At 43.1% G+C, this 118,136-nt stretch overlaps 3 protein-coding genes and 1 long non-coding RNA gene across 12 annotated transcripts; 1 reads left to right on the top strand and 3 right to left on the bottom strand.

Annotated features, from left to right (window-relative positions):
* Positions 1-1,766: 1,766 nt before the first annotated feature.
* On the top strand, positions 1,767-9,096 carry LOC118237466. Of its 2 annotated transcripts, XR_004767180.1 has the most exons (7): positions 1,767-1,870; positions 1,954-2,036; positions 4,336-4,427; positions 5,114-5,118; positions 7,048-7,105; positions 8,148-8,204; positions 8,321-9,096. It is a non-coding gene; the product is annotated as an uncharacterized LOC118237466 (long non-coding RNA). The 2 variants fall into 2 exon arrangements; XR_004767179.1 differs by lacking the exons at positions 1,767-1,870; positions 1,954-2,036 and adding an exon at positions 2,699-2,978.
* A 6,795-nt stretch (positions 9,097-15,891) lies between these two features.
* Positions 15,892-49,499, bottom strand: LOC118206977 (dual specificity testis-specific protein kinase 2-like). 5 transcript variants are annotated; one of them, XM_035380195.1, is made up of 10 exons: positions 49,212-49,499; positions 47,847-47,955; positions 33,835-34,028; positions 30,390-30,511; positions 28,877-28,925; positions 28,229-28,378; positions 23,947-24,120; positions 23,121-23,204; positions 20,543-20,629; positions 15,892-19,820 (listed from the first exon to the last, which is right to left on the bottom strand). In XM_035380195.1, the coding sequence occupies exons 2-10, from the start codon at positions 47,875-47,877 to the stop codon at positions 19,719-19,721; spliced, it is 993 nt and encodes a 330-aa protein (XP_035236086.1). In that variant the 5' UTR covers positions 47,878-47,955; positions 49,212-49,499; the 3' UTR covers positions 15,892-19,718. The 5 variants fall into 5 exon arrangements, with proteins under 5 accessions (XP_035236086.1, XP_035236087.1, XP_035236088.1 ...); XM_035380196.1 differs by having other exon boundaries at positions 47,847-47,914; XM_035380197.1 differs by lacking the exon at positions 47,847-47,955 and having other exon boundaries at positions 49,212-49,498.
* A 6,795-nt stretch (positions 49,500-56,294) lies between these two features.
* On the bottom strand, positions 56,295-60,172 carry LOC118237101 (beta-1,3-galactosyltransferase 2-like). The gene has a single exon (XM_035435539.1). The coding sequence runs from the start codon at positions 60,040-60,042 to the stop codon at positions 59,038-59,040; it is 1,005 nt and encodes a 334-aa protein (XP_035291430.1). The 5' UTR covers positions 60,043-60,172; the 3' UTR covers positions 56,295-59,037.
* A 1,592-nt stretch (positions 60,173-61,764) lies between these two features.
* Positions 61,765-112,681, bottom strand: tnc (tenascin C). 4 transcript variants are annotated; one of them, XM_035379930.1, is made up of 23 exons: positions 112,261-112,681; positions 95,858-96,451; positions 94,291-95,604; positions 93,222-93,485; positions 92,097-92,212; positions 90,005-90,158; positions 87,765-88,031; positions 86,985-87,170; positions 85,206-85,295; positions 84,388-84,651; positions 78,991-79,266; positions 71,274-71,549; positions 70,025-70,147; positions 69,008-69,160; positions 67,786-67,905; positions 67,138-67,281; positions 66,831-66,961; positions 66,490-66,622; positions 65,934-66,085; positions 65,551-65,647; positions 64,744-64,905; positions 64,147-64,310; positions 61,765-63,522 (listed from the first exon to the last, which is right to left on the bottom strand). In XM_035379930.1, exons 2-23 carry the CDS (start codon positions 96,348-96,350, stop codon positions 63,412-63,414), a joined length of 5,190 nt encoding a protein of 1,729 aa, XP_035235821.1. In that variant the 5' UTR covers positions 96,351-96,451; positions 112,261-112,681; the 3' UTR covers positions 61,765-63,411. The 4 variants fall into 4 exon arrangements, with proteins under 4 accessions (XP_035235821.1, XP_035235822.1, XP_035235823.1 ...); XM_035379931.1 differs by having other exon boundaries at positions 69,008-69,151; XM_035379932.1 differs by lacking the exons at positions 71,274-71,549; positions 78,991-79,266.
* Between the last annotated feature and the right edge of the window lie 5,455 nt (positions 112,682-118,136).

The raw sequence follows: 118,136 nt of genomic DNA, 5'->3' as shown, positions 1-118,136 counted from the left end.
AATGTTGATAAAAAGTGCAATGCAAATAAAAAGATTTTATGACTTGCTAAATGGCCCAACTGAGGACAGCTGGCTATATCTGATGGAATTGAACATTTCTGGAATTAATCGCTGTATTGTTAATCAAGGAAAATGACTGAAGGGTGAGACCAGTAATCAGTTTACATTACAAGTTCCCGGCCCCACCAATTTTCAGCTCACCAACCGCTGCTGTACATATATGTGTGCAGCATCTTGTTTTAAATATATAAAGGAGTGCATCATGTCCATAATTAAGACACACATGTCCAACCAATCAATCTCTCTGAGAGCTAAAAAATTCACCATATGTCCATTTCTGGCAATGCTGCTTGACCTGAAGTGTCCCAGAAAAAAAAGCCCAGCTATATGAAACGGTCTCAGACTGTACTCTGCCTCGGGCAGTGTGCCCGGCAAATGAGGGCAGGGCTGCGGTGGCCCTGCCAGCCTGTCAGAATGCCAAGCCTACGCTCCTCTGTGCTGGCCATCAGTCTGTCAGTCTGTGCGTCTGATTCCTCCTGACAGTCGTCATCCAGCTGTCGGTCCTGTCATTGCCGTAGCGACATCCCATGCAAAATTGCAGACTGAGCTGGAGAAGCCGCGGGGCGACGTCCCTGTCAGCATCAGTCATCCTTCTCTCACCGGCGCATCAGAATCTCCAACGCAGCTCTGGTTCAAAGTTTATTCTAAACACTTCTTCGAGAAAACACGTAGTCATGCATTATTCATAACACTGTTGATGATACTATTGATATGATTCATATACCGTACTACAATAACATTTATCTTGTTTCAAATATTTGTGTGAATTAAAACAGTTGTTCTTAACTTTGCTTTATAAACAACTGCGATTTCTCTTCACAAGCAATTTTGTGATTTGATCTTTTCATTGACTGCTGAACCTGCCATGCCATGTTTGTAATGGAAAAAAAACCAGACACTTGCTTTTCATCGTGAGTCAACTGTTGACTGAATCCAGGCTCTTTGACTCTTTGTGCATTCCGCCTACGTACAGAATCTTTTTGTGCTTGTCCACATGAAAAAGAATATTGATTTCTCTGCCTTCATACATATTTGTAATCACGGTGCAGTGATATTGGGGAGTCATTTTGTGGTCCAGAGGCAGAGTCGTGCACTTCTGTATGAGAGGGCTAGATTTAGCTGCTAATGATCTCAACTGCACATTAGTGCAAACGTGTGTGATTGCGACAGTCTGCTCAGCACATTGATACCCAGCGTGTCTTCCCACTCCTTGATTACGTGCGATTTTGAGGGCAAATGACTCCTTGTTTGCGGTTTGCAGGTGGTTACTTCACTTTGTTTGTGACTGATTACTTAATTAGCATCCAATCTTCAAAGGGAAGGTGCAAAAGCCTCAAGGGAAGATTAGTCTCAGTGAGGATCTGGGTCCAAATCAAGACTGCGATGAGTGTCATAAAAACCCTGCAATTCAAATGATGAAAGCCACAATTTAATGCAAGCAGCAACAGCAACAAAAAATACTTCAGTTGAAAGCCGTGTTGTTTCAATGGCAGAAAGTTGTTCATTTCAATATCATTTTAAAGTTTAGTAACCTTATGGCAACATGGCGATCTAAAGTTCTTTTAGATTAAACCTGACACACTTAGGCTGTTAAAAGTTCTGTAGCACTTATTGCAAAGAGACTATTAACCATGGACCCAAACTGCCTCCCTTGTTTTCAGCAATGCAACAGTTGATTGGCTACACAATCTTGTGCGTTCCCCGCACATTTTGATTACCCAGTTTTACCACTGAAAAAGAGAATTCCTACTGGGTTAAAAAAAAAATTGCTCAGCAGAAACAACACAGAAATCATTCCTGAAGATATAAGGTATCTCTATTATAGTTCCTGAAAGAACTTGCTGCTCTCTTCTGTCTCGATATCTATTTTCTAAGACTATTTTTTGCTGGCAGATTTGTAAAGCTAAAAAATCCTCTGAACTCATCCTTATCTTGGTCATCATTCTCAGAGATAACTGGAAGTCAAAACCTTGAAGGTCAGTATGTGGTGTCACAAGGACTAACTTGGGCCTTGACTGCTTTTTCAGTCTTCCTTGGAAGGGAACAAGTTAGCATTATTCTTAATTACACATCTGATTATTTTAAAATATTGTGTTCATTTTTATACAGTCTATAGTTCACACTCATAGGCCATATATTCATGATAGCCAACAAATAAACCTTGCCTGTTAATTTCACAGTGTGTCTTTATGAAAGGGAATGATTTCATATTGGCAGAAGAGATGTAACAGGGCTTAACTGTGAGAATACTGCTAGCTTGTGTTCCTTGTTACCTATGTTGGAGTTACTCAGTGATAATCTCTTGTTACCAAATTAGTTATAATGAAACTGCACAGGTATAGCTGCAACTTAATTTAGTGTTACTCATTTTTACACTCTGAAACTTTAAGAAGTGACTTGATAGTTTAAACCAGCCCACAGAAATTTGGTTACTTCACTTCCTCCTTGCTTTTAGGACAGGGCTGCCCAACTATATTTTTGGAGATCTGTAGGTTTCCACTCCAACCCTAACAAAGCACACTTCATTCAACAGCCAGCTAGAGATCTGTTTGAGGTGCTAATTAGTAGAATCAGGTGTGCTAAATTAGGGTTGAAATTAAAACCTACTGTCCAGGATCAGAGCTTGGCAGCCCTGCTGTAGGAGCTATCATGCCAGGATCGACAGGCCGCTTGCCTTGTAACTGCATAAGGGAAGGCAGACCTCAGCTCCACCAGTTCTTTCCTGTTTGCATACTGTGAATCTGATGAGTCCACCAACTGCTGGTTCTCCACCATTCTGGTTCTAAGAAAGACCTTGAAATGGCAAGAGTGACTGGATCCGGCCAGTTGTGCTCCTGTGAGGTTAGCATACAGCTCTTATGTAGCTAATGATTGCTGGCACTTGGTTTTGAGGATGAAATGAGCAAATGGCTAAAAAGGTGAATTTTATTATGTTGTTGAATGTTAATATGTTGAATGAGGTCTTACAGAGAGACATCCATCCTATTTCAGATTGCTTTAACTAGCAATTAAACCTTGTAGAAGACTTGTATCACATCAGAAAAACTAACATGGTTAATGCAACTCGGCTCCTTGCTAAGAAGTTGAGGCTGCTTGCAGGCTCATTAGATATTAATATAACAACAGATCTTTGCTAATCTGGTTAACACAAAGAGACATAGCTATTGACAATTTTGAGTGATAACCCTTTTATACTTGTTATACCTACTTTTACAGTCATTTACTTTTTTTTTTTTTACTTAGTCCATATGAGTGGTGGATCTATAAGGTTTGTCTTCCCTTGTTTTTTCACATGGTACTTTAGTCCAGCTAGAGGTCACAATAGTCTCTTTGTCTAGTTGCATAGACAAAGACTATTGTGGCAATTATTTTACCAACTTAAATTATTGGTGAAGTAATTGCCACTAATTAAGCACAGACAATGATTGACAGCAATGTTTACAAGCGACACAAGTGTTAAATTCAGTTGGATTACTTACTACCATGCTGCTGTATTTTAAAATGTTGTACAGGGGCATGATAGGGTTTGGTAGAAGCAGTGTGAAATACCCACATTAAAAATGAGAGCAGTTGTATAACATTTAATTTGCACATTTATATATATATATATATATATATATATATATATATATATATATATATATAAATAAAGAAGTTGTATAAAGATAATTTGATTCAACTAATTAACTAATCATGATCTTCAATCACAAAGACCTTAAGTAGAATCAGGTGTCTTAGTGTGGGGCTAAATCAAAGTCCTGCAATCATGCTGATCCTTTTCAGATGAGATTAGACACCCCTGCTTTACATGGATGGGTCCTGGAGAGCAGCAGAGTCTGCTGATTTTAGTTTTTTCTTCAAGATCAGTGACTAATTCAGACCCAAGCAACCAGATGACCTAAGTTCACTGTGTAATCAACTGCTTCAATTGATCAATTGCTGTGCTACTCAAGTTCCAAGTAACAACGCAAACCAGCAGACTCTCTCTCTCCAGGACCAGGAGTGAAGCCCACTGACTCAATGATATGCTTTACATAGCATTTAAACTTCCATGTTCACTTTCCTTCCTGACTCTCCCCATAGTAGGTCAACTAATTGTTTATGAATGTCTCAATTATAAAAACTTTGGAAAACCATTGAAATTCAAGTTTAAATCCCTATAGGAGGAGACGCACTGGTGACCCTAGCTATAAGACTCCAAAAGCCCTTAAAATGTTACAGGAAATCAAAAATCCCCTGATCGGCTTTTTCACAACTTTTTTTTTTCTTTTACAGTGAAAAGAACAGATGGGGAGCCTGATGCAACTTATAACTTGCATCGCAAGCACCTTTTGAACAGAGAATCAGCAGCCTTGTTTCTCAAAATAGTTTAAGTCCACATGTTTCCTTGCCTGGTTTTCATACTGTAGTCGCATTTGTATTACATTGCATTATTATTTTGCTTTGCAGACAGTCTTGTTGAGGGTGACGCCCTCCACATTTTATAATCCAATTAGACAGGCTTGATTTTAATTGGTGCAATTGAGCTTAAGAGCTTTTTCTAACGGCACAATCGCAGCCCTCTCCAAACAGCTGTCCAATCAGTTTCTGACTGTCTCTTCATTTAAAGTGTCTGTCTCTACTTGCACAACTACAAGAGTGATACTTGCATCTACCTATTTTTAAAGAACCCTTCAAGTTATGACTAATTCAGAAAAACCTCTTAAAATATGATTATCATCCCTCTCCCCTCTCTTGCTTTTTCTTTCTCTCTGTACATATGTATCATTCTATAGTCTTTATCTTTGAAGTGACAAAATGGGGGTTCTTGTTTTATACATTGTTCAATTGCTTTTTTCTTAATCTGTCTGTACCCTGAACATGTGTGACCCTCACTTTCTCACTGCAGCTGCACACACATTTCTCTCATTCAGCATCATTCAGTATTTTTTTTTTCTCTTCCTCTTGGCATTTGCCTATTTACCTTTTTACAGTTACTAATCTAGTTGAGTTCAAAGCATGTGTGTGTTTTGCATTCATTTACTTCCGTTCTAGGTTTTTTGTTTTTTCTCAGGTTTTGTCTTGTGTGTCCCCTGCATGGATCAGACTCATTGCCCTAGGAATGGGTATTGATATTAGATGGAGAATGATTGTCTTTTATTGTTAAAGCTCATCACTCACACAGCTCTCTGGAACTGCATTCACTGATTACTCTCTCTCTCTTGCATACACACACTCTCAATCTCTCTTTCTCTTACACATACATATGCACACACACCCATAACACAACAACATATATGCACACATTCAGTTATTGCACACCAGCACACACACTCAAAAAGGCAGATACACACCAGGAACTCATGCAGGCACATGGCAGACTATTTTACATACACGCACACACACACACTCTGGTGACCCATTTTCTGGCTCCCTGCTTCATCGCATCCAACCCCAACACACACACTTTCACTTTTTCTTTCTGTCTTCTACTCTCCATCCATCCATTCTACCCAGCCCATCCTATGCACCTCTCCCCTTCCCCCCCAAACTCCCCTGTCTCCCCCAACTCCACCTGCCCCCCAGCATGTTGAGGTGAAACGTATGGCCCATTTCTCTCCCTTCTGGCCTGTTCCTGTCTTACATTTATCATCACTATTTCATTCTCCTTCTTTCATTACCTGCATCCCTATCCTCCTCTCTTCAGTTTTATTGTTTTTCTGTTCCATCTCACAAGCAGCCTCTTCCTCCTGTCTGTTTTTACCCCATCCTTACCTCAATAGGCTTTAAAGTTTGCATAATTCAATTAATGATGTCATAATTTAAAGGACAGCAAGCCTTCAACTGAATTGCCAAATTAGAATTTTATAAGCCTATGTATTTAATTAATGATATGGTCTTGATAACAACATTGGAGAAAGTTGACCCTCTAGTTTTTCCCTATAATTATTATTTAAAAAAAATATTTATGAATGTTTATTTTGATCCATTTTTCTTACACTTAAAAAAAAAAAAAAAAATTAGCTAAATTTTTAATGCAGAATCTCTCATTGACCCAGCCTCATCAGTGCAATGTCCTCTGCCAATTAGACTGTATAGGAGCACATGTCCTCCTTTGATAGCTGCCAACCTCTGGTTCTGTAATCCACCAGCTGAACTCTGTAATGTGAAAATTATGAAAAAGGGGTAAATTGATAATATAAGCGTCAAAGTGACCCCAGGCATTTGCACAAATCTGATAGGGCTAGAGTAAGCTGGTCCAGAGTGCAACTGCGGTGGTGCCATAGTAACCAAGACATTTATGAGATTAGAGCTCATGGTACTTTGAACGTTAAGTGCATTCGGTTGATATATAGCCCTTCAGTGTGGGCAATAAGAGCTGGATGAAGAATTCCCCATTTGCAGTTCTCTCATGTAACCACTGTGTTGCAGTGTTTCACAGAGAACTACATATTTGTCTGCCGAATCTTCTCTTTGTCTACACTTGGTCTTTTCTCTGTGCGTCCATTTCCAGTTCCACTCATTCCTAAGCTCTCTCTGTCCCTGGTCACATTCTGTAAACTTTTCTCTAAACAGAAATTGATACTCTTATACTTATTATGGTCGTTTCTGTCAAACATCAAGCCTCTCCTTTTGTCCTTCAACTGCAATTTTCAGTTTTTTAAAAAGGCTTAATTTTCTTAACTTTTCTCCCCCTCATTGTCCCTCTCCTTGACCCTGAGAATGACTTTTTGCCCCGCACACTTATCTTCCATGTGCTTTTCTCAGTCTGTGAATTGATATTGATTTGAAGACATGTTGTTGTCAGAGACTGACTGACCTTGGTCTTCTTACCCTTCCCGGTCTCAATAACCTGGATTGAATATGAAGTGACAAAGGGGTGTATGAGTGAGGGATTTGACGGGGGGCGATTTCCTTCCATGGGCTGTTTTCATTGCTATTTATCCATGATATATAGTAATGAAAACAATTTATCCTTGTTGCTGCCACATTCTATTTGTTATGTAGACAGAGGGGAAGCAGAGAGAGTAGCAGACGGAGACGGGATCATGAGGGGATTTGTGTGGTGAGTCGGCCACTCCCGAGACTGCACGACACATCTTCCCAGCCAAAACTTTTCTGAATCCGTCCCAATTAGTTTTCAAGAGCCTCTTACCCTTTTCTCTACTCGCCCTGTTCTCCCTCACCATCTCTCTGTCCCTCTCATTATCGGCGCCCTTCTCCCAAACGGTAAAAACTCAAATTGAAAAGGACACATTCAAACTTAAAGACAGTATAAGGTTGCATAAAAACAACAGCAAGAAAACACAACATGATTTAATGTGATGTACAATGATCGTTTTTCTCTGCTACCAACATACAGCAGCTCCAGTTCTCCGGAAGGAATAAAAAAACGGTTTCTCCATATTTGTCAAAATTGAGAAAATAGAGGAAGCATTTAGGGAAGAGGGGGTAGGTGTTAGGGACAAGGGGGGTAGGTGTGATTTGGCTGCGTGTTTCACATTCAGATACGGTGCAGTTATTTTTCAGTCTCTTGAAGCTGGTGGTGTGAGCACAGATTCTTCTTCCAGGAAAGTCAGACCTGGCTGCGTCCATATGGCCAGGCCGTGCTCACTGAGCCTTTATTTTGCCTGAGTCCTTTACAGTTTTTCATCGGTTTCCACGGTCTGATAATCTCCCTGATCTTTTATGGGCATTTTTACGACCTTGTTACTGTGCTGTAATTTAGCTTATTCCAATGGACGGTGGCTGAACAGAGCAGCTCTTACTTTGCATGGTGAGTATCGGGACCAGCTGATGGAAGCCATTATTTCCTGGTCTCTGTTTTTGCCATTTTCAGGGCCTTGTGATATATGAGTGGGGATAATTGTCTTTTTAGACGTCTTCATGCTGTTATTACCTTTTTAATGATTTTGTATAAATCAACTCCTGATATTGACTAAATTCTGCCGTGTGTGCATTTTTTGGAGCGTTCCATTGCATTCTTATGCGATTTGAATGTTTTGCAATACGTTTTAATAAAATGTTCAGTATCTATTCATGTCCCTTGAGATTTGGATCTTTTCTGAACACCATTTCATTATTTATTTTTTTGGAACAACCACCAGCACTCAGATCTGGCAATACTAATCCAGTCAAGTAGAGCCCGAAACCTGAGTTTGAAGGTAATTATAACAGTGTGATCAATTTCTTGAGATCGATGCTATAGGACACAATGCAGGAATTGAGCGTACGCTCTCTCCTCTCTCTCTCTTCCTCTCTTTCTCTCGCTTTCCTTTAGTTTAACAAACTGTCCTGTCACTCAGGCCATTGCAATCGGCAGGGGTCCCAGCAGGATGGATCCATCTTCAAACGGTGTAACAGTAAATCCCCTGTCAGCTCAGCACTTCAATTACAGAAAACAACAGTAATATACTGTTCCCTTCACACCTACAGTACATAAAGTACTGAGGAATATACGTGACAGATGACCCAGCCCAAGTGTGGCTATTGACCCTCACCCCAAGTCCAGCTATACACCAGGAAGCACTCATTGATCTCTTCAAAAGACATCCATCTACACACTTTTGGAACATATTGAATCCTGATATGTTCATTCACTGTGTTTTGTTTACTTCAGCTCTGTAAAAGGGACATTTTTGATTTTGTGGGCTTCAGTGCACCTAATTAAATTGCATGTTCTGGCTCACTGGAAAAATGCTGATTTGGAGAGTTGCAAATAAGAGACTGACACGCACTTTTTTCTAGCTGCACGCCATGCTCAATCCTGTGAAATAAAAATGTTTAGGCACTTAATTTCATCAGTTAAAATAACAAATTAAATTCAATTTGCTCTCTTTACCCCATTAAGTAATTAAGTGAATACCATATTCTGATGAATGATTACATCTTTTATAAGCCTTTGGAATAATTGATGGTAGAGAACACTGACATCTGTCACCTTAAACCCCTCCCACAAAAAATAACAAGAAAACAAAAGCCTGTATACAATGTGCACATGACAGATGATAGACTGACATTTTGACAACAGGAGAAGCATGCTATAAGATCATAGATTCCATGACCTGACTGACAGTGATGCATCGTGCCACATTTTAAAACAACGTGCACTTAAAGACAAATGCTCACAGTCCAGCAGACTTCCACTTTCTTTGTTTTGCTGTTGCATTTAAGCAGGTTTGAAAACCTAGGTAATCCAGTGTAATCCTGTTTTTGTTGCTGCTATCCTTTTGATTAACTATTAATAATTGTTTCCTCAAACGTATTTGGACACAATTCAATTTTGCCTTGTTGGAATTTATGTCTTTTTCCCTCAAACGGTTTAGTTTCAATAACCAAATGTTCAGTTTTTCAGGAGTTTTCACCTGTCAGTCTTATTATAATTTAACCAATTACAAATTGTTGCCACTTCCTAAAGGAAACATTCGTTAAATAACGCATTGCAGAAAATAAAAGCAGTTGATAAGAATAATGAAAAGATGTGTGATCTGAATATTAGACATTTACTCTTCCTGGCATGCATAACCGTTTTATGATTCTGGCCTTAGGAAGGTAAATGAGATTTATTTCATAAATCAGGGGATATGAAAAAGTGTATTATTAATTTTCAGCTTGTTAAAATTTTAAAATTTATAATGACATTCAATTTTTTAAAACCCCTATATCAAAGGCCCCATCAATCTGTTTGTGTGGTAACTGTTCTATGTATTTTGCAACTTAATTGTTGCACATAAATAATTTTGCCTTAATGCATCGCCAGGTGGCCTGTTCAACTTGAGAACTCCAATTTAACCCGTCTCCCTGCGATGTCAGAGTATAGGGAGAGAGTGCTGTTACAGGTTCTGCACACCCACTTGGTTTTGACATTTTACGGGGAGAGGCTTTGATCTACGACCGGTTTTAAAGCCCCCGCAATGCTTCAGTCTGTGTCCTCTACCTGCTCCGAGAGTGAGGGAGTGAGGGGTTTTGGGTAGGGGCGGCAGTGGCCACAGCAGGATGGGGGGGGGGGGGGGGGGGGAGGGACAGCTGATTGAAGTTGAAATGGAGGCACTTCTATTCGGCACACAACATTAGACGTGTGGGCACTGGCAGTGTGCCTGAGTGGTCATTAGCGGCGGTCAGTGATGTGGAAAGAAAAGAAGGCTCATAAAAATCAGGGCTGCCAGATCTTTTATTCCCCCCCCCCCCCCCCCCCCCCCCCGCCCCCAACACATACGCACCCCTCCCCCAACGACCTGCTTTTTACATCCTCGTTAAATCACCTTCATTAAATCACACCATGGCGAGGAAACTAGCTCAGGGTCATTCTCATGAACATTACCTTATATGATACCTGAAGGTCTAGTAGAGCATAACGTCAAGGTTAATTGTTTTTTATTTTTCTTTTTCTTATTTTTACCCCATATCAACATGCACATCTGCACATTTTTCACACATCAATACTGTTTAGGTACACCATTATTATTTTTCAATTATGTTTGATTAACCTTTTTGAGTATTCCATGATATTTGCTTCTTGTTATATTCTGTAATGTCTGCCTGTGATTTGTGAGAGAGCAAGAATATGAAATAATATGAAAAAAGAGATCCCTCCAAAATACCCAGTTTCTGTATATTTGTTTCTACTGGTAGCTAATGCATGTTCTTTTAAATCTAGAGTTAAATGAAACATTATTGGGCCAGTGAAACATTTTCTTGTTGTTTTGGCTCTGTACTCTGTGTGAATAAGAGGTTAACGTGCACTGTTGGCTTTATTTGAGGGTATATGTATCCGTATTGGGTGATACTTATAGGAATTTCAGCCCTTTTTATATATAGCCCCCCATTTCAGGTGAACGAAGCAATTTCTTTGCCTGGGGTGCGTCTTTGCATCATTACTTTAGAACTTTTGTTAGCTTTCTTGTGCATAGAGTTGATTCTTGGTGTGAAATTTACATTTGCATTTGTGAATAAGTATTAATGCCAGTAAAGCAGGCTATCATGAGGCTGAACAATCAGAATAAATTTGAGACACTGGGTCTGTCAAAATCAACTGTTTGATACATTGTTAGGAAGCAATGATGCACGTGTGAGCAATAGCAAAAAACCTGGTAGACTACAGAATACCACTGTAGTGGATGACCAAAGAATACCTTTGTGAAGAAGAACCCCCTTTCAACTGTCAAGCAGATCAAGAATGCTCTCCAGAATGTAGCCATAAACGTGTCAAAGACTATCATAAAGAGAAGACTACACCAGCATAACTTCAGAGGGTTCATGGAAACATGCTAACCACATCTGCAGAACAGCCAGGTTCGAGTTTGCTAAAAAAATACATTAAAAAAACAGTACAGTTCTGGAACAATGGACAAATGACATGAGTTAATCTGTACCAAAGTGATTAAAAGAGAAAAGAAGAGAACTCAATGTGATCCAAAGCACACCCATCTGTGAAACATGGTGTAGATAGTGTTATGGCTTGGGCATGCATGGCTGCAACTGGAACTGGCTCACTTGTCTTTACTGATGATGTGACTGCTGCACAGGAACATCTAATCTGCTCAGATCCAGCCCAATGCTTGAAATCTCTGTGGAGATTACTGCTAAAGCTGCTAAAGCAACCAAGCAGTTTTTCAGCGCCAAAAAGTGGAATGTTTTTCACCGACCAAGTCAATCACTCGTCCTGAATCTAACTGAACACACAATTCACTTGCTGACGACAAGGCTGAAGGAAAAATGCCTCGGCAACAAACAACAACTGAAGATAGCTGCAGTACACACCTGGCAGAGCATCACCAGGGAAGATGCCCAGAGTCTAGAGATGTCTATGGTTTGCAGACTTCAGGCAGTCATCAAATGCAGAGTATTTGCAACCGAGTACTTAATTTGATTATATAATTTTAAGTCACAACTATACAAATTGTGGCATTCTACCCTCATTTAGTCTGTAATCATTATTATCTGGAATGAGGATGTCATTAAGGCTAAAGAGCTTAAATGATCAGTTTACATACTTGGCCACTAAAGTCAAGACTGAGACATGGCAGCTGGCATTCTGGTAGGTTTAGCCCACAACCTTTAGCACCGAATGGCTCATGCACATCGAGTTCTCAATATTCTGTGATGGATGTACAGTATAATAATGCATTGCAGAACACCGCCATCTAGTGGGAAAATTGCATTAGTGATATTTGCGCAATTCAATTATTCCATTGATTTATTTGTCTTCAGTCAACCAAGCCAAATCTTTGTTTTATTGTGCTCTCAGCTAATCACATACTATGCTACTGTGGCTGCTTTATTTAGGGAAATAAAATTCAATGGAAAGAAAAGAATTTTAACTGGAAAAAAGGAAAATTATCAGCTGATCCTTTTCTTAGGTCACTGACGTGACTCCTGGGGGAAAGTGGAATATTTCAAGCTAAGTAGGATGATGATACTTTAAACATATACAGAGGAAATAAAATAAAGCCAGCACTTTTTAAGGTAGAAAAATAATTAAGGGGATGTACAATGTTATATTCAGGTCAGAAGGCGTGATGTCTCTAACATAATATAGTTGAGGCCAAAAGTTTACATAGCCCTAGGCTAAAGATATTCAAACTCAATTTTTCACAACTCTGCACATTTCATGTTACCATACATTTATTTTGTCAAATCAATTAGGGCATCTACTTTGTTCACATCAGAGGTCATTTTAAAACAATCGATTAGAGGCAGATTTATTTCAGCTTTAATTCACTATATGAGAATTCCAGTGGGTCAAAAGTTTACATGAACTTTTTTAGTATTTGGTGGCATTGCCTTTTAATTGCTTAACTTGAATCAAACCATTGGGGAGTCTTCCACAAGCTTCTCACAATACTTTGACAAATGTTGCCCATTCCTCCTGACAGAACTCGTGTAACTCAGTCAGGGCCTCCTTGTTCAGACACGCTTTTTCAGTTCAGTCCACATTCTCTATGAGATCCAGGTGAGGGCTTTGTGATGGCCACTCCAAGACTTTCACTTTGTTGTCTTTAAGCCATTTTGTTACAACTTTGGAGGTATGCTTAGGATCATTGTCCTGCTGGAATACCCAGTTGCGACCAAGTTTTAATTTTCTAACTGATCTCTTGGGGTGTTGCTTCAGTATTTGTAGATAATCCCCCTTCCTCATGATGCCATCTATTTTCTGAAGTGCACCAGTCCCTTTTCCATCAAAACACCCCCACAACATGATGCTGCCACCCCCATGCTTCACCGTTGGGGTGGTGTTCTTTGGATTAAAAGCCTCACCCTTTTTCCTCCATACATAGCACTGATAATTATGGCCAATGATGTATGTAAACATTTGACCCACTGGAAATCTGATGTAGTACATAAAAGCTGAAATAAATCTGTCTCTTCGCTATTATTTTGAAATGACCTCTTATGGAAATAAAGTAGATATTAACTTAACCCTAATTAACTTAACACGGGACATGTATGGTAACATGAAATGTGTAGAGTTGTGAAAAATTGAGTTTTAATGTCTTTAGCCTAGGTGTATGTAAACTTTTGGCCTCAACTGTATATACAACACATTTATGATTATGTTTTACTTAACTTTTTTTTTTTTTCAAAATGGAATTACGTTTATATTAACAAGTGTATTCACTCTCTAGTCGATACTTAGGTCTTTGGCAGCAATTACAGCTCTGAGTCTTATTGCATATGCCTGCATGAGCTTAGCAAATTTAGATTTAGGAATTGTTGCCCATTCCTCTGTGTAGGAGGATTTGGTCTAGCTCTGCCTAGTTAGATGGAGTGCATTAATGGACAGCGATTGGATTTTAGTCTGGGCTTTGCCTGGGTCATTTGAGATTACTGAACTTTTTGTTGTTAAGCACGTTTTTAAGAAAGTGCTGTTTCATTTCCCATTGATTATCATGTTCCAACAGGACAATCAATGGTAGGTAGGCACTTTCTGAATGCACTGTAAAAAGTCATAATGTAGAACTTCTCCCGACCTTCATTTTTAATATTAGAAGTTCTTATATTTATGTATGTTTGGTGTAATTTTGCTAATGCTGCAGTAACTCTATGAATCTTGGCCAATTTAAATCCACCATACTCCTAGTGGGACAAAACCAATGCAAACTCCCATTATTTTCTTACATCAGGCCAATCAAAGCTGTAAGGGAATGCAAGATACTGAGTAGCTAATTACATATATGCGAATAGTATACATGAGAACATGACACAGGTATCTTATACATGAATAGGACCATGCTGAAGGAAATATGTATGAAATTCAAGAGATGCCATTTTTATCTTGGGATATTTTAAAAATTTCAGGCTCGGTGAGAAGTACCTCAGCTAACTAAACAGCATGAACTGATTACCTGTTGTAAAAAAACAAGAACACACAGTGCCATTTGTGCAAAGGACCACTCTTACGTACAGTAACATCCCCCAAATTTTAGCTACTTCAGTTCTAATAGCTCCCCCTTGTGGAGTATCTTCAGCCCACTAAACTTGAGCAAGTGAATGAATGAGTGAATGAGTCCATAAGGTGTTTTGCATGTAAAAATACTAACTGTCTTAATGTGGCTTCAGAACATGTAGGCCATTACTCATCAGTCAAACAAAACAGAGCCCTTGTATATCCCAGCAATGTTTTTTTTTCCTGCACCACCGTGTCTAAGATGGGAACATGTGAATTAATGTTGCACTGTTCTCCCTTTGAGACATTGTGAGACGATAGATTTTACAGTCCCATGGGTTGTGTTCTTCATTGCGGTTTCCTCAGGTTGTCATGTATACTCAGCAGTTAATTAATAGTGTAAAGTGGGTTTGCTAGCTGATAATCGCTTTTGATGTCGACAGCCAGATCTGGCGCCAGAGAGAGGACAAAGCACGCCAGACAAATTGTGTGCAAGATTTAGAACCGCATGTGCATTATTTATAATAATCAATGAATTGCTTCATTAACTAGCAATGGGGGGGGGGGGGGGGGGCATTCAGTTTGAGAACTAATGGATGCTAAGGGGCTATGGCCATAACCATCTTTAAGACAGTCAGATAATTTTCTCAGTATTTTAAAAAGATTTTCAGGACACAGCAAGTTCATTCACTGTGTGATAATGACTTTTTTGACCTATAGAGGGAAGCAAAATTGGACTGTTGTGTCAAGTCTCCCCTCGTATCTAGCTGCTACTATATGAAGAAAAAAGGGAAAGTGAAGTGAAAGTGAAGTGAAGCAGGCATAGGGGGATTTAGCAGCAATGTCAATCTGTGTTCATTTTGAGGACAGCATCCTTGTTTCTAAACAGAAATGATTATTTTAAAAGAAAATATTTATTTTACCCTTTCTATATACTGACTTTATTTATATAAAATTTTATATGAATATTGACTTGGTCCATATGGCTTATGCAGGGGGATCTATTCAAAATGAGTTATGATAAAGACCATTAAATATAAAACATTGTATGTAAATATTAAGTGCCGTAACTTGAGTCTTTAATCTGTCATGTGGGTGTGATGCAATTGAAAATAAGTTGTTATATTTAAAAAAAAAAAAACATTTTCTGAAAAAACGAATTATGATGGAGCAAGATCTCGGAGGCACATATTTCATAGTGTTTTTGGTTTTAATAACATGGATGGGAGGACACTGAAAATATTTTGACATAAAATTAATCAAACTTTAAAAAAGAAAAAATGCTGCAGCACAACTTAGGAGAATGTCCTTTCGGGTCTGCCAGTCATATGGATGTGAAGCTTCTCAGAAATATTTGGCATAAACAAATCAGAAAAAAACATCTAGCAAAGCATTTTGATTTCCACATTAGTTTCAAATACCAATAGCCATAGTATGACCTAGGAAGTTTGTTCTTTACAGTACTCTTGGGTTTTAATCTGCCTAACGAATGGATGGGATGTTGTTGACAAGTATTTATAGAGATATTAATGATAAATTATTTCTCTGTGCACTTTAGAAATGGTCCCTTAGCACAGCCCCCATCACACTGTTTTGAATAATTGTCAACTATCCAATATCCAAAATGAAAATAACTCTACAGAAAAAGATTCTCAAAAAGGAAAAGAAACCCACTCCTTAGATGGAGAAACATGACATTGAGTTCGCAATGAGTGTTTTTAGAGAAATAAACTGATTATGTGTGTTACAGTTACACATAGAACGTCTTGCTTAGCTTTTCTTACTTAGCTTAAGCTACTTCATATGCATGTGTCAACCACCTGGTTAACAGACATCTTAGCTGTTAAGGGTTCACATTTTTGCCCACATGAGAATTTATGTTCTTCATTGCATTTCCTATGTAACATAATTTAAAAAGTTTGTTATTGCTTATTTAGGCTGATGAAAGCGTATAATGTTCATAAATGTATTAGCCCAAGGCTAACAGTTGACACAAAGGTTTGGTTGAACATCAAGCCCCTCAGCAATGAGCACATAGTGAACTGCATTCTCTGAAGTGTATTTCCACATAAATGTAGCAAATATGAATTTCAATTAGCAGGATCAAGCAGTAACAGTGACACTCAAAGTTGCCAGGTAACAACATGAAAGCAAACCGCTCTCAATGCTGCTGGTAGTATCAGAGGCATTTACATTACCAGTACACAAAACCATATGAAAATGTTCATCGGGTGATGCGAAACATGCGTTGGTGAATTGAAAATAACTATTTGGCAGCATTGTAGTTTCACGGTCATGTCTGTGTAAAAATAAACTTAGAATTTTAAATAAAAATAGACTTTCAGGTGGTAAAACAAATAATATTAATATTTTGCAACACTAATTGTGAATCTGTTTACTCTGCCTGCCACAACCCCCTTCTCCCACTCGGACACACACACATTTTATATTGGAAATGTATCTAGAACACATTCCCAAATCTGTTTGTGGGCATCTAATCATTCAGTTATGGGCCATCTATATAGTTTTGTTTTGTTAGCGAAAAGTACAAATTGGTCTTGTGACTACTTGAGAACTACAACTCAGCATGAACCTTGACAAAATGCATAACTGTCTCCATTGAGAGGAGACTGTTTTCATAACAAGAAGCACACAGAAATACAGACAATTAGCCCATATAGAGAACACATGTTGAGTTTATACAATTCACAAACATTTGCCTCCAGGAAATTGAATAAAGGTCACTACTTGTAAAGACATGACCTTTATGGATGGACAACATCTTTCAAAGTTGTCCCACAGGATGAATCATTGCAGTTTATACATCTATAGCATTTCTTAATGGTTGCAGTGTGCTAGCATATACATTACTGCCTGTAGTCTGACCCATTCCAGGCCTGCTTACAGACGGTGGTGTGTATGCTTGTTACACACATTACCCTCAACGTGGAATGTGGTCTTCCAACTGTGTGATTAAATTAAGTTACAAGAAGTGTCACACTACTGAAGAACTTTAGAAATGTATCTAAAATAACAGCGTTTCCATACCAATGTGATTTTCACCTGAGTGACAACCCCATATCATCGCCCAAACTCTGCCACTATAAATGCTACATGTCAAGATATTTGAGGGACCTTCTTACCTCCATTTCACAGAGAACCAAGTGCTGTTTTTCTGTCAGCATTTTCCCTTAAGCCATTTATTGGAGAAATGCCTTTCTTTTCACATCATAAGACCATGTTTGCAACTTTGAAATGATGTGAAAAGACAGGTTTTAGTAAAAAGGTGATAAATTTTTTTTTTTTTTTTTTTCATTGTCTTGGTATGCATAAGCATTAGTCACATAAATCAACAAGCCAAGAAACAAACAGTGACTCCCCAGAACTTGTGCTGAACTCGGCTTCCATTAAAGGTTTTAAATTTTTTTTTAAGATCCTGAGAAAGAACATTGATTCCTCTGTGATCAGCAACATCTGACCGACCGGTCTGCGTGGCCCACACTGGAACATGTCAGAGTACAAAAAAGCAAAATAAAATTATTTTTAAGATTTAAAAAAAAAAGACACAAGGTTGTCAGAGCTCCTTGGACCACCACAGTTTGGCTGTGCAGTTATGCAATGCAGTGGGTGCAGAAATACGTACTCACAATTCCAACTCTGAAAATACATATCTCAGTTGAATAAATGACACATTATGTGCTATGCCTTGGTCAGGCACTTGTCTTGTTTTTTATGTTTCTCTTTCCCAACCTCTCTATCCTGCATCTACCTCAGGTCTCACTCCATTGGTTCCAGTGCTGTCCAATCCCTGTTTCCACAACCCATCTGTGCTTCTCCAAGTGGTCCACACAACTGAACGCCCACAGATGCTTTTTATGCCACTGTTGAGAACCAACCTCTCACCAGAAGAGGACCCCATAAAGTCAATATACAGTGAAAATCTTTTAAAATAAAATCCCCATCAACTCAGGAAAAAGCGTGAAACTTCTCAGAAAGCTCACTGGCTCTTAAAATGTGAGGAATAGGCGTGGCACCAGTGATCAACAATAGCCAAATTGTTTACGTTATGAGACAACCACTCTGCACAACCAAACTATTTACACACACACACACACACACGCACACAGGCAGACACACACACACAGACAGACACACACACACACATATATATATATATATATCTATGACTATGGAGCAAGAAGTAGTGACCGAGAACACAAAGGACTGAAATGAAGCCAATGTTCATACTAAATCTGGATTACTGAGTTGCTGCAGCATTTAAGATGGTTGCTGCCACATTTGACCTGGTTAAAGGAAAATTTCAGGCAATATCAAATCTGAATCTATTCTACAAACACACACGATCGATGGGGAATTAAAATGGCTGATATGAAAAAACCTATTGAGGAAAAACTAAATAAATGAATGAACCATTCAAGGTGTGCTTACTCCAGGCGCCATGACAGCCGTTGTCTTTTCTCATATAGGGAAATCAAAGAACACAGTGTCCGTACAGTTGAGCTTAGTGGCCAACTCATTCAGTAATCACCAGTGAGATAGCAGCACGTTTTAAAAACCCACTGCATTTAAAAATCCCCATTGGCTAATATAACATGTCCCTATTCTGCCAATGAAAGGCAATCATGAAAAACAATATCAACAACAATTACAAAAACACACAATGGAAAAAGGAATGAAAAAAATACATACATATCAACAGAAAAGTGCCTGTATCATCAGTTGCTAAATAAACACACAGTTCAATATAATATTTAACAGGATAATAATAATACAATTAAACAAAGAAACAAAGAATAATTAAAAAGCCATTCTTAAACATTCTTCAAAAACAGTGTGTCCTTCGTCATCAGCCACTACCGATGATCATAAACCTGGTGCCAAAACATAAATTTCACTCAAGATTTGTGTTAATTTGGTCATTCTTTTTAGATGGCAAAAATATGTTTCAGATGTTGGGGCATGGGAGGCAAAAGAAAAAAAAGAAGTCCACCACTTCTGTGACTGTAGATTGAACCTTGTGATTCCCAGGAGCATAGTCTAGCATGCATACATGGTTGAACCCATGCATGTGTGCATGTGCGCGCACGCACGCATGCACATACTGTGGTGGTCCAGAATTTTGGTTCCACATCTACTACAGGACATCTATGTCCTGCCAATGAAAGACCTTCCCCATCTCTGATCTGCTGATGTAGAGATCTTTTCAGCGGTCCAAATCAAGGGGTCCCTGGTTTTGGGAGGGGTGTGGGGAGAATGGCATGTGGAGAGCCCCTCAGCCAGTGGTCAGCTCTGCATTTGGGGGTTCCAGAGTCTCTGAGATCTCCTCCAGCTCATCCAGAAGCTCCGTGAAGGAAGGCCGTCGAAAAGCATCCATCTGGGATTGAGAAAACGATCTAAGATGGAACGCCATGGCACAGTGCTCACAGAATGATTGGTCACATTGATCTCTTAAATAAAACAATTGTAGAAATTTTTATTTAAATCACTCACTCTTCATCAATTAAACCAATTTCTGGTGGTTAATTTTCAGGTTTGAAAACAATGTCATGGTTCCATTACTGTGGATTTATGCAACTCTATAGAGCTAGGCCTTAGCACTTTAACAATTTGTACATAAAAACTGTATAATCTAATTTACCCTACACCTTGGCTGCATAAAATAATCATCCCACCCAGGTAGTGCATCGTTAAGCCATGAAATTCTGAAATGATGTAATAGCACTTTGAGGGCATTTAGAATTTTGAAATGCCTGTCTTGAGTGTCTTTTGTACAAGTATGCACGATTGTTTTTAGATGAACCAACCTAAATAGGCTGTAAAATGCAGGGTATTCATCACTTTTGGGCTAAGGAATACTAATTGCTAGCATTATAATGGTTCTTATTGCAAAGCAAATTCCCTTTTAAGATTAAGGCATTAAACGTGATTTTTCCTGAATAACAGCTTGGGTACAGTCGGGTATTTGCAATGTGGGTTGGGAGCTGTCCTAAAGGATACAAGATCAGTATCCATTTGGGGAACTGAACCTGCAATCTTCTGGTTCCCAACCAACTGTGTCACGTCATGCACGGCAGGGGTATTGATGATGTCACTCACCAGGCAACAGCTGGCGGCCAGCTCCAGCACGCGAGGCGGGCACCCAGTCACCATTTCCCGAAACGCCGTCACGTCCAGACCATAGTCCTGACAGGCACACCAACCAGCTTTTTAAAACATATCTTCAGTGTATCTTTAAAAAATATTTTATTTATTGCAAATGAAGGTAACACTTTATTTCAAGGACCTATTTGCACTGTTCAATGACAGTCCATAAATATAATAATAGCAATTATCATCATCATAATGGATTGCATTTATGCAGCACTTTTCATTAGCAGAGGGAGAACTCACCTCAACTGCTACCAGTGAGTACCACCCACCAGGCAGTTGTTTTGTGCCAGAATGCACTCAATAGTTTGGTGGACAGGGAGGGAATTACTAAATTCAACTGGGGGAAGGTTTGATAGCAGGTTGAAAGAACCAAGTTGGCAATTTATGGAAAGCCACCGGTAAAGCTCCTACTGCAATAACTTCCATGGGAAAGTTAATCACCACAGGTAGCCAGGATATTGGTTTAACATCTCATATGAAAAAATGACATCTTATACAGCACAGTGTCCCCAAGCCTCTCATCCTAGTACTGCCATTGTACATGCAAGCCCTAACCTGCTCAGCAGGGTATACAGTGGTATGGCAGCTAGTGAAACACGGTAACAGATAGGAAGCAACTGTGATGCTAAATAGGTGATGTGATGACTGAAAGAGCCATATACAGACAAATATGTGCTGGCAGTTCATTCTGCACTGTCCTTTATGTGTGTGACACAAAAGAGTTGCTGCATAAGCAAACATTAACCACCGCCACCCAACTACCCAATCCAATGGCATCACACAGGGCTGGGTCAAAGGTCATCACAAGAATGAATGTCATCCTCTTCTTGGCTATATGGTGAATAGTGGACTGTAATCATTTGATTCAGTTCACTGTAAAGATATGTTCACTGATTTGTTCAGCCATACTTCTGGCTACGTATGTGAATGACTCAAAGGATGTTAAATTGTTAAACTGTTTCACAAACTTTTTGATGAAACTTTGATGCCAGGAGGACTCACTGAAAGAATATGCGCCTGCATTCATTCAGTAGAGATTTGTTCAGTGATTCCTGCAGGCATCAAAGTCGGTGCAGCAATTTAACTACTCTGTGTTCAAAACAAATTTTGAACACGTGCCTAATAGTAGTAGCTAGTTTACTTGGCTAGATAGCCGACTGTAACCAGGTAGTTAGCTAGCAACAGCTCAATAATTTATTTTCTTACTATTACCAATGATCTGAAATAGTTGGTAGAGATCTGCTAGAACTGCCTGCTCCTACAGCACCTTCAATGTCTGGTCCAGTTTTAGCTAGCACTAGTGTTGCTCAGACACAGAGACTCAGAGATGTGTAGTTGTATGTTATGCCTAGAAAACTGGTATTCTCTCATGTTCACATAATTTCCAGGATAAGTTATGCCCAATCACAATCTTCTATCCAAATACACACTGCACACCCCTAGTGAGGAGTAATGTCAAATAGTCTTACAGACAATTTTAGTAAGTATGAACTAGTGGATTTTATGAGGATGAATTCCTCAATAATTTAAGCACAAACCTGAAATAATGGTCTAAAGACCAATTTGTATTAATGTGAAGAGTATCGCACTAATATCTTTGCCAGCTTTTAACTGATTAAAATTGACATGAAAGATCACCACCAAAAAGCAATGGTCATTGTTATATCAGAGACCAAAAAGCCTTTGACTTCAGAAAAAATAAGTAGCTAGATTTTATCTTTAATCAGTATAATTGCTGAACAAATCCTGAATTAAGCCTCAGTTATCTTCCCTAAGGAGAGTGACTGAGGTCAGCTTTTGTTCAATGCTGATGCACCCAGCTCCATTAGAAACAACCATATAATAAGATCTATTCAGGAGTAAGAGGGCTGGAATCAATAAGCTCTTAAGCACTTGTCACACGCAGAACTTGAACTATAAAGCATTAGCTGCCATAGTGATGCTAGCAGTCACGCCAGACAAGCTTTTCTCGTTTTTGAACTCTTAAGCTCTGACCACACGGACAACAACTTAATTATAACCCTTATCCACAGTGATCCATGGTTTGCTGGCTATTACCCTACCCCAATTACATGCAATTCTCAGTGAAGTACGCTACATTAGTCACAAGACGCATCATCATTTTTTTAAGCATAGCACCGATGTTCGGTATTTATACCTTATCATTGTGATGCTAAGCATAGCAGCACTCTCAAAGTCGCTCAGGTAACAGCTATCTTTATGGTCTGCATTTTTATAGTTATTGCTGTTGTGTGACCAGCTCCTTTCATCTTAATTTGAGCAACGTTTCTAATAAAATTTTTATATTGTTTTGCTTATTATGAACATAATTCCTAGTAGGATTGAAGTTTGAGGTCATTACTGAGAGAAATGTGCTATCATGTATATAAAACAGAACAATTTAACTCCATATAATTTCTAAAGCTGCATGCTGCAAATGTATTGTGCAAATTTAGAGACTTGCAGCAGGACCCCCCTGTTACATTCTGGGCACTAGTGTGTCTACAGTCACAAAAAGACTCACCTGGGTCCTCGGGAGGATTTCGGGGTCGGCTGGAATCCGGGCCAGTATCTCACAGAGCACGATCCCGAAGGAGAAGACGTCCACCTGGAGACAAGGCACAGAGCAACGCTTACCTGATGCTTCTGTCAGTAAATAAATAAATAAATAAATAAAACTCAGGAGAGTGCTTGGTTGGACAAACCACTGTATTCAAGATTTTCTAGCGCTTTCCCTCATTCGTATCCCTTACTCTCAATATGAGGCGGTGTATAACCTCTCTCAGTGGTTCATACTGTATCTGTAGCACTCGGTCCACTGGAGAAGTGGATTTGTCTCAACCACGCACCTAAGTTGAGCTAACCAATCAGCTCAGGTGCTTAAAGGTGTGTTCCTCTCCACAGTTCGGGGCCGAGACCGGGAGCACACGCCGAGAGAGTAAGCCTAGTTCTGAGTTTGTTCCAGCACAGTAAACAAAGAAAGAAACGCTGCCAACTGAATAGTTAACCAGCTGAGACTAGCTGTGAGCTGAAAAGCTGTCACTGGATTCAATTTCTTTTTTGCTTTAGTTATTTCAGTTTGTTGTTTTAGTTTATTGTTTTTGCCTGGAACCTGTGAGGGGAAAGGGTGAAGGTGCCTTTTCATTTGATTTTGTGTTGGTGTGGGTGTGCGCTCTCTCTGCATTTCGTAAACGATGGTGCACACAAGAAACTGCCTCCCAGGGGCGTCAGACCGGCGTGGCACAATATCTTAATGTCTTCAGTTAAATCAGTAATGTCTTTAGCTTCAGAGTACAGAGCTGTTGTTGCAGTGTCGGCTAGTCTGTGGCAGTTACTTGGCGGTTAACTACCTTGCGGTCGTAGGGTTCCCCTCTCAGCATCTCTGGGGCCATCCAGAAGGCAGAGCCCACCAGGGACAGCTTCCTGTCGGGGTCCTTAGCGGGGAGCTCCACCACCTCCCGGGCCAGCCCGAAATCCGTCACCAGGGCCTCCCTCCCCCGCGGTGTTACCCTGATCAGGCAGTTCTGCAGGAACGGAGACAATCAACCAGGTCAGGGCACAGTTTCTCCCCTTTCTCTCTTTTCCTTCCTCCACATACAGATTTCTCAGTCACAATTATGGCCCTAAACTCTCTTCATTGCAAGCTGGCACTTCCACTCAAAGGGTCATCACCACTCATTTGAGTAATAAACCTTATGTGCAATTGGTGTAACAGACAGCTGTGGGCATAGGTGATGAACCTGGGAAAATCCTGCTGATTGAAATCCTTCCTATGATTGGTGATGCAACAGCCAATAATACAACACCCAGCAAGATTCAATACTAGACTGTGGAGTGCAATGAGAAGCAGTGCTTTTACAGGATGAGCCACCTGGCAGCCCCTTGCTTGTTTCGGCAAACTTCAATGCTCTAAATAGCCTACACTTTAAACGCACACCTCTCAATTCAGATTAACCTACCAGATTATCTAATACCTGTCCTAGCATGTCAAAGACAAAAAACAGAAAACAAAGGCATGTTTGCAGTATTCATCCAATCCAGGGATCAGGACAGATCCCTGTCACATTATATCATTTTTGGGTATTAAAAAGAAAGCTATAAATTACAATGATTATGTCAAGTAAATTCACAGCTTTGGTGCTTCGTACAAATATATCAGTTTGTTCCACAAACACCTTGAAGATTAGACTCAAAGCCCCGTCTGTCCTTATACCCTAGTTCCACTTCACCAGAAATCATGCGTCCCTGTTTTCATTAAACTGATCTGCCGGAAGAGGGCAGTATTTCTCAACCTTAATCTGCACTCCCAGCAGAACACTGCCTCTGCCCCTTGCCTCCCACCTCTCTCCCCACTCCTCCCTGTCTCCCCCTCCCTCTCTGATACAAGTTACAGACACGGGTTATGGAGCATTGAGCCACAGTAGCTTAAATGGTAAAGACTCTCTGACTCATCCCTCACGTACGATTACCAAATTGCCTTCCTCTCTGTTCGGTGCTTCTTGCAGGCTGTGATTACATAAGGACTCGCTGGAGGGTGTGATGGGGGATGGAAGGAAGGGAGAGGAGAGAAGCGATGTACTTCCATTGGCACGGCTGAGCCCAACACAGCTACCTTCAGCATTCGCTCTGCTGAGCAGGCTGGTGGAACGATGGGGATTATTCAAGATTTTTTAGAGACCCTTGAATACAGCAGTACAGTAATTGACCCAGGAGAGTGAGATCTCCGGTCATCACCCCCCCGGTCCTGCTGATTTATTCATGGCGGGCCTGGGCCTCCGTAATGAGGCCACCGCTCAGGTAATCCACCCGCCACTCTGCCATCTCCACACGCGCGCAGCTGCAGCACCCCCTCCATCCCCGCCCCGCTGCCGGGGGCGACAGGCGAGAGGGGGCGACCGTCGCCATGGGAACCGTCGCGCAGGCGAGCGAAGCCTTCCTCCCGCACAGGGATAAAAAGAAATGCAAGGAAAAGGGAAGGGAAAAAACTTCTGGGCAAAGCGGTGTACGGTTTCTGTGTTTATTTCCCATTAAACTGGGGAGCCATCTCTCCAATTTCTATTCGGTAGCCTGTGATTACAGAGCTGTCTGGGGATCGCTCCAAACCCCGCCTCCCAAACTCACCCAAACCCCCCCCCCCCCCCCCCCCCCCCAAGCTAAATTTAGCGATTTCCTGCCAAGTCCTCAATGGGCTTGGAGCACAGAACCGGGTTAGGGTTCACTTCAGGTCACAGAAAGGCGGTTGTGGGTGTGGACTGAAGGGGGGGGTTAATTTTTTTAGGAAATGCATTAATCATTACTCCCACAGAAAACAATTGTGAGAACATATCTGTGTGATTTTAAAATACAAAACCAATCAAAACAAAACTGAAGTGATATTATTTTGTCATGGCACTATCTTCCCACCTCAGTCCTGGTTTGTTATTACATTATTATTACAGAGGCGGTGCAATTGTGTTATAACTAGAGGGCTGCAAGTTCAAATCCTCAGTACAGCACTGCCTTTGCATATCAGTACTTATTAAGTTACTTATACTGAAATATTTCAGAAAATATCCAGCCAAATAAAATTGTACATGTACATGTAGAGGGAATAAAATGGACCATAAACTGACCTAGATAAGGCATTTTCTGAGCCAATTAATTATAAACAATATTTTGAATACAGTGAGAGTGCTTGGGTGGCAAGAGCTGATTCACAGCACATGCAAGAGGAATATTTCAGGCCTGCGTAGTTGATGAGAAACAGTCATCTTCACCCTCCCCTCCCTTTACAACTGGAGCATCTCAACATGTACATGAGTTTGGGTTTAACTGCCACAAATCTTTACGCAGCTCTGGTCAGCCTTTTCCGTTTGAACTGAACACACAATGATACTCTCTGTATTTTTTCTGTGCCAGCGGGCTCTTGCAACATCCAGGGCAGAAGAACAGACCGGCTCCACGTGAGCACGCCCATGCTGTCCATAAGGACATCATCGTCCCTGGTGACTGCTGCCTCTTCTCTCTGAGGCGACGAACCATCGGGCCCAGCAGACGAAACCTTCCTCCCTCAGAAGGCATGTTTCTTGCCCCGCGCGTCAGCGTGCAGTCATTAGCATTCACACTTCTGCTCACGGCATTCGCCTTCAAACAGGCGGTGAGTAGGAAGATCTTCAGCTCTTGCTTTTTTCATGTGTGTGTGTGTGTGCGTGTGCGTGCATGTGTGTGTGTGTGTGTCTGTGTGTGTGTGTGTGTGTGTGCGTGTGTGTGTGCGCTCGCATGTGTGTGTGTGCGCTTGCGTGAGTGTGCGCGCGTGTGTGTGTGCGTGTGTGTGTATGCGTGTGTGTGTGTGTGTGTGTGTGTGTCTGGATTATTTCACATTGACCCTGCAGTTCCCAGCTGAACTGGAGTGCCTGTTTGTATCTACGTGAATGACACCCTTTAGATGAGGAGTGAATTAGCATGAGAATAAGGCTGACCTTCCAGCCTGGTCCTCCTTACATTTACACAGTCGGCTCTGCCTACATCTCCCTACATCCTGACAATCAGGAGAGCTCTCGCAGATGAGCTCATCTAGTGATTTTCATTATTTGAGAGAGAACAAGAGAGACAGAGAGAGGAGGACACAAAGAGGGAGGGACAGAGGGAGATAGCACACAATGCACACAATGAGTGAAATGCAACAGACTCTTTTTGGTCATTTAAATACAACAATTTCATTAAAAGAAAGAACTTGCTATGCATTTTAAACCAGAACATAACAGCCTCTGAACAGGCCATTCATCTAATTTTGGCATGCTATTTTTCCTAAGCTCCGGAATATCCAGCATTGTGTGAAGTCTGGTCTAGAACATCAGTATAGCCTTGGCCACATGCCCTGGTAAGCTATTCTATGAATGACCAACTTATTAAGGCAATGTGCATTAAAACTCTAGCATGTGCAGTACCACACAATGTAGTATTACTTTACTGTATTACAGTGCAGCAGTGAAGTATTGCAATAGCACAGTAAGTGTTGCTCAGTAGTGCAATACCAGAACAGTGCTAGAGCTAGCCCAGTAGCACATTACTGCAGTAGCTGCAGTCACAGTATTGCAGCAGCACTGTAAAGCAGTTATGATGCACTGCAATAAACGCAGACCAACAGCAGCTGAGGTCCTTAATGCAACGGAGCGAACACATCATGCGAGATTATTCGCGGTGCAGGCTGTTCCGTCGGAGCGTAAGAGACGGAGAGGGGAACCGATCAGAAATCAGAAGAATGTTCCTGCTGTCTGACAGGACCCCGCACAATGGCCGCACTCATCCTCGGCCGGGCGCGGTATGCGCGGCACGCCGGCGGCCGCCCGCATTCCTCCCCGTCCTCTTCAAAAGGGTGGGGGGGGGGGTCAAAGAGCAGAGACACCAGCCACCACTTCTTTATATTCACAAGTGTGTGTGCACCATCCGCTTCTTACCGTAAGCTTCCACCTGCACCTTCCACACCCAGCCGACCAGGCAAAACTCTTGCGATGCTAGGAATGATGACTGAGCGGCGATCTTTTTTTTTTGCATGAAAGTGCTATTCTGCAAGGGGGAGTTGCTTTCTCTGACGAGAATGGGAGTCTCTCTCCCTCCCAGTGTCTCTCTTCCAGTGAAACCGAAGGGGCCTACCTTGGAGTTGAGGTCCCTGTGGTAGATGTTTTTGTAGTGCAGGTAGATCATCCCCCGCGTGATGTCAGACGCCAGGTCCACCTTCTCGCGCCAGCTGAGCGGCACGTCCTTCCTGGCCAGGAGCTCCTCCAGACAGCCCCCGCTTACGTACTGGAGGAGACACACCTTGAGAAACCCCTTTTCCAGCATAGCCATGGCACCCCCCCAGTCTCCTATAGCCCCTCTCTCCTTCACTGAGCCTGATTCCCATGAATCTCCAATTCCTGTGCTCCACAAAGTGTTTCCCAGATTTTTAATGCACTTCAGTAAGTGAGGTTCTGTCTTTTCTCCCATTCAAATTTTCTATTTCAGGAAGTGAGGGGACCTTTTTCAAATTACCAGCAAAAAACTTTTTAACCACCTGTATCTCACCACGTGTTCGACAGATATCTCCCTGGGTTTCCCACGGCTTTTTTCAGCCAGAAGTGATCTGCGAAGGCAGGGGTTGCAGCAAGAAATAACCCTCCCCCTCCAGGTACATCAGGAAAACCAGTGCTGTTCCAACAGTGCTGCAGCTCAGACATGTTCTCTCTTATACTGCCCCCCATATCTTATGCCTTGTATGTGTCTCATCTAATCAGGCAAGATGCCCCGGAACAGGAAACATACCTCTAGTATTGGATAGAGCTTATCTTCCTTCACACAGATGCCCAGGTACCTAAAAGTAAAGTGCATGGGGAGTCATTTCAGGAGTGATCTTTACCTCCACTGTCCCCCTTCCACAGATTTCACAGGAAAGCACAACCAATGAGGACTCTAGAATTGCCATCAATCCCTCGCTGACACACTGATTAATTATCACTCTTCATATGCAGAAGGATTCTAATTGTAGAAGCCTGACTGATACAAGATACAAGAGTTAATGGGGCCAGCTATCCAGACAGAAGCTAAGGCAAGGGTGGGGAGGGTGGGAGACGTTCCTCAAGTGGTCATGAGAGACGTTCAGGCATTTCATCTATTTGTGTTTCTCTGCATATGACAAACTCATATCTAAATGGGACTCTGTAAAGATCATATTCCAGACCAGAAAATAACAGCCCAATAGAGTGAGAGTTACTAATCTTGTGGTCGATTACAATTTTATTCTGTTATAAATAAACATAGTATGACTGCTGGCATGATTGGGAGCCCCCTAGTGCTTTGGCCATTCACCGCAGCCCAAACCCAGCATACACACATGCATACAAGGACCTGTGCATATTCTATTGCACCTCCTGTTGCTTAAGAGCAGCGCTGTGCCAGGTGCCTATTACAGTTGCCAAATATCCAATAGCTGCTCTCTGCGTAAAACTCATATCGCACACGTATTGTACGAAGATTGATAAGGGTTTTCCCTTTCCCTTGCGTAAGCTGAAGTCATTAGCCTGGACAAACAGTGTTGTCCTTAGCCATTAAACAATCACCAACACAGGGGTGACTCATGACTAAGCATTGTCTTATTATCTTATTCACATATTAGTTGTACACTCCACAATCTTAGTGTGCCCTTCACTCCGCAAGAAATTACAAGGCTTTTTCTTTCTTTGTTTTTTACCAACAAGTGTTTCTGGCTTTAGTTGGATATGACTACAAAACTGGACAGGTGGGGTCATAAAAGAATTACTTTTACATATTATTTGCACTAAAAATCAATTACATTATTAGTAGTCTGTTCCAGTGTTTGTAGTTGACCTTCTAATTTGCATTTTGGTTTGTTTGGTATAATAATAGCTATTGGGAAGTGGTTTAGGAAAAATTTTTATCAGCCACATAAATAAATGAAAATGTAAAGGTGCTTAAAAAGGTAGTATTTCTCACTCTCTACTTCGGTTGACGGTTTAACAGCAAAAACAAACTACTGGGATTCAAACCCCTTTGTTACGTGTCAAGCGTTCCACGTCTGTCAGGGAACCAGTGGCGCTGCATGAATATTTGAACAGCCTTGAAATGGTTATCCAAGTGGGGTCAAAGGTTCAGCCCTGTCCCAGTCTGCTTGACGGCAGACATAGCACAAAAACGGGGAGGATAAATTGCAGCGATAAACTCGGTCCAAACACCTTTGTTCGTGTGAGAGACGATTTTGAGGACAGACGGGGGGATGGGGGGGGAATGAATAATTGACGGGTGGTGAAAGGGGACTCACCGGACAATGTTGGGGTGCGAGAGTTTCTGCAGGAGGCTGATCTCTCTCACGATGCTGTCCTGGTCCACGTCATTTTTATAGATCTTCACCACCATCACCTTCCTCGTCGTGCTATGCATGACCTGAACAATGGGAAGGCGTTGGGACAGTGTTTATGCTTCATGTCAATTCTGAAGCCTGTAAAGGGTGGAGTCATCACATGCTGTAAGCCACCGACTTGTATCAAGCAATTAAAAGAGCCTTGCTCTCGATACAAACATAATACGTCTAGATTAACCCGGGAATATGACTGGCTAAGGGGCTGTACCTCTGAATATTTTCCTAACAGCCAGAATACCTTTTTGACTTTTTTTGATTTTGCCTTAATTGAATGTGTGTGATTTATGTGAGAGCATTACTCCCTGAAAAGTTGGTTAATAAACTACTACAGAACTTATACAGTACAGTATGTAAAAGGGGCAGGTAAAACTTCCACGTGATGTTGCCCAAAGTGTAAATCTAGCACATCACCAACCACAAAAAATGAAAAGCGCAAAGTGAAACTTATCCTAAACTGCAGGAAATCTATTTTGTGGTGCACTGTTATGCAGAAAAGCATTCTCAAGTCCACGTGTAAAAGCTATATAAATAACAGAGCCTTTATGAAAAAAAAAGAATTATTTTATCCCACTATTTGTGGGATTGTTTTGAAATTAAGATCATTTTGAGAAAAAATAGTTCAGAACAAAACCTTGCATGACAAAATTAGGCAAAAACATATCTGTGTCTCAAATTAGTAGCTCTTACTGCACTTTCTAACGTTTATGTGGCAGCATCCAACTATGGCATACGCTAGCGATAGCCAAACATAGGCTAATACATTACTCATCTGGGTTTGTCCATATAATTGTTTCAGCCAGATAATTGTATAAAATTAGCTGCCAAGTGGGTTATGCAACTGAGCAGATTCTATTATTTTCAGTTTGCAGAGAGAATGTGAATTTGAGTTGGGAAGTCTGCCCTTAAAAATATTACACACATCAATAGATTTGATAACATCCTGTTATTCGCAGTGATACAACTGTTAAGCAATATTACCCTGCTAGCTAGTTAGCTGTAGACTAAATGTACTATATGCTAGCTAAAGGTATACCATTACCAAAACATGTATCTTACTAGCCTGAGCAGACCATAATAAAGATCTAACAAGATGAAAATGCATAGTTTTTAAGGAGTCACTTTTTAAGGTTACATCTCAGTAATGTTAGTTTTGAGACAAAGCTGTGAAGTTGCATCCAATTAAAAGCAATCACTCTGCATGACAAGGTGCATTAGCTGATTAATAGTCCAACAAGCTAAATTTAGTCACTCTTTCTAACTTCTCTCACTCCTTCTGCTACAGGAGTCTGTTCAGTAGTGAACTAAAGCAACAAAGAACTCAGAACAGCAGTGGTTGATTAAATCCATTTTAATCATAGAAGAACAATCAATTAATCACTCAGATATCATTAGCTATACCATGACACTTTCTCAACAGGGTGTTCCCAGAGCATTTGAAAAGAATAATGCAGCAACAGCAAGAAACCCAGAGAAAGGATAATTACGGGATGCCATGCAGGCATTCCACAGCCTTGATTGTGCGTGCCACAGCCTTGCGTGCGTTTGACCAATCTGAATTTTGGATAGGTTTCATGCAGGGATGTCTCAGTCAGGGCCTGCAAAATGTAATTATTCTTTTAAAGTAACACAACCCCCTCCTGTTCCAAAAAACCCCCTGCAATAACAGCAACAACAAACAAACCCATACAAACACGAGAGCTGTTTGTTCGAGAATAATAAAAAAACTTAGGCACACCTTCTCTCAAACATCGGCCTGGATTTTTTTCATAACTTTGATTTTCAATTATTTCAAATTATTCTTCAGTTTGGCATTTTCAGCAATACAAAAAACGATCATTTGCATTTTTTTTTTCAATATCCAGAGTAAGCATAAATGGTAATCAAATCAAGGCCAGCGTCTGTCATGGGAAGTCACTGCGATTGTCATTTCGCTCTCGCACGGCTTAAGTGTCATTCGTCTGAGAAGAACGCGAGCCTTTTGTGTCACGCAGAGAGCCGAGTGATTAACGTGCACCTCGGCTGAGACTGCGAGAAGTGAAACCATGGTGCAGAGCCAACGTTCGCGGTAAGCCATTTTTCAACACCAGAGAGCTCATGGCTACGTAAGATTCTTATCTGGCCTGATGCAAAAAATGCCAAAAGGATGGTAAAAATGACTGCTTGGCCTGTCTGGGCGATACGTCATGCCAGAGCGAGCGTTTCTCTCAAGCAAGTGTGGCATGCATTTCTGTGACTGCCACCTCCTCAAACAAGGTATTCTCACCAAGCACGCACCATCTACCTTCAGAGTCATGCCCTTCGCATGATGCACTTCGTCTGAAACCGTGAGAGATTATCCTTTTCTCCAAATAAAGCGACGATAATGTACGTAACTGTGCAGGTGCAATTTGTGGGGTCGAAACAGCCTTGGGGTGAAATGCAGTGCGAGTGTCTTTTAAGGGGAACAAACAGAACGTTCACAGCCTTCACTGCATGACTGTCACAACTCATGCCGAACATTTCCCATTTCTCAGCATTCCTCACAAAGTTGACATATTTTTAATAACCTCCTCCTTTCCTCCATCTGCACTGAAAGAGCAATGGTGTTGATAGGGGGTGGACGGGAGAAAGGGAAAGTGGGTAGAGAATGCACAGTAAAGTATGTAGAGAAGGGGGTGAAGTACTCTTAGGCAGTCCATGCTTCACGGGACATGGAAAAGGTCACATTTTTTCTTTTGATACAATCCACTCTAATTATATTTCAAATACGGTTTTTGTGGCAAGTCTCTTTCATAAGTGAAACACCAGAGTTCCCTAAATCTCTGCCACAGACACAAACCCAAGAGGCCCCAAATACAGAAGGACTTTCTTTTCTTTTCACATGATATTTTCTGGTTATCATTTTAACAAAGAAAGAAAATCATGTATTTTGCACGTTACACAGGAGTCCATACTACTGTAAACAGTTTGGAGTGTGCTCAGCTTTCACTCTGTGTGTGAAGCACATTTTACTGTAATAGTATAAAGAAATGTATGCAAATAACTCAGACATGAAGGTGAGTTTCACAACTACGTAGTACCCTGTGTTTCTTTTTCTTTCTTTCCATCTATATTTCTTTCCTGCCTATCTATTCTGTGGTCTGCAGTATGATATCTGACATAACAAACAACCAGTAATAACACAGTAGCATATGTCACTGTGAAAAGACCAGGCAGCCTGTCACAATGAAAAGACCAGGTAGCATCTGTCACTGTCAAAAGACTAGGAAGCGTGTCACTGTCAAAAAACCACGTAGCGCCTGTCACTGTCAAAAGACTAGGCTGAATCTGTCCCCGTCAGGAGTTTTCACGTGGAGAGGCCCTGTACCTTGTAGACTTTGGAGAAGAAGCCGCTCCCGATGAGCTCGGAAGTGAAGTTTTCCCAGAATTCCAGCTTGCGGACGGCGGTGCGCAGCTTCTGCCAGCGGTCCACGTGGTAGTAGGTGTCGGAGGATTCGCCGTACAGCGTGGGGCTGCTGGGCTCCGAGGACACGTCCACCTCGCACATCGTCGGGATGTCGGCTGCGGGACACAAACGGCAGTGGAGTCAGCCTCCTGTTCCTGTGTCGCCTTTCCACCAATCACGGCCCCGATCCACATCCACCCTGCTGCTGCCCATTACCCACCCAAATAAGCTGTTTACCTGAAGCAGAATCATTACAAATCTCAGGAGTAAGAGGTCAGTGCTTTCCCAGGCTCTACACTCAGCGGAAATATATAAATATTCTGTAATTAGCTGAACAACCTCCCCGGCAATAGCAGCGTATCATGGCTAAGAAGACACGTAGGTGTATTACTGCAGACTGGAGCACGCACTAAACCGTGATTTCCCTCTGACTGGCTCTCCATTTGCAACAAAATGAAAAAGGCAAAAAAGGCCCCTGAATAAATGAGCCAAAGGGATGGAGAATGAAGAGGACTGAAAATAGAAGCACGGAGGAATTAAAAAGAAAGTGTAGGTCGCGGAGAGCGGGAGGGAGAGGGGAGGCTGCGGTGTTCTTCACCTGCGAAAACCGAGAGGAGTCGAGCGGACAAAAAGGAGCTGCTCTTCAGATGAACAACAAAAGCGGGCTATTAACAGGTCTCCTTCGCAACACGCTCTCCATAAAAAACCCCTTTGAAATGAAAGTATCCCGATTCTGAGCGACAAGGGAAGAAACCCATTTGAAAGTTAAATGTCTTCTTTTGCAAATACAGGCAGGAAGGACACACTCTCCATCTGCTCATGAAAATGCAAATAAGAAAGATATATACATTTTCAATGAAAGCAGCGACTTTGATAGAAAATCTATGTTTTCTTTTTTTAGTTTGTAATTTGCTTAATGTATCTATATTTGGACTCACAAGTGTACTTATTACCAACAGGTAAAAAGGAAAAAAAGCTAAAGTGTATACAGACTGCAAATCAAATGCAAAAGATCAAGAACAGCAGAACCTTGAAGAACTCTGGCAGGAAGTAACAGCTCAGCAGAAAAACCCCAACAGGAAGCGAGTTGCCAATGGCTCAAACCTTGCAACTGCTGTGTGCAGCGTGACAGCTAAACTTTCAGCCACACATACACCTGTGGATGGGACATCCTCATCCCTGAAACTCTCCATCCCTGGGTCACACTGGCACAAATCCCGTTATGGAGATTTTCCTTTCAAGTTCAACTTTTTAAATTGCATGTTACAATTTTATCCTTTTCTGAAAACAGGAAATGCACTTGTAATATAAAGCCCAAAATATCTGTGCTTTTTAAATTACAAGAGACCACTGATGATTGTTTTTGTTGTATTTTCTATGGCTCAGAGAAGACTCAGTTTAACAACCTCTCTTTTGTCTGAGGTTATTGTGCGCGATTGAGTCACTGGGTTTGTTTGTGTTTTCTTCCACTGTACGCTGCACGCGGAATCATGAATGTACCACGTTCTTCATGGCCCAGCAGCCCCTGAGGCTCAGAGCCTTTCTGTTTCCGCTTCTACGCCCCACATCGGAAAAGACCGACCGCTTTGTGTCCCGGTGGGCAGTGGCAGTGCCTTGGCCCTGGGGGTGGGGCAGGGAGGAGGGTGTGCGGTGGGGTGGGTGGTGTTAACCACTGACCGGCACGCTGACACAATTGGCAGGACCCTGTCAACCGAGGGGAGGGGGGGGGGGTGGGGAATGGGGACAGAGGTCTCAACCACATTATTCTTCCCAACATAAACACAGGACCAATACTGATACATGCAGGCTTTGTTTTTTTTCACACTGTGGCGAACAAACAGCCACAGTGATTCCAGCTCTGGGATTCTGTGACATTACAGTATATATCAAAAGAGTGTAGCAGAGTTGAGTTTCCCCCTCCATCCGGCCTCCAAACCCCCCCCCACCCCTGACAGCCTGCCATAGAAACACTCTCTTCCCCAAACCCTCAGTAAACAAGCCACCGCAACTCCCTTGAATGCTTCCCTCAAACAGTCCTTTTTTTTTCCGGGGGGTTTTACGTCATAGTCCATTAACTGAGGGGAGCAGGACTGATGAAATGCATTTGTCTCACGTCCTTCCCCTGCATTCCTCCCCTGGTGTGCGTGCCTGAATATGTCTACTTATATGTCCTGTACGTTTGCATGTATAGACTTTCATTCAATGAGTTTGCCCATGGTTTTCTGTGATGCGCCGTGCAGCCATTAAATGAACCGTTTTATATGCAGAAGTACAAAGCAAAAACAACACCCTATGGAAGGAGGTGCTTTCTGTTGAAAATACAAGTCAGACAGTGGCTGAAGGGGTTTTTAAGGATGCGTTTGCATGCATGTCTGTGGATGCTAAGGTAACGGCTACGCAGGAAGTTTGCACCTTTTACGGATATTGAGTATGCAGATAGCTTAGATGTCTTCATGTTAGAATGTGGTGGTGTGATGTGGGATGCACAATGCAGTGTCCTTGGGTGTCACTGGAGTAAGAGTACCTCCACACTTTAAATTGATTGTGTATAAAGAGGGTTTCTTTTAGTTCTAAGTCTCAGCTGAGAATAATTACAGCTAGCATTGTCTACTTTTTGTTGTCTGCTCCAATGTCTCATTTATGAATCATCCTGTTTGTCTGTCATGGCTGTATTGTTGTTGTTATTTTTGGTATCTTTTCTCCACACATCACTATTATCCTCACTGATTATAGTAGTCTATCTGTTCCTGTCAATCCATTTGTTTATATACTGACCCATCAATCTATCTGTCTACCTACTAATCTGTTTATCTATCTGTCTGTCTCGGTATATCTACCTGTACCTACAAACTCTATTTATCTGCCTACCTACCTGGTGCACTTAGCCAATCACACATACAGGAATAGTACTGCCAGTCTCTTGCTTTGCACTCAGCGTACATAAGTGTGTGCATCCTACGCGCCAGATGTTCTCACCTCATCCCTCAGGGCCCTTAACTGGAAATCCCACAAAGTCCCTCTGACGTACTTCCCCCGAATGGAGGCTGCCCAATCTGGAAACTCTACGGCAGCAGCAGTGCGAGTTCACACAAGCGCGCGGCTATTTCCATACGCCAGAACTCGGAGGTGCAAACAAGGCTACGAACGTGATCTGCATGTTTTGCTTCGGCGGAGCGCGGATGTGGGGTGTGCGTGTGACAGATGTGGGCCAAGTGCCAGCGCGGTGTTCGCAGCCTATAGGTTTCTCGCAGTTGACTCAGAAACGCAACCGCGTCGAAAGGCGTCGTCGCCAGCACGACCTACGGACTTCGCGCCCGCGCGCGAACAGGCACGGGGTCTTACGGGAAAGGCTGCTCTTCGGCGATGCACGATGCTTACTCACAAAGACGCGCCTGGAAAGAAAATGTGGACGTTTGCAGACCAAATCCGCCTCCGCCCTTTTTCCAGCATTCAGTAGCTGCCCATAGTTTTCCACCCTGGACTGTAATCTGTGGCTAGCAGACTACTAAAACCATTAAAACCATACGGCTTTCTCAGGCTGGGTTACATAAGAGAAATCGTTGACGGGTTTGAACAGCTATAAAAAGACAGTGCGGGCTGCTACCCACACAAACGGGCCGTGTTATTCCTTCGCTGAAAGTGAAAGGGTTCTGTCGACTTTTTTTGATCCATCTGGCTGGTAATCCATAATATGCAATGGGCAATCTGTAAAAGGCATCAGAACTGCCACATCAATGGATTTTTCTTTTTTTTTTTTGAGTGCCTGTTCTATTCTGGTCGCCGATCTATCAGGTTTCTGCTTCAGCCAGCATTTAGCTCAGGGAAAATAATGTAAAACACTTCCGCTTCTGAAGATCAGATTCCCCCCACCTCAGTCCTCATCCTGGGACAGACAGCAGAGACGCTGGCCACGTCTGCACAGACAGTATCCATACTTGACACAGAAGGCCTTGCAATTTCAGGCCACGATATTAACACAAATACAGCATGGTATCTACATAGCGCAGCCCTACTTTTGTAAGAATTAATGACTGCAATGACAAAAAGAGAGGCCAAACAAAGAACATAACATCAGTCTAGCGCCACCCAGAAAAAGAAGCTGCAACTACAATTCAAATAGGAGTGATAAACACTGGAAGGTTCTGACATCAGGCTCTTAAATGTAATATTAAAATGGCAGTAGTAAAAATGCACACGCTGCTGAGAAAGATTACTGAAACACTCAAAAGTAACAAGATCACAGCTGGTTCCCACACCTAATTCAGTACAGTGTCTATGTTTAGAAAGAAATGGGGGGGGGGGGGGGGTAATATTCTTTGAAATCGTATAACAAAAATAATGCAACTTAAGAACATGCAAGGGGCTGAGAGAGAGTGCTGTACAGCAAGCACACATATTTGTTTTCATCTGCCAGTATGGAGAACATGTGCGTTTGCGTGCGTATTTGTGTGTTTGTGCACATAAGCTGCAACATTTCACAGTACTCTGTAACCTAAGACCATTAGAATTAATAAGTGCCGCTGAGAGAAAGAGGAACTGTCAGTGAAGTGAGGATTAATAATTCTGTGGAGAACAGCATGTTCCGTCATCACAGTACTCAAGCGTATGGGAGACAGGATGGACTGGTGGATTAGTTCCCTTCCCCACGAGCTGCAACGTAAGTAAATGTTTGGCTCTTCAGCCTGATGTGCTGAAGAGCTGATTTATGTTTCAGTCGAATGGGAGGGCCTTGACATTGCAGGGATTATGGCTGATAAAAATCCAGAAGGCTTGGAGACTCCTGCAGACCCAGAACCATAAAAAAAAGCTCTGAGGAGGAATGCCTGGTGCGGTGGGTGTGATCTCAAATGACAACCTGGCTTTCAAAAATAGCATCCCTCAGACTCGGATCCCCAGGCCTCTGGGGCTCTGGGAGGATCGGTTTGATGGGAGGGGCTCAGTGAGCCTTGTGGTTTACACTGGTAGTAGTTTGGAGGCAGCAGCTCAGTCACAATCGACGGGACCCTGCAGCTCACGGAGCTGTGGCCTCAACTCCTGATCCACCCTCTCACTGTAATCCCATTATAATGTACGCCCACCCACATCTACACTGCCGGTGACATAACACTCTCATGGACAGGCAGAGAGGAATGTGTGTGAGTGTGTGTGTGTGTGTGTGTGTGCGTGTGTATGTATGTGTATGTGTGCCTGTGTGTGTGTGTGTGTGTGTGTGTGCATGTCTGTGTTTGTTTGTGTGTATGTGTGCATGTGTGTGTTTGTGTGCCTGTGTGTGTGTGCACGTGTGTGTTTGTGTGTGTGTGTTTGTGTATGTGTGTGTGTGCATGTGCGTGTGTGTTTGTTTGTTTGTATGTGTATGCATGTGTGTTTGTGTGTGTTTGTGCATGTGTGTGTTTGTGTGTGTTTGTGTGTGTGTGTGTGTGTTTGTGTGTATGTGTGTGCGTTTGTGCTTGTGTATGTGTGTTTGTGTGTTTGGGTGTGTGTGTGTGTGTGTGTGTGTATATGTGTGTTTGTGTGTAGGGGGGATCCCACACAGATGTGAATCACTTATGTTCTTCTTCACTCTGTGGACTGCCTCCACCTTCAGTGGTGCTCCATTTAATTTGGGAGCACTTCGTATCGGTTATTACAGCAAACTAACCTCCTGAACTTCCAGACTCCTGGAATCAACTAAAAACCAGTTCATTTCAAAAGTCATGTTGTAGCGGATATTTATCTGGGATGGCTGCTTAGGTGCTTCTGATTGAATACCAATCCCTAAACATTACTTGTATACTTGATTGAATCCAGGGTATACATTAATGCTCAGACACCATACTTTGACAGACACGGAGACAGAGAGAGGGAGAGTCAAGGTTTCAGATAAATGAATGACGCACAACCAGCGCAAATGGAATCAAGGCACATGAACCCCACACAGACCTGTGTTTCCAACAGCATATTAGATAAGCAGCTCAAATGTTGTCCTTCATGCATATGTAAAAAAATTTAGAGGCCATTATGGCTCAGGCCAGCCAAAGAGAGTATCTCCTGCATTGAGCCAAGGCTCAAATCCCTATTTTCACACAAAATCCACCCACACGCAGGACTGTTAAGAGTATATGCTCAAAGTTTAACCATCCCACTGCTTCTTCCATATCCATTTGGTTTAACAAGATTGATTTTTATCGTCTTTCATTTGACTCATTTGAAACATGTTCTGGCCAAGGATCCAGTGAACCTGAAAGGACTCTTTGGAATGCATGTGTGTGCATTTCAGAAAACAAAAAAAAAGGACTGACGTTTTTTTTGTTGTTTTTTTTAGTCAGGGTTAAAATACAGCTTTAATTAGTAGTGAATTTCACTTCTATTTCTGACCTTGAAGTAGATACACTAAAAGAACTAATGAGTACTGTTTGTGAAAGACCCATAATCAGTGGCAATCTCTCTTGAAATAATTTGGTTGCGCAACTCTTTATACGAAACATTTTTAGATATTAAAATGCTATTACTAGGTATACAGTATACAAGGTTATCACTCAAAGAACTTCTGAGCTTCTCATTTTTTAATATAAAGGAGAAAAGGAGGACAGATTCTAGCCTGACAATGGATTAAGCCCAGAGGATGATGGTTAATCCAAATAAATGGATTTGGACCAGAAGTAAGACGGTTAATCTTTATAGATGGATGAATTTCATTGGTTGGATTGCTGAGGCCAGGGGTTTGTGTGAAATGAAGGATGCTGACGGAGCTCGTAAGCCGGATCGCTGTTATTCGTCCGCCTGCGGAAACACACTCCAGATTGAACCAGAACAGAATGTAACCCATCCGTCTCTCGCGGTTCTGTGGCCAAGGTGCCGCCCCGCAAATCATTTCTCAACAGCGACAGGGCAAGCCTGACAGGCTGTTCCAGTGCTCAGCCGCTGGTCGGACCGCACTGACTCCTAATTGTTTTCGTCGTTGTCCTGGTTCAGTAAGAGATGCATTTCAGCGGAGCACAACTTGGCAGAGTTCTAGACATACGCCCCCAACACCAGTGCATTTTCCCTCCCACTTTCATTCTCAGAGTGAACGACAGAGTGGGCCCAGTGGCATTCCTGAGCCTGGCACCAAAAATGCGTGCATCTGCGTGTGTTTGTGCATTTGAGCCTGCCGGTGTGTGCATGCGTGTTTGCGCACGCGTGTGCCTGCGCGGCTACGCTCACGTATGATGTACGCTCATGCGTGCACGCAGATCTGAGACGGACTGCCAAGCAATCGAGGTTTTAAATGTTAATCTCTCTCGGCCATGCGAGCGCTTACTCAATCAGAGGCCTAGACACACACTCCTTTCATAACACTAATTCCTCTACTCAAAGGAAATACAAGAACAGAACCCACCTTGTGCGGGAATATGGGGCAAAAAACCAACAAACAGAAACAAAGTGCCAAGAAACACAGACCTGAACCATAAAACCGCATAGTCTGAACAAAGTCAGCATGAGATTAAAATAAAGTCTTAGCACACTATTCTGTATTTTCAACACAATTCTAAAGCACAAACAGTGTTTGTCAAACATGCACTGTCTATATATTTCACTCCAAACTCTCACTTGTACACACTTTATCATTCATCAAATACATGCATTTTGTCTATTCTCTATGTGTTTACAGGCGATGATGTGTCAGCTCAAAGCAACACAGCTAATAGACTGAATGTGCCCCTCCAAACCCCCGTTGCTTTCACAGTTTACTAACTTACACGGCCAAAAGTCTTTTCTTCGAGTTGGCACTGAGTGAATAATTCAGAGCGTCATCTGAGCTCTCTCTCTCGTGCACCTCTTCCTCCTCTTTGTAGGTGTGTAACGCTATCGAGCGATAGCATGCTGTTGCTGTCGCAGTAGCCGCGGCAGCTGAGGAGGTCACGGCCCGCCGTTGCCATGCACGCAGCGGAGGAATGTGGTGGCCTCTGGCTTTCACTCAGGGGGTCAGGCCATTTAAAAGGCAAACACGCCCTCAGACCTTTTTGGCTGTGTGCGTTTTTTAGAAAGTTCTTGACACTGAAAAATAGGTGCAACCATTAATTCCCGTTACACACCGATTTGAAGAACGGAGAATGGAAGAGAAGAGAACAGGCACAGCACACAAGCCATTAAAAGGGGACTGAGGTGATGCCAGAGGCGAGACAGCGAGGCTTCACGAATCCAGAAATGGGTGGAGCTACCATGCACTCGCTGAGGTGAACTGGTAATAGTGCGGTAATGTGTGGACAGCCAATTCTTGTTATAAAAGCGATTCCACAACTGACAGTCCACTGTAGCTGTACCTAGTGCGGGGTTGATGAAACCCAACTTGAACTTCCACATACCATGAGCTTTCTCGACAGTACAGGCAAGTGAATACCACTGTACTATAAACAAGGAAATGGAAAAAAGAACATTTCGGCCAGGAGGTTGGAACTCTGAACGCCTTGAACCTCATACCTTTCAGCTATGCTGCAACGGAAGCATCACATTTTACACACACATATTTCACTCAAATATGCCAAAACCTGGGGAATGTTCCTTTTGGCAAGGATTCAATCAAAAACACCAAATGGGCTTTCCACTCAATTAACAAAATGTTTACTTTTGAGTATAAATTCCTTGGCTACTAGAATACTTACGAGTCTGTTGTTCATTGCTAGAAACACCTAGAATAGTTTCAAATTCAATACTGCATATTGGGACAGAGAACATCCATTTGGATGTTTGCAATAAAGTGTAACTTTACTCCAGAAAACTGTACAGTCTACATACTCATGTTGTGTCTGTACAGCAGTTTGCTTGCAATTAGCCAATATAGCCTATATTTCATTACCTGAAGACCCTCCACCAACCACTATGACCACTGCTTGAGTCCAAAATATGCAGGTATTATGATCATAATAATAATAATAATAATAATAATAATAATAATAATAAACATTTGGGACAGCTGTGCTGTTCCTGTCTCAAAATAAGATCTGCTATAGCAATCGGTCCCTTGGATTCAATCAAAATAGCTCAGTCATCTTGAGGGAAAGTTTTTTTTTAACTTAAAAAAACCTTCCCAGACTAATTTAGTACAGTATTACAAGACAGTATTATTTTAGTTTCTTTAATGACAGAACAGTATGTTCCCTTTAAATGACCAGGGGTGAATTTGCTTTGGGAATCTTGGATGTAGATTCTCTGGCTTGCATTTACTTACTCTGCTCAGAGTGGTTTCTTTGGAAATGCTGACCAAAAGCAATTCCAAAGAAACCTCACCAACTTGCATGGCCTGGTGTGAGAGGAGAAGCCCTACAGACTTTCCTCTCTTTCTTTATTTCATTTATATCTATCTTTCTTTCTGCTCTCCCAATGTTAAAAAAAACAACAACAACAACAACAACAAAAACACTGTTAATCAACATAGTCTCCACATCTCTGACAATGCTTGGCAGTAAAAACGGCCTTCCTCATCAGGGATCAATTGTGGACTAAATGCTTCCCGCTAACACAATGACTTTTGACAACAACATGTTTGTGTTGGCGGGGGGGGGGGGGGGGGGGGTAGCTGTCAGGGAGGTGATTCAGGATGTAAAAGGGGCAGTGCTGCTCTGCTGAACTCCACTGAACTTTCTGCCTTTTACTCATGAGCCTCTCTCTCTCACTCTCTCTCTACTGATGAGCATGTAAGTGGCGTCAGGTTTGAGCGTAAAGATCAGTGTGGCTGCACGTCTGGGAATGTCCGTGTAGAGAGGAGGCAGAGGATTTGTGTGGATATTTCCACTCCATCACTCTCCAGACAAACATGGCCTCTGAGGAAAAATAAAACCCTGACAGCAAAGCCTGCCTGCATTTAACATCTATTTTTTAAAATATAAATCGACATTTTTAAAAATCTTGTTATTCCAGGAACAAAAGACAAACCAAAGACATCTAAATTTTACATACGGTGCACGAAAGGCCCTCGGCCAAATTTGTAGACTGGTGTCTAGAAGTCTGAACACAAGTACTATATTCTCTGGCCTATCACTGTAGAAAATATGCATATTGTGCAATTATCATATTGTTACTGAAATATATAAATGTATCACTTTCTCATTGTATTGTTACTGAAACACAACTGATTATGTTCTGCAAAAAAAGACAACTCAAAGACAATTGCCAATAACTTTTGGGACAGTGGAGTCTGATGCAGTAGTGCTATATGCATCTAGTTATATGCTACTGTATATGCATCAAAAGAGAAAGCAAAAGAACCTAAGCATGGTAAAGTGGGTGAGGTGGCCCACAGTCAGTGAGTCACATCACCTCCTTCCCCACGGCGTGGCTCTGTGCTGTCATCGGCAACACCAGCTGTTAGGTAACAGCGCTCTCAGTGAACTTGTGAAGCTTTCTGTCTCCGCCCTTAGATGTTCACGTGCAATGAGGCGGCCGTGGCAGCCGCCCAAAGAGAGAGAGGTGGGCATGTGGTGTGAAGAGACAGCATGCTTTCCGCTTGGCCAGGTCTCCCTTGTTTAAGAAACTCTATATCTTAATGTGTATTTCCAGGTTAAATACAGGTTGCATTGAGGAAGCATGCCACTTTCAACGTCCAGGCAGAACAATGGAGATGAGCCTGGAATTGACTGGAATAACTACGTGCGGACCAGTTTGCTGCTAACGTCTGAGCAGGGAGGAACCAAGCTCTGTTCAGCTGGGTCAGACTCCGGATTCGGCAGGAACACAGGCAAGGATGGAGCAGGAAGGCCACTGTGTTCTGCCTCAGAGTAAAGGCGTCAGGACGGACCCACCCACCCAGAGGGCCAAGACTATCTAGGAAACGAGGTGTGCCTTGAGGAAGGAAACTCCAGATGCTTCATAAACCCCTGGGGTATTCCGCATAACAGCAAAGTGTCAACCCAAACCATCTTTTACAAGGAAAGTGAAAATGCTTCAGCCATGCTGGAGAGTCAGTTCGGCTGGCCAGACAGACAAGCGACAGCTGTCAAAAAACAATGTTCCTTCAAGAGAAAAACTGCAGTGAGGACAGGAGAAACGCAACTACACAGAGACGCAATTGGCAATGGGACGAGGTCAAATACATTCAGCTCTGGGAGCCCCCTTCTTACACTACAGGCTGGAGTTATGGGGAGGTATTAGAATATAAAAACGGGATTATTCATCTTCATGTGCTGATCAGTGCATGAAGCACCAATGAAGGCAGAGCTTCCTCTAGAAAGACAGGACGATGCATGCACACATGCACAGAAGTATCTTTGTGGCACAGAGCCCCAGAGGGGGCAGGGGAGCAGTTAAATTCCCTGGTTATTTCACCCACAAAGACACAAGCGAGAGGTTCATTAAGAACTTCTGCACCACCGCGTCAACACAATCCACTTGGCTGCACTGCACTTACGTGGCCAGGCCTGGACCATCAGACAAGCCACTTTCCCAGCCCCCCACCCTGGTGTTTGTCCAAAATGAACACACAAGACGAGCATCAATTAAAGGCACGCTTACTGTATAACGAACCGTGCATAGCAAAATCACCCCGTGTACAAAATTAGGCCCTGTGAGGAAAATGTTCTTCAAAACAACAAGGTTGACCCTGTCAGAGAAGCAATTTTAAACAAGTAAACAAATGCTTTCAGTTGCTCTATTTAAGCTTACTACCTAGTCCTCATTTAACAATTTTCTAAGTGCCTAGATTACCAAAAGAACGTGTATTATATGCAAGTTCACAAAAACACCTCATTAGTTAATTTATATTTCAGATGATAAGACTGGAATAAATTAGATTATTATGTACACGTATGTAACTGTGGAGCTGGAAATGCACAAATAATCAAAAGCTGCAAATCCATAAATTGGGTGATGGCCTTCATCTCCTGTGAACTATAAGCTATGACTTTGTCCTTTGTTTGCTTGATTAACTAAAAGTAGTTAATCATAGTCTGTCCTTTTTACATAAAAAGTTTAACATTTCAGTTGATCAGTAGATCCAAGTGTATCCTTTTGCCACTGGCTCCAGTCTAGTATAATAAATGTGGTCTTATTCTTATCTTGGCTCTGCTATACGTGTTAAAACAATAGAATTTCAGACTGCAATCCTACCCCAAAATCAATGAGAGCGCAGCGTTTCTACCTATGTTGCATTTTTGAGTCAGCCAATCATCCGTGTTCTCATGGGATAGAATACTCCCCGCCCAACTCCCGCTCCCATCCCCCACCACCATTCATGCCTACCCCCCTCCTCAGCCACCCTCTAACAGAGAAGATTCAGTGTCCTCAACAAACTATTAAAAGCCTGCCGGTGGTAAACGCTCAGCGATGCACTTCCCTGTGGGACATAAATAACCGATTTATGGACTGTTTTTCCACCATCTTGCATCTCTCTCCAACACACAGCCTATATGCGGTGTATGTTTGTATGTTGCCCCTAAGCAGGGATGCCCATACTTGTATAATCTGGTTCATCACAGCCTGCAAGATTTCCCCTTCTGATCACCCCATGAGATAAACCTACAGCACAGTTCAGCCAGAATTCTTCTTCTGTGAACGAGGACAGACACAAGAATCCATTTGGAACAGTGGGGGCGCAGGAATCACCATGACGATGACTCAGTAATAGCTTTGTTTCGAACCAAGCATATTCTTGACATTTCTGAGCCACACGCTGCCTTGGAGAACATCTCTGGCGCGGGGTAGCAAGCAAAACCCTCCCCCTGCTGATGAAACGCTGGCTATCGAATAAAAGGATCCCAGGCGCCTTGACTGTATCCCATCGCAATCCCCTTTCGACTGACGCCAGCGCAGAAATGCAGCCTATTCACCTGGGGCTCTGTGAAAGAGAAGCCAGTCTCTGAGTAACTCAGGGTACAGGGACTGCTGGAAACATGCTCTACTGACTCAACGCTTCCCAGCAAGGCCATGAAAAAAGGACACACCTCAGAAACGAGCCAACGTCAGTACCAAGCAGGTTCCGCACAAAGACCTAAAAAAGGGGGAATTCTCAACACTTACAGAACAGAAATGTTCAGTGTTAAATTAACTCTGATACAGAACACTTTACTCTGATAAGGTATATGTCATCCCTATTGGGCTCACATAAACTAGGCGGATTGACACTAAACATTTTACTGCATCTTAAAAGGATAACATGTTCACCTAGTATATCCCTCTGATGTGATCTTGGCATTTAGATTTTTGAAACCTCTTCCATTTGTGAGCGGTGGTTTGAAACCATGATAGGGTCGGGCACTGCCATTCTAAGCATCATGCATTAAGACACAGCCCCCTCTAGTCACACTTAACTGGAAAAGCATCACAAGAACTTGAATCCCAAAGCCCTTGCTTTACAGTGTCACTCACCGGTAAATTCAGGGAATGCAAATTGCAACCATACGAGATGTGAAAAAGCCTTTCATTAAACACAATTACTGTAAACAGATGCCAACCATAATATTAGGAGAGGTGGGCATCGTATCAACAGACAGACACGGAACAGACAAGCATGTGTCTTTGTACAGAAAAACAAAAATTCCAGTATGCTATTTAAATTTTTACCACTACACTGGCCATTTACTCATAACAGCCATCTACAAAAAGTAAACGGAATGAGTTGAATTTCAACTGAAATTAATAATTTTTCACATAAGATTTTTTAATCAATTATATGTTTCAGAAGGTCAACTTATATATCCCAGCACCACAACTTGTTTAAACATCACACCACATTACCCACTTTATAATGGCATGCATGGCTAACATGATGGGAAACCACAACACAGTTCACAAAACAAAGATCCTCAGGACATTTTAGATTCAGTTAAAAACAATAAATAACAATAAACAAGAAATAGCAAAGATCATATGCATTCTTTTAGGGACTTGGGGGGGGGGGGGGGGGGACACTATGCAAATATTAAATAAAATATATCTGTACTGGGGGACAGAAGGGGGGAGGGCTTAAGGGTTGAATTACTTACTCCATTGATTCAATAAGCTATTCATATGCATCCTGAGGTCTGGAAGAATTTCACAATCCGTCTCAAACCTCAAGGAAGATGGGCACAGGTTAAGGCCTTACTCCTGAATCTGGGGATACACACACAAATGCACAGAGCCATACATACATGCATATGCACATGCATACACAGACACATACATGAACATGGATACACATATGCACAAACATGCATATGCGTGTACGTGCACACACACGCACACATACGCAACAAAGAGCAAAAGCACAAAATGGTCACAAAGAGGTAACACTGACATCTCACATTCACATAAACACATATTTCAGTTCTTAAAAAAACACTATTGCAGTAAAAGATGGCATTAATACATATTTATTTATTTAGCCGTTTGGTGGAAGTTGATTTGACCTTTTCTTTATAAAGAAATATAATGCTCACGGTTTTATTCTTTTCCTCATTGACACAAAAAGTAGTCCATGAACTAGTCCAAATAAATAAATAAATAAATAAATAAATAATGGCTTGAACAGGTGAAATATCACATGATATCACATATAAAATGAACGCAGCGTGCGAAGAACCACTTGTTGCATAGACCGTTTCACACCACATCATCTCTCGCGATCAAATCACAGGTCTCGCTAAAAGTGTAGCCTATGATTTCTGACATTCGATTTCCAATCACGCGAAAGAGCGTTCTGTACCGTAAAAAGATAAAGGAAGCCTAATAAAATAAGCCAAACTGGTCGAGATTTCTTTTAGCAACTAAACTATGTAGCCTACATCAACTGACCATTAGTCACGTTGTAGTTGGGAGCTGAAATGTTTACATAGCCTACTGTAACATATGTTGTCAATTCTTCGTTGAGAGAACTACATGTGGGCTATTATTTCTCAAATGCCACCATTCTCCGTTTTAATGTGCGTTGTATGTCAGGTTACTTTTAAAGCAAATATTGGCATGAAGTAGGCAATTTCATTAATTACACATAAACTGCTTGATCTCAAAAAGACTACGACGTTAGGGAAATGTGATGTAATAATATCACCGCTCAGTAATAATCAAATTGCCAAATACCCGACGATAATGGAGAGAAAGTGGAAGTGTAAAAACACCACTCAAAAGATTAATCAATCACCCCATATGGATTCTGATTTATCCTGTCGTTGCGGAAAACAAGCTGTGGTAGCTAGGCAGCTGTCGGCGACATAAGTTTCCCTAAAGTTGCTTATCGGTAAATTAAAAACCGTCCTCCCTGACAAACACCAGGCAGATAAAAACGATATAGTAGCCAATAAAACAAATAATGCATAAACTATTTTGTTCCTTCCAATAAATTGATATAAAAGGCAGAGTAGTCTACTTACAGTAGCGACGTTGTAACAACGCAGTTCGTTTGTTGGAAAAACAGAAACCTCTTCAGTTTGATAGTAGCAGGTGGGAACTCAATAAGGTCTCTTAAAAACAAATTGATCCGCAGATTTAGCTACCTTTTCGATAAATCCCTACTGTAGGTGCATTGCGGCAGCGCATCTAATGATGTCTCACCATATAGCCTTCTCTCTCTCTCTCTCTCTCTCACACACACGCACACAGACACACACACACACCGCCTCCAATCAATGCGCTCGCTCTCGCTACTCTAGCCCACTCTTTCTGTCTGCGAAGCGCTTCTCTTTACTGAGGTGGCAGGCTGAGCTGGATCCAGCAGGTTGATGAAAAATGCATGTTTGATGAGTCTTAGGAACCAATTCAAATTACAAGACCAGTCAGTGTACTGCCTGTCATCTAGTTCTCACAGAATTGGAAATACAGTTTTTTCCGACACTGGAAAATACATACAAAGGATGTAGCTAAGTGTATTTTTTTTTCTCCCCCCCCCCCAATATTTCTATTTTCACATCAGGATGTCATGCTAAAATCAAGATTTGTTCTAAGATATCTTGCAGGCTAATGGTAAATCCTAACGACTAATAGCCAGTGATTGGGGTAGTTAAGGGAACTAATTCAATTATAAACTATTTTCACCTAGAGTGATGATTATTTAAAAGAGTTAAATTGTGTTACTTATGGCCAATCCTTTAATTTTTTATTTTAGATCAACTTACCTCAAAAAGGTTCCAGTGAAAAAAATCTCATAAATACGATGACTCAAAAGAAATGTCCAAATAAAAAATAAAAAACTGAGACATTCAATAAATGTGTTGAGATGGAATTGGGGTCAATCTTACTGTAACTGTAGTAAAATGTATTATTATTATTATTATTATTATTATTATTATTATTATTATTATTATTATTATTATTATTAATAAAATGTAAATGTATTGCAGTTGCATTATTTTCAATGTTGACACTGTATGTATAGGCCGATACGTGTATAGACTAAATAGGTGTTCATGCTTCTCAGTCTCTTAGCAGATGTTCTTTTCAGGGCAACTTACACAGATTATTTTTAGATGCAATCCATGTATAGAGAATAATATTTACTGAAGCATTTCAGGTTAGGTAGGATACCTTGCTCAAGGGTACAGCAACACCCCAGCAGTGAATGAAAGCCACAGTCTTTTTTGAATTACATCAAGTGCTGTTCTCTAATCATTATACACATTAACAACCTGCCCTCTTTCATTGCCCTCCCTCTCCCCTTCTTGTTTTTATGTCCTTTTAAAAGATTTTGTCGTAATTTTTAAAAAACATTTTCTTAAATGTAACAGATCAAATTGGTAAACCAGCCATTTCTTTGCAGCCTTTAGAAAGTTTTGAGCAGGGCCGAAAGCCATCAGAAAAAAAAGTTGTCTTTCTTTTTGTTTGTATTTGCATATGTTTGTTTTTTTCCTGAGTGCTCGAGTACCATATCCTAAAACAGATTCAGTCAACTTGACTCTGAACTTTCATGATATTTGTTAAGTAGCGCCATCTGCCGTTAGCTGTGATTATTACAGTGAGAAACTAACAGACAGGCATCAATTTGAACAGTTTCTTACGGTTATTGCTTGCAGGAAAAGAGAGGTTTTGTTGATTCAGATATTTGATTTTGTGAGTTCAAGAATATTCAAACATCTTAGCCAAGTATGAACTACTAAATTGGGAAAATCTGGTCAAATTTGCAGACACACTTTTAGTTTTTAAAATCCTTAATTGTTTCGCTCCTCCTGTGCTGGCAGAGTTTGTGAAAAAAACTACAAGAAGGTCCACTAGGGCATCCACAAGAGGGGATTGCATAATACCATTAAGGAAAAGCGCTTTTAACCAGACAGCCTTTTCTTTTAAAGCATCACATATTTGGAACACCCTGCCTGCAGACTTGAGAGACCTGACAAACATTGGCACATTCACCCGACATTTAAAAATTTGGTTATTGAGTTATCAATCAACAATGTCAACATACATCACTACTAAACTGCATGTGTGTTGTGCAATATTGTGGATTATTTGCATGTCATCATGTGATGCATATGCTTTAATACTTTCTGTATCTGCTTGTTTTATGATGTATATGCTTGCCTTATGTGGTCCATTGTTCCTTTGCATGTGCCTGCTTCGGTGTTGCTCATGCCTGCTTCCAAGCTCTGTGTGTCTGTTTCTATGTGCTTTTAATGTTGTACTATGGCTTCTAATCTGGTCTGCTTGTTATTAATGTGTTAACATCAGCCTGCCCAGGGACAACAGATGGAAATTAGCGATCTAGCTAAATCTGGCACATTTACATCACATAATAGTGATGTTGATCAATGTGTATTGTCCTTGACAAATAAATAAATAAATAAAAAAATAAATAAATAAATAAATAAATAAATAAATAAATGCAAATCCATACCTTTGGTTTCATGTGAACTGTTTTGGATACTGTGTGTGTGAGAGAGAGTGTGTTTGTGTGTGTGTGTGTGTGTGTGTGTGCCTGAAAATACAGACAGACTAATCAAAAAACCATGACTGCACAAGTACCTTTCCCTTATAGAAACACTTGAAAAGTGTTTGTGTAAATTGTGTAAAGTCCCATGAATTATTGTACCAAAAACTGTGAACATCATTTGAACTTACATTTTCATGAGTTTATTCAAAAAGAAATCAAAAACTTTTTTGCCCAATGACAAAAATCTTTGACTAAGAAAAACTCACTGTTTTGCCTCATACCTGCCAATTATGAAAGCGTTTGTAAGATTTGTAAGATTAAGACCAGGGGACAGTTGTACCAAATAAAAGTTGAATTTTCATTGCGGACCTCATGAAAACTTGCTTTATGAATCTATTAGACTATGGAAGTGTAAGAAAAAAGTTTTGTTTTTTGCAGAAGGGTCTGCCAGCATGTCAATTGAAAGCTGCATTTCTAGTGGTGCCCACAGCAGAATCCTCATGATCCAAAGCATACAACCTCATCCGTGAAACATGGTGTAGGTAGTGTTACGGCTTTGGCATGTATGGCTGCCACTGGAACTGGCGCATTTGTCTTTATTGATCATGTGACTGTTGATGAATTTAGGAAGAATGTGAGTGCAGGACGAATTCTGAAGTGTAGGGATATATCATCTCAGATCCCATCAAATGCCTCAAAACTCATCAGGCTGTGCTTCGCCTTGCAGCAGGAAAATTACCCCAAATATTCTGTTAAAGCAACCAAGTGAGTTTTTCAGGGCCAACTGGATTCTAGTTGGGTGCTTGACTTGGCCAGTCAAGCACCTGACCAGAGTTCAATTGAACATGTTTCACTTGCTAAAGACAAGACTGCAGGCAAAAATCACTTTAAGCAAACGGGAACTGTAGATGGCTGCAGTACAGGCCTGCATGGCAGAACATCACCAGGGAAGATGCCCAGTGCTTGGCAATGCCTATGGGTCACAGACTTCAAGCAGTCATTGCATTCAAAAGATTTGAAACAAAGTACTGAATGTGTGACAGTAATGTCGAGATATTGTGTTTGACTTTGATACCATTTCATTTGTCCAGGGAATTTGGATGCATCTTGTTTTTGGTTGTTTACGGCCCTTCAAGTGGCAAGGTTGTGGAAGCAGCAGCCACTATCGTGGACTGCGTACATAAGTTGCAGCAACAACATCCAGAGGCCCCAGCTATTGTACTCAATGACGTGAATCAATGCAAGTTAGACATAACACATTTTATCTATATGTTGAAGGATGAACAAGGAAGGAACATATGCTTAATAAATGTTTTGTAGTTTTGTAAGCTTGGAAAAAGGCCTATGTGTCAAAGGCCAGGTTACAAATCAAAACTAAAGCATAGCAAACCAGTGAAAGTCAGCAGTTAGAGTCTGGTCACCTGAAAGCATAGAAGAGCTCAAAGCATGTTTTGATTGTACAGTGTGGGAGGAGTTTCTTTAGGGCTCTTTAGATTAAATATATATCAATATAACTGACTATATGGACTTCTGTGCGCAGTCTATTATACCTACAAGGAACTAAAAGTTTACCCAAATAACAAGACATAAATAACTAAGGACATGAAGTCTACTATGAACCTTGGGAAGATTGCTTTTAAGAACAAGGACAGAGGAGAATTATGGCGTGCAGGAAAAGAACTAAGAGGGAAATTGGCAAAGAAGGTACATAGGCTACAACTAGAAAACACCTTAAAACTAATAATTCTATTTGTTTCTATTATAATTAATATATTTTTTTCATCGGTGCTGATTGTACCATATACTGACTTGCATTATGCACAATATTTCTTATTTTGATAAAACAATAAAATAATTTGATCACAATAATAATAATAATAATAATAATAATAATAATAATAATAATAATAATAATAAACTAATAATTTTAGACAGTTATGGGATACTATGAACAGCAAGACTGGGATATCAGCCTCCCGGAAACTACTACCGTTAGACAATGAACTGGAGTTCACAGACAGATTGAATACGTTCTTCTCCTGGTTTGACACTGAGAATAATTTAGAGAAACGTTTGAAACTTTGAAACAGTTACACCTGTAGAGTCAGATAGGACTTGGCAACATTACTATTGACCAAGAGGAGTGCATTTTTAAACACAAAAATCCAAGAAAATCCACAGGCCCAGATAAACTTAGTGGCTTTTATTTTAAAAAACATTTGCATCTGAATTGGCCGCCGTGTGGCAACCTATTTTTCAGTGGTCCTTGGATAGCTACATGATTCCAATATGGAAGACATCATATATCACACCTTTTCCAAGAAAATTATGTTTTGAAGAACCAAATGAGATTCATCCTGGAGCTTCTACATCCATTTAGATTAAATCATTTGAAAGAATTCTGATCCAGCAACTCACCATATCCACAGGTAGTAAACTTGATCCCTATCAGTTTGCATACAGACAGGGCCGTAGTACAAAGGATGTAGCAGTTATCTTAACACACCTGATAGAGAAGCTTGAACAACCTAGAATATTTACTAGGGCTCTCTTTTTGTATTTTTCATCTGAATTTAATACTACACAGCAAGAGATCCTACTGACAAAGATGATTCAACTAACAGGTCAACCCTTATCCGATTTAGTGGTATCATCCATTTCTCACTAATAGACTGCGAGTGGTTAGGGTCAACCAAAACATATTATTACCAGGGCTGTGTGAGCTCACACCAGCTCTTTACTCTTTATACAGATGAGTGCACAGCCAATACTTCAAACACATTCATAATAAAGTCATCAAGTGACACAACATTACTGTTCCTGCTTGAGCCTGAAGATGATCCCATTCTTCATCAGTTCAGCATTGACAGATTAGTGTATGCTGTGACCAGAATTGTTTTATTATTAATTTAGAGAAAACATTAAAAATTATACATATTATTATTATTATTATATAGGAAATTATTTTTGGTATTCCATTTGAATCTTATCCTTCCCCAGTCACAATTCATAATATGCAGATTAAACTAGGTACTTCATATAAATATCTAGGTATATATGTGGATGATACCTTGTTTTGGAGGATGCACATAAATTTCACCTGCAGCAAAGTATAGCACATGCATTTTCTTAGAAGGCTAAGGTCATTTGGGGCAAACAGGCAGATTTTTTTTTCCATCCAAAATATAGAGTATCATGCGATATGGGTTCACTGTTTGGTACAGCTGTCTTTCTGTACAGCTTAAACGTATTGTCCAGACTTTTGCGAGTATGCTAAAAGACTGTAGGTCAAACATTTTTATTTCAAGCTGCATACATAAAATTAATGTTAAGTCAGCTGGTGGTATTTCATCTGACATTTCACGTTTCATCTTATGCCATCTAACAGAAGCTATAAGGTCCTACAGGTTAGACTTAACATTCTGCGGAACTCATTCAACTCAAGTCTATCAAGCTACTAAACAAAAACATGGGCTCAGGATAGGCCATGGGAAAGTGTATTTTGTTGGGGAAATGCCATGTAATTGTGTATAATGGGCTATGGGCAGGTGAAATGTGGGCCGATGCAATTTTGATGGGCACCTGTGTACATTTTATAATGACGTATTATTAATGAAATGAGATAAAACTGTTAGTATTGTTTGTCTTATTTTATTGTATCAATGTACAGTACGTCTGTACCTCTGTATGTGAGAAGTACGGCTTGTGACGCAAGACAAATTTCAGAGAAATGTGACAATAAAGTCTAATCTAATCTAATCAAACTGTTGGGGAAGCACAGAATTGTCTAGAATGAAATTTTATGCTCTAGCATTAAGATTTGCCTTCAAAAAAAAAACTGACGAATAGTTTTCAAAACTGGAGAAATCAGCCGAGAATAGTTATTAAAATGATTGTTTAGTTAGCTATTTGGTTAACTAGCTTATCTTGGTGAACAGGCTGTTTGGTTATTTAACATTTCAGTACATTGCTCGCCAATATGTTGATTAATGTTAGGCTGTGAGAACAGGTTTAAACCTATTCGGTCAGCAAGCTATGCTGCAACCCCTAAAGTAAATAGGCTGATATTGATATGATATGTTTTATTGTGGTATTACATAGTGTAACAACACTAAATTTTAGATGTGAATTCCTCAGAAATTGGGTATACCAAGTTAGTGGGCAGCATGCCCCATACCTATACAGCACCAAGTTTGGCATTTTCAGGGTTTCCTACAGAAATTACCACAAAGACCTCAGATTCTCACCCCTTAAGAACATTAACTTTTGTACCTTCTGACCTTATGTAAACAGACAGACTTCACGTGTTCCGAAGTAGAACTTCACATGCACACACAACAAAGCCACACACTTGGGTCATTATACATTTTCTTCTTCGTCTTCTTCTTCTTTGTCCTGTGTATTACATCATCACAAATACTCCAGTAACACAATCAATCATTCTCCCCATTTTGTGTGGAAGCTGGCTGGCTTGCAACCTTATTCTCTATCATTGTACATGCAAACCCCACAGAATATTGTTTCATGACTCAGATAGCTACATGACTACAAGATAGGCCAAAAACCTTGGACTGAATTTGTGACCATTAGACTACTGTTAACCAAAACATTTTGTTTATTATTTAAATAGCACCTTTCAAACAAAAAACACAAGGTTCTTTTACAAGCAATCAGCAAAACATCCAAAATAAAGACCATGAAAAGTTCAGGCAATATATAAATAATAAAGCAATTTCAATATGCAGTTAGTGACAAAGGAAACAAAAAACAAAATAAATTAACAGACAATCTAAAGCAAATATATACATATATGTATATTTTGTACAGAGAATACATTAAAAGACATTAAAAGCTAACTTACAAAAATGTATCTTCATGACAGTGACTCAGCTGTTCTAATGGCCAGGGGGAGATTGTTCCAGAGCCTAGGGGCTGTAACTCAAAAAGCACAATCTCCCTTTGTCTTCAGGCTTAAACCATGCAAAGCATTATAAATAATTAATAACATTTTTAAATAAACCTGTGCAAGTAAGCTAAAATTGGAGTAACATATTATCTTTTATTTGTTCTTGTTAACTTTGTACCATTAAGGAACCGTGCTATAGCTTGGTTCTGGCCAGGTCTTGTTAAAGTGATGCTATCACTTTAAGGCACTGATGCTACCACTTTAAGGCACTGATGCTACCACTGTAAGTAGATTACTGACGCGACTCAAAAGATGTGTAAAAAAAAAGGAAATATTGATTATGGATTCTGCCTAAAAAGGGAGCCACTCCAAAACGGTAAAGAGACATAAGCTGAAGGAACGTCTTCGTTTTACATAATAGTATTTCGATCATCAGATTTTCGGGCAGTTAATAGCAATGGTAAAAATTCAGTCATGACAAACTTATTGATGGGCCTCTTACATTAGACAACAAATTATTCAAGTAATGTGCATTAATTCATCAAGTAGGATAAAAGACACAGACATTCAACAAATACAATAAAAGTATTATAAATGTGAAATTATTGATATTACATAGGGCTGGGCGATATATCGAATATTAGAATAATATTTTATGATTTTGCAGGGGATACAAAATGATGAGACATCGATCGCGTGCTTATAATTTGTGCTGCCAAATTAGTTTCTTGAAGACCCGTCGAGTCGAATACGGAACCGGCACGGCGCATGTAGTATGTATCTGTTTGGCAGACATGGAGGACGGCAGCAATGAGATAGCATTCTAGAATTCTACCAGAAGTGGAACGTACAAGTGGGAGTACCAAAGCGTGGCAGTCGCAGCATGTCAGTTAACAGTAAAAACGTTCGCGCAGTCCACCAGCGGGCTGCCCAAACAATCCTGGCACATTATTTTCATTTTATTTTATGAACTATTTGTTAACATCACAATTAGGCCCATGTTGCTTGTCGTGTTAATTTGTATTATTGTTAAATAGCCCATGTGCTGCTAGCATTTTAAAACGGGTTTAAAGTATTTCCCTAAGTAGCCTATCTTTAATAAACATAACTATTTCTCCTGGGGATGTCTTATTTACTGTAGCATTTTTAGTTTTGCTGTGTTTACAATCAAAGTGCCCTCCGTCCTCAACCCCACCCACTCACCTTCGTTATATATTTTCTATCCGTTTGTATCCGTAATTTTACCCTGTCTTTTTGTTTTCCAGTAATAATTTAAGAAATATGTTTCGCTTTTTCTTAGGTTCCCTTTGTCTAAAGTACATTTTGTCTAAAGTAATTCAGCAAACAAATATACAATAATATAGGAATCAGGAAGAGGGCTTTTTTGTCTTCGTGTTTTGATAGCTGTTGCTGTCGAGGAAAAGCAGTATTAAGGTTAACTCTGGTTTCTGAACGAGCCCTGTCAGCTTTTCGTTCTCTCTCGGAGAGCATTTAGTTCCAGTAGCAACATTCTGTCATTCCACAAAGCATAGGCTAACTCAAACCAGAAACTGGATTGTGTTCTGGCCAAAAACTTCTAAGAGCAGCTAAGTTGCTGAGAGTTTGCCTTACACAGGAGTCAGAACCCATACACACCAACATAAAACATACTTGGAAAAATTACTTTGTGCTTAAAGCAGCTATTTTTTCTGTTAATTTGCACTGTTTTGTAAGTGCGTCATGCTCATTCGGTATGCACTATTTCCGTCATTGTCCCACAGACCCCACTCAATTTTTTGGATCTATTGAAAAAAATATTGTGTACAGGGGAGAATTTGTGTTTACCTTTTCAACAATTTATTTTCATTTGGCATGCATTAGTTTTCTATGTTGCATTTGAAGTGACTTGTTTTGCACACAGGTACTTTTATTAGATTTCTTTTTACATTTAAAATTTTTTTTTTTGGAAAAATATTTAGTGCAAGCATGCTGTAGATTTATCTGAGCACTGTTATTGTCTTATTGAGTAAGCTTCTAAAAGAGGTTATGCACAATTTGTGAACATCTGATTACACTAAATATATGGTTTACATGAAGTATGTGATTCTGATTGAATGTAACTGTTAAGCTATTTCAGAGAATGCATTAATATCGAGATATGTATCGTATATCGCCAAAAAGCTTGCAAGTATTGAGATATTATTTGAGATATATATCGCCCAGCCCTAATATTACATATCAGGTGAGAAAGACTCGGGAGCATAGATCATTGTCCCGATGAAGGCTTGGCAGAACTATTTTTGTTTAACAATTATTTTATTCAGTTAGTTATTTTTTGCTTTTGAATTTCATACATACACTAGAGAACTGTGAGGTAGCAGCACAATATTATTTGTTCACGAGCTCATTGAATCAGAAAATTCCCAGAATGCCCTCAGTGGAGACGCAGGGGTCAGCACGTGAAGGAGGATTTCTGAAAGTCATGCCAAATGCGGAGCAGCTCACGTGGTTTAAATCCGGTCGCGATGACCAGGCGGGAGAACAAGCACCTGTCGTATTCCAAGCGACGGATCTCAAACAAGTTTCGCATGTACGGCAGGCTGTAGGAGTACGCCGGCCGCACACCCAGCACCCGCAGGCATAGACCCACGTAGACGTCCTCCATGGGAAAGGGCCTCACAAATCTAGACGCCCATGAAATCCTTGCTGCCAGGTCAGTGGAGAAGACATACCCCGCCCCAGAGACGTAAGGAGGATAGGACGGTTCGGGGTAAACCTCCTCCGAGACGTACCACTTGCTTTTCTTGTCCCTCCGCGGGCGGCCATCGCTGATGACTGACCCGGTGATGTACCCCTGCCGGACGGGGGCGCTGGTGGGGGGACCCAGGAAGTGGTCGACCAGGTAGCGCACGTTGAGGAAGATGTCAGCGTCAATCTTCATCGCGTAAGAGGCGCCCTGGCAGCTGGAGGCCAGCCAGTTCATCATCATCATGGTCTTGATGGTCAGGTTGCGGTAACTGTCCAGGAAATTCATCTGGACAATGTCGCCGTGCTCCTGGCTTTCCCGCTCCAGTTCTTTTTGGACACGTGGGCCCTGCTCGCCGGTGGCCAGACCCACAAAGAAAATCCTGGTGACGACCACGTCTGGTATCAAGCCCTCCTGACCCCAAGTTGCCCTGATGGCGTCCCTGGAGGAACGGTCACCTGGGGCCACTGGGACCATGAGCACTAGGAAAGGCTTTTTTCCTCTGCATTTTTCTGGCTGGTTCAGTACATACCTATATGTTGATGGAGAGATAAACTTGTAATACTCTTGTGCAATCGGATGTGGACTTTGGTCGGTAGTTCCGCGTTGCCTCTGAATTAGAAAGAAACTAACGATGAAGGTGGACAAAGCGACAAGTGAAAGTGAAAGGACACAGCATTTAATTAACGTCCGACTGCTGTGGTTAAACATCCTTTTACGGTAAAAAGTACGAGTCGCATACAGAGCTAAGTATAGCTTTCCCAGTGTGCGGTGTCAGTTTACATTCCAGCAACAGGAGAAATGAACGTTTTTGCTCCTGATGAGATCCCGGCAGGCAGCGCTCCATGTAAAAAATAAAAAAAAATTCATCCGCTACTTCCTGGCTTTGTTCATTGCAACGTAGAAAGCCACTCCCTGAAATGGAAAAAAACAGATGACATCCAACCCCCCTTTACACGGGCTCCTCCTCCCTCTGCCAGGACGAGGGCTATAAATTCATTTGTGAAAGTGATGTCTGGCCCGAGCGTCCACTCCGTCCGTTGCTGCCGTGGAGAACGGCCGGGAGATCAGCAGAGCCACTTTTATTTCCTCTTTTGATAAGCCACGGATGGTGAGGGCGCCAGATGGGCTGGCGTGGGATACTGTGGGCGGGGTACCTGCCCTGCGTACGTCCTGCTACATCTCGTCCATCCAATTCTGATTCGCATGGTTTTAATACGCTTTAATACACTTTGCTGAAAACGATCGATTTCCTTTGAAACATAATAAGCCACAATCAGACGTGTGGCCTTGATCCATTTGAGAACCAGGACAAAGAGTACTTTATATACTTGTTGTTTTATTCACATTTACAGTACTGATACAAATGATAGAAATACTGCATTTAGAGCATTTGACTATTTATGCAATATTTAGCAACATTTCCTCTTTTTAGCATAATAAATGTAATATGCAATAAATCTAATATTGACATACAACTAAAATGTAGAAACAATGAGCATTTATGTTATACAAGTAATAATAATTTAATCTACCTCTATGTATAAGTTCATACCTGCATAATTGACCAGTCTTATGTATCTTACTGTTGGAAATTGTATAATTAGCTTGAACATGTATTTCTCTGTTCACTATACTTTGTGCCAGTACTGTATGCTTTTGAGGAACACCTGATCTCACAGCAAATATTATCAGGCACAGGTTTTGGTAATTTGAATGAGAATTAAGCTTTGGCATTTTGTGATCATTCATGGTATTCAGCAGTGCGTGGGTGTGAGCATGTACATGCACGTGCCTGTGAGTATATATTGTGAAAAGCAGCTCAGATCTGACTTGCTTGAAACTGGTAACAGACCTGTGACCCAGCCACCTCTCCTTTTAAATTACATCTTAGATGGAGAAAATATCTTCTGGTTGCATCCTCATTGTTTTGTATATTGTAAAAACAGACTAAGTTTTTTAATTTTTTATTCACGGGTCTGAGTGTGTGGTGGTATCTTACCCTGATCACAGCAGAGTCTTGTAGTGTGCTGGACTGCCCAGACTGGCAGGGCTATCTGGCAGTTTTTCAGATAGTTGAAATATTTCAAATCCTTGTAGTCTATAAGCGGTAGCCAGAGCTGGTTATCCTCTGGCATGGATTCTGTGGAAGGGATTCACTCCCAAAGACTTTCTGTATCTAGTATTGAGGCTTAGGCATTAAACATTTACCGGAAGTACCACACGTTTCCTGCCATCTTCTAGCCCAAAGCCACAGGCCTGTGGCATTTTTCTCTTCAGCCAGTGAACACAAACTGTGCTATAGTCTGGAACCACTGTTATGAAAGTGAGGCAACCACATTCCTCGGGTGTAATTAACCTCACACCACAACTTTGCTACAGTATGTTAAATCATTGCACGGGAGTCAAAGAAACTCAAAAGGGCTTTTTTTTAAACAAAGGTTGTTTTATTGTAATAAGGGTTACATAGGAACACCTGTTTTTCACTTAGTTAAAAAATAAACAAGACAAACAAACAACAAAACAAAAACAACAACAAACAAACAAACAAATAAAAAAAAACCCCAGCAGAGTATTTTTAACTTACACAGGTATTCAGTTGGGTCAGTGGCTTTAGCTTTTAGGCATTGCCATTATAGGGATATATTCCTGCCATCGTAGCACAAGGAGTTTGGGATCTTTGCTGCAGAAGCGCAGCATGTTTGGTGCATGTAAATGTTTTGTTTTTTATTTTTATTTTTTAAGACAAATTCAGACTAGGAGAGTGTCCAACCCAATCGTTTTCACAAAGCTGACGAAGCTGAACTTTTTCCAATTCACAAATTCTGCATTAGACTGATTTACCTTTATTTGGATCCCCACTCCTCGTACATTTCTACAAATATTTTTACAAATTTTTTCCACATTTTGCAAAAATGCAATCATTTTCTTTTTTTAATATAATATGTTGAATAACAGGTCCTGCCTTGGATTTTGTAGAAGACATAATTAAGAAATAAACTGAAATCTACCAATTTTTATTTTTTATTTTATTTTTTTATATATTTTTGCCCAGGAACTAGAACATGGAAAGTGAATAGCAGGGCTGCGCGTGGAAGCCGACTGCATTGGGACTGTGGATTTACATGTTGCCTAAAGTGACCTGGACATGCATGGAGAATATTCAGACTGAGAGGTTTTCCCTTGCAAATCTTTCCCTTTCTTTTCAGTGGATGGTTTAAGCTGATGGAGAGATGAGGAGAGGACAGCAGGGGGGATGGAGGGATGAAAGAATGAGTGTGACACCACTGCCCCCCCCTCTCCCCACCGCGGGGTCTCTTCATTAAAGTGTAACACAAGTGTCCTAATAAGACTGCTTACCTGTGTGAATGCTCTGTTATTCATATTATTCATACCTTTATCAAACTGAAAACTTGTGTTTGTGCTTATGTTCAGAATAATTGTTGAGTTGATATGCCTGTGAGGACCCAATGGAGCCATTGTATTAATACTTAATGAAGAAGAGACTCCACAACTACGAAGACCACAAAAAAATGCATCTGTCCTCTGCACAAAAACCAGGGTAAACTGCTATGCCTAGATGCAACACTGATCAGCGAAACATTGGATTCTGTAGCTAAGAAAGGAGATGAAAGCACCATGCCAGACTCATCTGTATTGTACCAATGCTCCATCCACCTCCTAGTCTCCCATCTCAACTTCAACTTTGCAGAGAAGGAAGAAAAATTGGTTTCATCTTTTGCCCCAGAGAACATAGTATTTTCTCCTCTTTGGTGTGTGTGTGTGCACGTGTATAAGTGCTCGTGTAGGTCGTACTGTGCTCGGTTGGTTAGCCGAGAACTGTAAGTCTGCAGTAACCACAACAGTCCTTAACTGACCTTGAACCTAGGTCACACAACCACTAATGGCTGAGTCTGGAAAATGAAGGTCTGGGCGGTATGTTGGGGTGGCGCATGTGGAGGGGAAGAGGGCGTGGCCGTAGCTTTGGTAGATGCGGGGGGGGTGACTGGGCTTGCAGGGACAGAGGGGGGAGGATGGGACACGATGAGCGGTCAAAGGGCAAGCGGGCTGGCTGAGGGTCTATGATCTTTTCCTCCTGCCCTCAAAGTTTCTAAAGTTGGAAGGCCGGATCTTCATTTCGGCGAACTCGATCGAATGCTCGTGGCCTTTCCAGTGGAACCAGTTGACTCCCTGACAAAGTAAAAGAAAAGTGCGTTAAAGTTCTAGTCTAGAAAATGGTGCAGAGATCAACATTATGATGCAGAAAAGCCTTTATGGGCACTAAATATCTAAAATAAGCACATGCCTTATGGTTATCATCATATATATTATCACCTTTAAATGTTTCAGGAAAGATCTTACACAAAGATTCATGAGACAGCTCACTGTGTCTTAAAACCTGAATTATTACTCCTTAGTACATCCAACCAAACTCTCTCCTTCAGGTTTTTTCCTGATAGATGTACCCTTTTTGAAAATGGTTATTTTTGTATGAAAATTATGTTTGTGGCACCTCCTTCTCCATAGGTGAGCAAAGGTTTTTTTGTGAAGGTGGTCTCCTAAGTTTCTTCCAAGACCAAACTTGATGCAACATTGTTCTCCTCATCAGACATTCTTAAGTTTTTGCACTCCATTGTGCAATTGATTTATAACAGCTGTGGCTGTTACGTTGTGTGTGCACGGCATGGGTTGGCCCACAAAGCAACTGATGTATGCCTACCTGAGGAGTGGCCCCAGCCTATGTGGATAATGTAAAGTTTGATATGCAGCTAAACTCTCTGTGTGGTTATTGGGCGGCATGTGAAGCGATCTCACCTTGCTGTGACTGTTGTCCCCGTACCGTCCCATGATGTTGACACGATGGCAGTTCTTGTACCAGAAGGCGCCCTTGTAGGACAGCGCGCAGTTGGTGACGGCAATGTCGTTGTCATGGTCGTACGTGGAGAACGGGCGACCGTGGTGGTAGGTCATGGAGTCACCTACGAGTGAGAGGGAGTGAGTAACCAGATCATGGAATGAATAAAGATAATGGAAAATGCTGAAAAGCACCTAGAGGCTTGGAGAAAACATCCCACCATTGGAATTTTCACAGACATCATGCAAATAATGGAAGTGTTTCCCAGGATGTTGTGACACACTGATTTGCTAATGAAAGGTGCTTATCCAGGGTGACAAAGTAACACATAGTCCAGCCGGATATTAACAGAGTGTACTGTATTTCTAGTAAAATACTTCATGTACTCCTGGATGCAATACCAGAAAAGCTACCCACAGATTGACCCGTTTTATCACATTTTAGAAGCGCCACACCAGCACAAAGCTGCTGATGACGGCTGGAGCTTATGGTTCTAAACCATTCGTCCTAAACGGACAGAGAGGAGGGCGACGATGGAAATGGAGGCTCGGGCATACCGGCAGTGCCGCTGTAGCCTCCCACGTGGACCTTGTAGCGGCTGCGGGGCTCGGAGACGGTGAACCTCTCGTACTGGGCGTAGGCCGTCTCGCCCTTGTCCCGCAGGTCCACCCGCAGCTCGTACTGGCCGGACGCCGTGATCTTGTGGAGGTTCGTCAGACCTGCAGGGGGGAGACGCGGCACAGTCATCTTTCCTGTAATACTGAGCATGTGCGACCGAGGACTGGAGATTACAAATGAGACAGACTTCACTGAAAAATATGCACATTGGTTTGGCATTTCAGTGCGAGTTCAGAACTTTATGTGGTCCATTTCCTGTGTTTCAATCTCACTTCACATCTACGGACTGATGAAGTGAATTGTTCTTTACAGATCATGAGTTTCTTTTAGCACTTTTCTCAATAAAAGTATTAAATTTACAATTAATATTCTTTAGGACAGCATTGGCTGTAAAATATTTGTTAAGATGCATTATCCAAGATAATTTCCAGACACCGTGAAACGGCTCCATATTATTTTCCTCAAATGTTTTTTTAGATTATTAAAATTTAAATGTACTTCTGAATTTAAATGGAAAGACATGATATATTTGCATTGTAATAAAAAAATCTGAGCCTGTTACGGTCAGTTACAACAGCCGCGATGTTATGAAATAACTTCCCCTTTCTCCTTAACGTGTCATTCAGGGGACAGGATTGCGCACGCTGGCGTCTTTCACAATATTGCCACATGCGTTTGTGTGTGTTCCGCATCACAGCACCGAAGCTGAGTGCTAGCATCATTAAGCGAACCGGCGAAGAACACACCGAGCCAGAACTCGTCGTTCATGTCGCCGAACCCGGCCGTGTAGTTCCTCCAGTTCCGGAAGAACTCCAGCTTCCCGCTCTGGCGGCGCACGAAGACCTGCAGAGAGACGGGAGCAGTGCTGCATCACACCCGTTAATCCTTTGGGCGGGCGGACACTTTTGTAATACCGCCTGCATCCATTATTAGGCTCTTACATAACTGAGACAGGCTGCGCTTCATTGTTCCCACGGTCAAATGAGATTATATATCTTCACTGCAGACATCTTCACTGTGTAATAATCTATACTGTATATATTGCTTACATCTATGAGTTTTATCTATATGTTACACTTAACCCACAGCGTAGGACAAAATAGCTATTCGGGTTTCCTTGGCAACTCACAATCCATCCGCCTCCATCTGTGGTCATATCGCAGTACACCTGGACGGGCTGGCTCTCGTCTCCGCCCAGGTAGATGGTGTAGAGGCCTGAGGTAGTTTCGCCGTTCAACAGCGCCTGGGAGCAGTCCTTGGGGTATCTGTACAGCATACCAGCTACACGCACGCACAGACACAAACACACGCACACGCACGCGCAGACAAGCACAGGCAAACAAGCACACGTAGATTACATTCATCACATTTCCCCATATGTCACTTTGTCACCGTATTGTTTGACGTTACTTCCACTTCTAAGTGTAAGAAGCAATTTCAAAAGGGTGTACTGTAGGCTGTGGACAAACAATCAACTGAAAATGGTTCCTTAGCCCTTTTATGAGAGTAAGGCAAGAAATGAGAGCGGTACAGACAGGAAATGAAAGGGGTACAAGGAAGACAGTGGAGCAGAACAAGGTTTAATGGAAAGAGTTAGAAGGGAAAGGGTCCTCAGATAAAGGGGCTGGTGGTTGGGGGGCATGGTGTCTGAGCAGCTAATGGTAGCAGTAGTCCTGTATACTCACTGGTGGTGAAGATGGTGGTGATGTGGCGACTCCTCTTGGGTCCAGCGATGGCCTGCAGCCTAACAGAGTACTCTGTTGAGGAGCTGAGCAGGGTCATGCTGTAGGAGGTGGCTGTGGGGCTGAGGACCACTTCCTGGATCAAGAAACGGCCACAAGTACAGTTACTTCCTGTGACATGTCAAACGTGAAGATGATCTAAATACAGACAACATTGTCTAGATTCATACTGATGCATAAGCGTATATACACACTCACACATACACACAGGGGCCATCTACTGCTGGGCCAACAGTGAATAGTCTCAGTATAAGGACAGAGCAGCCACCAGGGGGCATACTCACCCTGACTTTGCCATCGGCCGACTCAAAGCTGAGGATGTAGCCTGTGATGTCAGCGCGAGGGGCCTTCCAGGTCAGAAAGGCGCTTTCTGACTGGACATTACTTGCTGCTAAGTCCTGGGGAGCATCCACATCTGGAGCAGAGGGGGTGGAGCCAGAGAGCAAACAAACTGAGGAATGGCCCAGGTAACCTCACCTTCCCACAGTGCAACTCACCGAATATACAGAATACACTTAGTTCTGCCATTCCACTAACTTTCTGTATCAGTAGGTTTTTATTATTAGCGGTTTGTTGGGTAAGGAGACTCACCGGTGGTGAAATCGGTGCTGGTGGCGGCGCTCTTCTGGGCCTGCCTGACCGCATAAACCTTGACGGTATAGTGTGTGGCGGGCGTGAGGGAGCTCATCTCAAACTCAACAATGTTTCCGGAAACGCGTTCCATCACCGGGGCCACTGCAGGGAAAGCACAGGGCTAAGCTGACTGAATTATCTATATAATAAGAGTCTTCTGTGATGTGAATCTTTATTATTATATACAGAAAATATATACGATACATTTTTATCATTTAACAAAAAACTATATATTTCAGGGCTCCAGAGAAACCCAATCCATAAAAGCCCATGCAGTGGCAAAACCCATCAAGGGTAAAGGCAGGTTTCCTTAGTTACAATTCCAGTTCCTTTTTGCGTGACCCATAGTGCTGCCCTTAAGAATATGAGTTCACAAGGTGATGTTTCAGGGCTTTGAAAAGGACTTATCCCGTATTTCTGTTTGTTTCAGTGAGTGAGCAATTCTGTTTTCCGGAGGTTGTAAAAAATAAATAGACTGTCCGCATATAGCAGCAAGCATAATCAGTTGCATAAGTGACAGACATCCTGCCAGCTACTGTGGGAGGAGGAGAGGAGATGCAGCCAATCAGAGGTCTCCTGGTGTCAAACCTGTATCCATTACTGTACCTGTGTCTGAGCTGTAGGTGATAACATAGCCGTCGACCATGGCGATAGCTGGTTGCCACAGCAGCAGGGCCTCAGTGTCCGTGATGTTCATAGCGGTCAGACCGCGAGGCTTGTCCAAAGCTGGACCAAAACCGGGAAAACACACAGTCAGGGTTATCAGTATGGTCACATGGAACACCCTTCAGAGTGTAAAACTATCCCTCGTACTCAAAAACAGATATTTATAATCCTGTCTGGATCAATCTATACTTTCTGTCATCTACATATCATGATTAATGTTGCGCAAAAACTGTGTTGATTTAGCTGTCACAGCTCATATCATTCAAGCTCATTTCCCCAGATTTCTCACAAAGCTTGTTTCTAGTGCAGATTGCTATTTTTCTTATGTATAGCAAGCTACTTAGGTATAGGTTTACTGATGATCAAGACTTTTTCCTAGTCATAATTGTTTACTTCAGCTGGTGCCCACTGGAGGTCCAGTCCCACCCTTCCCCACTAACACCTACAGCAAGACCTGTTCACCCTGTTCAACTGAGTCTTTATTTACATGTAGAAATAAGAGGCACATAATCTCCTGATCTACTTCATGTGATTATGTGCCTCAAATTTCTACATGTAAACAAAGACTCAGTTTCTCTTTACTGTCCCACCAAGGGGTCTTATTGCTTTTGAGTGTGAGACAATGGGCAAATAAAGCACATGCATTTTGAGGGGTTCTGGAGGGTACTATCTTTCATAGAGCCTCTAATGGTTTAATATGCCTGGGTAATAAGGACAATATTCCATTTAGGTTTGGTGTCATTTGGAGAGGTATAGGGACACAGGGACACTTGGGGAAAACACCTGTCAAATGCTTTGCTCAGTCAGTTCCATGCTCTTCATCCTGGGGTACTACTGCAAAAGTATTTTATTTTATTTTTTACCCAGTATATCCTTCCTATAGGTTTACAAAGTATAACTGGTTTGATTCATTTTAGACTCATCATTTTAGTACAGGGGCACCAATGATTTCTAGCCTTCAAACATGTCTGCTCTGTGTATAATAAATCAATCAATAGTACTGATTTAAGACAATGAAAAACAGGTGGACATTCTTACAAAATGTTGACCAAGCAAATTATTACATAATACAAACCGGCAAGTGTATTTGTTCAATAAGTGCATGATTTATACAATACGTGCAAGTGTAAATGGGTGTGTGTATCTTGGTGTGAGTACTCACCTGTGGTCACAGATGACGACCCAGGTGCGCTCTCATCCAGGCCCTTGACAGCAATGACGGTCACCTGGTAGGTAACTCCCGGGGTCAGGTTGGACAGCACTGTCTGTGAGACAGCCCCGTTTGCGGTCACGGTCATAGGGCTTCCTGTGGATGCAGGAGACGACACGTGAACGACAATAAAGATTTCCCCAAAACCAGTGTATGTTCTTTGATACTGTATGTGACTTAAGGTTAATAATCTTATGTTGACAGAAATTAATTTGGTGGTGTTTTTCTATTTTTTATTTGAATGCTGGCATATGCTAAGATAATAGGTAGTTATTAATTGTGTATCCATATTTGAAGTTCTTATAGCAGTACGTTTCTCAGAAGTGAAGAGCCTTTATTATCAGGATTCATTTTTTATAGTTTCACCAACAAAACTTTTCAAATAAACACATCTTTTTTCATACTACCACTAGAGGGCAGGCCAAGACTGGCTATAAAACTTCATTCTGCTAATGACCACACTTATTAAAGTGCCACTTATGTTATTTAATGAAGGGTGCATAGAATATATGCAAATTCCAGGCGGTTTAGGTTTTAACACATGAAGCAAATGTAAAAACCTATTACTGTTGGTCTGCTTCTAATTGACTATCAGTGAAGCTGATACTGAGGTGAACTGTCATGGCACAAAAAGGAGTATTTATGAAAAACAATTATCTTTTCTCTACAATAAAGCTCAGTTCAGTAATGGCATGTTTCATAATATTCGGAATTGAGACTGAATGTATTCTACCAAGCAAGCAGTGGCCCATATCACTGATATCACCAAAGCTTAAATTTATAACAATGAGACATTCAAATAACTTTGAACAATATTTTAAAGGAATGGAAAAAAAGAATCAAACCATTCAGACACCCATTATTGCATGTGCAACATCATTCCTGCATTGAGAGTTTTTTTTGTTAGAGAATGTGTGGTGTGTTTTAAATTGGTTTGGTAAACAGCCGCTTAGCCCATTGGGCACTCACCTCCCTGGGTGGGCACGTACGTGACCCGGTAGCGGTCCACCCTGGCGCGTGGCACGATCCAGTGAACGGTGGCAGATGTGTCCGTGACGTCAGAGAAGCGGATGCCCTTGGGAGGTCCCACACCTGTCGTGGCGTGACGAACGAATCCGAGCCAAATTAACAAACAAACAAACAAATGAAAAAAATCAGGAAAACAGTCACTTCCTGCGAGGAGATAGCTTTGAGGCATTACTTTTTATTGTGGGCCCAACACCGCAACAGGCATCTTCTGTTCAGCTTGAGACACCAATCGATGTTTAGTCGATAAAACAAAACGAAAAAACTGGAAAAAACTGACTTATTTAAACTAATGGAATACAAACATTCTGAAAGACTGAGCACAGATAGCACAGCTAATATCATCTGACTTCAAGTGGCAGAAGTGCATCAGGAAAGAAAACCAATTTGGATTAACAATAAAATATAAAACGATCAGTACAGAAAACATAAAATAAAACATTCAACAGCATAGTGCAAGGCCAAGCGGTTACCTAGAGGAAAGGTGTGAGACAAAGAGTATAAGGAGATGACAGCCCACAGGACAGACCCCCTCCCATCCCTCGCCACCCACAAGAAAGTCAAACATGCCAGTGTCAGACTCAAGATTATAAACAGGCCGGGGTGAACACGCAGGTGCGTTTTTCCCTGGCTCAGAGTTTGACAGAGGGAAAAAAGCAACCTGTAAAAGGTAGGACACGCAGTATACCCTGAACACACAGAGTCAAGCATCGCACAGTCAGAGCCTTTCATTTGAATCTGAGACATTACTGTTTGGGAGAGAAGAGGTGAGGGCCAGCAAACACAGGCCAAGCACTGAAATGAAGCAGCAGGTGCAGGAACAGAGTGTTAAAGTGAGGAGAGATTCCCTGGCTCAGCGCTCAGCGCTCAAGAGAAACTGTAAGCCATTATGAGGCACAGACACGGAGGGCACTGTTTAATATATATATATATATTAAACAAATTTGTCAGTTTAATATATATATAAACAGAAAATATTGAGGAAATGAAAAGAATCAGTCTTAAAACCAGTCCTGCAAAGCAATAACCCCCCCCCCCCACCAACAGAAGAAGAAACATGAGCAAAGTCTTACTAGCGAAGATTTCGTCTGACTTCAGTCGGCCAATGCAAAATAAATAAAAAAGCACAGAGGGGCATTTAATCCTGCTTTTGTCACCTGCTTTTCCAGGACTAGCTCCCGTGCAAAAATACCTGTTCGGGTAACAGCAGTAATGGGCTGGGAGTGTCGTCCCAACGTCACACCGTACAACATGATTTTGTACTGGGTGTCCGGGCTGAGACCCGTTATGACTCTGAATCTCTCGCTGCCGGCGACGGTGAGCTCCTGCAGCTGGTCCGCAGGTTTTTCAGAATCGCTAATTCTAATGACGAAACTATCAAACTCGTCATCTTCGGCTGTCCAGGTAAGTCGAAAACTTTCCGCGGTGACATCCGAAACGAGAAGGTGCTCCACTTCCGGTTCGGCTTCTGGATGGCAAAGGAATAAGATTTTGTCCTGATTTGAGAATCATAAAATTGCATCCCCTGTAAAAGACTGTGAATATGAGACTGAAGGAAACACTTATGACCTCGATCCCTCAGTCAGTGCGTGTAAGAAATCAAAATTAACAGCTTTTGTGTGTCGTTCAAAGCTGTTAAAATTTTGTTTGAAGAGTGAGGTCACAGTGAAGCAGATTTGTTTTATTTTTTATGATGGCATAAAATTTCGGAGACTTTTAGACTTTAATTTAGAATTCTTCATTATGAACGATGTCAGTGTAGTTAACAAACAAAAACAATCTTCATCTCCTGCCAATGTTTATTTTCAAATGAAAGCTAAGCAACTTGCTTCACAGCGTTCTCTCTCTCTGCTTTCTATTTTACAGCCTCGTGAAACTGGTGTAGTCCATAGTTAAGAAACAGAAGATGTTAGTATCAGAAACTGGAGGAAAAAAGACAGTTGGTACTGCTGTGGTACCCTCCACACTGATCTGGTGAGAAGCTGAAATGGATCAGTTAATTATATGATGCTTAATTTAGAGGCTGAAGTTAAAGCCGCTGAGAGTTTTTAAAGAAAACATGGCAAATATTATGTCGGAAAGAAAAGAGAGGAGTAAAGGAGTGCAACTTGCCTGTAACAAAATCTCATTAGAAAGATGTGTGTAACATAGGGAGACAAAAATGGAGAAAAGCAAGTGTTGCTGTGGCACGGCTGTGAGAAGGCCAGGTTCTGTTGACAGCTGGAGAGTTCTCAACCAATACTCTTTGTGTCAGGTACTGTACAGTACAAAACTATTTCTTCTTATTACCACAGTGGGCCTTTTAACCAGTGTGAAATGGCTGACCCCTGCACTCCTACCCCTAATTTGCTTTGTTTTGCTTGCACATATAAACCATATCTACTTGTTCTTTGCCTTGCCAAAGTTCTTTCTGAGCACTTTGTGTAATTTATTCTGCATGATTTACTGCAGAATTGGCACTGTGGTCCATTTGGTATAGACAAACACTACAGTGCATTTGTCATAGGACTACATTTGTGAATTTGGTGTAGAGTAGACTGAGGTTTCATAGAGACTCTAACAGCGCAAAGCATTGGTGGAAAGCTCCCTTATGTTGTGCTGAGGAAGGGTACTTGTCAGCCACTGTGACCTCAGGCCGGAACACTTTTCAGGCCTTAAATGAGAGAAATGGTTTCCCAAGAACTCCCCAGTGTCCCTCACCAATGTACAGAAATGTCAAATCCATCATCTTATCCCTCCCAACAAGACCTAAAGGCTCAATATTAAAAAAAATTCTTAAGTTTTCCTCCGTGGGTGGTTCTGCCAAAGCAGCGGATGTGGGGGCAACATTGCAATGAGAAAAAGGGGATTGTTCGGATATGAGGTATGGATGACAGCACATGATTTTCAGTGGACAGTGAAGGCAAACATTCCCCATGTCTGACATATTTTTTAATAAAACATATATATACATGTACAGAAAATGTATTGGACTAGCGGCAAATTACGTTACAGCCAGTGAGCATATTGTGATCGGCCTGTATTTTATACGTTCTTTTCTATGCTTGGGCAACATACGATATATCTCGTCATGCCAATAAAGCATTTTGAATTGGAAATATGCTGCAAGCACCTTACTTATGACTCCATGCACATACACCATAATCAAAGCCACACATGAAAAATGAACGAACACTGCTGTTTTTCCAATGAGAGACACTAACCAATGTTTGCCTGAATTGAATTATACTCAGCCGTAAAATGTATAAACATGTATAGAATTACAGTGACATGAACAAAACCTGCATGTTAAACCAAACAAAATGCATAGCAAGACGCAAGCAGCCATTTCAGCTTGAACCCAATACTGATTCACAGATAGAAAGTGTTTGATGAAACTCAGGAATATATGCCCTTCAATTCATGCGATTCATTTTTCATTGATCATTTTAAAACCAATGAGTACAGGTATTCATCAGTGATGAATCATATGCGACTAAACCGTCGTCTTCATTTCAGCATGAAGCAATCCTTAAATCGCTGAATGTCACAGCAGAAAATGTATTTCTCAAAAATAAGTGCCTTTCAAAATGCCATGGACTTTACAAACATCATGACAAGATGTTGACAATGTTTATGATTTACTGATCAGTGTGTAGTAAATACAGAATGCACCGATATGGTCTGTTGGTACTGAAATGCAGCATCAGATGAAGACAGGGGAAAAAATAATAAGGGACAGAAGCATGCGCTAGGATTGGTGGTCGATAACGGCTCACACTTGTAATCTGTTCATTCTTGTAACCAAATGGACACATTGCAGAGCAAGCTAGATCTTTCAGCACTTTTGGATTAAGGCTGAAAGTTACTGCTTTCACTTTCTCATGTTGGCAGGTTGTCATGACACAAACCCAGAAGGCAGTCATGATATTTAAATTTTCACCTTCCTGATGGGTGATGATCCCAATGGTATTTCCAGACGACAGTGTCATTTTTTTTTGGGTTACAAAAAAAAATCGGTCTAAAGCTGTCATTGTGAAATAGTCTTTAGCCCCGGTTGATAATGGGTGAGCACAGCTGTTAGTGACAGGAAGTTTTCTGATGCGGCAGATGTGTCCATGGCCTGTCTGCACTGTACTATAATTAAGTAAACATTCTTCCAGGAAACAACACGAAGATCGAAGGCTCAACTATGAGTGCTTTCTGGAGGTTCAAACAAGAAGGAATTATCCCTGTCCTGAACAGTAAAATCATAATTTGGCCAGAAAATGAACAAATCGCATCTAAAAGCCCTGTAACCTTTAAGGAAGGACTGCTCCTCTGCTAACTCAGGGATCACCCCAATAAAAAAAAGATCACGAAAAACAAGCAAGGCTCAAAAGAGGCTGAGATCTAAATGCAGCAGGAATTCGATTTGAGCCCCGTCCCTTCAGATTTGTGTGAAATGCCAGCGCACAGAAGCCGTTTTGTTGTAAGATGTGGCGGAAATGAGAGGCAGACCTGACAAATCCCACAGAGCCGTCGGTTCTCATTAAGGCCCAAGCCGGTGCCTGCCAACCGCTCGATGTGCGAGGGAGTGAGAGAGAGAGAGAGAGAGAGAGAGAGAGGCAGATAGGGAGAGATAGAGATAGAGAGAGAGGGAGACAGAAAGGGAGAGATAGAGAAAGAGAGGGAGAGAAGCTGACTCTTCAGTAGCGCTATAACATATGGCAGCCACTGATCCCTTACCTGAGACCTGCTTGTGCAAACACAATCTGCGCTCACAAAAATGAGGCCACGTCTGCCACTGGAAATGGAATGGAGGCCCGTCTAGCCAGCTTAAAGTATCCCGTACTGTGCAGCACACCACATCTTAAGAATTTGGCAGAAACAAGAGTTTAAAAAAATGGCCATAGCTACAGTGTTACAAGCAATACCTTTTTTGTGGGTATTTCTTGAATGCTAAAACCCTTACAGGCACCATCTTGCTTAAGACGTGTGGCAAGGAGGGGGCAGGGGTTGGCTTGTTCTCTTCTTGTTTTCCTAGGCAAACTGACTATACAGCCATTGAATACATGCTGGACAGGTACCAGAGTGCTTTCCAAAGGCTGGCTTCGTTTTACAGTCAGGTCAGCTTCGCGCACCAAAATGGAAACAGGAGTCAGACGACGACGAAAGTGCCTAGACGGCATTTTATGGATTAGGATTAGGCGAGTCGTTCCCGGTTCGTCTGGTTTGGCCTTTTTTCATTGCATTAGCATGCAGGGTTCAGTGCCTGGCTGCCACTTTCAGCTGTGGTCTCTGAAAATCCCTGGCAGCCATGAACGCCCACCCCCCCCCCCCCCCCAAAAAAAAATGTGTGAATGCTAAAGCATGAGAGCGACGGGAAAGTCCAGCGCCGGGGAAACTCGGGTCGCATACTGAGCGCGGCCCTCCCAGGAAGAGGCTAAATAGCGGGGGAACAGCCCTCAGTGCTCCCTCCTGTGGGGCACCCCTGTGCTTGCCCCTTTCCAAAAAAAAAAAGAATCTGCATTTCCATTCGGTTTTTTTGGCCACAAAAATAAAAGCCAAAGAGAGCATCATCAAGAATGACTCATGGGAAAAAAAAAGATTGTGGATATTCATTTACCTAATGAATGAATAAATGAACAAATTCTCATTTTTCACCGTTCGTTCAGAGTTTCTTGACAACGACTGGATGACAGCCTGGAGAGTATGCGGGACATTAATCATTGGAGAGGTGACACAGTGCCTGCAACATCTTGGGGGGGGATACCATGCAGGTATGGAAACAGTTGGCATGGCAACAGTTGCCCCCTATGAGGAACTAGCTCATAGCCACAATATTACAGTATATAATTGTGGAGGCCAGTAATCAATTAACTGCTGAATGTCAGGCATTACTCACAAAAAAGGCAAATACAACAATATTTTGCAATGCCTTTTGGGGCAAAGGGAGTTACAGTGTTTGATTACATCCTTGCTAAACTCACAGGCAGTTTTCCTGTGATGTCAAAGAACAGAGATAGTGAAGCCCTGTGACATAAGCTTGGGCCACTGAACTCTGATATGATATGTGATACACAGGAATCAGTTATGTTACTGGTCAGCGAGTCGGGAACATACAGAGTGCCAACCATAGGCTCAGCCCCTGCACTCCAGGTATCCACTGTAATTGGCTTTTCAGTCAAAGTGGTATATATTATCAATACCACAGTTGGCAGATAGGCCCAGTCCAGAACTGTAAATGCAAGTTTTAGGCAATATAGAACATTTACATCTGTTATTAACATTGTCTAAATGTACTTGGGGAAATTCAGTGACCAAAATCCAACTGAACTGTCATCACATGCAAACAGGAACCTTTGACCTTTGGAACTTTTTTGGTTCTGAATTACGATGTCCTGAGATATTAAGGTTTAGGAGGACATGTATGAAAACACTATAACAATTATGGACCTGTAGTAATGGCAAAAAGCCATGTTCCAGTTGTCTCAGATCTCTGTAATATCAAAATATCTGGCAAAAGTTTCACTACACATTATTACAGTATATGCTTGGCAATGCATGTGGCAGCCCATATTGTACAGGCTTGCAAATCTTTGCTGAAGATGTGCCCAGTGAAGCATATAGGCTACTGTACTTATATATGATGGGCATATAGTACAGCTGTTACGCTATTCTTGTGTAGATATTTAGCATCACATTATATAAACACACACAGTCCAAGCTTGATGCAGTGATAGACACTTTTATTTGTAGATAAATGCCAAGCACTACTGCAGATGCTCTCTAGTCTGAAGATAAATGGCATGCGTAGGTTGGCTGAATGGCCTGTTCTCATCATTATGTGTTCTTGCGTTCTTATGTGCTTATACAAACGTATTTTGGTGATGCATAAGTATGATAGTTTTTTCGGCTATAGATTTTCCTTGGCATGCTAATCGCCCACACACTGAATACTGTACATCCCTTCCCTCGCCCCCTCCCTCATCCATTTCCGGTTGTAAATGAATGCTGCTCAGGTTTGTCATAAATCTCCTATCTCTCCTCTTTTGTATAGATCAGAATTATCAGTTGGATATGAATGGCTTGATAATAGATGGCAAAAGGAAATATAGGTGAGATGTCGTTTTGTGACAGCTATGGCATTTCAGGGATAGGTGTATGGGTCGTGCTGACATGTACAACGCCGGGGAAAAAGACACATGCCTGTCAGGTTGCCGTAGGAACAGCAGCCATGAATCAAGGAGGCAGAGAACTTACCTTTAAACTGATAATGCTCGCAATTTTAACAAGCTTTCCGGTATTAAATTGGATCAGCCTGCCGGTCAGTGCATTCCTTTTCACTCATATTAAATGCCTTGAATGTGAACCTTTGCGCACTTAGACATTAAGACATTAATTATTATAAAGCTAGATTAAAGGTTTAATTAAATCATATGAACAGATAGCCAACCTGGTTCTTCTAATAATTTTGTTTAAATTACACTTGATTTGAGGTCAAGGGGAACATGGATGAGCTGGCAGACCACATAAGATGTAGTCAAGTATGAAAAGGAATCAGCTAACCAGCAGACCATATTTGCATTGCTATTGCTTGTTAATCACATAGCGCTACCAACTACAGTTTTAAGATACCACACTGGACAAAGATTCTCTGCCTCTCTCACTTTTATCACAATAAAGATCTCAACAAGACCCACTCTACCACAAGTATTTAATGAATGCCTGAAGGGTGCCTTGGTCCTGTTCCCTTATATACTGTACTGCATCATTAGATTTAGAGGGAAGCACATCTACTCCCTCTCCAATTGACACAGAATAAAACTGAGGGGTTAAAGCGAGTGTCAAAAAAAACAACAACATACAATCCTGCTCCATTATAGCCAAGGTTTTTTCCTCCACACAATAATCTGGCATAATCTGACAGGGAGTGGTATGTCTATTCCATTGTCGATTTATACATTACCACAGTTGGAATCCATTTTGCAGCCTTTCAGATTATCCCTTATCCCAAAACTATTCAAATTCAAAAAGACAAATTTGGAACTGATTTTCACAAGTGAAATTAGGCTTGTGATATGTACAAGGCATTATTTGCAACTGTCTGGGCAGAATGGCCACACTCAAAAAAAAAAAATCAAGCTTAGCACCACATTTACTGTAGCACCACAGATGAAACCCTGCAATCATCCACAAGCCAATGAAATCCTGCAGCTAACTGCATTGTTTCCAGGCACATAATCATTGCTCAGCATTACCAAACCATTTACCACCTGCTCATTCTAAAAAGCCTTTTTTTTGATGAGGTGAGCCTTAGATTCGATTGGCTAAAAAGGCTCTCATGAGGGCACGTGCTGTAGGACCATAAAGGGAAGCAAATGTAATGATGCATTTACAGTCAAAGAGCCAAATATGAAATGGCTCAAATATGAGCGCCCATTTAGCCGCGAAGCTATTCATAAAATGGAAAAACTTGTGAGAAGAGGTACTTTTATGACCGAGATGTCTTTCGTTTTATAACCACCTCCATAAAAACCAGACAAGAGACCACTTACGCCTGATATCTGGGGTGTACTGGAAGAAGTGGAAGAGATGGGGGTAGTAGGGCACTGGGAAATCTGGAAGTTTTTGGGTTTCACCTTACCTCGCCATAAGGAAACATGGAATACACCACGCCGTACATTTTCAGAGCCCAGAGTGACACAGTGGCTGGATAACTCAGAAAGAACATTTTAATATGTTTTGAAAAAAAATGAAGTTGGTGTGTGGCATGCTGTGTGTTTTGCAACCTTCAGGGCATAGAATAGAGACAAAAAGCAGATGGTGTTAAAAGAAAATCGCCGGACGCCACAGGGCTAAAAAGAGAGAGAGAGAGATGGATGAGGGGAGCGCCTAGGAGCAGAAGAGAAGAAGAAGGGTCCTGGGCCCCCCTGGGGGGTGAATACCTGTGGTTGCCACGGCAAAGACGGGCTCTAAGAGGGTTCCCCGGGACACCCCGTAGAGGGTGATCATGTAAGTTGTGCTGGGGGCAAGGTTGGTGATGCCCAGGGTCTGGGTGTTGCCGGGGAGCGTGTGGTTCTGCCCGTCTGTGCCCCCCTTCGAATCTGCAACCTCAATAAGGAAGCCCTCAAAGGCCCCCTCCGCTGGATTCCAGGACAAACGGAAGCTGTCCCAGGACACGTCTGAGACTTTCAGACTGCCCATGGAAGGTTTTTCTTCCTCTGGATGACAAATAAATCATAAGTCATGAGAAAACAAACTCATAAAAGCCTGTAAATATTTGACTCAATTAAATAGAAGTATTGTGTTTCCTCCCCTTACTTCATTTTTTCGTCCGTAATTCAGCCGATTTTGCTGAATGTGTTAAACGGTTTCTGAATGTTTGAAAAGCAATCACACCCATTTAGCTGTGAGCCAGAGTTATGGACGCATGTCAGTTGAATCCAGTGCTAAAGGCATGGAAAATAAAAAAGGTGGTATGATTCCAGAGTTAATTTGCCAATGTAATAATATTTTTTTTTAAAACTTACAGCAGCAAGTGTTGCTTGGTGCTATGTCTCAGCTTGGAGGAGGTGCTTTTCCTCCTGGCAAGCAATAATTAGATGTTTGGCATTTACAGTATGAGGTAGTAATTACTGAGTCAGTGCAACTTTGATCTCAGGGCATGATGCACAAAGTTGCTTCTGGTTAATGTTAAGCCAAATGATGTTATGATTATAAGCTATAACAATTCAAAACAATCAATTTAGGAAATATATATTTTGCCTTTAAGACTGCGCAGTTTTGATTTTCATCTCATTTAAACCACAAAAAAGGCTGCAGATGAGAAGATGGAATGCAAATGAAAAGAAGACCTGATTTCACTGAACAGAACTTGTAATATGATTCAGTAATGAATGAAAGCCAGCATAAAAAATATTAAAATTTGTATTGCATGGAAAAAAATGAATAAGAATCATGGGAAATGTATGGCTGGCCAGTATTTTAAGACTTCTGGATGCAAAAAAAGACTTTTTTAATTTTCAAGTGAAGTGATATAGCGCAGATCACAACTGAATGGTGACAATATGCAGAGAATATAAATTTTAGTTTATTAAAACATTTCCTCATTGTTGCATTATTTGAATGATATTCCCTGAGCCATATCAGTGAGAAAGTTTCAGGTACATGGTTTCATCACATTTAAAAAAAACTTTCATAGCGGAACCAGGCTAGCTCATTATACCTCTATATCCACTGCAGAGTGGTTCATTAAGAACCTTCAGACTGGTTCATTAAGCCCTGCTTCTACTGTAAAGATGAAATCAGGCTCATTTTACTAATTTCAGTAGCTTAGATTGATTAAATCCAGCAGTGAGGTCTCCCAGAAGCTCCAGGTTTGAATCCTCATGTTGTATATCAGAAGTTTCTTGCACACTGACACAAACTGAACCAAGATTTTAAGATTTTTAAGATAGTCGCTTTGTGTTATGTTCAGGTGCCCTTTCAGGGTGGAAGACAGACCAGAAGATTAGCCACCTGCAAAGGTTAAAGCTGTGGAACGGAATTAAGACCAAACAGCAGCAACAAAGAACAGCTCCAGTGCTGGGAAATCATAAGACAATGGTATGAAGATTCCTCTCCTGTGAAAAAAGGTGTGATTATATGTCTTTTGTCAGAAACAGGTGTAGTCAAATAAGAGAGGGAGGGGGGAAAAAAATAAATGTCCTTTCAAGTGCTTTACTCGTTCCCATCTGCTCAGCATCCAGGGAAAACCCCTAAAAGGTCACCGCCACAGAATGGAAAAAAAGGGACGGGGTGACTGGTGGGTTCATTAGCACCACCCCCTCCTTTCAATGAGGCCTGACAAGCTCACGTGCACCTGGCCTACACCCGGCCCAGCAGCCTGTGCGTTGCTTTAATGGCTCTTGACGAGCCATTAATCTTTTGAAGGTCCCGCATAGGCCGTCTGAACGGAGGTACGCGGGTGCTCTTCAAAACGGTGAGGAAGCCATGCAGAGCAGAGCACGTTTGCGACGTGTTCGCGCGACGTTCGCGCGAGCGGCAGGCAGCTTCAGGATTCACCAGCAGAGCCCACTGTCTCCCCTGCACTGCCCTCCCGCCCAAAATTAGTTCTGGAAACGGGGCTAGAGTGCTCACCCTTTATTTGATAATCACCCTGAACATGTTTGTTCATTTTGCACAGTTAGCAAACCTCATGATTTACGCATGGATCAACGGTCTAGTCGCAAGCTTTTCGAGTCTACTGCATCCAGCATGGTTGTTCTGCCTCCATGGCTGAAATAATACATGGCTGAATACAATAGACCAATCTCTAATTTCTTTTTTATGAATTAAATAAAAATCATTACAGCCCAATTTGAATGATAATTAATTATATTATCATTATAATGATAATGGATGCAAGGTATACAAAGATGATTCTATTATACTTAACAGTTAAGAAAAAAGTCTCCTGTTACCAACGGCAATCCTTAATTACAACCGGCAAACTGTGAAACACAAAAAATCATGTTCAGTACCTCTACTGGTAATTATCATGGTTATCAGAGCAGTTCATGGTTCAGTGGTCACATTTGAGTGGAAAAACATTAATAAAATGGGATGGAGAGTGATGAGAGTTAATGAAATTACGTGAAATGCTTGTTGGCCTTTACCAGTTTACAGAGATTAAAAATTGCTTTATGAAACTCAAACGGGATTAACAGGACAGGAAAGGTTTATTTTTTTTCTTAAAAAAATCAAAATGTTTCTGTGACTAGAGAATACTTTATTCCCATTAAAATGTTTTTAAATTTTTTTTTTTTTTACGTGTTCTCCATTAATTTCTTCCATTAAAGTAATATTCCCCTTGTTGTCTGTTCAAATACTGATAGTTTAAGGCATGTAGAGGATCAACTTTAAATGAGTATTTGAAAATGTGGGTGCCTTCACATAAACTGAATGTGTGAAGTGGGACTGGGAGTATGTGCTTCAACAATCTGTTTCCATTCCCAGTTTGAGGCAGTAAAAGCAGCTCTCTCTGTGTTTCTGGCCCAGCCTTCCCAGCATGCAAATGGAAATGAGGTATGATGATGCCAAACGGATGCTCTTTATGGATCGGTCATGCCATGCTTTGTGCTCAACCACACAAACTGTGGGAGCAAATCTCATGCGACGCATTCATTTCAACACCGAGGACAAAGCAGGACACTTCCAGTGCCATTTCCAGGGAAGGAGATTTCTGTTATATCCCATAATCCCATTGTGCTTCTGCACTCTATTGTGTAACAATTGCACATAAAATACACCCCCCACCCATACATGACAAAATGTCTGTTGATGATTGACATTAGCATATGGTAGTGATGGGGAAGGTCAACTATAGAACAGTGTCCAGCATTGTAGCATCTGAAAGAAGCTATAAATTGAAAATAATGCAAAAACATACATAAAACAGATTTAGAGAGAATCATCTGAGTGGGCTTATATCATTGTGTTGGGTAAAGAAATATCATTTTCTTGATCGTTTTGTTTTGACTGCCAAGCAGTAAAACATGCTTTGTCTTTCTCTGCAGCTTTTGGCCTTCAAAATGTCTATTGCTTTATTCATATATTCGTGAAATTTCCTCGAAGCCTTCATATAATTAGCCAAGTTGCTAAAATCCCTGATTAGCTAAAGTTATGGTAATCCTTAACAATGATTCATAGCTCTCTTTATTATTGCCCTACTGGAAAGAAAAGGACAAAAGTTCAGCTGAATCGTTTGTGTTGTGTTCTATCATATGCCTTGACTGAACATGGAGGTTTTTTTGTGATGAAAACATTATTTGGGTGAGATGAAAATGATCCATCATATGCTATGAAAAGCAATACTAATTACAACTTAAAACACAAAACAATGACATATTTCCTTGCGTCTTATCTTGCTGTTATAAAAACTATTTTCCTTTATCTTGAAGATTTTTGGTCCTGAAAACGGAGGGTTTTTCTTTCTAAGCATTTGTAGAAGGGGGTGTCCTGGGGGTGTTTGCGAAACAAATCACAGAGGCTCTGTAAAGTCGGCCCGCTTCGTGGTCACACACTCCAATGTGTCCCTGAGCTCTTGAACCCCCGATCCTTGTAATCCTCTCAAAAAAAAAAAAAAGCTCAGCGCAATTGTCAAACAAGAATAAAGCCCCAGACCTGGACAGTTCCCACCCCCACCTCTGTCCCCCCTCTGTCCCCCCTCTGTCCCCCCCTTTTGTATTCCTGGCGAATGTGCATCTGCGCCGCATGTCTGGGGGCTGATAATGTTTGCGATTCGATCGGGAGACGTAACCGGGGCAGATTAGGGGTTTTTTTTCTTTTTTTTCTTCCCGGAGAGACAATGTTTTCTGACGGCGGACGCAGCATGGGAGCCATTCATCTGAGGACGCCGCAGTTCATCGCGGTCAAATCGCGCAAGAACAGAGGGGGGCGGGTATCGGGCTCGCCAGGCCATTATCGCCTAAATGAGCTTTGTGCGGCGAGCGCGCGGCTCCTCTGTTCTGCTCCTTCGGCAGCACGGGGGCAAAGAAAATCCAATAAAGAGACATTCATTCTAGCGCCCGGCCGTCGTTCCCCCCCTGTTTCCTATCAATTTTGCCGACAAGCACACTGTTTTATGGTTACACCCCCCCCCCCCCCCACCACCCCCCAGTCCCTTCACATAACTGGAATTCTCGCAGCAAAATGCACTTACTTTGGAGGTGTACCCGCCACACTGATTCTGAAGTCAAAATAATAATAATTCAGTTTTTTATTGTTGCCCTGTGTCTCTGAAGGGATAAAAACGTACTTCCGTATGATAAATGCATGTCTTTGCGGCATTGGAGGTGGCATGGGGGCGTTTATTAGAGGCAAGACTAACAAGGAAGTCTGTTCCTCTCTTGTGTTTAGCTTTAACACCAGATAATCAACTCTCTCAGTAATAACAAATCCTGTGTACAAACAGCACAAATCTCGGTGAGCCAATGGTCAAGAATGTAATTTTAAGAATCCTCTTAATATGAGGTTTCTGGCCTCTGATCTCTCTGATCTCTCATCATCACCAATGATCTCTCCCGATTTTGCTTGTCCTGGACCAGAATGTGGACAGAGAAAGCTTCCTCATTTATATTCCCAAGTACACTCTCTAACCTGTACGACACATTACATTACACTCTTACTTTATGTTAAAAAAAATCAGAACAAAAGGTTTAACCCCTGGAACAATAACAATCAGAGTACAAAGGGATACCAAAAAGAGTTTTGTGAGTTTTTGTTAAAAACAAATAAAAGGGGGACAGAGCTTAAGAGGGACAGAGCTTCCGAGCCCTCCAGGGGAGCTCCGGGACACTCACCTGTGGATGCAGCGAGGGAGATGGGGGCGCTCTGCTGCCGGCCCCTCTGCGCCACCAGGGTGATGGTGTAGAGCATGCCCGGGATCAGGTTGCGCAGGGTGGCGGTGGTGAAGCTCCCCGGCACCTGCAGCTCGGCCCTCCTGCCGTCGGCGGACACGTACGTCAGCTTGTAGGAGTCGATCTTGGCCACCGGCCTCTGCCAGGTCACGATGAGGGTGCTCTCGGTCACCGTGTTCACCTCCAGGTCCTTGGGAGGGTCCAGATCTGAGGGGCGTTTGAGAATCTCAGCGCGTGCCTCAGGTCTCATGAATTCGGTCATGGAGGCGCAGACTGACTACATCAGACAGGACTTCACTAGTCTACGGGCAAATCATGGCTGACAAACTAATAGTGACTAAATGTGCCCAACTTAATTACAAATGTCCAATTATTTTTCTGCTACTCTGTGAAGTATCTTTGTGGCAGTTTTCTTTAAAAAGTGCTATACAAATAAAAGTGATTTGATTTGATTTGAGATGAGACAAGACAATACCCAGCTCATAATTAACATATACAGTAGTAGAACCTTCAAAGATAGCAACTGACCGACCAGTCTCCTGAATGTGGTATAAACCTTAAAGTACCATACATAATTGCGCCTTATCGAGTTCCTTATTATCGCTAATGCAGAACGATGAGTGTTAAAAACTTCTGACAAAACTTGAAATGCTATCAAAATTAGGCAAAGAGCATGTCTTAGCACTGCTGATAAGGAATACAATGTGGCAAAAGTCAAAAGTGTTTTAAGGGTCAGATCAAAGAGAAAAAATTATTCTCACTCGTTGCTGCATTCGTGGTGGTGGGCAAGCTCTCGCGTTCGTCCTTCACTGCAGTCACTCCCATTCCATACTCTGTCCCTGGCTTCAAACCTTGCCAAACATGACGACAGTGATCAGTTTGGGTAGGTTGTTGACAGACAAAGGCATGTACAGCTCTTCAGAGATCACCAGAGATTGGTCACACAATGACCAAACAACCATTCTTTTAGGTTTCATCAGTATGGACACTATTTCCAGATGATAGATTTCACTTATTAAAGGCCAAAATAAAAATCAGCTGTGTTCTTTGGATTACTGGGATCGGGTGAAAGATTTCTAAATAGTTCTTTGACATCATTATTACAATAATTACTTACAGTATGGCCATCATTACTAGCATTATTACCCTGGGCTGCGGTTGTACCTACTATAAAATGCCTAGGCCGTCTGCCTGAAATTTGATCATATTTCAACCATGTTCCATCAGGCTGGCCAATTTTTGCTGTGCTTGCAATTTATATCATTTTGCAGAACTGGCAGGGGGGTGGGAGAGGTTGTCAGGAAAACAATATTTGCTATGATACAAGGGGCTTTGAGATCCCCCCTCAGCCTCGCTAATTGGAGGCTCTCGGTCTCAAATCCCACAATTCACTGCACCTAATTCCTTTATTAGCTCCAGCAGAGGTCAGCACACAGGAGTCTCCCGGCATGAAATTATACCTAATGTCGAGGAAACTCATTATCAATAAAATCACAAAGCGTGACAGCAATTACCCATAATAACAGCATGTTTGAAAAGAGAGAGAGGGAGAGAGAGAGGGAGAAAGGGAGGAAGACAGAGGTAGAGAGGAGAGAGAGTGAGAGAGAGAGAGAGAGAGAGAGAGGGAGATAGGGAGAGAGAGAGAGCGAGAGAGAGAGAGAAACTGGGCTGAATGGCCCCCGCCTTCACCCATCCAGGGGTGCCGCGAAGGCAGGGGGGAACAAAGGAGGGGGTGCAGACAAAGACACTTGCGTGTTTGGAAATATCACTTTCTCAGGGTCCCTAATCCTCGCATGCAGCCGTGCGAGGAGGGGGAGGGGCTGACTGCGAGCTGAGCCTATAACAGGCCCCGGCGATGAGTGATGGAAAACCGTTCTGCTCGTCTTGTTTGACCAGGGTTTGGTATTGAAACAAGCCGGAGTGTAACTCCAAATGAAGGGACTGAATGAAATGTCTCCTCCAGCCCTTTTTTTCCCCTCCTTCTTTTTCTCCTTCTTTTTTCTAATAAAGTGGGGCTTTTGTGGTTGGAGGGGACAACGTTTCAAAACACAAAAACAAAGCCGCCCATTTAAAAGCAGTGTATTCAATTTAATACCAGCATTTTGAAAAACACCGCCACAACTGCCAAAGCAGAATACTTGGCAAAAACAGCCTGATATCCTTTGTTTTTCTTGAATAATGTCAAGAACTATTCAATTTTGTCAAAGACACTGTAGACCAGGCATGGCTGCCTACTTTTTTTTTTTTTTTAACTTCCTTTTCAAAGAACAAAAACTTTGTAAAAAAAAAAAAAGACAAAAAAAAAAAAACATCAACCCAGAACACACGAAATGGTTTAAAGATGCAAAGGCGATGAGCCTTACAGCTGTTCACTACCATGGAAGAGTTGACTATGAGCAATGACGGATGAATGAAAAGACACAAAATGGCTTGATTAGATGTCCGCTGGCTGTGCTTGGCTGAGACCTGTGTTTTTGTGCTGTCAAACGCCTGCCCGTTTCCACCGCGAAACGCGCGCACGCACGCCGCGCGACTCTCACCGGTGATGGCGGCTCGGGTGGTGTCCCGCGGTCCGCTGGGGAACATCATTTCCCCGTGCGCACCCCCGGCGAGGGGGCCGTACTTGACCCGGTAGTTCTGCACGTCCGCCCTGCTGTTCCTCCACTCCAGTGTGATGCTCTCATCTGTGTGCGTCACTGTGCGCAGTCCCTTGGGGGGGTCCAGGTCTGGAACACATGCGTGTGTGAACGTGCGTTTTCCTGAAGCTGTGCCTGTGTGTGTGTGTGTATGTGTGTGTGTGTGTGTGTGTATATTCCTGTTGCTACATACATATACATCTGTGTGGTCTACATTTATAGCCAAGGGTCGTACCTAAGCTAAGTCTCAGTATCGAATTGCTAAATGCTTACACTGAGTCTCCTCTCACAAACGGTACAACTTTAAGTTAATTATAAGAATAGCTTAATGTTCATAATAATAAAGGCATAGACTTTCATGTACATGAATTACTAGCCAGACTCTTCCTCTGTTACTTCTAAGTCTATGCTAAGATATTCAAATTAGTTATTAACACCTCATTGAAATGGTTTTATAGTATTTGTAGAAATTAATCTTCTTGTGAATCAATACAATTTTTTTGTACCCAGTGAGATCCAGCAGCACAAGCAAGCGTTTGTGAGTGATGGTTTTGATCGATCTTATGAGAGGTGACAGCATTAGATGATTTTAATCACAGGAGAGGGGGGTGGGGTAAGGTTGGGATAGGGGTGGGGAATGGTGGGGTTGTGTGTGGGCAGGGTTTACGCCCCTCCCGCTCTTACCTGTGGTGAAAGTTTCGTAAAGAGGTTTGCTTGTCACTGGACCCCTCTTGGACATCAGGGACACCTCGTATTCGGTGTCCGGATTCAGGCTGTCGATGTGGTACTGAGTTTCCATTGGTAGGAGGTCCACGCTCTTCCGCATCGAACCCGCGCTCGGCCCATAGTTCATGATGATCCCATCCACCTGGGCTACAGGCTGGAACCAGGTGATCAGTGCCGAAGAGTCTGTCACATCACGCACCTCCACTTGGCTGGGACTGTCAATCACTAAGGGAAGGAGGATGGAAGAAGAGGGTTGGTACGGGTCTCAATTTTGGCGAATGTGCAAAGTATTGTACCTTGATGCCTCTCATTGCATTCCAAGGAAAGCCAGCAAGACTGAAACCTTAACGTGAAACCTTAAGTGAACTTTAAAGTGCAATTTTTTTTGCCATGTACCAAGCCAGTGGAACAGAAACCCACCAACAGAAACCAACAGAAGTTTGTTTGGATATGTTACACCCTCCTTCTGGATATATATAAGACTTTCTTATTATTTTTTGCTTGGTTACTGACTTATTAATAAGCTCTCAGGGGAGAGGAAAGCATCACTTCACACCCCAGAATCAGTTTGTTATACCCAGCAACTGTTGAGAGTCACCTTCTGCAAAAGGCTGATAAAAGTTTAAATCTGCATTTTGAGCTTAACGGAGATTTGTCTTTATTTGATGTCTCGGTGGGCTGATTATCTCTTGGGATGAATGGCGCACACATCACACATGGGGGCTGTCTCTCACACTGAGAGACAGAGATAGAGAGAGGGGGGAAGAGCAGACAGAGGACAGTGTGGGAGAGGCTTGAAGAAAGATTGAGCAAGACAAGGGATAGATAGAGGAAGCTAAGTAAGAGAGGTGAGAAAGGAAGAGTGAGAGAGACAGAGACAGAGAGAGAGAGAGGGAGGGGGAGAGAGGAATGGATGGATGGAGGAGGGTCTTAAGGCGGCAGGGTGTCCCATTATTAAAATCCTGCCTGGTGAAAGCAAAGTGTCTTTCATGTCAGGGGGACAGGGACACTGACTGGAAAGTTAAACAGAAGAGAAATCCGTCTGACTTCCATGTGTGGGGTGATCCCTCTCTGCACCTGAGTAATCCAGGCTGAGCTCCATGCATTGACAGCGTATTGTGTCAGACAGCTGAATAGCAAGACACAGACGCTCCAAAAGCCCCCCTCCCTCAACACTACTGCCGAACGCTTCCACCTGACCTCCCCCACCCAACTGGAGCAGGAGGATGTGTGTTGGGGGGGGTATGCTATGAAAGTTAAACTACACCCGTGTAAATGCAATGCTGGTGAGTTCAGTGAAATTATGGTCTTTTAAGCACAGATGTTGCTCGAACAGAGCTGTCACATTCGACTCCATTTCGGGGGCTATAAAGCTAAACTGCACAAGATCAGTGGGGTGTTAACGGGTTTCCTCTCTCTCTCTCCATCTGAAATTTGTGCCATTCTTGACAGTTTAATTGGACCGTTGCGCTCTTTTTCACCTGGACAAAGAACTGCGCTTTTCAAACCTTTAAAATTGAAGGAATAGTCGATCGAAGAGACCTTTATATAGCTCCGTAATGGTTCTGTAATTCCACGCTGCCACACAAGCCATTACACTTTATAGATCAACGGCTTTCCAGGATTCCACTCCTTGCCACAACACCACCAGACACCTTCCTTGAAGGAAGTCCAGATATTGACTGATAACTTGGCTACAATCTTTTTGTTATTTCTTGAGGATCAAGCCTCCTTTTGGCCAGAGAGAGAAAAAAGGGACCCGGTTATTGCAAACTTTTATCTGTACCTGGGTGAATTGGTACAGATTATGTTTTGGCTTGGCAGGGACAAAGACATATTATGGCTTGTGGCATGCTTGTTGCTACACTTGTTGCGGCACTTCATCATCTAAGTGCACCATTGGATGAAGGGGAAAAGGGGAGGGAAACAGATAGTTATGGAGTGGGTTGATCATATGGGAGCTCAAGAATGAAAAAACTAAGAACTAATATAGACTGTTTTCTGCCTAGTTAAGGTCATTCATGAATGGATTTAGCCAAAGCCAAATCAACCCTATCTTGCACTGCAAAGCAGGCAGCACTGAAACCTCTTTGTACAGCGCCTTCTAGACTCAGAAGTGCAGCAGGAGAGAAACTCTTGTATTGAATTTTGATTAACTAGACAGCAAATGAAATGCTGGTGGTGTAATGAGGACTCACTTGTAATTACGTTCTTGCTCGCGGCGGGTCCTTGGCTGTTGTTCTTCACCACATGAAGCTTGACCTCGTACTCCTGTCCCGGGCCCAGTCCCGACTGCTCGAAGGTGGTCTCAGGGCGTGACAGGGCATTGAGAATCTCTCCGTTCTCCTCTTTCTGCAACCCCACATTGAGAGGTGGTTTGTCACAGCTCTTTAATTCACACACCGCTCTAGAGATGGTCAAAGCCCAGGACTAGGCATGGGAGAGACCCATTATGGCTGGAGCTGACAGGTTCATACATACTTTTGGCTCATTGCTCTAAATCAATTATTGGCTGAGATTCATTCAACATTTGTTCTTAACTTTGACTTACAAATAAAGATAAGTATAATTTATTTCTCTTCACAAACACATTTTCAGCAGTGCAGTAACTGCCTAACTGTATTTGTCAGTGTTTTAATAGTGTTTTTAATGCTAGGTTTTTTAATAAGTCACAGTAAAGGATATGTTTTAAATGAACCAGACCATAGTCATTCTTAGAAAAGCTCACAAGTTCCAGGCAGCTTGAGGCAATTTGTGAAGCCTCCCTTTCCCATGTATATCCAGGCACCATCTAATGTGCTCAAAAGTCCCTTTTCTTACACAGCTGTGTATCAGGTCTACCGTATGGATTGTGTTTGTCCTGTTTAAAGACTAATTGGCCAGAGTTCAAGTGAGATCAGTAAGTTCAAGGAACTTTCTTAATCGATCCTTGAAATAATCTCTTAAATAAATTAGCATGTTATGCTGATATGTATCATTTCCAGATGACTGTAATGATATGAATGTGCTGAGCAGTAGAATACATTGTCTGTTTGGCACAGGTTTGACTTGCTGTACTGGATGTGGATTAGCACATTTTTGCAATGGTCATGCAATCCAAAAACACTGGAGAGCGTTGAAAACTCTAAAACCAGCAAGCGTCAATTTGTGCGTTGGTGTTAGCAGCCTCTGTATGATCTATGGTAGCAGTAAGGAGACCAAACCTCTATGGTATCCATATGAGTGTTCTAATGCATTTTGCTACCTTGAGTTCCCTGTATTTGGATCCTATTTTCGCCTCCTTTTGTCCTTTTGTCCTTTTCTCCGAATTTTGAATGGTTAAATTTGTCACCCTATCCTGTTATCACAAAATGCTTTGTCAATTTTGGTGTGCTGAAAAGAACCTCCTAAGTGTGTTCTGCCAGTACAAAGAACTCAACAGCAACTTGAGTACCTTTTCTTTAAACCCGACCCTCCAGGCTCTGTGCATGATGTATAGCAGTTTCCACTGGATGTTCGGTGTAACACCAATTCATGTTTCCACCGAGAGATCAGATCTTGATTTAATGCTTACATTGTGGCATGCAGCAAAGGGCATGCACTTTCCTGAACAGGAAAAGCTGTACCATGAATGTTCACAGACTGCAGATTCCAACAACTGTTAGAACTGGCGAAAACTATGCATCTTACAGAGCTTAAACTTCTATCCACTTGGGATTCCACTTTGGCAATAATGACCTAATCATGTGACAACCCCTGGAACGTACTTTATGAGAAAGTGTTATTCATTAAAAAGAAAAAAATATATAGTAGTACAATAAAATTACTCCTGTATCAAATTATACTACATTACAATAAAATTACCACAGGATTAAAAAAGAGCCAGCAAGCCATCTTAAGGGAAAACTCAACTTCTCCAGTTAGTCAGATTTTCTAAATAACAATGGGTGTTTTGATTCAGTTCATGGGGTTGATTAAATCTAGGGGCATATACATTACTGGAACTAAAAGTTGCAAATGCTGTGGCCCCCCGGGACCAAGCCTGTATGTTTCATGTCTGGAAAATGGCAGCTTTATGCTTTGGTAGAAGGGGGATCTGGCAGACAGACTCCTCGCGTTTCTTTAAACATTTTGTACTGTCCTTGTTCATAGCTTAATTAGGAATTGCCACTTGTGGGTCTTGAGACCTTACTCTGTCTCCCTCACCCCAGCAAGGATCACTGCAGTAGCAATGCTCTCCTCCAATGCACCTGTCCACAAACCAGAGTCTATTTTCCACACTACAGACCACACGGTAGTAATAGTGCTCACGGTGTTTCTGAAGATGAGGTTCCAGCCATCAAAGGCGATGTTCAGGGGGTCCCACAGAACCTCCACAGAGGTCTCCTTCACAGATTTAAACTTCAGGCCCTCGGGCTGCGGGAGATCTGAGCGGTTCAGAGCAAACACAGGCTTTCTTATTTATTTGCATTCAAACTCTTCAGACAACATATGTAGATTTTAATAAACTGAGCACAAAATAGCTGAACTGGCGTTATCATACAGGATATGAAGAACTTAACTAACTGAAATTATTGGGAAATAATAATAATAATAACTGTAACAATAATAATAATAAAAATAATAAAAACAAAGGTTATATTCATAAGTATAGGTAAGATAGTGGTTAATGATAAGCCATCGCGTTGCATCTTTAACAAATGGGCATTCTAATGGTGTCTAGACATAACTGCATTAGGCAATGCAGCAGAGAGCTTTTTGTGTTTCATTATTTAGCTGATGCCATTATCCAGAGCCACGTATATAATGTAGATAAGATATTTCCATACTGCGCATATTTACCTATATATATACAGCATGGTTTTCATGGAAGAAATTAAGCCCATGTGTGCACCTGTATAAAGGGCTAATATTTAAAACCTGTATGCTAATCACTGGACAGAGCAAAGGTGTTTGCTGAAGGCTCGGCTAGCTCAACATTAGCCTTATGTCATTTTTATTGGCTGCAACCCAAAGGGTCAATGTTCCACCGCTTGCATTCAGCAATGGCCAATACACTGTAGGCTGAATACTGATGCTGCAGATATTAGGCTGTGTGTATCAAATGGTGTTTCGCTGGCAGTAGCTGACATAGAGTCAATTTGGCCCTGTTATAGATAACCCACTGCTGGCACATTTCAAAACATCTTTTCTGGAAAATTGAATAGACCTTCAAACTACCAACATAGCCTGCTGACTGAAGTATGAAATATAGCACAGAATTACTGGACAAAAATGACTTTCTGATTGATTAGTAATAGCTGTTGGATTACAGCAGAAACAAAAGCAAGCCAGAGTTGGTCTTAAATGCTGACTACACAGGCCACTTTGACGGGGCAAGTAACCGAATAAAAATCTATAGCCATGAAGCAGCGAATGACGGTTGGGTTGACCTACGCGTAGCCACGCGGGCGCTCACGGGAACGCTCCTCCTGTTGTTGAGGATGGCGTAGACGCTGATCAGGTACTCCACGCCTGGCTCCAGTTCGCGGATGGTGGCGGCTTTCTTGTCGCCCGGTACGTGCATCTCGAGTTCCAGCCCTCCAGGAGCGGTTGGAACATAAGTGATCAGGTACTCTGTCACAGTCATCTCGTTGACCCAGGTCAGGTTCACCGTCTCTGGGTTCACCTCTGTCACGGTCAGGTCCTTGGGAGGAGACACTACCAATAAAAGAGAAGTTATGATGATTAATGAATGAATTTATGACCTTGTGGTCTATAAAGTTCCCCCTGTGTACAAGCTCATATTATTATTATTATTATTATTATTATTATTATTATTATTCAACAACAACAATAATCATTGTCGTCATCATCACAAACATCATATTTCCTGCCCATTATACCAACAGGCAGGACAGTGACCAGTATGCGATTTATGGACTCTAAAGTAAAAGATAAAGTGATCTGAAAGCTGTTTATAGAGTAATGATATTTTTTGAGAACTCATGGCATGTACTCTAGATAGGAAGGTGGTCAGAATCACAGATTCAAAAAGAGAAATCTCAAAAGCATCTGCTCTATGTCTGCAGTAATTATTCCTCCCTCTACCCTCGCTTTTCCAGGAAATGAGAGGTGCCCAGAGGCAAACAGAGAAGGCAGACAGTGTTATGTAAAGGTTCTGAAAAGGAGTTTGACGCAAATATTAACTCCTTCAGGAAGTTTGCTGACAGTGTTCAGTCAGATAGAAAAATAAGCTAATGATGTCCTTTTTTGTCTGTTCCTATCAAAATGTCATGATATTAACTCCTAGTTTTTCCTAGTTGATGTCAGTGAACAAAAAGGTTATCCATGGGATTAGTACAGGTTGCATTTGTGGTTGTGACTTAAAAGAACATTTTTTTTCATTTATCCTATATGGAGTAAACAAGTTTATTACATGCTGAATGTAGAGAAAGAAAAAAACATATATTTGTGAAATATGCTGACATCCCATAATATCATCCCGCACCTTCTGCCGTCTTACCTTCGGAACAATCTGCACCGATGAGGCCCTCGTCACAGATGCACTGCCCATTGACGCAGCGCCCCCTGTCGTTGCAGTTGTTGGAGCACGCGAGGTCCCCGCAGTCCTCCCCCACGAAGCCGCTGTCGCAGACGCACATCCCGTTGACGCAGCGCCCCCTGTCGTTGCAGTTTTCGGGGCAGGTGAGCGAGGAGCAGTCCGTGCCGGTGAAACCCTCCAGGCACACGCACTTGCCGTCCACGCAGTAGCCCCGGTCCCGGCAGTTGTTGGGGCAGGTGCGGACGCTGCAGTCCTCGCCGGAGTACCCTTCCTTGCACACGCACTGCCCTTTGACGCACCGGCCGCGGTTCCGGCAGTTGTTGGGGCAGGTCATCGTGCCGCAGTCGCGGCCGCCGAAGCCGGAGTAGCACACGCACTTGCCGTCGACGCAGTCGCCGCGCCCCTGGCAGTCGTTGGGGCAGGTGCGGACGCTGCAGTCCTCGCCTGCGAAGCCCTCCTTGCACACGCACTGGCCGTTGACGCAGAGTCCCCTGTTCTGGCAGCTGTTGGGGCAGGAGAGCTCGCCGCAGTCCTCGCCCTGGAAGCCCGCGTCGCACACGCACTCGCCGTACACGCAGCGGCCCCTGTTGTTGCAGTTGTCCGGGCAGGACAGCTCCCCGCAGTCGTTGCCCTGGTAGCCGGGGTCGCAGATGCACATGCCGTTGAAGCAGTGTCCGCGCCCGTTGCAGTTGTTGGGGCAGGTCATCTTGGAGCAGTCCTCGCCGGTGTAGCCAGCGCTGCACACGCACTTGCCGTCCACGCAGAAGCCGCGGTTGTTGCAGTTGCCGGGGCAGGTGAGCTCGCCGCAGTCCTCCCCGGTGAAGCCCTCCTCGCAGTAGCAGGTGCCGTTGTCGCAGCGGCCGCGGTCGAAGCAGTCGTTGGGGCAGATGAGCTCGGAGCAGTCGAACCCGGTCCAGGGCTCGTCGCAGACGCACTCCCCTTCATCGCAGTGCCCGCGGCCAAGGCAGTTGTTCGGGCACTCGCTCTCGGAGCAGTCGTCGCCGGAGTATCCTTCTGCGCAAACGCACGCGCCGTCGATGCACCGTCCGTGTTCGCCGCAGTCCACCGCGCATAGCTCGGTGCTGCAGTCCTCGCCTCCGAAGCCATCAAAGCAGATACACTTGCCGTCCACGCAGCGCCCCTGGTCCTGGCAGTCCTCCGGGCATTCGGGCTCAGAGCAGTTGCTCCCCTTCCAGCCGGCCTCGCACACGCAGCCACAGGAGTCTGTGCTGTAGTTGCCATGGCCGCTGCAGTACGGCTTGGTCCCCACCTCACCTGAAGAGGAACAGGGAACGTCAAGTCAATCACCAAATGAAGCGTCAAAATGGGATATCAAGCTTGCCTCATCATTTCTTTGTACTCTGATCACATGAAATAATAAGAATAAATTATTATAAAAATAATCAAAGGACCATAATTTTTACTTACATCATTTCTATTTTCTTATGTTTCAGTGTTACATTAGAATGTGATTTCCACTGCGATGCATTTTGTGCTACCAATCTCTGTTAGACCCCCCAGGCCGTACCTGTAACCTGCGCCCCACAGCAGCCAGCTCCCATGGTGCACTGCTCCCTCAGGGCGGACACCTCAGCCTCCAGCATCTCCAGCCGGTTCAGCAGGTCCTTCAGCTCCGGGAGGTGGCTGTCACAGCCACAGGCCTGCCGGGGGATGTTGATGCGGTGGGTGAAGACGATCTGGTTCTCCCCGTCCACGGTGTGATGCTCGGCGGCGTGAGGGTCCGACAGGGGGGAGGGGCCAGGGGCGGGTTTGGGCTTGACGTCGGTCACGTCGGGGGAGTCCAGGTCCACACTGCACAGGGAACTCCCGGGCACATTGATGTTGTAGACGTGGTTGAAGACGACGGGCTGGTCGGGGCTGGGGAGGGTGACGTTCTCCATGGTGGGGGGCATCAGGGACTCCCTCCGGTGGCGGACGATCTTCTTCACCAGGCCGCCGCTGGTGAGCTGGAGCAGGATGGCAGTAGCCACACAGCCCAGGAAGAGGGCTTGCATCCCCATGTTCAGCTACTGTCACCAAGGTCTGGTAGCTCCAGGTGGCAGCTGACTGGAACTCGGGCTGAGTCTTGCTAAAAAATGGGGAGGGGGATTGCCTATGCAATCTGGCAAGAAGAAATGGACAATGTCAGTGGGGTATTAAAGGAAAGATTAGTCTATAGACTTATCTGTAGGCTCTGAAAATGGAAGTTTGAAAGAGACCCCCATATTATGACATTTTTGGGATTAGGCTTAAGCATTCAAAATCACTTAGGATTTTAACAGCTAATCACTTGGTTCACTGCTTATTTGTTCTGAAAAGACCACCCTCCTCCTCCAGGAAAAAGGGGCATCATTAGCCATGGGAGAGTGAGGCATCATTTTGGTGGAGCTGTCAAGCATTATCCATGGATCAAGTCATTGACTGGTTTCTCAGTGTCTGACATGTCATGGGAGAACCAGTCCGCTTTGGCTCAGAAAGCCTCGCCTTCCCTAGAATGAGTGTGACTAAAACAGCTATAAACCTCCACCCCAATTCATTCACTGTGGACCAAGCAAGGTAAACAGCTGAACATCATGTGCGGTGAATGTTGGTGGTGTAAGTTTTAAATCAACGCAACAAAGACAATTAAAAAGGGACAAAGAATTCCTATGGGAGAGATCTCCAGACAGATTTACTCTTTGCTCAGAAACATTTACAATGTTATTGTGCTGAACTGGCCCAGTTAAGCGTCAGCGATCATGTACAAGTGGTATGAAAACCAAGGTGGAACATGTGGCCTAATGAGCCACAGCTTATTTTCCACTGGTGTTTCCCTCCCTAAAGGCTTCCTTTAGCTGACGGCAGGCAACACCTGCAATTGGGGAACCACCAACCTCCCCACACCCCAGTCCAAGCTGACAGATTGATATTAGCCCGTTGAAGACAATCTGCATAGCGTCTGCTCTTTTTGACATTCAGGGCTGCCGCCAACCCACAAATCACCAGATTGGCAGCCTTTGATCACTGTCTGGATTCCCGTCCACGCTTTGCTTGGCAATTTTTATCTCTCTTAAGTTACACACAGGAAGCAAGTCTCATATTATGCCATGCTGGAGGGATGCTGTTTTTTAAAGAGTAATAGCCGGTCGGAAAATGAACAGAAATAAAATAGCGGTGGTGGAAACAGCTGTAAAACACTGTGTCTCCCCTTTGATGTCGTTAGCTTGGATTCCTGGGTGGTTGAGGGCTCTCTGTCTGGGGTGTGCCGTGAAATGTAACAAACAGTACACAGGAACTAAGGTGCAGAGAACTCTGTTAATTAGATTAGCCGTGATTCTCAGCTCTGTAATCAGAGTATGATTAGCCCAATCAGATTGGTGAAAATTATTTTTCCTTACGCACAGTATGAGGTGAGTTTTTTTTGCCAACACAGCAGGGAGAAGCTTTGCCAAAAGGTAAATTGGCACCTTTGACTAATTATGTGCTTGCTGGCCGCTCACAGATTTTTTTTTTCAAACTTTCCAGCTTTCAACTGCCAGATAATATCTACACAATGCATATTTTAGCAAGTCTTTGCTGCGTTGACAGCTCCTGCTTCTCTCGAATTGACACAATGTATATCTGTCTTCCCAACAGGGATGACAACATTTTCTTACACTTCTTCCTATTAACGTCTCATATGCAGTGGGATAAAGTGCGATGATGGTCTCATGCGGATTTACGCCTCTCTTTTAACAATCGCACGCGTTTCCGTCTTCCTTGAACCGTAGCCTATACGAGGGCGATTCTCCTGAAAAATCTTATATATTAGCAGTAATCATGTTGCTTTTTGTTTGAATTTATTTCTGTCTTCTAAATTGCTGAATTAAACAAACATTTTATCAGCCGAGTACAGTTGAGTACAGTATATAACAGACCTTTGGGGAATTGAAAATTGTTATGAGGAACAGAAGGTCTCAGTAACTCTCAGACTCCTGGACTATTTTTCTTTTATATATTTTTAGCAAAAATGATTTCTGAACCAACCCCTGGAGAAGCCCTTCTCCAGGCTTACCCAGCTACCAGTGCAATGATGGCTACTGTGCGTGGGACCATGAACTGGGCCAGGAGGGACGCCAAGGGGCCGATTGACTGCGCACAGCCTGGATGAACACCAGAGTCTTCGGGGAGATCGTAAATCCTCCTTCAGCAGCGTGAGAGCAAAAGGCTGACAGCCACTGACAGGGTGAGGTCGTTTACAGGTAATTTCCTCTAAAGAGCTCATTTCCCCTCCACCCCTCTACTGAAGTGTGATTAACAGAGCTGACAGGCTTCTCCCAGGACCACTAAGGGGGGGGGGGGGGTGGTTTTGGCAATCACAGAGCCACACAAGCAGACGGCGGGGGGGGGGGGGGGGGGGGGGGGAGCACCTCCATGAAGGCGACACGGATCGGCATGTTCAGGCCTGTGCCTCCAGGGACCCAGAAAAATACAAATAAATAAAAACCTCCCTGCCCTAGAGCCTTATCCCCCCCTAACTTTTGTTGCCAGGGCATCAGACAAACCAGGGATCAAATCGACAAAATGGTTGGAAAATTGCTTTGAATCACTACTGGGGTTTAGTGCTGCATGGGTGGCTGCTGCTTCTTTGGAGGGTTGATTCCTGTCTGTCAAGGGGACTCCCAAGGCAATGCTAGAAAGTCATGGAGCCCCTCTTTGTGCACATCTTAACGGTAATAATGGGGAAGAACTCCTCCTGCGGTCATCTCTCTCTCTCTGTCTTTATCTCTGTCACTCTCTCTCTCTCTCTCTCTCTCACGCGTGATGACCTGCGTGGGCCCAGATGCGTTAATATGGCAGACATCTGGGTGAAGATAAGAACCAGTGCAGGTAAAATGTTTGGAAGTGGGAAACCATAGCGATTCAACCCCCCCATACCCCACCGCCCCAGCATAGGAAATGGACAATGGACTTTTTTGTTTTTTCAGACCTAAGTGCCTGAAGTTAAGGCAGACTGCAAAATTCAGCTGGAAAAGTTAGCTAGACCATAGGCGCAGGGCCATCTCTTTGGATTGTTTAAAATGATATGAAGCGGTTACTTGATCATGTGTGATTCAAAATAGCACAGACACCTATGGAAAATATACCCTGAAGACACATGAAATACATGTTACTATATAAATTAATTTACTACAGAAATACTAATTTTAGGCTATGTTGGCAGGAGGAATTTTGCTGTCCTCATAAAAGTCTGAACTAAGGAAACAATTCGGCACTGGTGCTAAATTACATTTTGCAGAACAGCCAAACCCAGGAACACATACTACAGATACAGTATATCATTTGCAGTGACACACGATGAAGGAATATGGGTCTTTGACCTACATATTGGACTCCCAATGCGGAATACTCACAGTCTGCAAATAAATCTGTAGGAAACATGGCACATTCTTTGGTCCCTGGGACCCTGTCTGGAGCAATGGCTGGCATCCTCAACTCTGATTTCACACGTTTTACTCTCGGCTAAGTTTCCTACTTTGAACTACTTCAAAAAGCATATGTGTTTTATATTGAATGAAACACACAGGCTGTGCTGACTATGGACAGGACCTTCTTGAAATCCAACGGCTGATATCAAACAGCTTCCCAGTGTGATTCGCCTACTTTCATCAGATTGATCTTATGGGGGTGTGCCCATACATAAAAAAAGTGACTGAGTGTGGTAGAAGAGATGATGTAGGCTCAATTTGGGCATGCATGTCTGTGAGCGTCCGGGAAAGCAACATGGAGGTGAAGAAACTGGTCAATAATACCGGTGTTGTCATAAAATAAGCATATGGCCATATATCCTACATCTGTGCAAAGTGTTCCATTGCATTAGAGACTGCATGGCTTGGAAATAGCTGAATAGTTAAATAAATAAATAACCACCCCATCATACATTGTGTCCCATAGCCAAGCAAAGGAATGTCAGCAATCCCATTGAAAGCTTTGTCTTTGATGCTCATTTCCAAGGTAGGCTGAGTGCGCTTTATTCTATGACTGCTTAAGGTTTCATTTCATGGGTAATAGCTCTGGTGCTAGGGAATGCACTGTTAAAATGCTGTAATGTCTCCCTGGGGTAGTGTGTTCATCAGTGCTTTTTGATTTTGAATGCACTTTGTACAGTAGTGATCATTTACCCCTAATGCATCATTTAAAAGAGAAGTTACTGCATCCAATCATTTCACCTCATGCTCCCTTGTATCAGAGCAATCTTGCATAAATGTGCTGCAACGGTAACAGGTAAACCAAGTAAGCAAAGTCAGAGGAGTCATAATGTGGGTCGGCTGAATCTATGAAACTGTACTCCGATGAGATCAGGCAAGAAGGCAAGGAGTGGTAAGGGGGCTCGCGATCAAGCTTTGGTGCGGCATTGTTCAGGTGTCATGGTCTTGCGCTGTACAATGGCAATCGCCTCTCCCTCTCAGTCATGTTAATAAAACAAAGCACTTTCAAAGAATGAACGATTGAAAGAACAACAAAATAAATAAAGAAATCCATTAGCTTTAACTTTTTTGGGCTTGCATGAATAACACCATGCTCTGTAATTTGTCAAAAGTAAATAAATTAATGAATAACTGAATAAAAAAAAGGAGTCATTGCTGAGAATAATAGCTCTTTGAAATAACCTAGTAAATGGGATTCGTTATCACCGGACGTAATTTCCCTGGAGTTTTCCACCTCTCGTGCCAGACTCCCCATTACTGTGACTACTGACTGTTACCCATTCTCCAGCCGTGCGCTCGTTAGGGTAATGTGGAAATGCTTGCTTGCCCCAGCCAGGGGCACCAGTCATCTCTCATGCCAGGCATTCCTTCCCTTCAAGCCTCCTACACTGGAGACACAGACCTCTCTGTACACTGAAGGTTTTCTTGTTTGATATTTATTTATTTATTTATTTTAAATTTCAGTGCAATTTTCCATGTCTGATTCTGAGATAAAATTATTCTCAGCCTATTTTCGTCCCCTGTGCTTTCGATCCCGATTTTGCAGTTCAGCATGCCTCATTAATATTGAGAGAGAATGGGATCTATTATACAACAGTTGAATTAGATTTAACACAAACAAATACACACGACTAAGTGAAGCAGCATTAACAAGTGTGTTTGCTATTTGTTTTAAGTTAATAGAGTCAAATGTGGGAGTAACACCCCAGCATGCACATAACCCCATTTTTAACGCATATTTAGCACTAAAAGCTTTTAAAAAGTTCAGAAATACAAAGAAAGCAGGAATGACTATTTGCTGAAACTATTGTTTTATTGCTTGTACGTTACAAGTGCTTTTTTAAAAGTCTAGCAGATATAAAACACCTTTCATCACATGCTTCAAATTCATTACTTACTAAGAAATGCTTCTGGAGTAGTCTATTAATTAAAGAGCGGTCGAAAGCTAGCCAGCAAATTGCTTTTGGAAAAAGATGTCACTTTTAAAATGGAATAATCTCAACCTTATCATGTGGGCAATTTCCCACGGATTGACAGCTCACTGCTGTGAGGGAGTCTTTGAGATGACCAGAAACCTCTGCTTCACGCTGGTATAATTAGATCCGTGTGGCGGCACTCAGAAATTTGCCACGTGTATAGAATGACAATTAAGTTTTAATGGCAGGTCACTCGATTCTTCACGCGGCTACCACTTACCTCATGCGTGACAGCATGTGTAAGACACAGATCAAATTAATTACTCAATACAGATGGTGTAACTGAACGCCAGATAGGTATGAAGGAGTGATTGTATTGCAATGATTCGGCCATTCGTGATGAAACATAATTTGACTTTGATTTGTTTCTCAGAGTGGTGTGTGTTCCAGGCCATGATAATAACAATCTGCATTTCATGTTGAATCAGCTACTATTGCCCATCCCATATGATTAGCCACTGTACTCCACAATTTTAGATATCCAATCAAATAATTCTCATGTAGGTAAAGTCTCAGCTTTTATTAAGTATTTTCACAGCAGTTTTTACACATTGTTTCTGCTGCTGCTATCAGCAGTTACATCATCAATGAAGACAAGTGAGCTAGCATCTGTTGCAGCCATACATGACCAAACCATCACACCCCCATCACCATGTTTCACAGATGAGAATGGCTGCTTTAGATGTTGGACAGTTCCTTTTGACCTCCTCACTTTGCTCTTGCCATCACTCTGATACAAGTGAAACTTTGTCTCATCTGTCCACAAGACTTTTTTCCAGAACTCTGAAGGCCCTTTTAGGTACTTCTTAGGAGACTGTAACCTGGCTATCCTGTTTCTGATGCAAACTAGTGGTTTGCATCTTGCAGTGTAGCCACTTTAGTCCTGTTCACAAAATAGTATGTGGATAGTAGTCAATAACACATCCACACCTACCTCCTGAAGAGTGCTTCTGACTGGTGTTTGAGGGTTTTTGTTTATTATGGTGAGAATTCTTCGATCATCAACTGTAGAGGTCTTCCTTTGCCTACAAGCTCCTTTGCTATTACTGATCTCACCAGTGCTCTCTTTCTTCTTAATGATATTCCAAATAGTTGATTATGAATTTTATATAATAATAATAATAATAATAATAATAATAATAATAGGTATAAGTATTATTTTGTCATCAGAGGGATTCGTTTTAGCACAGAAGCCTTTGTAGACTCCAAACACTCCAAATGGTGGGACCACTGCTGTTCATACAAAGTTTCATTCCATTGCAAGTAAGGGTGTCTTCTATCCCACCACCCCACCCACCCTACCCACCCTCCCAATACAACGTCTGCACTTTTCACTGTTTGGTGACATTTCCGTTGCTTTTCTGGGAGATGTCCTCCTGTCCAGGTGAAAGAAATGCATCTGTCGGCACACAGCCTGGCATCGCAATGCTCGGCCCCGCCCCGTGTATGCAGCGGAAATGCTATCTTGACAGCTGAGTCCTGGTGACAAATTGTCAGAGGTGAACTTGTGGTAAACTTCAGGAACCCCGTTGGGCATGGAGAAGTCAGCCACTTCCGAGGGCACAACCCCTGCAAAACGCAGTTATGCCCCTTCCACAGATGCGGCCTTGTGTCACATCGGAAGCAGCAGAATTACGGCACTTTTAAGTCGCCTTGATGCCTTTTCCAGATCTTTCCATTTCATCCCTCCACCCATCCATCCTAAAGCTTTTTTTTTAGACTTGGTTCTGGGGGATCACTTAACAATCCATGAAAAACCGTTCATAATTTAGATGATTCTGTGTGTCGTAATCAAGTAACAGCAGGTTTAAAACAGTGATGGGTTTTGGACCGAGATAAGCTTGTAATGTGTCTTCTGATGCATGAAGGAGAGTCAAGGAGGAGAGTTAATCTTTTGCTCGCACTTACTGGAATGCAAAGAATGACTAGTGATAGATGCTTTCCTGTTACACTTAGTCATAAACAGTAAAAGAGTTAAGAGTTGCAGTTTATTATAGTGTCCCAGATTTGAGGCCCCAAAATATAAAGCTTTACAACATTGTTTTTTCATGGTTGTTTTCCTTCTCCAGTTCAAAATAAATAACATTTTTGGTACCCGTTTTCCCATGTGGTTACTACACAAGAAACATTTTAATCTTACTGAGACACAAGAATGTGTAAAAATATGCAGTGCCTTTACCATAATTCATCTAAATTCAAATGAAGGTATACACATGTATAAGTGTTGAGAAAAAAAGTCTGTTTATAAAGAACACATATTAATAGTAGGATACAAGACCTGTTTCAGCTTAAATATGACTTTTTTTCCCTTTACATGCATATGGATGAACTTAGCCATTTGTTAGCCATTCCCCGCTTCAGTGTGGGAAAGATAACCAAGTTCCAGTCTTATGGCGTAGGGAGACAGGGCGTTCATGGGGGAGCCAGTGTGACAGGGTCGGTTTTGACAGTTCTGTCTTCAACATAACTTCCAAAGAAACAAAATTAGTAATGAAGACGACCGCTACATTTGATGTGCAACTGCAGCAAATGGTCCGTGGCTAAAACATGTCTCCCCCACTTGTCTTTTATATTAAAATGGGGGGTGGGGTGGGATCAGAGTGCTTTCTCGTTTCTTTTCAGTTGAATTATCAAGCTTGCCTAGTTTTGTAGGTCACCCATGACTAAAAACACGCTCGCTGTCTTCGGCGTACACTCAAAATCTGGGTCGCCCAGACTGCCGGGTGAACAGCAATCGTCTTGGGGGATGGGGAGAAGGGTATTTTCACCTTCAGAGGTGCCACGCAAAGGCATTTGGTGGGTGCTGTGTGGGTACCCGCAAGGGTGAAAGTCACAAATGAATGGCCTCTATAAGGATAGGATAAATGATAGAAAAATAGTGCATCTGCAAAAAATATTAAGTAAATTAATAGAGGAACAAAGAAAAGACATCCCTTCTGCCAAGCGGGGTAAAATCATGGAGATGAACAACGGGCGGCGAATACTGAAATTCATAAATCATAATCAAGCTGTTCATGCAAGGTGGACTACTCATCTTCTCCCCCCACCCCCCAGACACACCCACAACAAACACACCCGTGTGTCCGAAAGCCATTCCATATCGATCCCTGCTCCACCAAGGTCAGAATCGGAGAGACAGACGGATAGAGAGAGCTGCTGAATCTAGCATGGGCTCAGGTTATAATCATCAAACACAGAAATGGATTTCCAGGATGTCTCATAAGCTCTCCCCCCCCCCCCCCCTCCCTCCTTCCCCCCAACATGGGATCGATGGCAGAGGCGGACATGCTCTGGCATTCGGTCATATTACCGCACTCACAAATGCCATTTTAAGCCATCGGCACTATGAACTGTGTGTTTCAGCCCCATACCCCCTCCCTCAGCACCCCCCCTACCCACCCCCCCACAGCTGTGTGCACATTCCCTGTCACTGTAGGGGGCAGAGTGGCATCGCGGTTAAAGATGAAAATAAAAAATGGATCATTCCTTTCCCTGGAGAGCTTGCTGTTGTACCCTTGGGCAAGACAGTTTTTTGAGAAATGTACTTAACTTGCAGCGTACATATGTAATGGGAAAACATAACTATGAAGTCATACTGGACGAGGGCAGTTATCCCTGGCCATTCTCAAATTGAAGACACCCGAGGTTGTTATTAAAAAAAGCCGCTGTATACCACGAAATTATTCCCTGTCTGTGGACCTCTGTAGATTCCCCTAGCTTTCTTATTTAGACTGGCAACCGCTCACTTTGGACAGCCATGGCCCAACACCGTGGTTTGAGTTCAGTATCCATACACAAACAAATCCTTTGCTGTAGTAATAATAAGCACAACCCTGCATTTGTAAGGGTGAAAAGAACCCAAACATCACACATAGCATTCCTTGACCTTAAAGCGCTAAGAGTTTTGCCAGTAGTGTCTTCAGGTCACTGTTCCTTTGTTAGGCAAAGCCTTAGTTCCAAATTATTTATTGAAGGTAACTACAAGCGGGCTAGCCGATGTAAATAAACGAATAGATAAAATAACACCCGGTTCAGTTTTGCAATATGTGGACTCCAGATGACATTCCACATTCTAGACTGCTTATTTTATTTGAATTCTGGAGGTGAAACGTGGGCAAAAGCAGCTACACTCTCACAGCGGGCGATATCAAAAGCGGGAACTGCAAACGCTATTTACGTTTCCCGCGCATTTGAAAAAGTTTCTGATTTCCAACCCCGTGCATCAGGACAAAGAGAGAGAGAGAGAGGGAATAAAAAGCCGAATGAAGGTTAAATCAGTTGTAATAGCGCCGATACTTTCAGCGCCCAGCCTTTCGTGTCTCGGACTAGGACGGGTTTTTTTCTTTTCTTCCCCTGCTTAGATAAAGCATAGTGTTACCAGCCGCATGGAAATGAGAGGCCATTAGGGTCTCTTTTCCAGCGCAGTGGCGAGGCAGAATATAAAGGCTCTTTATAGGTGCGCGTGATGGCAGCAGGAAACCCGTGCGCTCTGACAGAGAGGCTACTGTGCGCAGGGCCGATACAGCAGGTCGGGCGCAGATGGCCGCGGGCGATGCAGACGCGGGATATCAAGCTCGCTTGTGCACGCCGGACTCCACCAGAAAGGTAAGCGGTGTCAGGTTGACTCAGAGGGGGGGCCTAGGCCACATCCCTGGGATTAAAGCCTACAAGAGCTATTATGTCATAAAAACCCTATAGCCAGAAGGGGAAGAAAGAGGTATTTCTCACATAAAACATTCAATTTCCAGCACACATACTGCGAGGGAGGGGGCCAGATAGGGTATGTGAGTGAGACAGAGAGAGAGGAAGAGAGAGAGACCACTTCCTATGTGCTATATATGGCACACTGACAATATTTACAATGTGTATTTCAAGCAGAAACTGAACGGAATTGATTAAGACCGAGAGAGGGAGGAAGGGAAACGGGAGTGACAAAAAGAGCGGGAGACAGAGAGAGATGAGTATGGAGAGCAGGGGTGAAAGAGAAATGGGGCATAGAGTGAGGAGGATAAAGAAAGGACGATCAGACGGAGAAGAAGAAGAGGGGTAGAGAGAAAAAAGAGAAAGTTACAGAGATTTGAACAGAAAGAAAGGGTGGGAGGGCGATAGATGGCAAGACAGCGAAGGGGACACAAAAGCAAAGGGAACAGAAAGGGAGAGGGGTCAGTGGAAATTGATGGCAGAAAGGGGGGCGTTTGACGGAGATGATGTTTATTGCATTAGGATACTGCTGTCCCCTGGACGGAGGACCCATAAATATAGTTAACTGCTGCCGCGGCGCTCTTCTGGCCGGGTCTGCGGAGGGAACGCCGCGCGCGTTTTGGCGCATTTGCCGCTCGTTACTCACCGGGGTCTTCATTTGCGCACTGAAGCCTGGTGACCTCACATTTTATTAGCCCGACCTCTGTAGCCTCCCGGCACAGAAGATTCACCTTCTCAAGACCTCCCAACCCCCTCCGAAACCACCACCACCCCACCCACGCCCCCCCACCCCCCACCTCCCTCACCCAGCAGCAGCTGCTAACGCCCCCACCCCCCCCCCATTCCCCCTCCTTCCTCTCAGCCACCCGTTAAAACCATACTGCAGAGACAATAAAAATTAGCCTGCCTTTCATTTGTCTGCTGCCCGCATTTGCTGAGTGGGGTCGCTCGAATGGCTCTCCTTTTGAGAGGGTCTTATGGGAGGACGAACGCAATAAAGTCACGACGGCTTCCCGCTTTCGCCCTCGGGTCAGCGAGGGCCGGTTTTATTGGACAGGGCCGTACACATCCTCGCCTTACTGGATCGTCCTGGTTTTGATTAAACTCGAGGAGCTCTCAGCGCCCTCGCCTTCCTGGGCCGGTAATCGGACCCGAGCAACGACAAGGAGACGAAGGCCTCCACGCGGGGAAGCCGGGCCGCCATGGCGGGATATCCGATGTCTTTCATCACCCGTCAGGTGCTGCTGTGACCACTCGTAGCCTCGTCTGGCACACGTTCATACTCTCTACTGACATTTAGGGGAAAAGAACACGTGCAGAAGGGAGAATGATAAAGGACGAGATAGAAGAAATGCTTCATATTCCTCACAGAGAAAGAGAGAAAAGGGCTCAGCTTTCCTGTCACAAGCTTTCCGATCTAATGGTTTTCTCTTCCTGCACTGGAAGGAGTTAACCAAGGCATTCATTTCTTTGCAAAAGATAGAGAATCTTTGAAAGGAATCTGCCAGCAGTAGACAGATGGTTTCTTTATTTCTCTCCATCTCTCCCCCAACCCTCCCACCCCCCCCCCCCCCCATCCCTTTCTGGAGAACACGGAGCTGAACAACGTCCAGGGAGTGTTTCCTCTGGACCGTGGTCCTCAGCGTGGCTGTAAATCCAGACCCTGGAGGCACGGAGGAATTTCTCTGTCCTTGGTCCTAATTCGGCGAGCTCGGGCTGTGCCACAGCTCACCGCTGGGGGAAGCGGGAGGACGCGACACGCGCTAGCATTAAAACAAGCGTCCCGTCACTAGGAAAAAACGGCAGACGGAATCCGCGTGTTACCCCCCGAACAGAGAACTCCCTTTGTTCTCGAAGGAAATAAACTCAAGAAGTGCAGAAAGAGGGCGAACGGTCGTTTTGGTCTCCTTGGGACATTGCTAGAAGAAGGAACAAGGAAGCCAAGAAGGTCCCAAAAACATATTGAGATTGATGAAAGGTTCGGATGAAAGCTGGTTCATAAGATGGTAACAGACACATCCGCCCACTCGTCTAGCGCTGGAGAAAAAAGGTCAGATCGAAATATGTTCCACTTCCTTTAAAATGCAAGCCAAAGCAAACATTTTGACCTGTCAAAACGGAGTGATTCTCCGTTGATCTCTATAATTATAAATAAAAAATACAGGTTTTTTTTTGTTTCCTGTTGCAGTGTACAGCTGGCTTTGGTGTCACTGAGTACGCCCCATTACACAAGTTCCATTCTTTTTTTCAATACATCGTCCATAGTTAGCTTTATTGTTCCTAATTCATTCAGGCGTGGATAGCGGGAAACGGCACGGAATGTTGGCCCGGGTTTCAGGGCATCTGTTTTGCCTCGCCCGAGAAAGGCAAGTCCGGATGAGCCCGGCTCACAGACGCCGCGAATGACCCAGACCGCGGAGGATCAAGGCCCTGAAGTCCCCCCTCCGAAACCTGCCGCCCGTAGACTCGTAGACGCTGTTTCCGACGCGCTACGGGCCACACACGCGTTCCAGAGCCCAAAACGCGGGGCGTCCCGGCCGCGTCGGCCACGCGCGCCGAACCTCTCCGCCGCTCCCCGAGCCCTCGCGCACTGAAGGCACCGCCAGCACAAAGACCTCGCGCTCCCCGTTCCCTCTCGCCTGAGTACCGCAGACACGTTTAAAACCACGCGGGATATTGGCACTTTAAAATAGATGATTCATCTGGGGAGAGCAGTCACAGGTTTCTGTTAACACGTCTGTACAGACCTGTCTTTCTCTCTTTTTTCTCATTCTCATTCAGCTTCTCTCACTTTAGTCTCCTTTTCTTTGGCTTTCTCCTTCTGTTCTCATTTCTCTTGATTTGCCTGTCTTTTTATCAGTGCTTCACTCTTTCTTTCTCTCTCTCCTCCCTCTCTCTCTCTCTCTGCAAATCTGTGCTTTATTTAAGATGTGTTGAATGATGCCAGGCTAAACCACTGACATGCTTTGTGTGCCACACCTTCCCTAAATGTCTGGATCCAAATGCTGAAAAAATGCATTGGTTTCTTTCTCAGCATGTAAAGCTCCTAGATCAGTGCAACGCATGACGATTACTTGTTGTTTTATTCTATTAATGGAATGGGGTTGACTAATTGTCTAAGAGGCGATCCAGAAAAGAGGAGGATTTCCAACAGGTGAGCGTGCACACTGGCTGATGGTAAAATAATAACTGACTCACACGAAAAAAAACACAGCAATTGGACATAAAGACTTAGGAGGTAGCCAATCGCTGTATGTGTGGTCCCTTTGTTACAGATGGAACACTTTATGTTATACATTTAGCTCTGTTTTCAGTTCCTTTTTGTATTCTCAGTGTTATATTTTTGCTACCTGTACATCAGAAAAGGGTTGAAACAACCGACTTGTTCTCCTGTCATCAGACAAACCGCAAATCTTGCCAGCGCACCTTTCCAAATTTAGTGGCTAATTAGCGTCCTGGAAAAAGATTTGCACAGTGACGACTAGAAGCTGAACTGTTTAACAACATCAAATTAAGTTCATGTCACAAAACAAATTAGGTCTTGTTCGGTAAATCCATTCGGGGTGAACGGAATGCAATGTAGTAGCGAATTTGCTGTGCTGTAACTATTTCTAAGGGCCACAGGCTTCGCGGAGTGCAGACAAGTCGGTGAACCGCCGATAATAGCCAACAGATAATTACACATCTCTGGCAGAGTGCATTCTGCGCGTGCCATTTCTTGCTTCCTAGTTCCGATGAAAAGCACGCAAATTCCTCGGGGTCTCCGTACGCTTCTGCACCTCCAGCAGTCACTGTGAGGAACAGCCCCCCCCCCCCTCCAAGTGCATTATCAAAGCTCTGGGGGTGGGGGGGGGGGGGGGGTTTGGGCTGGAAACAGGGGAAAACAGCTGTCCAAACAAAGGGAAGTTTCTCACCCACCGTCTTGCGGGGTGTCACATTCAATAGCCGCTCGGCACAAAGCGGCGCCATCATAAAACATTTACACACCCACGCCCGGGCAACGGCAGCGGGCGCTCCTCGGCAGAGACGCGCACGCCGCTCGCTACGAGCTCAGCACGTTACGAGGAGCTCCCCCCCCCCCCCCCCGGCCTCACGTCGTCCGGGAGCAGCGGAGGGAAAGCTCGCTCGGCGCTCACTGAAGTCTTTAATGGACTTCCCAGCTCAGGAATGCAGGGCAGGTTATCCCACAGGTAACCCTTCAGAGCGTGGCAGGGAAAGGCATCTGCGCGCGCAAGCTACCCACGAGCCAGGAAGGTCAGACACTCGGGTCAAATTTAAGTTCGCCACGAGGAGATAATGGATTTGCGTCTGCCTCCATTCATGCATCCCAGCATCATTTCTCCTTCCAGAGTGGAGAGAAAAAAGACGCGTCTGTGTTTGGCGGGGGGGGGGGGGGATCTGTGGGGGGCTGCATCAGTTGTTTCAGTTCCCACAGTGATTCCCAAAACAGATAATTGTGATTGCACCTCTCCCCTGATGTGTAATTACCCACCCCGGACCACCACAAACCCCAGGATGCTGGGGTCATTTTGTTCCCCAAACACCCCCCCCTCCCCCCTCCAACACCCCCCCCCCCCACCCCACCCCACACACGCTCAGACCTCCCCACACAGACGCTCTCACACGCTCCCCCCCCTCCCCCTGCTCTCTCTAGCGCGTGCGGGCGGTTGGGTGTGATCTCTTTGTTCGGCGCTGCTCCAATCAGAACCCTCGCGGCGGACGCCCCCCCCCCCCCATACCCCCCCACCCCCTCGGCGGCCGGGCGGTCCGCGAGCCGCGCTCACGGCGGGGAGACGGGGGAAGCGCATTGGTGCGGGCTACCTCGTAAGCGCACACCTTTAGCGAGGGAAACGGAGGGAGAGGGGTGGAGGGGGGTGGAGGAGGGAGAGGGGGGGAGAGGGGGGAGAGAGGCGAGACAGGCAGCCCAGCCCCCTAATGCAGACCAGCTGCCGCGCTCCCGGGCTGAGGGAAGGTGTCTGCTCCGCTTACAGTAGGGCTTACAGTAGCTGCGACGGGGGGGGGATTTTTCTTGGCGAGCAGCGCTCACGCTGGCTGAAGCTGGGCCAGGTGATCACATCGCCAGGCAACCCCCGTCTACGCTTACAGTCGCTCCACAGCTGAGCCGGGTAACCGATCCCTCCCTTCACACCCCGCCCCCCCTTCCCCAACCTTCATAATGCCCGTTTCACATCCCCGACGCGGGACAGGACCCAGGAGCAACGGCATGCAAAAATATGTTAACAATTCCCCTAGCAACCATAATTGGTACCCTCCAGCAACCTCACAGTCCAAGGCAGTAAAGCAAGGCTAAGATGTGCTTTTGCTAATAGGAGCCAATATTGCGAGACAAAACTTCTCTTTTCCATTACATTCAGATGCAAGCATGAAATGCAGCTGATTCAAAGGGACCAAAGTTTTCCAACCAAACCACTTGCAGCAATTAGAGAATTCCACATAATTGCCAAACACAGTATATAATTAATCACAAAATAATGCATCCTTTATTTAGTTACAGTCACTGTGTCTGAAAAATAAAAGAATCCGTTCAGAAAATAAAATAAACTCAAAATTTTCATGTTCATTAAAACTATTTTCAATTCATTTAAGAGCCAATTTACATTAATTTACAATGTAACATTAACATAACTCAGAAGTCAATGTCAAATTACCCTGCAGTATAAACATAATGTGAAAGATGAAAACATTCAGAAGCACTCATAGAAAATGTACAATGTCTGTGTGAATACAGAATCAATCAAGCTCCCCAACATTTCAAACAGGTAGAAAAATGTGACACCTGCACTTACCTTAGCAGAACACTCCCAGTCTCTCTACTACAGGATCCTACAGAGCAAGTTCACACAACCTGGTTCTCTGGAGTGACTCTTTCTCTCGTTTTTTAAATGGATAGAATACAGGGAATGTTGGGATTTAAGAAGTGAGCTCTAATTGGTTTTCTGATGTGTGCCTGCGTGCCTCACGGTGGTAAAGAAAGGACAGCTCTGCTTCCCCTCGTGATCCGTCTACTGCATCCAACCAAAGAGCCTGCTGATGCTGTAGCCTGCGAAGAGGTGGCAGTCGAGAGAGAGCGAGCACACAGAAAGAGAGAGAGAGAGAGAGAGTGAGTGAGTGAGAGAGGGAGACAGAGAGAGAGACAGAGAGAATGGGAGAGAGGACAAGTAAAAGAGAGAGGGAGAGAGAATTCCCCTTCTCTTAAACAGATACTGTGGTCAGACCCCACTCCTACCGTCGGCTCTTATATACCCCCCCCCCCACCACCACCACCACAAGACACACACCCCCAACCCCCCCTGACTGTGAACTGTGGAGCTGAAACAGGATGCCTCTGGGCTGCCTTACACAAAAAAAGCAGAGAAACAGAGGGAGAGGGAGAGAAACAGTAAGTGAGTGAGTGAGTGATTGAAAGGAATAAAACCCACTGGCCACACAGAGAATCTGCATAGTTAGGAGGATTGGGGGAGGGATAACCCAGGAAGCTTAACATTAGCAATTCCCAAATACTGGGAAGAAGCACCACGAGAAACAAAACCTTCATGCGTGGTCATAATGTTCAATTGAACAGAATACCAGTACTACTATTGTATTTACAACTATATTTACACTTAGCCATTTTGCAAGATATAAGTGCACATACACTTAGTTAAGACAACAACAGCAATTACTACTACTACTATTACTTGCTGCTACTGCTACTACCATTACTACTACTAGTGCTACTACTACTACTATCACTAGTGCTACTACTACTACTACTACTACTAATGCTACTACTACCATTAGTGCTACTACTACAACAGCTACTACTACAACAGCTACTACTACAAATAATAATAATAATAATAATAATAACAATTTTGATAATAATAATTATCATTGATATTAGTATAATTTTTTGTTATTATCATAACAACAGCAAGAATAATGATGATAATGGCGCTTCTGCTGCAGATGACAGTGATGCTACAACGATGAAGACCGAGTCAGATATTCAGAGCCTGGTATAAATGTATGCCTGCTCATCAGTAAATGATTACCCATATTTCTCTGCGTCTCTCGTTCAGAATTACTCGACTGTCTCTCTCTGAACCGTGTTGGCCCTTATTTAAAACCAGTCTGGCAGAGATCAGCCCTGTTCCTGCATGCAGCCCTTGATTCTTGTGTTGAGACACACGCCCCCCCACCCCCACCCCCACCCCCACCCCCCTCCTCACCCTGGTGACCCTCAGGTTTCCACGGCACCCGCGTGTTTGCCTCACGGCAGCCTCTTAATTCTGGCTGCAGGTAGAGCGTAACCCCGGAGGATGGCGGTCGCAATTAGGGGAGGAGGGGAGGGGGGGGAGGGGGGGGGGGGAGGGGGTTTGCGCGGCGCTCTGGGTATTTTGACGTAAATGGCATGGCCCCCCACTTCATATCAACACGTGAACAAAAAAAAAAAAAGAAAAAAAGCGAGCCGGGTTCTCTGATGCGTCCCCGGTCCCCCGGCGACGCGGGGAAGGAATCTCATTTCAAAGGAGCAGGCGCACACCAAAGGTACGTCCCTGGAGGCCACGTGCTAAATGAGCGGGGGGTGGGGGGGGGGGGTCGGTTGGGGGTGGGGGGCGGTAGGGGCTCATTAAATCAAAATCTGACCCACTGACTGATAGGACAAGTACAAAGGCCCCCCACCCCCCCCTCCCAGCCGTTCCGCATCCCTCCCCCGGGGAGAAGCTCAAGAGCCCCCTTTCACAAAAACTAAAAGCCAGCCCTCCATCAGAGAGCCTCAGTTATTCATAAACCAGCGACTATCTGCCCGGTCCCAGCCAATCCCAGCGTTTAATCTCGGCCTCTGTCTCACGACGACGAGGCGCGAAGAGAAATAAAATAAAGCTTATCGGTCAAACCGATTGTTACGCGGCCCGCTACGCCTACTGACATGATATACATGTTTTAGGACTGGAGAGCAGCGAAGGGCCAACCCGACGCGCAGACTGATGGGGGGGGGGTGGGAGGGGTGAGAGAGAAAAAAAAAACCCTGCCACTCCAGAATGGAGCTGATAAGCAGAGCCCATGTGCGAGCCAAGATTCATAAGGAGAGCAGCAGTGTGTGACAGGGGGAAGATTTCGCAGCGGGGAAGCGGGGGCGGGGGACTGGGGGGGGGGGGGGCGCGCGCGCTCTCACGGGGGGGGGAAATGATCCTCGACGGCTCAGCGACCGGCCCGGCGGAAAAGACTCATCCCTCGCGGAGCGCAGCGGCGAGCGGTCGTCGCGGACGACGGTAATCCCGCTCCAGGGGAGGAGGAGGAGGACCCCCCCCCCCCCCCCGCGCGTGTGTGCCAAGGCGCGGGGAGCGTTAGACCGTGAAGCAATTTCCCCGACCGATCCCGCCCGTCATTCACGCCGCGGCGCCTTCCCCCCCGGCGAGCGCCCGCGATTCGACGGGAACGGGAGCGCCGGTGGGCTGTCGGGCGCGTTTGGACACCGTTCAGCTCGGCGCGTCGCCCCCGCAAAAAAAAAAATCAGACAGGCCGCTCCCGCGGAGCCCCCGAGAAGCGGATCAGGTGCTGCTATGTTTAGAGCGGGGCGCGCTGTATGAATCTCCCCATCTACGGGGGAGCCGCGCTGAGCCGTTCCATCTGCTGTTCTTCTCACCTCTCCTTCGCTCTCGCGCTCTCTCCCTCTCTCGCTCTCTCCTCCCTCTCCCTGTCTCACTCTCTCCTCCCTCTCCCTGCCTCCCTCTCTCCTCCCTCTCCCTCCTGTCGCCCTCTCTCTCTCTCTCTTCTCCGCCGAGTCGCAGGACTGGCGGGGAAATTGCCGGGGGAGCTGGGCTCCCGCGCTCGGCACCTCGCGCTTCCCTCTTCCTGACGTTCTGCCGAACGCGCGCGGCGGGTCTGATTTCCCAGGTGGACGGGCCTTCACGCGCATCCTTCCTGCCTTCCAATTTCCACAGCGAAGGAGCCAGACATATATATGCGCACTCACACACACATGCACACAGACATGCACACACACACGCACACACACATGCACACACACATACACACACACACATGCACCCAGACATGCACACACACACACACACACACATACATACACTCTCACACACACACTCAAACACACAGTCAGTCACACACACACACACACACTCAAACATACACTCACACATACATACACTCTCACACACACACTCAAACATACACTCACACATACATACACTCTCACACACACACTCAAACACACAGTCAGTCACACACACACACACACACATACACACACACACGTGCACCCAGACATGCACACACACACGCACACACTCAAACATACACTCACACATGCATACACACACACGCACGCAAATATACTGAATTTTTCCTATGTTTGTTTCAGGGTAACACATGGACATTTAGATTTGACATTGAAACATTGCCCATCTGACTGACATAAAGGGGGAAAACCACATGCACGTGAAGAACATGGATGACAGATTGTGAAGCCGATCATGAGTCCGATCAACCTGGCCATAGAGAAACCTAAAAAAGCACCTGCAACGTGCACCGTGCCCCTTCCTCTCCCTGCCCCCCACCCCCAGAGCCTTCACACGCATCTAGACCTAGTGCAGGGATGTGAAGGGAAGGAAAGCAAAACCAGTTGGACGCATCTATGTGGTATTGTACAGTTTCAAAGGGTGTATCTGTGATCTACACAGGATAAATCTAGTTTTACCAACAACAGAAACACCACTGATAATTAATTTTTGAGGTGACGGAGGAGAAGGGGAGGTGTGCTAGGACAGGATCAGCATGGCAGCTTTTAAATGTGCCTTAAAGCGATCGGTCTGCTTGTAGATAATAGGCGATTCACCATTTGAATATAAAAAGATGAAAGAATATGGGGGGGGGGGGAAGAGTGCTGGGGACTCAGGCACTCCTCACCAGTGGCAGTGAGTCCTAATTATAACAGGATGGCAGCCCTCCGGCCTGTCTCTCTGGCATGGGGAGGGGAGCGTGCCACAGAGGGGCGGCGGGAGAGGGGAGAGGTGACCTGGAAAAGCTGGTTCGCCTCATTAAAAATGAATTCACAGGTAATGCATCCAAAGCTCCGCACTCTCGCCAGTCTCCTCTCCACTCCGCTGTTTCCCCGCCGCATGCATCATGCAGAGGGAGGCTGGCACGGCGAGGGTTAAATCGTGATAAGGTTACTCAAACAGCGAGGGGATATGGTGAGATCTTTCACGGATGTTTGCGGATTGGTGGGGAGTGGGGGGCGGAGTACATCGATGATGATATATAACATAAACTGACATAAAGGGAGGGAGTGAGAGAGTTTTTTATTCATCCTTTCCTCCTCCTTGCCTCTCCCTGGTTAGCACATCCCCCATGGAATGCAGTGAGGTGAGAGAGGATCCATGCTGCGAGAGGGAAAGAGAAATGAACATGCTGATAGGGATGTGTTAGTGGAGTGTGTGTGTGTGTGCGTGTGCAGGGGTGTGTGTCTCGTGGTCGTTATTCTGGGAGTAAAACCCAATATCTGTTTAAGGCTATAACTGCAGGCACACTTCATTGACAGAAAAAACAGAGTCTTTTAGCTCTGATTCATAATTCATGACATACAAAGAGGACCTTGCTCCAGGGGACTGTAATGCAGCTGATATGAGAAATTGTTTTGTTAAGACCTCTATCCACTGGGCATAATGCTATAATTATAACAATAAACTATATACAATTTGCTTCTGTCCAAACCTATCATTATACACGCCTGTCCATCAACACATTTTAAGTGGATACAGACAGTGGAGGTGTGCTCAGAAAACTATGAGTGACCAGAACAATGTCTAGCTTCATTATTCCAGCTTTTATTTGAATAATGATTGTGAATATACACTCATTCATTTGAATTTGCGTTTTGAATTTATCATTTTATGTTAACTGTAATTGGCATTATTATTCCTTGAGGAAACTGGAATTTACAGTAAAGATTTATACTGTTTCTTGGAAGGTTTAAGCACTTGCACTGCCCCTGTGCTTTAGTCGCATACTATCAGGGACATAGCCAAATAACATCATGTGTTGGCAGCTATTAAATATTTTGGGTGAAATGTTTATTTTTATTTATTTTTTGTTTTTTTGTCTTTTGCATACACAACCACAATGTACCCATTGATGTAGATCAAATCAAAGGGTGATGGCCAGAATCCAATACAGTTGCACTTTATGTAAGAGTGTCATAAAATTATGAGACCATTAAATTCAGGCAGCACATGATGTCACTAATGTTCTTCTTATAGAATAATTATTTCAAATTTCAAATGCAATATGCTAAATTATGCCCGGACACATTTCCCATCCACAAGACATTTATCTGGGACAGCTGGGTTAGGTTGGGCCATCTGAACCTTAAAAAAAACAAAGTAATAAAGTAATAAAATAATTAAAAACAAAGTGCTGTCATATATTTTAATCCTGTTTCTAAAACACCAGCGCACTGCATATAATGGATGTTGAAAGACCAAAAGAGTGTATAGGAGCAATGCACCACTGGACAATAGGACGGACCAATTTTGTACTTCCCGAGCTCATGAACACATGAATAACGGACGGGCGATTGCATTAAGCCTCTTTAGGGTTGCCGGCAGCCGCAGTGTGAGGAGGACGGGGTTCTGGACCACACACATTTGGCTTCTTTTGT

The sequence above is a fragment of the Anguilla anguilla genome, chromosome 10 (assembly GCF_013347855.1).
Source record: "Anguilla anguilla isolate fAngAng1 chromosome 10, fAngAng1.pri, whole genome shotgun sequence".
Taxonomy (NCBI): Eukaryota; Metazoa; Chordata; class Actinopteri; order Anguilliformes; family Anguillidae; genus Anguilla; species Anguilla anguilla.
Note: the sequence above shows the minus strand (reverse complement) of the source record. Positions and strands in the feature narration are given on the sequence as shown.

Bases quoted from the DNA above. Each gene is read 5' to 3' on its own strand.
- LOC118237101 (XM_035435539.1), bottom strand. From the start codon at position 60,042: ATGTTTAACCACAGCAGTCGGACGTTAATTAAATGCTGTGTCCTTTCA.
- LOC118206977 (XM_035380195.1), bottom strand. From the start codon at position 47,877: ATGCATATGAATAGCTTATTGAATCAATGGA. The intron at 20,630-23,120 runs GTGAGTCTTTTT...TGTGCCTGTCAG, and splicing joins AAATCCTCCCGAGGACCCAG to GACTATGGTCTGGACGTGAC. The intron at 19,821-20,542 runs GTGAGTGACATC...TCTCAATCCCAG, and splicing joins TGGCCGCCAGCTGTTGCCTG to ATGGATGCTTTTCGACGGCC.
- tnc (XM_035379930.1), bottom strand. From the start codon at position 96,350: ATGGGGATGCAAGCCCTCTTCCTGGGCTGTGTGGCTACTGCCATCCTG. The intron at 66,623-66,830 runs GTGAGTATGCCC...TTCTTGATCCAG, and splicing joins CGGCCGATGGCAAAGTCAGG to GAAGTGGTCCTCAGCCCCAC. The intron at 64,311-64,743 runs GTATGCCCGAGC...TCTCACTCGTAG, and splicing joins AGGCTACAGCGGCACTGCCG to GTGACTCCATGACCTACCAC.